Consider the following 144,179-nt stretch of genomic DNA (forward strand, 5'->3'; position numbering starts at 1 on the left):
TTATTTTTATATTTTCTCATGAAGCAATCACATCAGCATTTCACAATGCTCTCACCAGAGCTGACCAGCTAGTGGTTATTTACAAACTCTAACATTTAAAAAGCGAACATAAAGAATCATTGTACAACTGGGGAAGTCAAATCAGTTTACAAAGGACATTGCTTACAAATCACTCGGGTGACCCATTCTAGTCTATTGCTCAAGTGAGTGGGACCCACACCACATAGAGCTAACAGAGCATATTGAATGTATACAGACAAGGTCAGCATGAATTGTCAGAGGTTTATTTGAACTGTGGCAGAGTATCATAGAAATGCTTAAGAAATTGAACTGGCAAACTTTTGAAATTAGATGTAAACTATACCAAGAAACAATACCAACAAAGTTTCAAGAACTGTCTTTAAATGATGACTTGAAATATACTACAACCCATGCAAAATATATCTCATATAGGAATCATGTGGACAAGATCAGAATAATTACTGCACAGAGGTATTCAGGCAATCATTCTTCCCAAATTTCATACAGGAATGGAATGGGAGGAAACAGTAATAACTGGTACAATGGAACATACCCTCTGCTATGTACTTCTAGATCTACATATATACTTTGCACACCACTGTTAGGTGCATTGCAGAGCTGATGAACAAACTGAACTAGCAGACTTTTGAGTCAGATTTAAACTATACCAAGAAAGTCTGCTAACAAAGTTCCAAGAGCCATCTTTAAATGATGACTCTAGAAATATACTACAACCCCCTACATATTGCTCATATAGGGATCCGGTGGTTTGCAGAGTACAGATGTAGAGCCAGATGTAGCTTTATAAAATATGCCACATAATTACCTATGTAATCATAAATAAGAATAAAATCAAACCTACAGGATTACACTGAAAATACAATAACGAAAATGCAATGGAAACCATTTCATGATGTTCCTGTAGGTATGGTTATCTTCTTCTTTTATTATTACATAGTTAATTACTTCGCATATTTTATAGATTATACAATGATTCTTTGTATCCTCTCTTTTTGTATTGGAAGTCTGGAAATTACCACTGGCTGGTTGGACCACATGACAGAGCTGTGAACAGTGTTGTGAGAAAACCTGTGCAAATTATAAAAATTGATGTATGTACATAAATATATTTGTTCCACATCTCCTCGTAAACACTGAACCGATTTCAACCAAACTTGGTACGCACACAATTTACTGTCTGGAGAGAATCACTGTGAGTGTAAGAACCACCCATCTATCTAGGGTTTGGAGGTGAGAAAGCAGTGTAGCCCATGACTTAAGAATACCCATACTTTAGTCATCCAGTATTTGAGAATGGAAGCTCTTAGAGACTTGAAGCAACTTTACACATAATTTCAAACCTTCACAAAAAATTTGCTTGTTGACAACCCCCACAAACTGATCAAACTGATGAAAGAAAAAATGTTTGTCGCTTACTACACTTTCACTGATCGTGCAGTAAAACTGCAGCATGAAGCATGATGTTTCAATTTATTACTTTTTGTTACTAACTGTATTCATGACACATTTTGCAGGCAGTATTCACACATTCCACTTAATGTAACAGAAGAACTACATCACTATATGACACATAGTTTGGGAGATGTGATGTCGTAGACACTGAGATGCATGAGAAATTGTGGCATTGTGCATGATGCTTTAATTTGTTATTTCTTCACAACTAACTCTATTCACAACACATTTCGCAGGCTGGCGTATATACCAATAGATGCACCTGCACAATTACATCATTGTACAGCAAATCGTTCAAGAGATACAATGTCACAAACACTGAGCTGAATGAAAGTGAAACTGCATGGCAAAATCTGCTAGATATAGAGGTGGAATATGTGTACAAATGTGCATAATATACGTTGAATATGTGTGAAATATATTTTACACTTGTGTATTCTGGCAAACACATGGGTATAAAGCTCATCCTAAACCCCTGGAATAATTTCAGTCAAATTTGGTACACATATTAATTAAAACCTGGAAAAAAATATTGTAGGGGTAACACCCACCAACAGAGAGAAGGGAGGATGAGGAGACAGACAGACAGTGGGGAGGAGGGATGAGATAGGAAGAGAAGGGGAGAGAATAATTATGGAGAGGAGGGAGCAAGGAGAGTGATAAGGAGGAGATGGATCAATAGAAGAACGGAATACATACATGCTCAGTCAAAACTGGGTTAGTATAAAAATAAAATAATGTAGGGTTTTCTCTCAAAACTCCTGAATGTAACACGTATAATATGATCACATAAACAAATACTCCATCATTCTTACAACTGGTGGACCCCAGTTATTCTGGGCTCTGGGTGAGCTGCTCCATTCTCTCCTCCCCAATACTTTTGAAAATTATGATGGTGTACTTGTATGTAGTTTTATACATGTCTATCCACAGTATGCATAGTCTGCATAAATATAAACATAAATCAGGCATATTTTTGGATCTTTGTAAGGTGTTTGATATAGTCGACCACAAGATTTTATTAAATAAATTAGAAGCATTAGGAATAGGAAGGGTAGCTAATGACTGGTTTTGACCATACCTAACAGATAGGGTACAAAGAGTAGAGGTAACACATACTTCGAATAGATCTAAAAATTTAGCAATACACTTATCAGAATCAAAATACATTAATATAGGGGTTCTGTAAGGTAGCACATTAGGACCAATACTGTTCCTGATATGCATCAATGACTTTCCCAGTATTGTTACTCATGGTGAAAAATGCACTTCACTGATGACAGCAATATTATAGTCACTCAGAAAACAAGAGAACTCCTTCTCGAGAAAGCAAATGAAACTATCAAGGAAGTTTATTAGTCAAGAAGCAATAAAGTGACATTGAACATAAAGAAAACTAATGCCATGAATTTCAGTTTGAAGAGGAAAAATGACAATTTTAATTTAAATGTAGATGGCACCTCTATAGACTGCGTAACAAATGCAACATTTCTAGGAATGAATATCGATGCTCAGTTGAAGTGGTGTGAACACACAAAGCTACTTGCAAACAGAATGTCATCAGCATGTTATGCCCTTAGAATCCTATCATCAGTGAGTAACATGCAGTGTCTTTTAGTCACATATTATTCATATGTACAATCAATTCTTTTTTAGGGAACAAATGCACAAAATATGAACACAATTTTTAAATTCCAGAATAGAGCCATAAGAATAATAACCAAAAATAGTAGTCGACGTCACTGTAAAAATCTGTTCAAAACACAGGATTTAACTGTTCTGAGTGAATACATTTACCAATCAGTTGTACACATCAAAAATAACATTGGTAATTACTGCACAAACAGCTCTGTCCATGACCATGCAACAAGAGACAGACTCAACTACATTTACCAAGAAGAAATAAACTGAAAACAGCATTTCCTACCAAGGAATAAAACTTTACAATAAATTACCAAAAGAGATTAAAGAAATTGAAGGGTTACTTAGATAAAACAGAGTAGGGGTTACAAAATAAATAATAATAATAATAATAATAATGATTATAAAACATCCAACATTCCACATCACACCTTCACTTTATGTTTTTTTTCCCTTCTTTTTTCCTTTCTAGAAATACTTACCCCCAAACTATGCATAGCACAATACTAACACCTCTTCCTCTTTCTGAGCTCAACGCCTCACTTATTATGAAGGGATGCAGACTCAGTTTTTTCAGAATAGGAAATGGGAAGTTGCGGTACAGAAAATGGCCCATAGATCACCAGTTTGATAATGAGATATCAGTGAAAAGTGTGGCATTACATTATTGAATAAGTTATTTGTAAAAAAAGAATTGTATACAAGGAGTAAATCTAATACTGTCTCTAACTAGAAGTCTTGATACATATGTGTATACGAATTGGCTTATTTTAAATTGATCTAAACTTGTAAATACTTTTCCATGTCCTATATCTTTGTAAAAATAGATCTACGGATGAATAAAGTTACTACTACTACCACTACTACTACTCCACTGGGTACTTATCTATTAATTTGAATGTTACTCATGGTGACAGAAGACACAATCAGAAGAACTCTTTTTGAATTTTTCCTTATGTCAATTTAACCAGTACTGCTAGCGTATGTACACTGTTCTGTGCCAGCATAATCCATTTATTTGGAAAACACAAACAGGTTTAACTGAAGATACCTCCTCACAGCTGCTTCATAATTATGAATGCTGCTTCAGACTTATAAATAGTCCAACAATTGTAAATTTCATATGACTATTTAGCACTGTGTGAAACAATATTACATATTAATACATTAATACTAACCAGAGTCAAGAGGACAATGTTTCAAACCAACGTCCGGTCATCCTGATTTAAGATTTCTGTGATTTCCCTAAATCACTACAGGTAACTGCCAGGATGGTTCCTTTGAAGGGTACAGACGACTTCCTTCCCCATCCTTCCCTAACCTGGTGGGACCAAGGAGATCACTGTTTAGTCCCTTCCACCAAATCAACCAACCAACCAACTAACCAGAGTCGAAACTGCTAACTTTCTATGAAATTTGAAGTAAATTTGATATCTGGTTGGATTTGATTAGATTCAGTTTTTGTCCCATAGACCCAAGAAAGATGATTCTCATGAGTGTGGAACATATCAGAAAGAATAACATAAAAAACATAAAACATTTTAATATAAAACTTACTACCCTGATCATTTGTCAGCGCAATTTCAAAATAGGTGAATACATTACAGCAAACTGGAACTGCTAATATTTACAGAATTAATACACTGTAAGAAGGAAATATTGTTATGCACTATTAATAAATTTATCATACACAGAATATATAATCTTGACTGTTGTGACCAAGTGCTGCCAAGACTGAAATCTAACAGACATTTCTAGTTGAGCTGATCTAACAGTACCAGTTAAGATATTCATCTACAGTGTAGAAGGAGTTGCCTATCAAACAATCTTTCAAACTCTATTAAAACTGTGCTTTATCTGAAATTGTGTTTTTAATGGTTGCTGACAATTTATTGAAAATGTGTGTCCCTGAAATTGGACCCCTTTTTGGACAAAGGTAAGTGACTTTAGGTTTTTATGTAGATTGTTCTTATTCCTGTTATTGATACTATGTATTGAGCTATTGGTTGGAAACAGAGATACATTACTTGCAACAACTTTCATTAAGGAATAAATATACTGAGAAGCAGTGGTTAGAATACAAAGTTCTTTGAACAGGTTTCCACATGTTGTTCTTGAGTTTACATCACAAGTGAGTCTCATTACACACTTTTGCTCGGTTTGATAAGTTACCTAGAATATGATTCCATATGACATAATAGAAAGAAAATATGTATACACCTCCTACATCTAATATCATTCTCACTGCAAATACATACAATTTTTTCATCTACCATAGTACATGACTGTGTCACTGTTTCCTTGGTTAAATGAGTAAGCTTGTGTTTCAAAAATCAAAGATTAATATCATGGGTTAGCATATAGCATTTTGATACAGTAGCTGTTCTATTCCTCCCAGACGCCATCCTACTAGTTATCAAGAAATGTTGGACAAACTGTGCAAGAAACCACATATTTCATCCTCGTGATCACACAGTATTCATTACAGTGAACTTAGTCGCCCATCAACTTCTTCTGGGTAGCACCACAGTTTCGATGAATATTCAGAAAGACGTCGTTCCACCATGCTGTACCATACTTTATTAAGCACTATTGTTCTGTTTTAGAAGTGCTGCAGTTTTTAAGGCTATGACTGTACTCCAAACGAATTGATCTCCAGATTCATGAATTCGTATTGTTTCTCGCTGCACAATACACAAAGTAATCTACTGTACTACGGCACAGACGTGATAAACAAAATTGTTGCAAATATGTCAGACGTGAAGGGGATGTTAAAACACCTAAATCAGACAAAGGGATACTTAAGTATAGTGGGATTGCGGTTGCAATAATCGATTTTCAGCACCATACTGCACTTCCCCGCACAAGCATCTTACTCCGTGAAACGAAAAGTTGTAGACAGAGTGAAATCCTTGACCAAGCTTCGCTGGATGTGTGTGAGAGGCCGGACCGCTGGTCGTGCCCCAACATTCATGCTCCCCTCCTTCCGATCCCCGAACGAATTTCGGTGTTCCTTGGTCCCGCCTGACATCGTCTTTCTGTCTGAGGAAGGCTGTAAAACCGATGCAGACAAACTCTTAGGTTGTAGTCAGAACCTAAGCAACTGCCATGCTGCTACTATGAAGCGCTTTTGAGGGAAAAAAAAGGCTTCCGTACGCATGCGCAACTACGATCATATAGAAATCCATGTTTGGTATTTGCAATGCTTAAACGTTTGTCGTCCCTTTTCTGGTTAGATTCCCGCGTGTAGTGATGGATAGACATCTAATTTGCTTACCTTGCTATTAACAATGAAGTGTGAACGTGAAATTGCCGAACGCAATATCTTCGAAACGATTGAAAAACGCGCCACAAACAAAACACTTGTCACGTGTAGTGTACCTCGCAGCTATGCGCATGCGCGAGTTGTTTGGGATAGATTCTGGCTGCTTACTCTCACTGCCTATCCATCAGTCACACTCCGAGTAGCCAGAATCGGGAAGAGGCGCTGCTTATTTTTTACGCCAATTCAGCTCTGCGCATACGTTTCAAGCTGTCTGGCAGCTGTTTAAACGAACCTCGTGGCACCCATCTCGGTGACTCCCGCTGACAACCGACATGGGCCGAAGACCCGATCTTTTCAAATCAGTATGCCACCAAGTGCGCGGTCTCGTCTTAGCAGATCTCATTGCCCAAACGTGTAGACTTCGGACGACAGGCGGTGAATCTAAGTCAGTTTGTTTTCTACGGTCATGTTGGCCGACACAGCATGAAACATGGAGTGCGAGAAACTGATAGGTTTAGTCAAAGAAGATCTTTGTGGGATCCTGAGAATGAAAAATATAATCGGGATATAGTTCGGAATTAGAGAATGAAACTGCAGGTTTATTACAAACCTCAAGTAGACAAAATCTGTATCGGAAATTTTAGGTATAAATTATAAACCCAAAATATTTGTTCCTGTGACAGGGATCGTGTAATTACCTTACGCTTAATGCTACTGTAGTGGATCTTTTTTTGGTTATTGTAGATGGACATTAGCTGTCTCCAAATTATGATTACTGCTAACTGGCGTTTTTATGCCAGTAAGGTGATGATTCTGTTACATGAAGTGGTTTGCAAATGGTATATGTTTTTCCACTTATCAACGCTTTAGGTGTTCAGAACTATGTCTTCCACCGAGTATGCTGAATGGCAGTATTGCAGGTTAAGTGACGTATATCTGTACAACTTCAAATAAATTCAGCAAAAGAGTGCTTGTAATTTTGCTTTTCACGGTTGCTATGAATCATCTCGAGTACGTAACAGAACGTTTGCCCTTTGTCTCACTTATTCGTACAACTTCTATAGTAATTCCAGTGACTGGAGATAGAGTGGTGTACAGTACTTGTCACATTCTTTTCGAGACAGATGTCGCTCATTCTCATGCATTCATCATATTTTTAATAACAAAACTCGCACTGCAGCACTCGTCTCCATGTGCAGAGGCAGTGTGGTGTTTACCCCACCCTTGCGGTTTGAAACCAGACCTGCCTGACCCTCTCAAAACTGACGAAACAGATCGGACGCATTGTTATCAGGCGACCTCTGGCGATGCTGTCTGACGACCGTTGTCTGCCACCGTGCAAACGCAGTCCTAAATAATAGTCAGAGCTAACAAGCCCGTGTTTTACTTGAAAATATTGGCTGAGCCGGTGTCTTCGTACCCTCGTCGCGGAGTTTGCGACGAGAAGTTACCAGAAGCAGATGTGCCTTCGCACAGACTACACTCACTGATCCCAGAGCGCCGTCTTTCCGCCAAACGTATCGTAAATCAGTTTTACGGTCGGAGACCTAACAACCTAATGCAAACTCCCCAAATAGATAGAAAGGTTTCTCACCTGTCCACGTAGGTACAGGGAGAGACGCCCAAACGTTTCACCTCAAATAGCTTTAGACTCGTTAGACTTTTTAACTATACTAGTCATGAAAAATGGCCGCCGCGTTTCTCGCAGTTACATAGGTAAAGGCATCCACTTGTTCTTAATTAGACTACCGGCACACTACTTTTAAGGACGAGAATAGCGGATTTGCATCAGGCAAATTTAGTTATTTGCATCATTTGTTAGACTGACAATGAATTGCGGAGAAAAAATGCATTGAACGTGGGGATTTTTCTGCTATTGTTGTATACTTTACAGAAGTCCGCCCCGTCACGTTCCAGCCCGGCTACTCAAGCCGCCACAAAAGCTCCCGGACGGCGAGCCAACCAGACGGCCGCAATGATAGCCATGGCACGAATGGAGACCGTAAAGGAAGGTTGACCCGCATAACTGGAAAGGTTTTCCCTAACCTCCGCATCCGCAGGCACGTTCCCTTCGCGAAGCATGAGAGCAATGTGCTCAAGTGTAGGTTATACCTTAATGGGTCGAGTTTGTAACGTAATTCTGCATCTGCTTCTACACAGATACGCTGCAAATCACACTTAAGCGCCTAGCAGAGGGGACACCGAACCATTTTCATAATAAGTCTCTGCTCTAACAGGGCGCGGAAAGGACGAACACATACATCTTTCCGTGCGAGCCCTCATTTCCCTGGTTTTATTATGATGATCGTTTCTCCCTGTGTAAGTCGGCGTCAACAAAATATTTTCGCATTCGGAGGAGAAAGTTGGTGATTCAAATTTCGTGCTTTGTTTTAATGATGTCCACTCCACGTCCTGTATCATATCGGTACACTCCCACTCCACTTTCTCGATAATACAAAACGCGCTGCTCTCCTTTGTACTTTCTCGTTGTACTCCGTTAATCCTACCTGGTAAGGATCCCACACGGCGCAGCAGTACTCCAGAAGAGGACGGCCAAGAGTAGTGCAGGCAGTTTAGTAGATATGTTGCATCTTCCAAGTGTTCTGCGAAGAAATCGGTCTTGGTTCGTCTTCCCCACAAAATTTTCTGTGTTCTTTCCAATTCTAGTTGTTCGTAAATTTAATTCCTAGGTGTTGAGTTGAGTTCATAGCTTTCAGATTTGACTGATTTATCGTGTAACCGAAGTTTAACGGATTCCTTTTAGCACTAATGCGCAAGATATCACACTTTTCCTTATCTAGGGACAACCGCCAAAATTTTCTAAATCGTTTTGCAATTTGTTTTGATCTCGCGGTGTCTTTACTAGTCGCTCGACAGTGTGGGAGGACGGAGAGGGTGGCAGCCGGCGCCGACACGCAACCTACTCCCCGGGGCCGCCGACCTTCACGCACACACCATATGTTCAAACGTGTCCGAAGGGACCGACAAATGTTAAATGCGGCTGTAAAGTCATGCCAATATTATAGGACGTGCCCATCGTGTTGCGCATGCGAACAGGGTTTCTTCCTCTTTGCCACTTCGCAGAGCGACATCATGCTACGTAGTACAGGCACTGCCAACATCTTTGCACAGCATCTATCGCGTGTGATAAGCGTATTGTCCACCAGATTCCGCCCGGTCTAATAGCATCTGAAGATGCCTAATGTAGACCGAGACACGTAACGATTTTGTCGTAAAAAGTGACTACGTCTAAAATAAAAAGAAGTTCACTGTACTTCAATCACCGATTTCCTTCGATGGCATGTTTGTTTTTCCATTCAACAGGTAAATATTCTCTGCTGGATAAACTCACATTGTGGCATTCAAGAATACGAAATAGCTTGTATTTCTTACGAGATGGGTACTGAGGATGGACAAATTAGTCATTAATAAACCCCAACTATCTATTTCCTTCAATGGTAGCTTCAGCGACTGAGGTAGAGAGAGCTATGGGACAAAATAATATGTTACTGTTCCAATTGTTGAGAGAGACTTCAATCATAAATACCGACTTCGGTACCAATGTCGCATTGGTATGACAACTGCCGGTTTCTAAAGAGCTTAAAAGCCCATTAATGAGCTTAGGTGTCGAACCTAAGGTACTCTCGCCTTCACTAACGTACTTGCGTCTAACAATGTCATGTGAACACACATGATTACCGTTGAAACGCCAGAACCACATACCACACTAAATTGCAGAAAAATTTAGAGTGATAAAAGGCTGTAGATTAAATTTCATTATTTTTGGTTGTTTCCCCAAAACGCAGCCCAAAATTCCAAACACACTCGACCTGATATCACTGGATCAACTTTGCATCACTCGATGAAAAGAGTAAAAGATTTCATTTCCTGCGGTCCATACTCCTCTGACAATATACATCACTCGGACAGAAGGCATCCATATTGCACTAAGAGGCAGTACTCACTCTCGAACTGCCTGGCGATCGGCTGGTAGTCTTAGCGTATAGCTAATCGATCTGGCTAGTGAAGGTCGACTCGTAATAAATGGATTGGGGGGGGGGGGGGGGGGGGGGGCTGACGTCTGTAGCTATAGACTACGAAAACAACAAAGTTTGCGTAGTATAGTTTTAGTGGAGGGCGTCTAAGGGGAATATTAAGGGAAGTAATGCGCGGAGACACTTCGTGTTTCACTTATGGGGAGAAATCGTAAGTTACGCTTCTTTTTCTTTATTTATTTTTCCTTGCAGTAACTGATGAACTGCGGACCAAGCGCGGGCGTTAGCGTCACGCCCACCATTTCATTTGTATGACTAATTGCAAATGGATTAGCTTCTGTAAAAACAAAAACCAGCCAGGACAAAAGACACGTCGGTTTCAGCACGCACATATTGGGGTAGGAGGAGACTGCTGACAGGGTTTCTGCTGTTGTTGCGTCAGACTGAACGGATACGCGTAAGGAATCCTGCCGAGCATAACTAATCAACGACTCCCAGTACGTTTATTACGATATTCATGTCACGGTATTGAGTGAACCCTACACTGGAATTGTGTCCGTTTGCAATAAGGAGCCCTACACAGGTACCAACAGACCGACCAACCGACAGACGAATTGGGCGTGTGTAGGCGTTTTGAGCGACCGACCGGCAGACGAAGAGTCCTTTTAGGGATGCCGGGCGGGTAGGGGTGACACGACAGCCGACATTCCATTGCGCCCAACAAACTGTGCTATGTGCAGCGAAGCCCACCCAACTACCCGACGAAAGTTCTTCTTTTGTCACTGCACGCGTTATTAAATGCTGTTTGCGAGGTGCACGAAACATTGAGACCAGAGTTTCTGGAGAAATTTAAACACTGTACATGTTTGTGGGACATGTCGTGCGAGGAGTATAGCAATACAGATACAAGAAATGAAGTAGTTTTTTTTCATTTTTTTAACGAATCCGTAATAGTTTCGTGTTGCAGGATAAAAGACCGCCCGCCTTCTGTATTTCCATTTCTAGGTTTTATTTTCACTACTTATCGCAAATGAAATCTAAAAACCGGAATACCGACATTCAACAGATGTTAATTCGTAAAATATACTTGCTTCATAGTTATTAGTGTTCTATATCCAAGCCCTCTCCTATGAAGACTAAACTCTGGGACTTTTTTACGGGTCTAACAGTTGCTAAATGCTTCAGTTCTTGCGTATTTGTTTGCGTAGTATAGTTTGCGTAGTATAGTTCGAATTTGAAATGAATTCCTTAAACTTACACATTATCATTTATGCTACATACATTTATAAATTAATAACGTTTACACGAACGTCTGATTTATTTCGTCAGTCAACTGTAAATCACGTTGCAAGTTTCAGGGATCATCTTAGGTGATAATTGTGGGGACACAACTGCGCTGAATCTGACGTCTTCGCAACTTCAGCCAGTCGTTAGAAATCACAAAGTAACCAATAACCTCTCCTCGCAGCTTAAAGCCTCTCTTATAACTATATTCTTTTTGGTTAAGAATTGTTTGATGATGTCCAGCACTTCCAAAATGCATGATTCAGCCATTCTTCGATGATTACGTAAATCATCGGATCCCAGCTGCCTAAGTAATAGAACATGGGCGAATTTCTTTTCTTGCATTACTCACTTCTTTGTCCACACCTTTCTCTCGGTTTTCTATCCTTATTACCTCTAAAAGAGCCAAGGCAAACCTCCGTTTTGTTTTTATGTAAAACCTAGCGGGTTGCCATAGAACGTAAACACAATAAACTAAATAAATCACAACATCACGGTGGTGCTGTAATCGCTGAGTGCAGTCGATGGGCACGTGTGTGGGCTGACACGAAATTGGTCGATCGGTCGACCAATAAATTTGTGCCTCAATCGGTTAGTTGTTTCGTCAGAATAAAATTCCTGTTTCCTACGTGGAGAGTGATTAAGAGAAAATCGATTAAAACATTCACTCATTGTCTGCAAGCAGTCAGCGGGCGTTATTTGCCGATTCGACAACTGAGTGGATGTGGAACGGCAAAAAAGCGAGCTGTGCGCGGTTTACGTGGCGTCGCCTTCCCTGCCACCAGGTGTCGCGCGATTCGCGGCTGTTTGCCCGACGGCTGAGTGGCGCAGCGTAAGATCAGTAGTGGCTGTGCCGTGCCGGGTGGCGGCAACCGGGTTCGTGGTTAGTGCGCTTTTCGCGAGAGGCCTGTCCTCAACCAGAACAGTACGCGAAACCAGTAGTTTCGTCAACATTCAAATTTCGTACCTCATTCGTTTCCTTTTGCTGAGCTGCGTAAGGCTTAAATCTGCAGAATGATGGTAAGTGGTCTGAAATGTTGTATAAGCAGTGGAAGGAACTTAGTTACCGAAATAGTCATCTTGAGATTCAGGTTTGCTTGCAAATAAACGGGTTCCTAATGGATTTCGCCTCATGCAAAACTACTTCTCTTCCACCCAGACGTGTTTCGCTGAAGTTAATCAGGATGTTTTAGTTTTCTATTGAAATACGCTTATTTACTATCGGTAAATCCAGGATTTCAATTTTTGATCACTTACGAATTTAAGCACAATTTTAATAGCTCATTAACATTATCACAAATTTCAGTATCTGGTACAGTTACACTGCCAAGTACAGAAAGTCACAGAACCCACAGCAAGTCTTTACATGGTATGTAGAAGGAAAAAAATAGTTTTCCAGACACGACTATTTAAAAACCACAAGGACTGATAGTAAAACGCTAATTTCTACGTTGAGTATCAGAAAACAAATGGGAAAATCATTGATGCCTTAACGTCAGCGAAACCTGTCAAGGTAGCATAGAGGTAAAAGTCCGCTCAATGCGGAAATTATGAAAGAAAGTTTAGCTCTAAGCATAGTTGGCTCGTCAGTTTCTCGAGTTTAATATGTAGTTGAGTTGAGTACCGTTCGGCAAGTAAATCTGATTGAAGTTGGTGGCGACTTGATTCTTTAAATCCTACTTGCTCTGTAGGTACGCTTCGTGGGACTTAAACAGTATCAGTCCAGTCCTACGGAGGTGGTTTTTTCTGTCGCTTTTGTTTATTGTCCATCTTAAGGGTCTGGGGGTCGACAGAAACGTCCCATCTCATGCGTCGGCTTTGACCCGTGACGTAAGGGTGTTGTGTGACATGACTGCGCGGAGTTTGGTTTGGGAGTGTGGCATGTTTGTAGATGTCGTGTTCTGGTTTGTTGTACTCTCTGGTGGTATGTTCAGGGTTTTCGTTGTGGTGTAATGGGCTCAGTTTGTTTTTGCTCATTATCCAGAATTGTTAGTGTCGGCTGTGTTTGTAGTGGAATTCGTTTCAGTGAGTTAACGATATTGTGTTAAGGTTAATTTAGTTTTGTTCCCTGTACGTCGTGTGGTAATTTTAGTAAAATTACCCGGTTGTTGTTTTTGTTCAGAAATGGATATGACGGATAAAATTAAGTGCACAGTTCAAGGGAAGTGTTAGATCCCAATGTGTGGCTGTGTATGTTGGTATTGGTATCGGGAGTAGTTACTGAGACACACAGGCCAAGGGAAGTGTTTGATCCTAATTTATATGATCGGGAGCTGCTGTTAAGCTATATAGTCAAGGGAAATGTCCGATTCCAGATCTTGTTTATCGGTATTTGGGGAGTTTTGTGATGGTGGTTTTTTCGTCTTTTGTGGTTTTGTATGGGGGTGGGTGTCTAAATTTGTTTATATTTACTTTGTCCCCACCCAGAAACACCCCATTTCCCGCGCTTGTGCCTTTAATATCATTAGGCTTTTGTGGAAAGTGTTTGTTTTTTTGATGTATTTTCGACATAATGTGTACGTAACGACTATATATGCGCCATATTGGTCATTTCCGCCATATTTGTCAATCATGGGTCAAAGCAGACGGGCGGGATCGAACGCTTCCGTATTTCCGGGTCTGGATGCATATGTCTGTATCCACTGGAGGTGTTTGTTTAGGTTTGATGGTAGATAATTTTTTTCAACCATGGTCATGTCTCAGATACAGTGAGGGGATCAGACAGTGAAACAAGCTTCTTGGCTGTGTTTTGACAATTGCTTGTAGACCTGTGACTGTACCACGGAATCTATCCACTGTCGTACAGAACTGACGCCTTACGTTTTTGATGGTTGTTTTTAGTAATGGTGTTAGTTTCCTCATGTAGTGGTGATTCTAGTAAGAGGCAGCGTGGAAACTTCAGTGGAGGGCTTTGCTCTATACACGTTGTAGGCTGGTCACCCCGGTTTACGCACATTGGAAATGCGATTTTGCCATTACATGGCAGAGAAAACTGAGAGTGGAAATGGAAAGCCTGCAGCTAGAAACGGACTTCCAGAACAGAGGTTGGCTTATTTACGGGACCAACCAGAAACTGTACTGAAAAATGTTTACGAAATCCGTAGACGTTGTAGCGGCGTTCACAAAACCGCGCCACGTCAGCGGTTGTCACACGCGAAACAGCCGTGGCAAGCCAAGCCCACTTCAACTCCTGGTGGGCCTCTCCTTCGCTGCATACCGACTTCCCAGGAGCAGCAGGAGGGGCCGCTTCAAGTCACTTGACACCTGGTGGACGTCGAGCGTACAGTCAGGACGCGGTTCCCCTAGCTTCTGTTGCTAATGACTGTGACGTCAGAGACGAGATCTTTATTTTACAGCAGCGGTGGCCCTGATGGCTTGCTACTGTGGCAACGCTAGGATTTACAGTTCCGTTGACGATGAAGTCAAGTAGATAGTGCCGCGAGCGCTGGTAGTGTGGGGGACGAGGAAACAAGAGGCTGCGCACTTCGTCCTTGCGTCCGTTCGAACGATTTAGGTAAGGCGCAGTGAACCTGCATCGGGATCTGAACCCATTGTCTTCAGAATGTGGGCCAAACGCGCAGACCACTCAGCGCTGTGACGTTGTCCTCTCCTCTCCTCTCCTACCGCAGCAGCAATGCTTCATGCATTCTGGAAATACCGAGTGTCTCTGAATCGAATGCTACATCTAATTTAAGGCAGTCGTGGGCTTATCACTAGTGTTACGGTGCCTAGTGACCAGATAGTTGCTCTTAATGTGCTGTAGGCTGAAGAAACTTGCATTTGCTTGCAGCTCTGATATACTTCCTCACCGTGACAGCTTTACATAAGTTGTTAGGTCTTAAGTCAGTAGCTGTACTAGTGCACCTCACACGTAGGAAGTCATCAATGCAGATAACTTCTTTTGTTCGTGGAAACGCTCATCGTACCGCACTACAGTGTTCCTGCATTATATGTAAAAAGCGTTAGTCAAAAGATAAACTGTTTTGTCGGAGTCGTAATAATTGCTGAGATACGAGAATCATTTGGGTCTCCAAAGGAAATACAGTAATTACTGCTGTACAGTAGAACTAAGACTAATCATCGGCGTTCTCACCGAGACTGAACAAAAAGTTTGAAAACATGAACATCTTAGGGCTTCTTTTGTGTAAATGTCAAACTGACCGCTCCCTTACGCGGAAGTTCGTGATTGTGTACTAAAATAAGTAGGTGCCTTGGGTAACGAGGACCAAACAAAATGTCGTCCCTACGAGAATAGCAGAAAAGGGTAGCTTTGGAGTGTCTGAAAACTTCCTCCATACTATAACAGAAAATATATTCGCTACCTTATGGTGAAAGCAAATGTAACGAATTTCCAACTGAGCTGGAAAACATTAGGTTTAAGTACAGCAATTTACCTGAAAATCCTTCTCGGAGAGGGGAACGCATTCGAATTCTTCTTCCGGATCGAAGAAATTAGCAACAGAAATTGCTAAATCTCCCTAAAGTAAAAGGAAAATCTTAATTTTCTTGCGTATTTAACATGCACCTGTTTCAGCGTGTCTTTTAAAATATATCTGGATGAAAACAATTTAGATTCCGCATATATTTCACAGGACGCATCATTAACTGTAACCTACCACAGAGGTAACTGAGTCTCGTTTAGGATGGGGCGACACCTTGCAACATCTTGGCATGCTACGAAAATGTGGCGTGCGTCGTCTTGTGTGCTACAGAAGGCAACATCTTGTGGAAAGTTAATTTGCATCAAAGAAACAGGATTTGTGCCACACTGAGTCGGTCTTCAAGGAGAAGGGGATAAGTGATTACGGCGGCTGCTTACTTAGTCATCGCGCATGCAGCTAACAATGGAAATGAAACTAAACAGAAACAGAGGAGGAAACGATGGTGGAGAGAATATTTTTTAAAAAGCCCACGGACGAGTTTTCTAGGAAATATAGCAGCAGATGGCGCATTATTTAGTAATTTTAGAATATCGAATGAAGACTTCGATTATTTATTCTATTCTTTCTAATTCTAGAGAAAGATACCAATTTCCAAGGAAGTATTTCACGAAGAATTCGACTGGCCATCGCGTTACGATTTTTAGCCTCTGAGGATTCGCACAAGTCATTAACGTACTTACTCAATATTTTGCTACTTCCCTCAGTCGCAGAAGTTTGTGAAGCTATTTCATCAGTGTGGAAGAATTAAAGAGAAGTATACATCAAATATGTACTTCATTAAAAATTTTATTTTCATTTTTAACAGTTATAATCGAAATTAAATCATCGGTACAAGGTATTTCATGTGTATTTTAAATCGCAAAAATTGATAAAGCGCTTCTGATGTAAGGGATGATGACGTCAGATGTTAGGTCCCATGGTGCTTAGTCTCTTGAACCAGCTTTTCTTCTGATGTACCTGGTACTTTAACGAATTCTTCTCTCACCAGTGTCGTCAGTGTACATAATTTCGCAGCCATCGTCTGAACTTATTTCTGTACTGGTCTCCGATAAGACAAACGGTAACGATGTGAAGCTGGGCGTTCGCTTCTCATACTCCCCCAACGCTGCTTTGAACAGCACGTGCTTAACATACATGTATGTTGTCGGGGGAAATTTTCTCATTGCACTGACGATGAAATGTCCATACAGTCCATTTATCTTAAGTTTTTAAAATGTGGTAAACTTCCTCAACTCGAGCATCTCCATTTCCTAAGTTCTTTTGGGTTTAGTAGTTCTTCCGCTGTTTCCCCATGAGACGTAGTTGGTGTTCGAGGCACGTTTCCTTCAGAATACTGACTGGCATCTTCCTCTTTTGTCTGTCCGCATTCTGAAAAAATAGGGAAGTAATGATAATGTTTTACTTTTCAGATTCCGAAGGATACTGCAGGAGGAAAGAATGTTGCCAGAAATTTCGGAGAGAAGGGAACTTCCATCACTGTGGAAAACATACGCAAATTGTCATGCCAATGCTGGAAATTAATATAACTACAAAAAATTCAGCATAGTCCTTAGGGCCATCGCAAACGCAAATTAATGGTTTCAATATGTACATGTTGGTCGTTAGGACCGCATATCAGACGGAGTTTTTTAGAACACTTAGCTTCATAAAGCGTTAACGGAAAATTCATTCCTCGTCAGAATCTCTTCCAGAAAGAGAGAATTCGACACTACGTTTTAGCAGCAGACGAGGCAGTCCCATTGACCACAAATGATGAAACTGTATGCTGGGCAATCACCCAGGGCGGAGGATAGAACATTTAATTAGACTTTCTTGGGCACGACGTACTGTCGAAAAAACTTTCGAAATGTTTTCTGTTTTTAGTGTGTTTAGGAAGTAACTGTTACTAAAAGTTGAGAATGCTGAAAGTTACAAAAGCTTATACGTATATCTCCATAATTTAAGATAAAGCGCAACGCCCAGAAGACGTATATAATGGCGTAATTACTCTTGGAGATTGGAGAAAAGCTACTAACAACTGTACAGGTTTAACGAATTTATCAAATGTACCTCGAAGACCTTCCTATGATGCACAGGCAGTAGGAGAGGAATTCAAAGAACATTTTGACACCACATGAAAAGGTTCAGTGGCAAGAGATACCGTTAGTATCCTCCTGCGTCAATGTATATTAATCATGTTTGTACTAAATTATATATTCATTTACGTAAATGAATAGAATTATCTAGATGAAAACTTCTTAGTTAAAACTTGTTTGTGTGGTCCAGTATAGGAAAATGTATTTTGAAACTACTGTTTACATTTATCGATTACATGCTTACTCGAAAGCATCAGGTAGAAGGTACTATATGTAGCCTATTTATTACAATAATTCTAAAAAATTGACTTTCTGAGAACAGAATAAAATTTTCTTTTAAAAACGTACTTACTGATAATTTTGTTGTCATAGATCGTTATACTACAGTACGCAGTTACGAAATATGAATAGTTATTGAAATAGATACTTAAAATTGAGCTGTCCATTCCTGCACGTGGTTCCGTCACATGAAAGATGAATTTTGATTTATATGTGAACTTTTCATCGACTTCATATTTTAAAGCGAAATTTTGTCAAACGTCTCTTTTCACTACAATTATTTTTATAATTGCTTTCACATACGTTCCACAGAACCTCGGATTTCTGTAATCTATGAATGCTAAATACTTCTCGCTCGACCACTCCATATTTTCGAATTTACCGCTGTCGCACAGAAGTAACACGAACCCACTGAGCTGGGGAGCTGGATGCGCCACATGTCCGCAGCTTGGGACATGACACACTGAACGACATGAGTCGTGTAGAATGCGGAACTGTTGTAAGCCACGAGATGTTGCTCCAACGTAAACGAGGCGCCTGAGTGATATAAATCCTAAATGCATTAGTTGTAAGATTGACCTTCAGCATAGACGAATGTAAGCGTTCGTGCCACATTTAACTTCCTTTGCGACATAAACTGCGAGCTATATTCAGTAGATAATGGCAGCGCTAAATTCCAAAAAATGGAGTAGTCCAACGCAGTATGCGTTCATAGCCTGCAGAAAACCTGATTTGCTGTGGAACGTACGTCAAAACAATTATGAAAATAACGTAGTAAAGAGAAGTTATACGGAGCCTCTGCTCAAAGCATAAAATTGACGAGAGCGCTATGAAGATTAATCTGAGAAGTGCATTTCGTCGTGAGCACTCCAGAGTGACGAATGAAACAAAGCTTGAGGGCGTAATATGGAAAGAAAATGGTTCGCATACCAATCATCAATTTATTTTCCATGAGACGAAACCACGTGCAGGAATGGACAGCTGACTTGCTACTATGTTTCAGTAACTATAACTATTTCACAATTGCTGTAGTATGCCAATCCATGATCATAAAATTATCAATAAGTATTTTTGTAAAATTCTATTGTTCCTAGAATATTTAATCAAAAATGGTTCAAATGGCTGTGAGCACTGTGGGACTTAATTTCTAAGGTAATCAGTCCCCTAAAACTTAGAACTACTAAAACTTAACCCAAGAACGTCACACATCCATGCCCGAGGCATGACTCGAACCTACGACCGTATCGGTCGCGCTGTTCCAGACTAACGCGTAGAACCGCTAGGCCACTTCGGCCGGCGAATCTTTGTTAAAATAGTGTTATCAGTAGCCTACCTATTGCGCCTCCTGCGATATGCATTCGAATAAATATATAATAGACAGATGAAGTGTACCACATGAACAAGTTTTTAGTCACAAAGTAATTAAAAAAGGTTTTCATTATATAATTGTTTATTTGCATAAATTGATATTGAGTGTAATACATTGTATGGTTCTACTGGTACATGTCCTGCGTTTTCAACCTTTCTTTATTGTGTCGTGACATATTGGTTGGACTAGACTTGTACGTACAGCTGCGCATCACTCGGCGATATTTCGGCTGAATTACGTAAATCTGTCTAATCGCGAGTAGCTTCTGTTTAGTCTCAACTACCTCTTCCGTGTCAACTCGTTGGAGCTGAATAGCTTATTCTGGAAGTTCCATTCTGCCTTAAAGTGTAGACTTATAAAAGCTTTTGTAACTTTTACGGCATTCTGTACTATAGGCGACAGGCTTCCTAAAATCTCTGTAAATAGGACAGTACTCAAAATGCATTTTCCACAATGTCGTGCTCTAGAAAGTCAGTAATTATCTCATGTGGCTTGGCTAATTGACCAACGTATGGCTTAATTGTATTTTTGGTCGATGGAAATGCATCACGTGCTACAGAATAATATGGTCTCAAATTTTCTCTACTTGAAAGAGATTGTCAGTGAGGAATGTTTATTCTGTATTAGTGTTCTTGAAAAGGCCATCAGATACGACCCGTACATCCAACACGTACAAAGTGAAGTTCCCATAAGCATAATGCTAATGTTTCCTTTATTTGCTTCCAACATACTTGGACAGGTTTGGCATCTATCGGACCTATGCAGTGAAGAAACTTCCACTTCGTCCGTATGCTTTCTTCATATATTCTCCTCTTCCATCATTGTTTTCCGTTGATTCTTGTTTCCATTGTTAGCTTCATGTGCGGCGACAAAGTGAGCCACCCCTGTCACCACTTGGTCACCCGTTGTCTTGCAAGACACTCAGTACGGCACATTCTATTGCTTTGGTATAAAAACCTGCCGCAAGCTGTTGCATAGTACTAGACGCACGCGTCATTCTCGTGGCGTGCTGCGGTGTTGCCCCAACGTCACTCTGCCTACCCATTTCATTTGCACAGTTCTCCGTCTCGTGTAGCGCTTATGTCGTGGATGTCAAAGTTGGTCCGTATCTCTCTACACTGTGGAGCTGGTTGGGGTGATGAACAGAATACGTGACGAGAGATAGTGGACAGGTTTGGGATTGAAGTTCGTTGTAACTAATTTCACGTAAAGACAGTTCGTGCGTCCATCGGGAAAAGATACAAAACAGATTGATTTTCTTTCTACAAATAATCAGAATTCGCTGATACCTGCCATGACCGGTTTCGTGGATTATGTGGAAAGGATTGTGGTAGACTATTCGAGGTGGTCTTCGCTGCTCGTCCAGGTGAACACCGCTACTTCATGGGGGTAGTTGGCACTGCACGAGCAACTGAAGTCGGAGCAACATCATGCAGCTAACAAGCCGCACTCTTATTACGGAGTGTTTTAGCTGAAATATCGTCCGGCCTACTTATTTCCGACATTGTTACCCTAGATATCTTCAGGCGACATAATACATTCAACTACAGTAAATAGCTGCAGTTGAATGATAGGCTGATTGCGGTTCTGTGGGAGAAAAACTACAGATCTGGTCAAGAGGCGATCTCCACACATCGCAGATACCGAGACTAAATGAATATCAAATGTTTACAACGTATCTGCTTCAGCCAATTTAAAGATGAAAAGTGAGCCATGTAGAAGGCAGATCACGCCATGGTTTGGTTTACATCTGACAGTTTTCTTCCTAACTGCGTAGCTGCACAAAATTTTGTACGTTCTTTGTCACCAAGCACTCTTGGTGACTGTTTAGAAGTTAGAATTTCAGGAGCCTCAATTAAAATTTCGGATAAGCCTGTTATAAAATCAGTAATATTAAACTTCTTGTTTTTCTTTGCAAGCTCGTGCTTCTCCGGAATCTGTCATAAAAAGCGCGCGCGCACACGCGCATGCTCTTGGGTACGTTACTGGAAGTGTAACATTCTGGATTCAAAGATGTGTAATAATACAGCACCGACTGAGCCGACATAAAGTGTCTTCTCGGGGAGTTGAGAGATAAAGTTCAAATGGCTCTGAGCACTATGGGACTTCACATCTGAGGCCATCAGGCTCCTAGAACTTAAAACTACTTAAACCTATCAAACCTGAGGACATCACACACATTTATGCCCGAGGCAGGATTCGAACCTGCGACCGTACCGGTAGCGTAAGAGATAAGATTTTTAGACGACTGAATATCTTTACGCAAACGTATCTTACAGGATGTTTCAGGCAATGCACAGTGTCGACGGAATTACTTCCGGCTCTCATAATAAAGTTCTGTATACCATAATACCTTGGGCGGCGATCGAGAAGGTGAGTCATCCTGTGTGGCCGAGCGGTTCTAGGCCCTTCTCTGGAACCGCACGACCGCTACGGTCGCAGTTCCGAATCCTGACTCGGGCATGGATGTGATGTTCTTAGATTAGTTACGTTTTAGTAGTTCTAAGTTCTAGGGACCTGATGACGTCAGATGTTAAGTCCGATAGTGCTCAGAGCCATTTGAACCATTTTGAACAAGGTGAACGTGGAATTACTGCGCTGTGCCTTCCAATTAAAGATTATTCATAGTTTGAAGAACTGTCGTTCAGATCCCCTCGTGAAATGCCGCGCATGTCGCAGCCGAGACAAGACCGCCCAGCTGTGCGCGTTCGATCCCTGGTAGTTAGCTACCGGACAACCGAAGTTAAGAGGCAGTTTAAAAACAGTTGCGTACAATTTTCGTGGCAACCTACACGTCCCGTCGCATAGAGAAATTGCGACAGTTACACGGGTGTCATTAAAATGTGTGAAAAATATGCTAAAAAATATTTCATCTTGTTTCTAAAATACTGCTTTGGTACACAGCGGCGAACTCAAGATTAAGGAATACATAAGCGACAAAATCATGTTTGCTATGAATGCTAACTATACTCTAAAGCTTCAGACGTTGTTTTGAAGTGCCTTTCTAAAATAGCTCGGTGAGCGAGCTTATTGGCATGGCATGGGAGGGGGGGGGGGGGGGGTCAGGAGTAGGAGTAGGAATAGGATTGGGGAGGAAGAAGAAAGGAAACAGCAGTGAAAGCGCGAGAATGTTTAAAGTGTCGGCATGCTTGCCATTAAGTCATTCGGGTAGTACTTGACAGTAGTGTGTCGTTGAGAATACGTAGTCATTTTTAAAAGGAAGAGAAATTTTGTTACGTGGCATAGGTGACGTGACGAACAGAAAGTCCGGCTTCCATCGCGTCTGACGGTGAAGCTTATTTCAGGATTCACACTTGGACGCTGCGCATACAGCACGCACGTGATTTTAAATTTCCTTCAGTTCGCTCTAACTAGTAATTGTTTTATGTACGCACACAGAACTGGCATCCGTTTCTTCCAGAACGAACGAACTTTGTGTATCCCCAAACCAGAATTAGGTCAGACGTCTCTGAATTAGGTAAATGCGACGCGTAAGGCCGTTTCCACACCGGAGGCATGGCTGTGCATCAGGCTGCAGCTAGCCGATTTCGTCCTGCAGTATTTTTCGTGCGGAGAACATCTCGTGTTAACCAAAAGTACTGTTAAAAAACGTTCCCCATAGAGCACCAAGTGTTTGTTTTTCAGTAAGTTGAACCTAATATTCAGTGTCAACGAGGCCAATTTGAATAAACAATTAGTGACATATTTAAACTCTGATTTTGATCTCATAAAGTGCATTCTTATAATCACAGGATTTTTAGTAACAAAAATAACGCAATGGCTATTGTAGTCCCTGGCAATATCTGAAAGCTTGACAGCCCCATTAATTGTACCGCTTACGGCTTCCACTCCATCGATACAGACGTCAATATTGTCCCATGGGAATATTATTCCCTTCAAGAAAATAATTAAGGGACAAAATATTACAAATTCAGTGGTAGGCTTTTTCAGAAATTTGCTTAATATCTTAACGCGTCGTTGGAACCAATAAATTCGTAAAACTATCGTGATTTGAAACGAAAAGCTAATCCTTTCCACAAGTTGAAAGCTAAATCTAATGCGCTACACTATTGTATCTTTCTAAAGTGGGTCGTAAAACTCCTTTAGCTGAAACTTCGTCTAACTTATATTTTACCATCCTCGTAGCGGAAAGGTTAAAAAATAAACAATACTCACCGCGGCGACTAATAACTAAGAAACCTCAGTCGCATTTTATGGAGCGTTTTTGTTGTTGAACCTAAAATGTTAAAATTATAATACACGTTTTTGAATGAAGAATTCAGTATTGTTTCCTGTAAGCTCGACACAAACTCACTCAAAATGACTAAGAATCTAAGCTAAGGATAGGTAAAATTAATACTTAGCAATTCAACTGCTCTAGGTCAGAATATGCGGAAGCATTAAACTGGCCGAACTTGTTTTACGGCAATTTGAGCCACTTCTCCATCCTCTAAAGAAATACCGAAGACTATTTTGACAAACTGGTGGTCTAATAACTGGTCGCACGAGGGGCCCTTAAGCTTCTCTCCTGCGTATACACTCCCCCAGTGTTCTACCAATAAGCCGAAGTGTGTCACTTGCATTAACCGTGACTGAATCTGTTGATCAGTCCGTTTCATATCCTTACAAAGTGGTGCCCCACCCCCCGGTTATTTGTATGACGTGGCTGATTTCAACTCGTTGACATTAGTCATAGGATACGTTTCTTTGCTTTTTGAAGTCCACAGTTTCGACTTTCTGAACATATAAAGTCGCCAGTTTTTTTTTCGCCTTCACCCTCTTTCGGCCAGCCTCGTATCTCCACCCCACCTCTCTCCTTCTCTCACTACTTCACCCACATTGCCCCGCTAGGAGGCTGGTGGTTCTTATACCACAACGGTTCCCGACCGTAACTAGTGTGTGTGCCAAGGTTGACCGACATAAGTTTCAGGGGTTAAGAATGAGCTTATAACCTTGTCTTAACCTGCGTGCGTACACGTCAAACATTTCACACGTATTCGTACAAATTTCTCCCCTCTGTTCAATTTTCATGCATCTGGATGTACATGGCGTCATATGTCCTGAACTGCCGTACGATAAAATTTTGCAGGTACATGGAGTGGTATATATGCCTACTGTCTGCAAAATGTTGTGAATAGTTAGTAGTAAAGAATTACTAAAATGTCATGTTTAAAGTGGCAGTTCCACTGTATCAAGAGCGAAAATTTACCAAGCGATAAACCTTTCTCCCTTTCATGATTTCGTAAGGGTCGTCTGTGAGAAACATCCGCAAAGGTTTGAAATTGTGAAAAATTTCCTTTAGTGCTCTCATTCTAAAATACCCCACCGCCACATATGTGATAAGTGGTTTTACTTACGTAGCGATCCTTTTTAAAGTACTGCCATGTTTACAGTGTTCGGTTGAAATTGGTCTACTGGTTTGAGACGTGGAAGTGGAACACATTCATACAAAAACGAACATCCATTGTGTGTAAATGTAGCTCACCTTCCTGACAGATGGCGGAGTGCTACATAATGATGTGTGTGCTGATAGAGACGCACGACACGTGCACTTTGAGAGGCCTTCTAGGCCTACAAAAGCCAGCTGCAGTCGTTCCCTCACTGTTGGCCTTTCCGCAGTTGAAATCTGGTCTCCAAAGGGTCTCGCAGACGAGTAAACGGATCACAGCGCTCCATTGCATACGTATGAGTTGGCTTCATTGATGTCACGTGTCGGGTGATCACAGCGCTCGGTCTCTGAGTGCAAGGAAGTCCCAAATAATCTGACTGATCGCCTAAGATTCGTGCGCAGTATGGCTGTTGGGTGCCAATATGGCTGTGACCAGATCATCTACTTAAGTGATTGTATCATTTTGTTTCTTCAGTTTTGCCCACTTTGAGTGTAAACTTTACGTTAGTTTCTTTGTTCTTGGAATAGAACCACTCTGACAAGTAAATATGGGGTCGAAATAGCCGATTACATTAACACAAAATGCACTCTGTAGCGATTACCATTTCGATGTTTTTGTTGTAGAATTGATGGGAAGCTCACAAATATTAAAGAAAGCCATGGGGTCCATCTGAAGATTTTAAATTACTTATGACGCAACTACGCATTAACAATTTAACTTTTGAAGAGAATGATGTACCATAGTATTAAGGGGATATTCAGGCCAATTGTGCAGCTACATTAAAGTCCCTTACTGCATGTACTCTTGTATAAAATTTATGATAAGTTGCTGTAACTGAACGGTGCTACTGACATTTCTGTAAACAGGTTGCAAAAACATTCTGTAAATCAGGCAAGTATCAATAACTAATGTAAACCAAATCACAAAGTTGGAATCAAAAAGTTACATAAGCACGTTAAAAAGGCGTACAAAACCCACATGGCATTAGCGAAAAATTCTTTACACTCTTAATGTAACATTAAATTTCCAAGACAATCGTTTCGAAACGAGGTCAGAAATCAAAACAACTGTTTTGGTAATTATGGTTAAAGTTGTTCGGCAAATCACTCATGTGAGTGGCTTAGGGTTGCCAGTTGCAGAAGCAGAAAAACTGGACTCGGCGTTGTATTTAGCTGGACATTGTGCCATAAAAGCCGGACATCTTAAATAAAGTCCGATATTTTTAGTGTCCTATTATTAACTAACTACATTGTTTGGCGCCAGATCAACATCAAACATGCTTAATCCTCAACTACACGCGCTATTTTTTATTTATTTAACCTGGCAAGATTAGGGCCATCAGGCCCTCTCTTACATCTAACCAGGCATTCTACTTATTTTACATTCATATGTTTTAGTATGCATGTTAAACTACATCTAATACAAAAAGTGAAATAAACAATTAGAAAGGTACACCTGGAAAAATACATTATTGAAGAGAAAGATTTTAGAGAAGAGTGCTGGCAGCAGGGAGTATGAGGGAGACTCATGGTGAAGGGAGGAGAAGAATAGACATGATGAAACATACTTAAGGAAATATAAAGGAAAAAAAGATTGCGTGGCTAATAGAGATAGATGAAGAGGAAGGCATCTCAGGAGCAAGAAAGGAGACGCTAGCTTTGCTATTTGACAGATGAGAGGATTGGCCTTGTACATTAATTTTATGGAGGATGTTACGAGGATGATAGTAGGAAATACTCAACTTCTTCTTAAAAGCAGCAGGAAATTGAATTTTGCGCAAGGTAAAGGGCAGTTTGTTCCAGAGACGGACAGTGGCAACTAAGGAGTTTGCAAAAGTTTTTGTTTTGTGAGTGGGCACAGTTAGGATACCAGATAAGAGTGACCTCGTGTTTCGATTATGATGGCATGACAGGTTTTTAACCTCTGAAGCAAGGTACTGGGGTGCTTGCGCGACGAGGAGTCGGTGAAGTAGACATAGTGTGGTAGTCAGGCAGTTTGTCCGGCCGCAGCCACCCTAGCTCGGAGTATGAAGCACTAACATGATCATATTGGCGAATGTTGAAGGTGTAACGCACACAGGCATACACGGTTAGCTCTAACCGTCGTTTGTTTTCACTATTAATGCCTTGTTGAATCACATTAAAATAGTGGAGGTTCGGTAGAACGAGTGCTTGCACGAGCTTGCGTTTAAAGTCCTGTGGAAATATGTTCCGAAACTTTTTGAGAGCATAGAGACAAGCAGACTTCTTTCGGCACACTGCGACTGTATTCTCCGCCCAGTTGAGATGCTCGTCCAAAGTTGCACCCAAGTTCTTCACTGTTTTCTGATATGGTATTGGAGTACCGTCGAGCAGAATAGGAGGTAGCCGTTCGCGGAAATCTGAACTTATTAATTTCTGATTGGCTATTAAGATTACTTGCGTCTTTTTTGCATTTAAGCCCCAGGTTTTTCGCCCATGTCACTACTGAAGACTGATCATTCATCAGAGCGATTGCAGTGTTTACATCTTCAGGTCTGACGCTTAGGTAGAGCTGGAGGTCGTCGGCATAGAAATGATATTTACAGGAGGACAAAACCGACGAAATATCGTTGACATATAAAGAAAACAATTGGTCCTAAGACTGATCCTTGTGGCACTCCCGAAGAAACATGTGTCCAGAAAGATTTTTCATTTACGCAGACAACACATTGCTGTCTGTCTTAAGTAGCTTTCAAACCATCTCATTGCACTAACAGAGAAATTAAGCTGTTGCATTTTTCTGAGCAATATGTCAAAGTGTCAAAAGCTTTGCTGAAGTCCAGTAGCGTCAATATTGTTGCCTTTCGATTGTCGATGGCATATTTCAGGTCATAAGTTACTTTAATTAGAGCAGTGTTTGTGCTGTGATGTTTATGGAAACCGGATTGAAATTTGTCACATAGACTGAATTCATGCAAGTGTTCAGTGATTTGGTCATGAACAATATATTAAAGTGCTTTGGAAACTGCAGGCAGTATGCTAATTGGTCGGTAATCACTAGGCAGTTGCGGGTCGAATTATGCTTTTCCATGTGGTGGGGTATATTCCGTTCATAAGGGAAAAATTAAATGTCAGTTAAGACAGGTACTAAGATATCGGCAACATTCTTAATCATGGTTATACCGATACTGTCGTTGCCTATTGCATCAGAAGAGATTCTCATTATTGCTTTTCTTGCCGTATTTGTTCCATGTTTTAGATGGAAAGTATCGTTGTTAGTTATCCTGTTTGGGGATTCTTTTGGACGGTAATTATCAGCCGTGCTGGTATTCAGATTGACTTCAGTAAGTTCGTGACGTAGTTTTCGACCCATCTTTAAAAAAAATAATTTGATACCCCTGTCACACTAATGTCGTTGAGGAATAAATAGATAAATGCTTGTGTTCGAGGAAACATTGTCTTCGCAACTGAAAGTCGCGAGCTCTATCTTATCTCACGTTTTCTATTGAAAATCTCTTGCTTGTACTTTTGTTAACTTTACTATTACAGAGATGGCCAAAACTTTTATTGGTCCTGTGCGCAACAAATAACTTACTTGGTCTTTCTGCTGCCACTGCTTGATCTGCTGCATTCCATTAAATAAAAACTTAAAAAACCTATTACTCATGCTGAGTGCGATGCATGTTCTGTATTGCGGCTGCTGCTGCTTACAACTACATACAATTCAAGAGAAAGGGTTTGGTCAAATTTAAACTCGATAAATAACCCAAACAAGTAATTCCTTTTTTCAAAACTATTGTGAAAGCGATTGTTTCTCATTCAATTAACAAAACTCTAGAAGCTCTTTGAACAATCGCTTCGTATGTAAATCTGCCTCCAGTGGCATTAAAGCAATATTACAAATTAATCAAACCCTTTAGAGACAGACTGAAATACTTCTCAATTAAATACATAGTTAAACAATTCCCTGACAATTACAAAAGAAATCAATGACAAAAATGAATACTTAATCTATTCGCCTAACAATGGTTTCCCTTAACAATTCAACTCTTATCATTATCAAAGTTAACCTATGCTGCTACGCACATACACAAACCCTTTTCTTTAAATTAATAAGCGAGCTGCAAATTATAAAAAATATCAACTCAATACCAAATCCTGTGTCGCTGCTGGCGGTCACGGCAGCTCGGCGACGACCCCTCGCCCAACACTTGCGCACCACAGCAGACGGGCTCCTACGTTGGCTTCCAAACTGCCACTAATTAATACGTGCGCAGCGAAGCGCAACAACAATATCTTAGATTCCAGAGCTTGTGTACGAGCGCTGTAGCCAAACTCTCAAAATAGTCAATGCTCTGACATAAAGACATGAGTTTCTTGCCGTTAAAAAATGTTTCATCAGTGTTCAGAAACATGTTCTGAGATCAAATATTGATGCATTAAGCTGTAAAGAAGATATTTGTCAATGAAACTGTTTGCACAGGAGTTCTTGAATTTAGAACGTTTTTTGTTAGCTTTAGTGTCTTTAACGTAGGACTAAATGACATAGCGACTTTTTGATCCGGTCCCGGTTGGACTTCAACGACAGATTCGCCGACCCTGCTATCATTTTCAGAATTTGAGATGAAGCTGGTCCTTAATTATGTAAGCGATAAGAAAATTTGATTCATTTTCCTTTCTTGATATTTGCTTCGAGCAGTGCCCTGCAGAATTGTTTCATGCAATCTCGACGCACAGTCTCGCTATTCTTATTTGATGCTTCCCCTCTGATGATACTGTTTACTGTAAGTGTTAAAAGTTAAAAACACGGTTGTTGGCCAAAGCCTAGATCTTCTCAGCACTGAATCATTCATTCGTCATTTAAGACTGATTATGCCTTCCAGCGTTCAGTCTGGGGCATAGTCGCCCTGAGAAAATTCATCCATGATCCCCTAGTCAGTGCTAACACTGGTGACTCTTCTGATGTTAAGCGTATTACTTCAAAATCATTCTTAACCGAATCCAGGTACCTTCTCCTTGGTCTACCCCGACTCATCCTACCCTCTACTGCTGAACCCGTGAGTCTCATGGTTATTCTTGCTTCTCCCGTGCGTGTAACATGACCCTACCACCTAAGCCTGTTCGCCCTGACTGCTACATTTATAGAGTTCATTCCCAGTTTTTCTTTGATTTCCTCATGGTGGACACCCTCCTGTCATGTTCCCATCTACTGTACCTGGAATCATTCTAGCTACTTTCATATCCGTAACCTCAACCTTATTGATAAGGTAACCTGAATCCACCCAGCTTTCGCTCCCATACAACAAAGTTGGTCGAAAGATTGAACGGTGCACAGATAACTTAGTCTTGGTACTGACTTCCTTCTTACAGAAGAGTAGATCGTAGTTGAGCGCTCACTGCATTAGCTTTGTTACACCTCGCTCCCAGTCCCTTAACTACGTTGCCATCCTGTGAGAATATGCATCCTAAGTACTTGAAACCGTCCACCTGTTCTTTGTTCCTCCTAATTGGCATTCAATCAGTTTCTTTCCCACTGACATTACTTGAGTTTTGGAGATGCTAACTTTCGTACCACAGTACTTACATTTCTGATCTAGCTCTGAAATATTACTTTGCAAACTTTCAGTCGAATAATTAGCACATTTTGATAAACACCGCCTTTGGTCGTATTGAAAAATTAGGTGATGGCAAGTTTGCCAGACAGTGAACTAACTTCTGGTGAACGGTGCATCGGGTATATTAGTTTTTTGGCACATGAGGTACTAGATTTTTATCATGCACGAATCCAAACAATGGCTCAACTCGCCTGGACTTCCGAGACGGAAACTCTTTGAGGATTCCTCTTTTTTCGCGTTGCTCCAACCCAAGACAAAATTGTTTCAAAGCACCTACTAAACAGAACAACGAAAACAAATCGTTAGCAGTTATGTTTCTGTTCGAAAAATAGGTTGTGCTAATCTTAAAATGGTGCTGCAAGGACTGAATTTTCTCGATCACCCGCTGCCCAAATATACGAAAGAAAAGTAATTTTTGCGTCGCATAGGCACATAATTTTCAAACCGTATTTTCCATGTTTTGATTCCAAATATACTCGATAGAAAAACGTTACCTTCAGGAAGATAACATTTCATCTACAGTCGCATATTCAGAGTAAACGTACTTGGTTTTGCAGTTTCCCTCAGTATTAGCAAACACGTAAGAAATGGGAGGTAGACGATGTTTCCCTTCGGGCTTCACATGACTATATAGATCTCAAAGCGGACAAAAGAGTTAATCTGTAACTCCTTACAGCTGTGAACACACATCCGGTTCCGTTAATAGACCATAAGGTTCGTAAATCTTGAGTATTGGGTTTGAATACACCAATAAGAACAAGTCTTCATTTCAACTTCATCAGCGCGGCTGTTTAGAGCAGGAAATAAGCAGCTCTCACTTTTCTAAAAGTGAGGTCGCACTCTCTCGAAAAAAGTTCCGTTGTTTCTTCATTGTGTGCTCCCCTATATATCTTCGGTAAAGAGCAAAGACCATGACTCAGTAGGTGACAACTCAGCTTTTTTCCAGCATGGCCTTCGATAATGCCTGTTCTAGGCAAATACGTGAGAATTTTCGGGCGCTTACGAAAAATTTTCGTAATTTACTGGTCTGAGTGGTTTGGATACGTAATTTGCTACGTTATTTCGTAGCAAATCAGCGTTTGTGATTAGCCGCTCAGCCAAAAATGTCACCACCACTGAATTTCATTGTGCATAAACGCAAATAAACATGCGCTTTCGAGAATTTTCGGACTCTATTGTCCTTTCCATAATCTAGGAGCAGTCCGCACCAAATCGGCGTTGGTAATTTAAGTACTGTAGCAAATTTAACATACTGTTAAATCTATTCACTTAGAGGAATAACCTTACATATTACCCAGCCCCCACTATGTATGCTGTGATCAAACACCTGGTGAGCTTTTTGACGTTCTGAAATCGCCGTAACTAGTGTTAAACGACTGGCAGCTACTGAGAATTTGTGCGCTGGAAGAGCTCCAGAGTCCTGTCCCTCTGATACTCGAACCAGAGGTACCTCAAGTACCATCGTCTCTGACGATCCTGTCTCCTCTGCAAAAAGTACAGGACCTGTCATCACCCATCCACTTGATTGGACTGCGAGTGGCCTATCAATGATAGGTCTGTGCGACCTGTAAGGGTGGACGGGGTCCAGAGGGCCTTAGTGTTATCAGTTCCCCTATCCAGTAGTCTGAAGGACGGAAATGCAAAAGGGCATCGTCGGCAGTTCAGACGTACGGCGAATGATAGCACCCACTAGGGAAATAGAAGCAAGTGACAGGAAAAGACAGCAGGTGCACTATTTGTGTATGCCTGGGGGCGTCATTCAATATGTTGAAGAGGCTAAGCTATTCCAGCAGCCATTGAGGGAACAGGGGGCAGCCAACTGCAGATTGAGGCCTGTTGGAAAAAATGCCTGTCGTCTGGACCCAGAAGTCATCCTTCAGTCAATCCAGTGATTGACAGAGGTGGACGACCAGCTTTGTGTGTGGCGTTTCAACGAGGCGCACAAACTGCAGCATTGTTCTCAGAACTGATGGATTCTTTGGTGCCGAGTCGAGTGGAAGGACTAAACCACACACTCCAAACTTTCTGCGAAAAGCTAGGCTGCAACTTCCTGGATTTGCATCAGTTTGAGAACTATAGGGTCCTCCTAAGCAGATCCGCACTAAACCAGAGGCAGCTGTGTGGGATGCACAAAAGGGTTTCTTAGATTTGGCGACTCTCCTTCCAATACAGATAACGATAGCTGTAGGAAGTCCAGAACCATCGGTGTAAGATTAAAAGCAATGCCCCGCAGTTGAGAGTATTAAAATCCTAATGGTAAACTGCCGAAGCATTTGCAGCAAAGTGCCAGAGTTTAAAGTGCTTATGAAAAGCAGTGAAGCTCACATAATAATAGGCACAGAAAGCTTGAAGCTGATAGCGAGATATTTGGGGACAAATTGTTCATCGAAAATGGGAAATGGAGGTAATGTATTCGTCGCAGTAGACGCTCAAATCGACAGATAAAAATTGAAGCTGCATTTGTGCACTTGGGCAAGACTGTATAAAGGATGGGCATAAAATGATAAATGGTCTCCACCGCCCACCAGACACGTCTCCTGATGTAACCGAAAATTTGAGACAGAACCTCAGTCCATTTGTACGAAGTTCCCCAGTCAGACTTCACTCATCCAATATTTAATAGGAAAAATTAGTTTTGTTAATGGTGGGCGTAGCAAGACATCCTGTGTAACTTCACTAAATGCCTTCTCTGTAAACTACTTAGAACAAATAGTTAGGAACCCATTTATGATTAAAATGTATTGGATCTAATGGCGACTCAGATCTGACCTGTGAGGATGTCCACATCAAAACTGATACCAGTGACAGGGATGCAGTTGTGGTAAGAATGATTACCAAATTACAAAGGACAAGAAAACAAGGAAAAGATGTCTCTTGGGTAAACTAGATAAAGATAAGTAGTGTCTTCTCAATGAGGAACTAGAAACTTTCAGCACAGGTCAGGTGTGTAGATGAACTCTGGCTCAAGCTTTAAATAATAGGCGACCATGCACTGGATAGCTAAGTATCCAGTACAACAGTTCATGGAAGGAACTTCCATGATATGCAGTCACAATAAATAGAAATTTCTAAAGAAACTACTGCATAATAGGCATAAAACAATGCGCAGAGCTATAGATGTTGATCGAAACGAGTTTGCCTGTCAAAACCGCCATGTGTCGTGACTTCGATGACTGCTGTAGCGGAATATTGTGAACTGATTCTGGTCGTATGTAAAGGCTGTTAGTGGCATCAGTTAGTGTACAGTTCCTAGCGAATGAAACAGGAACTGATACTGAGGGTAGAAAAGTTGAAGCAGAAGTGCTTAGAACAGAATTCAAATGGTCATTTACAAAGGAAAGTCCAGGAGAAGTGCTCCAATTTAATCATTGTAGCACTGAAAAGATGAATGAAATAAGTGTCGGTAGTGTTGAGACAGCTGAAATCATTACGGCTGAACGAAGCACAAGGCTCCGATGGAACCCCTGCCAGGTTGGCTACGTTAGTCCCTCTTGGAACTACAATCTTAGATTCCTCTTACAAGAAACCGTGCCCAGTTCTTGGAAAAATGCACAGGTCGCACCTGTATCCAGATCGGGTAGTAAATGAGCAAACTATCGTTCAGTATCCCGACATCGATTTGTTGTAAAATCTTAGAACATATTCTGAGCTCATACATAACGAGTTAACTTGAACAGAATGATCTCGGTACCAACCAGCATGGATTTCAAAGACATCGATCATGTCAAACCCAACTCGCACTTTTCTCATATGACATACTGAAGGCTTCGGATAAGGGCAGCCAGTTAGATGCAGCATTTCTTGATTTCTGTGGAGTATTTGACGAAGTCCTGCACCTATGCTTATTGTCAAAAGTAAGACCATATGGGGTAACAAGTGAAATTTCTGACTAGATTGAGGACTTTCTGACAGAGGACAGCATGTTACTCTGGATAGATAAGTCAGAAGTGCCATCTGCGCAAACTAAGTTGATACTCGGCGCGGTTACTGATGGGAGCGACCGTAAAGCCTTTTGGCATTTACAGTGCCTTCCATCAGACACCACACCGCGTGTCAACTTTGTTCGCGCGTGTAGTAATATCGGTTGTATCCCAGGAAGTGCGTTCCCTTGCTGCTCATGTTGTATATTAATGACAATATTAATGGAAAAATCAGGCTTCTTTCAGACTAAGTTATCTGTGATGAAGTATTACCTGGAACAAGCTGCATAAATATCCAATGTAAACTTGATAGGATTTAGAAGTGGTGCAGACTTTGGCGACTCTCTTTGAACGTTCAGAAACGTAAAATTGTGCACTTCACAAAATGAAAAAACGTAGTATCCTATAACATAGTCGCTGTTGGAATCGTCCAACTGATTAACATACTCAGCTGTAGCACTTCGTATGATGACAGGTTCAGTCGTGGGTAAAGCAGGTGGTAGACTTCGGCTTATTGTTAAGAGTACTGGAGAAATACTAATAATGTACAAAGGAGATTGCTTGAAAATCACTCGTGCGACCGGAACAGAATATAGTGTGTAGGACCCGTACCAGTGGAGGGAATATTGGACGTACACAGAAAAGAGCACCACGAATGGTCACAGGTTCTTTTAATCCGTGAGAGTTAGAAGTACTGAAGAAACTGAACTGGAAGACTCTTGAAAATAGACCTAAGCCATCCCGAGAAAGTCAGTTCCAAGAAACGACCTTAAATGATGAGCCTAGGAATATTCTATAGCCCTTACGATCACACAGGAATCGCAAGGACAAGGTTAGAGTAATTACTGCACGCACACAGGCATTCAGTGAATCGTTATTCCCGCGATCCGTATGAGAACGGAACTGGGAGAAATTGTAATTACTGGTACAATGGAACGTACCCTCTGCCATGAGCCTTACGGTAGTTTGCAGAATATAGATTATGGCTTACTGCTTCCTATGTAATGGTGATTTACCAAATAGACAACTAACGGAACGGTGCAAGGTTTGTGAAGCCACAGTTAAAACAAATGAAAGCATATTGTTGTGGTTGGCAGGAGAGCCAACACCGTATTACTAGATGAGGCCGAAAGGCACGCGTTTTAGCTCACGCAGGCTGGCGTGAGGTCTGGAACATGACAAGGAAATTAGAATTTAGAAAAACGGACGTAGCTGGTGGAATACTTTAATCCATTAATGACGAACGTCGGTCTTGACGGTACATGGTTCACAATATCAATAATAACTGATAATGGCGCCTTGCTAGGTCGTAGCAAACAACGGAGCTGAAGGCTATGCTAACTATCGTCTCGGCAAATGAGAGCGTATTTTGTCAGTGAACCATCTCTAGCAAAGTCGGCTGTACAACTGGGGCGAGTGCTAGGAAGTGTCTCTAGACCTGCCGTGTGGCGGCGCTCGGTCTGCAATCATTGATAGTGGCGACACGCGGGTACGACGTATACTACCGGACTGCGGCCGATTTAAAGGCTACCACCAGAGGTCTGCGCGGATACGAAAAGTGCAGTCCGCATCCGCAGATATTTAAGTTTTGAATGAGTGATGAGTAGTAACAGACAGCAGTACTTAGAATTATCATGTGTAATGACATAGTTATTGTCAGGGTGCCATTTCTGCGACAACTTAACTACTTTTTATATATACTAAGATAGTCTGTGTTCATTCGGACATGTCCGAAAGAACAGGTACTATCGGTGACCATGCAGCTCGTTAGAATGAAATTACACTGAAATGAACACATTAGTTGCTTACAGGCGTTGACATACGCCAACGGGGACAGATGAAAATGTGAGCCCCGACCGAAACTCGAACCCTGGATCTTTTGCTTACATGGCAGACGCTCTAACCATCTGGTGGTAGGCAGTGAGAGCACTCACAGGCCACACAAGACACGGTCGCGGAAACGGATTAGGCGCAGGTCTCTTGGGTACAGCTACGTCGGTCGTAGCCAGGGGCTGAGGACAACAGACATCCGCTTTACCCAGGCCCTGCAAGATTCCAAGAATGTCAACAGACTTGAAGTTCTCAACTAACATTGCAACATACGTACTGGGCAGATGCCTTGCTCATTATCCGCAGATATCCGCGCCGATCGAGATTGTATCCACCAAGAAACAAATACCGCGGATATATCTGCGGATATCCGCATCCTCGCAGACGTCTAGCTACCAACTAGTAAGTGTGGTGTCTGGCGGTGACATCACACATATAATACTTTGTCAAAAGTTCATGAAAACGCAATGAAAATGTCTTTAAAACCCATTCGCCACGAAAGCTGGAATTCCCACTAGTGGGCTTCAGGGACCGGGTGGACTTCAATGTTATAGACGGTGCTGGGGCAGTTTTGGACAATGTGTGACCTATGCTGCCAGGTGTTCAGTTTTTACCGAACTCTTTGATAATTCAGGCCCGTGTTCCTTACCGAAGTGTGGGTGGTTCGGTATTTTTTAGAACCTTTTTCAAATCACTAATTTGCAAAAAAAAGCTAACATCCATTTGGTGCTCTATCGCCTGCCAGCGCACGTCCTCGAACTGGCTTCTGTGGAAAACATTTTTAAACGGAGAAGAAACGCCTAACAAAGTAGGGTATTGACGGTTCCATGTAGCAATGGTTACGTGGAGAGACTTCTCACATTTAGGGTGTGTCTTGAGAAATATAGTGTAGATACTGTAAGGCAGAATTATTTATTAGCTGCTTTTTCACCTTTGCAGTACGCAAGAAATTTCACCAAAAATTTAAGATATAAAAATCATTTAAAGCTATAACTAGCAATAAACAAAATTGCTAATGTTCACTGTTCGGTTTTCACTTTCAACCCTCAGCTTAGCATACTCTTCGCCAAGCATTATTAGTTTTGTTTACGTCGTCCATTTGTTTCATGATCAGGGTTTTCTGTTCCATTGTCGCTAAACTAGGCTGTATCTTGAAAAGAATCTGATGTATCCGATGCGTTTTCACTTGCTAACAATACTTCAAAAATATCACACTCAAATTACCTCACAATGTAGTTAACGGTTAGACTAGAAAGACAGTAAACAGCATTATAATTTGGCAATTGTGGCAACTACATGCTGAGACTTTGTAACTGCTCGTTCTTATCAAGAAGGTAATTTTATGTCCAAACTAGAGCCTCTTCATTAAACAAAATGAACGATTATCTAGTCTTCTTGGAGGGAAAACTAAAAGATAACGTATAACGTAAGTCATTTCAATTAGACTTACAAAGAAATAAATATCTGTAGTTCAGTACCACTCACTTCATCAAGAACGTTACTTTTCTTGAAAATGATTCCCTGGGACTCTTGAAAGGATAATTCTAAATTACACATGGTACCTGTCGGTGTAAAATTAGCGTTAGTTTATGAAACAACCTTTTCGACGTTGGCATTTTGGCCTGGAACTGTGTAGAAACAATTACGAATTTCAGTAATTCCTAATGAAATTATCATGCTGTAATACGAAGTAAGATCAACTACTCGTGTTAAAAAAGCTTTGAGGCAGTAGTGTTTTTTATTGAATAATTCCGTAAAATTTTGGCACTTACAAAAAAATTGTCACGGAACTTCTAGATTTGTCTAGACAAAATATCCATAGTTTCTGTTTTTAGTTAAGAACATCAGCTAATGTCATCTACCGAAGGTGCTTAAACTTGGTGCTGAATTTGCATGTTCCTGATATAAAGTTGTCCCCCAACAGTTAATGTTATTTACTCCAAATTCTCCCATCCGATTTTGAGGCGTATCTGATACATTTTGTATAACTTCGTCTGTAGCCTAAGGCCACTAGTAGCGTCACTTCTTCCCGATAGACTTAAACGATGCGTCACAAGAACACCTGCTCACATCCCCACAATCCTTCAGTAACTTTTTGCTTGAACAGGTACATTTTGTTGCAAAGTGCGCTACAACGTTATCGTTTCATACGTAAACGAATACGCAAATACCAAATAAGGCAGGCAGAGCAGTGGGAACTTCAATAAAAGAAAAATAACAAATTCGGAAGCCGTCAACAAAGACTTGTTTGAGCTTCACGGAAACTCGGGCCAAGAAAGCAAATAGAAGCAGACAACCACACTCACGACCATTAAGGCACTGGCAAATCGGTTTGCAAGTTCATCCAAATTTGGAAAAACCAAAAATAGAACAGGCACGTAAAGTTAGTCGGTGAACTAACTGCGGCTTTAGATGGCGGCAGAAGCGCGTTGCGAGACGACCGTAAACGGCATACGGTACCCCACTTGATCACCACACAATTTCCTCGTTAGACTTGAGTACCCCGACTGCGAGTGCTAACACAAGGAAGTTGTTTTACTGAGAATGTTAGCATACAAATGTGCACTGTTTCTTGATTTATAAATGCATTCCGTTCAGCCTTAATTGTTGCTTTCTGCGTACCTTACTGAAAGTTTACGGTTACGAGTTCCAAAATATTTTTCGAAATTGTAGATGACACACGGATCGTGCGCAGGGTAGGGATGGAGGTTATCTCTGAAGCAACTGGTTTTTGGTTATATTATTTTATTTTCAAGCCAGGTTAACGAGACTCAAAACAACTCATTATAATTGTTCTCAAATAATTTTAGGTTTTTATTTCCCTGGCTATTAGATACATAGGTTTTTACTCTCATTAGTAACAAGAAAATTATGACAAATACAGAAAATACCGGTTACTCAAAGCTAACGTGACAGTACCGGTTTTAACCGGTCGTTTATTCCTACATGCCTAGTGCAGGGGCCAGATTGAAGACAGCGGCGGGCTGTTTGGGCGGCCTAGGCAGTCATTCCTCACTAATTTAGTACGTGTGGAGTGCACATGGGGTTTTTTTAGGTTAGAGAATTCCCTCCCTAGGCCCGACAAGACGCCTCCTGAGACGCGGCAAGGCAGTAGGCAAAATGAAACAAGGAATAACAATATTAATGTGCTTATAGTAAACTGCAGGAGCGTCTATAGAAAGGTCCCAGAACTGCTCTCATTAATAAACGGTCACAACGCCCATATAGTACTAGGAACAGAAAGTTGGCTGAAACCAGACGTAAACAGTAATGAAATGCTAAACTCGGATTGGAATGTATACCGCAGAGATAGGCTGGACAGTGAAGGGGGAGGCGTGTTTATAGCGATAAGAAGTGCAATAGTATCGAAGGAAATTGACGGAGATTCGAATTGTGAAATGATTTGGGTGAAGGTCACGGTTAAAGCAGGCTCAGACATGGTAATTGGATGTCTCTATAGGCCCCCGGGCTCAGCAGCTGTTGTGGCTCAGCACCTGAAGAATAATTTGGAAAATATTTCGAGTAGATTTCCCCACCATGTTATAGTTCTGGGTGGAGATTTTAATTTGCCGGATATAGACTGGGAGACTCAGACGTTCATAACGGGTGGCAGGGACAAAGAATCTAGTGAAATATTTTTAAGTGCTTTATCTGAAAACTACCTTGAGCAGTTAAACAGAAAACCGACTCGTGGCGATAACATATTAGACCTTCTGGTGACAAACAGACCCGAACTATTTGAATCAGTTAATGCAGAACAGGGAATCAGCGATCATAAAGCGGTTACTGCATCGATGATTTCAGCCGTAAATAGAAATATTAAAAAAGGTAGGAAGATTTTCTGTTTAGCAAAAGTGACAAAAAGCAGATTTCAGAGTACTTGGTGGCTCAACACAAAAGTTTTGTCTCAAGTACAGACAGTGTTGAGGATCAGTGGACAAAGTTCAAAACCATGGTACAATATGCGTTAGATGAGTATGTGCCAAGCAGGATCGTAAGAGATGGGAAAGAGCCACCGTGGTACAATAACCCAGTTAGAAAACTGCTGCGGAAGCAAAGGGAACTTCACAGCAAACATAAACATAGCCAAAGCCTTGCAGACAAACAAAAATTACGCGAAGCGAAATGCAGTGTGAGGAGGGCTATGCGAGAGGCTTTCAATGAATTCGAAAGTAAAGTTCTATGTACTGACTTGGCAGAAAATCCTAAGAAATTTTGGTCCTATGTCAAAGCGGTAGGTGGATCAAAACAAAATGTCCAGACACTCTGTGACCAAAATGGTACTGAAACAGAGGATGACAGACTAAAGGCCGAATTACTAAATGTCTTCTTCCAAAGCTGTTTCACAGAGGAAGACTGCACTGTAATTCCTTCTCTAGATTGTCGCACAGTTGACAAAATGGTAGATATCGAAATAGACGACAGAGGGATAGAGAAACAATTAAAATCGCTCAAAAGAGGAAAGGCCGCTGGTTCTGATGGAATACCAGTTCGATTTTACACATAGTACACAAAGGAACTTGCCCCCCTTCTTGCAGCGGTATACTGTAGGTCTCTACAAGAGCGTAGTGTTCCAAAGGATTGGAAAAGGGCACAGGTCATCCCCGTTTTCAAGAAGGGACGTCAAACAGATGTGCAGAACTATAGACCTATATCTCTAACGTCGATCAGTTGTAGAATTTTGGAACACGTATTATGTTCGAGTATAATGACTTTCCTGTAGACTAGAAATCTACTGTAGGAATCAGCATGGGTTTCGAAAAAGACGGTCGTGTGAAACCCAGCTCTCCTTATTCGTCCACGAGACTCAGAGGGCCTTAGACACGGGTTCACAGGTAGATGCCGTGTTTCTTGACTTCCGCAAGGCGTTTGACACAGTTCCCCACAGTCGTTTAATGAACAAAGTAAGAGCATACGGACTATCAGATCAATTGTGTGATTGGATTGAGGAGTTCCTAGATAACAGAACGCAGCACGTCATTCTCAATGGAGAGAAGTCTTACGAAGTAAGAGTGATTTCAGGTGTGCCGCAGGGGAGTGTCATAGGACCGTTGCTATTTACAATATACATAAATGACCTGGTGGATGACATCAGAAGTTCACTGAGGCTTTTTGCAGATGATGCTGTGGTGTATCGAGAGGTTGCAACAATGGAAAATTGTACTGAAATGCAGGAGAATCTGCAGCGAATTGACGCATGGTGCACGGAATGGCAATTGAATCTCAATGTAGACAAGTGTAATGTGATGCGAATACATAGAAAGATAGATCCCTTATCATTTAGCTACAAAATAGCAGGTCAGCAACTGGAAGTAGTTAATTCCATAAACTATCTGGGAGTACTCTTTAGGAGTGATTTAAAATGGAATGATCATATAAAGTTGATCGTCGGTAAAGCAGATGCCAGACTGAGATTCATTGGAAGAATCTTAAGGAAATGCAATCCGACAACAAAGGAAGTAGGTTACAGTACGCTTGTTCGCCCAATGCTTGAGTACTGCTCAGCGGTGTGGGATCCGCACCAGGTAGGGTTGATAGAAGAGATAGAGAAGATCCAACGGAGAGCAGCGCGCTTCGTTACAGGATCATTTAGTAATTGCGAAAGCGTTACGGAGATGATAAACTCCAGTGGAAGACTCTGCAGGAGAGACGCTCAGTAGCTCGGTACGGGCTTTTGTTAAAGTTTCGAGAACATACCTTCACCGAAGAGTCAAGCAGTATATTGCTCCCTCCTACGTATATCTCGCGAAGAGACCATGAGGATAAAATCAGAGAGATTAGAGCCCACACAGAAGCATACCGACAATCCTTCTTTCCACGTACAATACGAGACTGGAATAGAAGGGAGAACCGATAGAGGTACTCAGGGTACCCTCCGCCACACACCGTCAGGTGGCTTGCGGAGTATGGATGTAGATGTAGATGTAGATTTAGTTAGTCGGCACGAATGCGGTAATGACAGTAAGTGGAAGCGAGGCTTAAATAAAGTTTAATGTCCTAAACTTATCCTTTTATACGTGATAGTTATTGTAAGATCGTTAAAGAAAACTTCCACAAAGCAAGTCCTACCGTTACGAAGAAACATAACACGGAACTTCTCCCAATAGGTAATTCTAGATGAAGTTAGAAGCCTTCCGTTGCTTTCACAATAACTTCGTGTAGATCCTGAGAAACATTACACCTTCCGTCGTATGCCAGTGACGTAAGTTCTGGACATGAACGTCAGTAAACACACCAGTGAAACAGTGGCTGTGACTGAGGAAAGTACAACAAATTTATTTTCCGGATAGGACTTCAGAAAGTGATACAGTCGTCATAGTGACTATTGCGAACACAAGTGGCGCATTGTTTGAAGGGAGCATTCCAGGATGATTGCAGCGACGTGATCCTGCGGTTAGGGTTGCGATCCGTCGCGATATATCCTGACCGTCACCGTTGTGGACCTTCAGATTTATCCACCATTGTACTTCCCATAGCGCGTGGAAGAAACCTTTCTGTACGAGCTCTGATTGCTTCTGTTTCTATTACGATGACCACTTTTCCCAGTGTAGATTGGCGACATCGAAATGTTTCCACGGAGAAGTTGATGGAAATCTCGTGAAAGATTTCACCGCAACGGAAGTCGCCTTAGCTTTAGTGATTGCCACCCAAAATCCGTGACTCTGCTCCTTATTTTGCGATAGTAAAAAACTTAGTATGATGGCAGCCCGATCTCCCCCCCCCCCCCCCCCCACCCCACACACACACACACACACACACACACTTCAGTTCTCGCAATTTTTTTCTCACCTTTCTTCGTTGCCGAAAAGTAGAGGACGGGCCCATGTAAAAAAGTTTTCAAAATACTTTGCTTTAACTAGTGGTGCAGTCTATTTAACCGCGCGCTTTCGTTAACAATTGCAGTTTACCCAGTTCCCTACCAATTGTAGCGGCCGTCTGCGCACGGAAACTGACCAGATGGTTGGAGGAATCTGACGATAGTGACTGACAACAATCTTGAAGAAATTGAACTCATTGTGAGTGAGCATGACAGTTACAACAAAGGGCAACAGAAAATTTCTCTGAAAGTAGTGATCCATGTGATGAGCAACGGAGAAGCGATTACTTCTATGGCAAGAATCGGTCCGTGCTTTTAGAACTCCTCGTCATAACGAAATTTCCATCCACCACGTTGACTACAGGAGATCCAAAATACCCAATTTCGTTATGGCATCTCTATTTTGATGACTGTTCTTGATCACATCCTACTATGGACAGATGCTAAAGTAGATTGCGTCGGGCAGAAGTACTCTCAAAAGAGCAAAGCCGTACTTTAGAACCCAGATTTGGATGGACTTCAAGCTTTTTTAGGACTTCTGATATATTCTTGTCTCTTCAAATCCAACCACGAAAACGTAAATTATATATTTGCAACTGATGGCTCAGATCGGGAAATTTTCAAATGGGTTATGTGTAGGAAATGTTTCCTAATGTTGTTGAACTGTTTACGTTTTGATGACTTTAGAACTACAAAAGTTTGACAAAATGGCAGCAGCCTCTTTTCTCTTTAGAAAAATTTCCAAAAATATTTGAATTTAGGAACATCTGTTACTGCAGATAAGCAACTAGTTTTCTTCTGAGGTAAATGATAATTTTACATGCCAAAGTAGCCTGGTAAATATGGTTTAAAAATGTCCTTGAGTGAAGCAAGGACCAGTCAATTTTATAATGTGGAAAAGGTTCTGACGGCAATATTTTTTTTCGGACAATAAGAAACTGATACCTATGCAGTCTGTCGCGATCGTGTAAACTAATCTATGGCAGTAATCGCAGCATTACTGCTGACAATGAGTTCAGCTCAATACAGGCTGTAGAAGAGTTTAAACATTCCGCATGCCTTCTAACCAAATAAGCATAGGCCAGTTGGTTCGTCTTTGTACGGTTTTAAGCAAGGCACCAGTGTTGTCGCGTGTGCCAAAGACAAACAAAGCGGTTCTTCTTGTCCCTTCTATGCATCATAGCCTCGCTGAGGATTTGACTTCTCAGAAACCAGTAATATCATACTAAAACGCCACTAAAGCTGGGGTCGATGAACTGGACAAAAAGTGCTCCTTATACTCCTGCAGTCGAACAACTCGACGTTGGTCGATGTGTTTATTCTACAGTTTTTTGGACAGCACAGTAAATGCATATTTTCTTCAGAACAGTGGATCAGATGAAGCTCCTGTCGACAGAGGTATCTTCGTGAAAGATCTGGCCCGTAGTCTTGTGCTGAAACACACAAAAGCGTGCTCAGAACCCACGACATGCGCAGGAATTAAGAATAATGACCCGCCGGATTTTAGGCCCCGATGCTCCAACAGAAGCAGAATTAGGTCCTAAGAATAGCAAAACGTGCAGAATATGAACAGCCAGCAAGGAAAGGGAAACCTAGATGTGTGCTACATTTGCAAAAGACCAATATGCATGCAGTGCTGTTCCCAGGTCTGCAAGCACTGTTGCGAAAAATTGATTTGGAGACCTCTGATTTCTCATGAGGTTTTTTTTTCGAGTTAAAAACGTTATATTCTTTGTTCCATTAGTTCTTCAAAAAAATAAAAATCTATCTAAGTATTAATTTCGTTATTAGCTTACGAAAAACATATAAATGTATTAAAGGCAAATGTCCCGAGTTTGAGTCTCGGTCGGGCACACAGTTTTAATCTGCCAGGAAGTTTCATATCAGCGCACACTCCGCTGCAGGGTGAAAATCTCATTCTCCATATAAATGTGATAGTTTACGAGATGTTCAGTAAACATACCTGAATGCCAGTTTATCAATAATTACTTGATGTTCGGCATTTTCATGTTTAATAAAATGTAAATAAAGAATATGCCATGTGCAAAATAGAAAATTTCAAAGGGATTCAAATTAACATTACACCCACCTATAATTAAGCGGTCAGATTGACTGTACCACGGTGTTAGTGTCCCATGTTTGCCTCTACGTTAAAGGTTGACATTTGTTTATTGAAACCAAGCACAACTTAGACACACATTCTTTCGGCCGCAGCCTTCTTAACTCTTCAAAGTAAGTAGCAACTATTTTCCTTAAATTATTGATGTTCGAACCTGGAGTTTATTAAAGTGAATATTTGTCTAACAAATAACTTCTCCCTGGCCAGACAGAATGCGTGCTGGCCGTGCGGCCTAAACCGCTGCCGGCAGGCCCCCCTGTTGAATCGCTCGTTGCCGTGTGGCGGCGGTCACACAGTGCGGCTCTGACGCAGCCGCAACCGGCCTGCCGCAGCGGCCGCCGCCGGGTTGTCACAGATTAGATTCGCCGCAAGCCGGAGCGCCTCCTTGCCTCTGTTGACGCATTCAAGTGCTCTGCTGTCACACTGGAAGCAGCGACGTGAGGCAGTTTTTGCCTCGCAGCTCATAGTGCATGCATCATGGACACAGACTTCATAGGAGTTGAGGGAATAGAACTTTTTGTCTGATACACGCGATCCTGATACTCTTGATAGAAAGCTGAATTCTCGAAAAGTGTTGTCACTGTGACGTCCATAACTTCCAATATTAAGTACTGTAAACTTGAAGTATGGGTCAACGATCGCCTGGAGAACTAGCGAAAAGAATTGTTTATAACAGAATAATTGGGATCCACTGTCCTTCGGGCATTTCAACCTGGTATGCTTTCCATCTATGCTTCCAAGGCAGTTCGGAAAACCCCAAAGTTCTAGAAATCCTTCAGATTTCTTCCATGTATCTCTTGTAGGATTAGGTAAATACTTTGGTTGTAGAGCAGTCCATATTGCCTGGCACACGTCTTTAACAATTTCTGAGACTGTTCAACGTCCTAATCGAAAAGAAAAAGCTATGGTCTGGTTACTGTAGCCTGTATCTGGAAAAGATGAAAATAAATGACGATAGAACGAATAGATAACTTAACGACCAAATATGTTTGTTTAAATCAATGACAATGTTATGAATAAAATGAATGAGAACAATCTATTTGGTAGAAAGTTCTATCTAGCGGGACATACGGAACTAGGTGTTAGTATCGTTTGTTGTATTCGTAAACACTGCAGATAAATTTCACTCCACTCGTAACTACACTATGGGATAGCACTTTCTTCCGCCGAACCTTTCATAAGATACAGCAAAACTGAAATGGAATAATTTATAGGACTTCTGTGTGAAGCCAAAGAGGCCACAAATGGTAAAACTTAACTGAAACAAATGGCTAGTCTGTGCCTTGTGTCAATTGGCTTTCTCCAGTTTGTTGTGCACTTCTCGGTGCTACCTTTTTATCAGGCGATGCAGTTCCTCGAAACATTCTAGCGAAATACATAAATATTCCTAGTCCTATACACAGACGACGGTATTCTCCTAAACTTTGTTCTGCTATTAACGTCGTACACCCAACATCTCCTCATGGTGCCATTTCATATTGCTGGTGCGAGTTCTTCCTGGTCCGAGCTACTCATTTCTGCACTTAAAGAAAATGAAATCGCACATAGATAACGTGTCCCGCGTGAAGCATCCAACTCATCTAACGCAAAGACAATCGCGCTATGCATGCAAATTTAATAATGGCGTTCGACCCCTTCCACAGTGTAACAGCCGAAGCAGCCAGAGTCGCTGCGGCCGGCCGTTGCCTGTGTGGCGTCCCTGGCCGCTGACGGGCCCGGCCTCCCGCTGCGCCGTCCGTCTCAGCGGCACGCCGGATTCTCTGTCCAGGCCCTTACGTAGCAAGTATAAGTAGTTTACGGCCTGCCGTACTAAAGTCTCTTGTCGCCGCCCCCCCCCTCCCCCCCTCCCCCCCCCCCTTCTACACGGCGTACGGCCATGAGCACCAACTCAGAGGCTCTGCGCCGTTAGCCTGCCATCAGGAATATCCAGGAGGCTTCCGTTTTGCAATCGCTCTCTCTCGCTCTCTCTCGCTCTCTCTCGCTCTCTCTCGCTCTCTCTCGCTCTCTCTCGCTCTCTCTCGCTCTCTCTCGCTCTCTCTCGCTCTCTCTCGCTCTCTCTCGCTCTCTCTCGCTCTCTCTCGCTCTCTCTCGCTCTCTCTCGCTCTCTCTCGCTCTCTCTCGCTCTCTCTCGCTCTCTCTCGCTCTCTCTCGCTCTCTCTCGCTCTCTCTCGCTCTCTCTCGCTCTCTCTCGCTCTCTCTCGCTCTCTCTCGCTCTCTCTCGCTCTCTCTCGCTCTCTCTCGCTCTCTCTCGCTCGCTCGACATAATGAATCTGATAGTGGGAGAAAGGAACGTTAAAGTATGGCTAATTGTACACATTAATTAATAATTAGTAACACGACGCAGCTCTGTGTTAATGAAAGGAACAACAGACGAAGGCAAGTTTGTCATGGATTTATCGTGGTAAGATAACACCTAATGCTATAAAATAAAGGGTTTTTAATGAAAACTTACTATGCGTATTATAGTTAACATTATCAATAAATGTTTGTCCTGCACTTCGGTTAGTATCAGTATATTAAAAAATATTTGATACCGAATGGAAAAGATGCAAGAAATAACACATCTTGTCATCACTGACTTAATGATTTTCGTCCTGTTTCTATGACTCGTAAAACAAAATATTTCAGGTATTACCATGGTGGAAAAGAGTAGGTCATGTACAGTAAAATCGGTCAGTACTTGCAATTTAGGTGTAATCAAATCCTCGACGACAATGGTACGTCGTGATGAATGGGAGTGAGAGTATGTTGAAGTCTTTACATTTAAAAAAATGCTTCGTATTGTTCCGTGGTGTCCAAATGATTAAAACATGTCCAAAATAGCGTGGCTGGTGTCCGGTACCTAGCGTAGAAGCGAGGGCTGCAGGTGAGGTTTGAGAAAACCGTCCACGCTTCCCTACCTCCCTCCTCCCACTTCCCCGCCAGCAGCGATGGAAATTTCCTCGCTGCATGGCAGCGTCCAAGTCTGAGACGGATGCAGGGGGGCAGCAATTGCCCGCAAGTGGTCGGCGTCGTCTGTCCACGATAGTACGCGCTACGTAAAACTCTTGGAGTGCCACCAGGTGAAAATTGTAGTGGTGACTGAATCACCTCTCATCTAAAATGGTGTCAGTCAGAATAGTGCAAGCAACTATTAAAATGTCAATTACTGTATTCCCGTTTTATGTCAAACTTCTCGTTACGTTAACTTAATCATCACTGTTAGGATTTTCTCGTCGGTTTTTAAATTGTGATGTCTCCATGTTTCACTTGAATTTTCCCCTTCGTCAGTGCAGCTGTAAAAGAAATGGAAGTTGATACCATGACCGGTGAACACTGGCGCAATGTTCACATTCAAATCTACACGCAAGGTAATAAATACGTCTCGGTCGGCCAATGACAGTTCAGGGACTGCGCGACGCGACACGGGAGGAGATACTTTCCTCGGCGTCTTACCCCTCGCAGGCTTTCTTCTCAGCTGTCTGTTTTTAACTAACAAAAAAAAATGGCGTGTACAGTGTCCAGTCAAAGGCTCTCCACAGAAAAACTCAGCTACACTACAAAGTTCGATACTACACTTACGAAAGCATCAGAATTTAGTAAGCTTTTCTCAGACGGCAGCTGCCTGAACAGGAAAAACTATTTACTGCAAGGTGCGCGGCCTGTTCAGAAAACCACACTTCCTGTGTAGTGTGGCGATAGGGGTAGTGATTCGGTCACAAAAAGAAAATTGAGGTCTGGCAAGGAGAGGGTAATTTTCTCAGCAGCTAATAAATTCATTTCCAAAAATGAATGTCACAACTAACTTTGCAGTATTTTAAATCTGAGGGAATTACAGATTCGACCCAATAGCACTAAATACATAAACAGGCGAAGGCCAGTTGGTAGTCAGATATTTTGTCTCTTTTTATCTACGTAATTTACCAAATTTACCACAATTCTTGTGCTGATACATGAAACTGACACACATTTTTAGAAAATAATTACATCTAGTGTAGTCGAAGAGGAAGCAGATAGGATGATCGGTATGACTCCGATCCTAGGCAACCTTGTTTAAAAACGGCCGTAATACTCACATCCAAAAGCATCAGCTATGGCTCCCTGGCCCGAGATTCTCATGTGTTCACCGCACACTCTACTGCAGGCGTACCGCGGCTGAGAAACTGCGCAACGAGCAGCAGCAGTAGGTAGCCAGTACGCTCTACGGTGAACTGCAGGCCTACCAATGACGTCAGTTCTCAGGCTGCCTGCTGTGTTCTTTTCTCGGATTGCGGCGAGCAGCGATGCTGCAGGTTTACTGCGCCCTCAACCACTGTTCGAAAATTGTATGGAGCAGATTAGCACAAAAACAACGCAATCGGAAAGTTGTTAGATAAAAGTTAATCGCATATTTTCCACATCAATTGAGGTGAAATTGACTAATAAAATTTCAGGAGTGGATGAGGTTGAATTAGTCTTAGAGAAACCACAAAGTCCGTTTCGCAGTCACTGAAGATAATTAAATGATAGTATCGAAACCCAGCATGTGAAGACGTTACCTCCACACTACTAAAGTTGAAATTTTTACCTATGTAGAAAAAACTCATTCCAAATAAACACCTTGTAGTTCGTACAATACTCGAAACGGTCGTCTGTTCGTTATTACTAGACCCAGTACAGGCGCAATGCTTTCTTGGGAAACGTGCCAGTAACTGGCCAACGCTCAAGGCGTGGAAGCCGGTCCCCAGTGTCAATTACCTCATAGGTAGCCCGCTACACGTTACGCGAATGATAGGTGCGCGGTGAAGTGGAAAAATAAAATGCTCCTGCTTATATCAAAATCTGATTATTTCGTCATTACCTGCAGTGTGGATGCAGTTAGCTGGTTCTCACGGTTTTCTTAGCAATTCAGCTCTCACGAGTATCTGTGTTGTCAGAGATGGAAATGGTATAAGAAAGAAGGAATTCAGTCGACGGAGAGATTCTTGGGTGTGTATTGAGGATAAATGAAAGTAATCACGCGAAGCATTTTTTCCATGGATTTAACTTTTACCCGTTTACAGTATATTCACAGAACACTAGACGGAATAAATTGCGTAGAGATAAGCTAGGAGTAGGAGTAAGAGAAACAGTAATTTTGTTCGATCATTAGTATTTTATAACAAAAAGAGAAACAGTAATTTTGTTCGATCATTCGTATTTTATAACAATTTACACACACTATCGGTACTTCTGTTTGACAATATTGAACGAAACAGTGAATGATTAGCGTTATTTCTGATAAGTTAGCTCCTGTGAACCATCTGTTGAGTTTGAAGAGCGTCGTGTTGCAGATATTCTCGCAACGAAACCGTTGACCTCGCAGTCACTTTAGAGGGTTCGCAGCGCAGTGTCTCGCCTGCCACGCAGCTGCCCGTGCGTCAAGTTAACCCCCTCCCCCCTCCCCCCTCCACTGCATATTTCCCTTCCGCCGCAGCTGCACAACTCAACCGTGGCGCACGCCCCATTTGACGCCGCCAGCCTGCAACACTGCACCACACAGGCCAGCACTGCAGAATCTGAGATATAGCGGTTTACTGCTTTGAGCCTAGGTGGATCACAATCATTCACTACTATTGCATCAAAACTGGTGAAGTGGTCGTCCCGAAAGTATGCAGGTCATGTCGGCCACTTCAGAATATTGCCTGGTAGCTACATTTTCAAATGTTAGCAAAACTTGAGAAAACATTTAACACTATTTTAGTCAAAAATATGAGTACTTTGCGATACAAATTTCGTACTAGTTGTTACGAGAAAATAAACTTCTCGATTTCAAAAAATTTATTCACTTCGATCTGAGGAAAAAGCCAGAAACAAATACTTGTACTGAAAAACGTAGGAATTTTCAGTTTAGAGGCATTCGATGCAAAATTTATCGTGAAAACGTAAAACCGTAAAACCGTTTAGATAAACATAATAGACTGTAAGATAGGTGAAATTACCGCCTGTGTAACGAAAAATGTCGCTCATGAATTTACATTCTGTTTGACGCCGTAGAAACTTTCAGCGATAAAGTTAAGAAAGCTATAAAATTTCGATAACGCTTCAAACATAATTACTGTATCATCACTTAGGAAAACGAATTATTCGAAAGACTGCATACATCACAGCGCGCTAGGACTCTAGTCACCGCAAACACTCTGGCTCGAATGACTCCCCTCAATACGACAGTTCTGTTGAGATAATTCACAAATGTTGGAACACAGTATATGTTCCAAAATCTTATTGCATGTCAGTGTACATGATTTGGGCCTTTAAATTTGTGAATTGCTCCTATTGCCTTTCTTGGATATTGGTGTGGCCTGTGCAACTTTCCACTTGATGGGTACGGATCTTCCGTCCGGTGAGCGTTTGCAAACTCTGAAAGGAACTTAACCGGTAAAGTGTCTGAACCGAAAGACTTCATATTGTTAAGCGATTTAAGTTGCCTCAACACTCGGAAGGTACCTACTACTACGTTATTCATAGTTGGCAACTGTCCTTGATTAAAATTCTAGAATATTTGTCTCCTTCAGTGAAGGAATGTCGGGAGGCTTGTTTAGTAATTCTGCTTCAAAAGCACTGTTACCGATAGTATTTCCTTCGGTAACCAGAGAAGGCACTCTCTCCTAGCGCTAGCATACTTCACATACGACCAGATTCCTTCGATTTTCTGCCAGCTTTCGAGACACTTTCGGTGTGAAAACCATAAAAAGAGCTAAACTTAGAGCTCCTGTAAAATATCGCCAATGTTGGATTTTGCGTTTAAATTTGGAAGGCTTCATTCGTTGTTCCTGAAACTGTTTCGTGTACTATGGGGATCAGCTCTGTCGTTAATTTTTGGCAGGAAAGCTATTGCTGCTCATACTATTCCTTTGAATTCAACAACGTGTAGTCTAAACTTAATCTGGAAAGAGTGGAGACTGCTGCTCACGATCCAAACAAATTATCTGATTTCATTAAACTTTTTTGGCTGATTCTTGGTGGATTTGGGATTTTGGGTGTCTAGCTACGACAAGCCTTCGTTCACTAATCCCAGTATCACTTTTGATACTAGTTATTAGCTCAGATAATTAGTTGCAAAGAGGTAAAGTGTGTTGTCACAACTGATCATTATTCAAGTGGGTTGGCCGGCCGGTGCGGCCGTGCGGTTCTAGGTGCTTCAGTGTGGAACCGCGTGACCGCTACGGTCGCAGGTTCGAATCCTGCCTCGGGCATGGATGTGTGTGATGTCCTTAAGTTAGGTTTAAGTAGTTCTAGGGGACTGATGACAACAGATGTTAACTCCTATAGTGCTCAGAGACATGAAGTGGGTTGAGCAACTAACTGCTCGAAATGATTATCAGAGAATGCGTTTAGTAAAATTTCAGATAAACTTTTATGCATACTACCGGATTCAAACAAATTTTCGGCAGTGGGTCAAGGGTAAATCGAAGTCACCATAAAGTATAATTGAGTCGGGTACATGTTCGAAATTTGACTAACGTTTTCTTTGAACCTTTCAGCAATTGGATCACCTGAGTTTGGAGGTCGGTAAAAGGATCCAATCATTTTTCCAGTTGCTAAGAATATCTACCCATACGAACTCAAAGGGACTATCCACTTTAGTTTCGCTAAAGGAACTAGCACTCCGCCAGCTGTGTTTAGCCCATCCTTTCTGAACACAATCGACCTTCGCAAAAATTTAGACTGAATTTCTGTGGCTTCAGCCGGCTTTCAGTGCCTATAACGATCTGAGCATCAGTGCTTCCTATTAGCACTTAGAGCTCTGGTACTGCCCCAACGCAGCTACGATAATTTACAACTGTTATAGCGATACCAGAATGAGATTTTCACTCTGCAGGGGAGTTTGCGCTGATACGAAACTTCCTGGCAGATTAAAACTGAAACTTTGCCTTTCGCAGGCAAGCCATGTCTCCGGAATATCCTTTCTTCCAGGAGTGCTAGTTCTGAAAGGTTCGCAGGAGAGCTTCTGTAAAGTTTGGAAGGTAGGAGACGAGGTACTGGCAGAAGTAAAGCTGTGAGGATGAGGTGTCTTAAACCGATAGGTTCGTAAATTAACGTTCTTCCTGTGTTCGGCTTGCCCCCGGAGACTGAGGCCTTTCTATTTTTCCTCAAGAAAACCTAACGTAAAACAGAGTCCACGACAGTCCTCACGGCCCGTGTAGCCGCTTCCTGTGTGTGATTCTCTTCATCCCCTGGTCGCACACTCCCCCTCGCTGTTCGGTAGCACTGTTCCGTCACTGTCGATTATGTGTACTGCCACTTTGTCCATCAAAGCGATTGCCAGTCTTTCATCCCTGCAATAACACAACCATTGAGTATGAAATTCTGCATTTAATACTTTCTCGTGTCTTTGCCGCTGCCATTGCCTTCTCTCTAGACATAAAAAAACGCTTATATCGCATGCCAAAATTTTTGGGAAAATGTTTAATGATGATGTAGGACGAAGTATTTGGTATCCCACTTACTCCGTTTATTTAAACAGGAACACAGTCGCCTTTCTTGCGCTTAGATAGAAGCTGCAGCTGGACATAAAACTCGCCTGAAAAGAAATCATTAAGACTTTATTCACTTACGTGAGAGTGTAACCTCTGTATCTCGGAAACGGATAAGCCAACTGCTGTGCATAGCCATCCTGGAATCCTCGGTTGGGTATTGGTCCGCTGGTGACGGCGAAAACGCACTGAAAAAATTTTGGCCTTCTCCTGACGAACCACATACGAACTAACGGCTCCATAATTCACATCAAATGCAAAAAGAACCGCCCTCTCGGTTTACTCCATGTTCCCAAGCAGGAGAAAGTGTGCAACATTCACACTTCCACGCTGCACTGTGGAATTACATCATGACCATTGTTCCGTTGGGTATACGAATGGTCTCTAGCGCAAGGGCTGTACTGTACAAAACACGTAACTCCCTTTTACTCACGAACGGAACCTGAGGCTTGACCACCGCAAAATACAGTTTTTACGCGCGGCGTTTTGGATCACAGTTTATGTCGCATGCGTACCGTTTAAATTCATTTGTAGGAATTTAATTTTCTCTAAAATTCAGCGCCTTATGTTAACCACCGCTCTAACTTTATTTGCTCATATTTTCTTCCTTTTTCATTTGGAATCTGTATCCATATCACATTTCTTCTATGCATTAGCTTAGATTTAATTCCTCCCATTTTCGTGTGTTACCGTCCGTTATTTCATTACTTTCGTTCGTCACTTTACTTCAATTTTATTTCTATTTCCTTGTTCAGTTTGTCTTAAATTGCCATATTTGTCCATAGTGCAACAATAATTTCAATGTTGGTGACGATAACGATGCAAAAAGTTAAACGTTTTCCGGTTTTGCTTCTCAGGTCGCATTTCCTGCTCGCTTCTTGGTTCGATTTCTTCATTTGTTAAACAAATTTGATCCTTGGACTGAAATGCACGTTAAAAAATAAATTTTCAAATTAACGAAGTGTTAGTCAGTTTCAAAAATAAGTTCCGTAATAAATTTCTTCATAGGTGGAATCGATTTGGAACGTAAATACTACATATTACGTAATTTCGCAATAATGAACGTATGCAAACGAATGTATTTGATTGTGGGTTTATCTGCCTTGATACAAAAACTTTCCTTCCCAAACTTTGGATGTTGTTCTTCTTTGTAAAAGATGCAAAACTAGAAACAGTACAAAATCAGAAAACTGATACGTGTAGATCGTTCCTAGATGGACTGAATAGTTTCATAACATTTTTGTCACAGCATAATCCTTACGTTTGTTGTACTTTCTTCGACATACTTGTTTCGTTGCCGTTTTTTCGTCAGACAGCTCGTCACCTGCAACTACAGGAGCGGCAGTAAACAAAAATCAGCGTGTTCTTAGCTACGTGAGTGTCACGCTACTGAGAATGAAGATAGTATTCTGCTGTGTTCATAAAGCACCTGCAAGCCGACCAACGAATGTGAGTACATGGCCGATTACGTTAACATAGCGCCCACCAAAATTGTATGCATAACACTACCGTAGTTCCCAGTCGTGCAATACTCACGTAAGTTCATATTTTCTGCTTTGTTAATAACGGCCGTTCGTGCAGTAGCAGACGGCATGCAGTACGCCGAAAAACGGCAACAAACGCGGAAACTATGCTGTGATGAACACGTGAAAGGTATTAAGACTATTTACACAGTACCGTGTTTCGGACCAAACAGCACACACAATTGTATTTTGTCTAAAACTGACATGGTGAGACCGTGGCTGTGTACAATTAATGTAGCTTAATTCTTACAGAGAAGAAAACAACCACCAGCCATTATTAATACTACTTATTTGGGTAAATAGCGCCGTTACCGGTTTCGAACTGGCTAGTTTATCATCAGACGGCTGTAGGCATACCTCGCCAGGTACTGAGAAATGTTCACGATTTCAAAAGATGCAGAAGTAGCCTAACATAGACAATAAAACGGACGATAATGTAAAAATTTAGGTTGAAAATCATGTGAACAGCAGTCTGATGAACCTGCCAGTGCGAAACCGGTAACGGCGCTGTTTACTTAAATAAATAGCATTATTAATAGTTCTTGGTCGCCCTTTTCGTCTCTGTAAGAATTACACCCTTGGTCTAGGGGTAGCGTCTTTGATTCATAATCAAAACGTCTTCGGTCCCGTGTTCGATTCCTGCCATTGCCTAAATTTTGATAAATAATAAGCATTGGCGGCCGAAGACTTCCGGCATAAAGTCAGCCTCATTCTGCCAACGGCCTTGTCAGAGGGCGGAGGAGCGGATAGAGGTTCAGGGCACTCTCTTGTCCTAGGGGTGGGAAATTGCCCCTAAAGGCGCAAGAATCAACAATGATCAACGACATGAGGATGCAGAAGGCAATGGAAACCACTGCATTAAAGACACGTGACGTGTATCCACAGGACATGTGGCCTGTAGTCGAAGTAGTGTCATGATGATCTCTCCATTGGCAAGATTCCGGAATAGTCCCCCATTTGGATCTCCGGGAGGGGGCTGCCAAGGGGGAGGTTACCATGAGAAAAAGACTGAATAATCAACGAAAGGATGATGTTCTACGAGTCGGGGCGTGGAATGTAAGAACCTTGAACGTGGTAGGGAAACTAGAAAATCTGAAAAGGGAAATGCAAAGGTTCAATCTAGATATAGTAGGGGACAGTGAAGTGGAAGGAAAACAAGGATTTCTGGTCAGATGACTATCGGGTAATATCAACAGCAGCAGAAAGTGGTAAAACAGGTGTAGGATTCGTTATGAATAGCAAGGTAGGGCAAAGGGTGTGTTACTGTGAACAGTTCAGTGACCGGGTTGTTCTAATCAGAATCGACAGCAGACCAACACCAACACCGACAACGATAGTTCAGGTATACATGCCGACGTCGCAAGCTGAAGATCAACAGATAGTGTATGAGGATATTGAAAGGGTAATGCAGTATGTAAAGGGGGACGAAAATCTAATAGTCATGGGCGACTGGAATGCAGTTGTAGGGGAAGGAGTAGAAGAAAAGGTTACAGGAGAATATGGGCTTGGGACAAGGAATGAAAGAGGAGAAAGACTAATTGAGTTCTGTAACAAGTTTCAGCTAGTTATAGCGAATACCCTGTTCAAGAATCACAAGAGGAGGTGGTATACTGGTAAAAGGCCGGGACATATGGGAAGATTTCAATTATATTACATAATGGTCAGACAGAGATTCCGAAATCAGATATTGGATTGTAAGGCGTACCCAGGAGCAGATATAGACTAAGATCACAATATAGTAGTGATGAAGAGTAGGCTGAAGTTCCTGACATTAGTCAGGAAGAATCAATACGCTAAGAAGTGGGATACGGTAGTTCTAAGGAATGACTAGATACGTTTGAAGTTCTCTAACGCTATAGATACAGCAATAAGGAATAGCGTAGTAGGCAGCACAGTTGAAGAGGAGTGGACATCTCTAAAAAGGCCATCACAGAAGTTGGGAAGGAAAACATAGGTACAAAGGAGGTAGCTACGAAGAAATCATGGGTAACAGAAGAAATACTTCAGTTGATTGATGAAAGGAGGAAGTACAAACATTTTCCGGGAAAATCAGGAATACAGAAATACAAGTCGCTGAGGAATGAAATAAATAGGAAGTGCAGGGAAGCTAAGACGAAATGGCTGTAGGAAAATGTGAAGACATCGAAAAAGATATGATTGTTGGAAGGACAGACTCAGCATACAGGAAGGTCAAAACAGCCTTTGGTGACATTAAAAGCAACGGTGGTAACATTAAGAGTGCAACGGGAGTTCCACTGTTAAATGCAGAGGAGAGAGCAGAGAGGGGGAAAGAATACATTGAAAGCCTCTATGAGGGTGAATATTTGTCTGATTTGATAGAAGAAGAAACAAGAGTCGATTTAGAAAAGATAAGGGATCCAGTATTAGAATCGGAATTTAAAATAGCTTTGGAGGACTTACGGTCAAATAAGGCAGAAGGGATAGATAACATTCCATCAGAATTTCTAAAATATTTATAGGAAGTGGCAACAAAACGACTATTCACGTTGGTATATGGAATATGAGTCTGGCGACATACCATCTGACTTTCGGAAAAGCATCATCTACACAATTCAGAAGACGGCAAGAGCTGACAAGTGCAAAACTATCGCACAATCAGCTTAACAGCTCATGCATCGAAGCTGCTTACAAGAATAATATACGGAAGAATGGAAAAGAAAATTGAGAATGCGCTAGGTGACGATCAGTTTGGCTTTAGGAAAAGTAAAGGCACGAGAGAGGCAATTTTGACGTTACGGCTAACAATGGAAGAAAGGCTAAAGAAAAATCAAAACACTTTTATAGGATTCGTCGACCTGGAAAAAGCGTTAGACAATATAAAATGGTGCAAGCTGTTCGAGAATCTGAAAAAAGTAGGGGTAAGCTATAGGGAGAGACGGGACATCACAATATGTACAACAACCAAGAGGGAATAATAAGCGTAGACGATCAAGAACGAAGTGCTCGTATTAAGAAGGGAGTAAGAAAAGGCTGTAGCCTTTCGCCCCTACTCTTTAATCTGTACATCGAGGAAGCAATGATGGAAATAAAAGAAAGGTTCAGGAGTGGAATTAAAATACAAGGTGAAAGGATATCAATGATACGATTCGCTGATGAGATTGCTATCCTGAGTGAAAGTGAAGAAGAATTAAATGATCTGCTTCACGGAATGAACAGTCTAATGAGTACGCAGTATGGTTTGAGAGTAAATCGGAGAAAGACGAAGGTAATGAGAACAGCGAGAAACTTAGGATTGATGGTCACGAAGTCAATGAAGTTAAGGAATTCTGCTACCTAGGCAGTAAAATAGCCAATGATGGACGGAGCAAGGACATCAAAAGCAGACTCGCTATGGCAAAAAGGCATTTCTGGCCAAGAGAAGTCTACTAATATCAAATACCGGCCTTAATTTGAGGAATAAATTTCTGAGGATGTACGTCTGGAGTACAGCATTCTATGGTAGTGAAACATGGACTGTGGGAAAACCGGAACAGAAGAGAATCGAAGCATTTGAGATGTGGTGCTATAGACGAATGTTAAAAATTAGGTGGACTGATAGGGTAAGGAATGAGGTTCTACGTAGAATCGAAGTAATATGTGGAAAACACTGATGAGAAGGAACAGGATGTTAGGACATCTGCTAAGACATGGGGGAATGACTTCCATGGTACTAGAGGGAGCTGTAGAGGGCAAAAACTGTAGAGGAAGACAGAGATTGGAATACGTCAAGCAAATAATTGAGGACGTAGTTTGCAAATGCTACTGAGATGAAGAGGTTAGCACAGGAAAGGAATTCGTGGCGGGCCGCATCAAACCAGTCAGTAGACCGAAGACAACAAAAAAAATTAACCTACACACAAAATGTCTGATAACGGGGCTAATTTTGCATCTGGAACACAGAAAAACCTCCTAATGGCGATATTGTCGCTGAAATTAAGTTGATGACGAAAATATTGTTTCCTCAAGGCACACCCACAATCCCTTGTTTTTATGCAAGCACGGAGCACGAACAGGGTTTTAAAGTCCCCACGACTGTCGAATACGTGTAAGTATACATTACAGCGTATCTCTGGAAGGCATCGACCAATTTCAGCCAGACTAGATATTATCCGGACAAAACCGCTTTAGAGTGTTAAAGATCACTTACTTGCTCCTGGGTCGCATAACACTAGGAAAAGGTAGATTTATAGCTGACATATGTTAATGTCAAATCCACTATTTTTGGTGTCTCAAAGCCACCTGATAAAATGCCTGAGTTCAGTGAAATACAAAATTTTTCAAAATATTAAACGCGTTTGCAGTCATGGAAAGGATGGTCCAAAACGTCGAGAACAAAACTGAAAACTTAATCAGGGAATTAGTCATGTGCCTATGAAACAATTGTAAAAGTAAATGAAAAGACTAACATCGCTTGATTTAAATGCAACGTACATCTGTGTGATTGGCATTCGGATTTTTATTGTTCAATTCTTTTATCTTGGCGGTTCGCGCATGCCCACCCAGACGCGGGAGATTGCTGCATTGCGAGTTGCACGCGCCGAGAGAAGCAGCGCCATAGTATAGTATAGTTAACAAACTCAAGTTCAGGGGGAGCGCGCATTTCATGAAGTAAAGGCACCACGGCCGCATTAACCCTTTCCCTGCTACAGGGAGGTGCTCCCCGCATTTTGTCATCACTGCACTGCACTGCACTGCTTGTCTGCGCACACACATGGTGTTTCGACTGGTTTGACACACTTTATCATTCGATTTCACAAAAACTATTTGGTCCAAAAATTTGATTTTTACATCTTCTTGACTGATAACTTCCCCCCATAAGTGACTTAATTTTGTTTCGATGTTAAACGGAGCTATTGTGCAGCATTAGATGTAAACCATTAAAAGAAATTTTGAAGACTTTGCAGAGGTAAAAGTCCATAGTGTATACTTTCCGTATGGTCGATTTTAGTTGCCACTAGAAATTTCAAAAAATTACATTCGAACGAATAAAATTCATGAAGTAAGACACTTTGATATTTTCTCTACATAAAAATCATTTCCAACGCCGAATATGGTTTGAACCCGGAACCTTCCGCTCAGCAGTGATACACTTTAACCATTACGCTAACGCAGCTCGTCAGTCAGATCTCCCAGAGAACTTTAAAATATCACACAAAATACCGACGAACACTGTTGGTATGACAATGAATTATTCAAGTTTCATCGAAGTACAATAGCAAATAAAAATCACCGCTGTTCTTTATTGCGAAAAAGCGGTTAGTGAGAATGATACAAACACCTTTCCTTGCTATCGCCTGAATTAGAAGGCTTATTGCTTGTTTGGTTTAAGTAATAGAATATGAAGCAATTGGCATAAAGAATGCTTTTTCCAAACTTTCTATAAAAGAGTCTATCAGGACATTGCTTTTGTTCAATTACTTTGAACGTTTCTAAAACTGAAGACACTAGTCCGTGCTCTGCACTGCAATCGAGCTCTGGCAACGTCGTTCCCTGTTCATTGGCCGACTGTTTTGTGACGTCAGATGCGCAGAACGGACCTAAACTCGGCCACCGTCGTAAATGACGCGCACTTTAGTGACAGGAAAAAGCTCAGACTTAAAACATGTAAGTCATTTCACAGTAAACATTGTTACATAATTCGTGAAACCTGACTTGCCAACAGATCCAAAAAACAATACTGTAAGATACATTCATACTACTGCCAGCCTTAAAACTATCCTCACACGTTCTTCTTTCTAAACTTTTAATGACGTCTTCACTGACGGTTGTATGAACTGCTTGGTATCTAGACAGCAGAATGTCATTTGCTGCAACACGCTTAGTGATGATACTCTTCAGGTCAGATCATGAGTCATCTCTTTGAGATGGCTTGATACCCTTCCACTACCGAAATAGGAAAGTGATCTTCGTTTGTACAATGACATTTAAATTCGTCTTACAAAAGCATAAACTCTTCAGCAACACTCGAATGGTTGAAATGCGCAGACGTTGTCCAAATATGCCTGCACGTAAGGCTGGCACTGCAATGCTTGCTTGTGCAATAACCTGCCCCCCCCCCCCCCCCCCCAATCTGCGGAACGAGTTGATTAACGTGATCTGCGCTCTCAAGTGGCAATCTGCTTTATTTGGCTTGCTAACTTTAGTTTTTTTTACGAAAATGGGCACGTGTAAAATAGCTGCATTAACTGTTAGCTATTACACAGGCCAACGGCGGAGAAACTTTCTTGCTGAGAATACCTTATGTTTTTTAGGGTGGGAAATCCAATTATGATACTTAAAGAAACTGTCACCCACCATTCCTTCACATTTTAGATTTTAATTTATTAAATTAAGCGGTTTTTAAAGAATTTAACACATTTTATACAGTTAAAATTTAAAACGGTGTAATAAAAAATGTAAATGCCGTGTGGCTAGGGCCTGATGTCGGGTAGACTGTTGTCCTGGTGAGTCATTTTCATCCCATCGACACCCGACACACAGTCCCTGGGTGGAGAAAATATCTGACCGAGCTGGGAATCGAACCTGGGTCGTTAGGTATGACATTCCGACGCGCTGACCACTTGGCTACCAGGGGCGGACAGGAGATGTAATGGATGTAGATTACGTTGGTAGCACTGCTGAAAAACAGTTGCTGGCATAAAAGGTAGATTCTAATCTTGTGTCAAGAAATGTTTTGTTTACTGTCAACCTAACTTCACTTTCGCATTTTCTGTATATGTGCTCAGTACAATGTCTAATCGTGGTTATAAAAACTGACAGTTTGTTATATTAGTCGTAATTAGTGATTAAAAAGCGCCAAAAAAACATTACATACTTTGTGAGAAAGGTTTATCTATCATACTTTGGATCTAAATTTCGTGTTAGATAAATCTTGGGCACCACATAAGGTATGTGTTGATCTGAGAAAATGGTCCAAAAAGGAGGAAAGTCCTTAGATTTGCTGTTCCTATGACGTGGAGGGAGCCAAGAAATCCTTCTGATAATGGTTACTTCCGCATTGTTATTACTGGTCATAATAACCTTCCATCAGTCATCTGACAGTATGACATGGTGTAGATTTGTCGGTTCCTGAACCACTAGATAATTTAAATTCTATTCCAACAGAAGCATGTTCTAATGTACGACCTAATTTAGATGAACCAGATAATGAATTCCTTTGTAATACAGAAAGTCTAGAGCCCAAATTGTTTACTCGGACCAAGCTTAATGAAAGAAAAAACTGAATTTCTTGGATCTAGATTAAAAGAAAAGAACTTAGTGCCAGTTGGAACCAGCATATATATATAGAGAGAGAGAGAGAGAGAGAAACTTTCAAAGTTTCTTCAACAAGGTGATTTAATACACTGCTCACATTCATGGTCTGATGACTGAGTTTGGTATTGAATACTAAAAGGAAGTCTGGAGGCTGTTCATTGATTTATCCAAAACTAGTTTAAAGGCTGTTTTATTACACAATTGTAACATATGCATCTATACCTGTTAGAAATTCTGTACATATGAAATTTATGAACGCCTAGAAATAGTGCTAAATAAAATAGGCTGTTCTGCTCATGGTTGGATGATATGTGGCAATCTAAAAGTAAAATGCATGTTCCTTGGTCAACAAGGTGGCTTTACCAAATTTCCATGTTTGTGTGAATGGGACTGTAGGGCTAGGAATCAACAATGGTGCAGAAAGAACTGGCCTGTGAGGGAGTCCCTAAAAACCTGGTGAAAACATTCTATGCAGTAACCTTGTATATCCAAAAATCGGACTCCTATCACCTCTAAAGAAAGTGTGTAAAGGCTTAGCCTAAAGATGGACCATGTTTTAGTTATCTCTGCCAAAAGTTTGCATACCTTGCAGAACCTAAACTCAAAGTATCTATGTCGGACTTTCCATTAGAAAATTGATATTTAACTTGGAATCCACAATGACCTTAAATGAGAAAGCTTGAGTATCATTTAAGCAAGTCGTTACAAAGTTCTTAAGACCCAGAATATATTTCTATTATGGCTAAAATGTTAAATAGGTTCCAAACTTAGATGTTTAATGAGCCTGAAATTTCACTTTTTGAACAGTCACCTTGATTACTTTCTGGTCAATATGGGACAAGTTAGTGAGGAGCAAGGAAGCAGCTTTCACCAGGATATTAAAGTGATGGAAAAACGCTACAAAGGCCGCTGGTACACCAACATGATGCGGGACTGCTGTTGGTAACTTCAATGAGAAGTTCAGCAAGCGACACATCGTAGAAAAAGCTACACAAGAAGCTTCAAAGAAAAAAATAGAAAGAATATACAAATTCCAGCTGACAAGTGAAACCTATAATAACACAGGATTGTTTTAAGTAACTCCTACTAAATAATAACCATGCTTATGTTGTAACAAAGTGTTACATTAATTTCACCGTTTACTGTATAGCATTGGATTTTATACTAAATAGTAAAAAGCATACTGCTCGAAAACTATGGATGATACGAAAAAATATGGATGGATTTGGATTCAACTCAAAATTTATAAGGACCAGCCATCAGAGTAAATACGTTTTTGAAAAATTTTTCTTTGGCCTGTGTTATCGGACAGCGGAGAAAATAGCGAAGAAGACTGACTCGTCGATGGCTTCAACGGCGAATTCTTGGTGCAGAAACACTACATAATGCTGTAAAACGGATACATGACAATAAAAGTTATTCGCTAACTCAATTGAATTTTCGGTTTTAAATTGCAGTTCAGGTAAAGTGTAAAATCAGTTTGTCAATACGTAATATCCACAATATCGATATTGCATTTACGACAAACACTCCGAAATACGTACTTAATCACTCGGATTTCAAGATAGATTAGTTTCATAATTTCATTCCAAATTTTTCGAAGCTGCTCACTCACTGAAAAATTCATTTAGTGGCAAGATACAAACACGAACCAGTCCAAAACAGATACGTAGATAGTGTATAGAAAGATATGGAACAGTAAAGAATTCCAGTACGTATCTTGCTTGCTTTCACATAGACTAGCAGTCACTGTAAGACTTCTGCTCACTGGGGAAACACTCCAGCAAAAATTGCAGCAAATATATTGCTTATAACGTCTTTTGAGATACTGTCCAATAAATAACTCAATCCCTTATTGCTCGAAAAGGTTACAAATTCTGGAAGAAAATGGATGTTAACCTCCTATCTTGTTGTACGTAGTTCACAGCCCACGACATTATCACATACACTGCAACTTTGCCATTGTAATTTCACCTCGGTATGCTGTCTGACTAAAAACTTAATCTAAAAATGTCATTTGTTATGTAATATGTAAACTGGTTTTGATATCGTTGCTCCGTAGCATTGAAACTGTGCACTTTGTAAGCACCCAGGTGTGTAAACTTGGAGAAAAAGGCCGTGCAGGATACGGTGGCCGATGCGTTGGGCAGGTGCATGAGCGGACGGCAGGCGCTGTAAGGGAAAGTGCCCTTCCAAACTGGAGCCTACGCTCACATTCTCACAGTGTTAAGAGGGGCCATTTCACGCCCACACTTGCACTGTGGCCATTCAAAAACACGTCACCTCTTATTTTTATATAAAAATAATTCCGCAGAAAATGGAGACATTTGTTTTCCCCTGGCTTGTTAACAATTAGTAACTATCAAAATCTCACGAGTGGGGAATTTAAGGCAAAACCTACACATTCCTCTTATCGCCATGATAAAATTGGCTTCTTTTGCCAAAAGTCAACGGTGTTTGGAATCTCACCTCATTAACGTGCTGTGCAGATGCAATTGCTAGAGAATTGAGACAGTGAAATGAGAAACGGAAGAAACGTAAGGTCAGCATCTTACAGAAAAAGCACGTTCTTGGCACAAAATGAATCTGTAATGACTAAACTTGGTATCCAAAACTCATAGCATTTCTCGTCTCACCAGCTATAGACAGGCCTTAAAAATACTTCTTTCGTCGGCAAAGTCTATAGTTAGTAGAATAACAGTTGATAATTTTTGCATAATAACAAAGAATATTTCAGTCCGGATATATCGCTGGCCTATCAAGACAGAGGACCGATAGATCTCCACCCAAGTCTTCAGAAAAATTCAAAAGCTACATAAATTTCATGGGCAGCAACGTTATTATATAATGAGCCAAACGCAAAATCATTGACAACGAGTTTATCTAAGGTACGGACCAGTTCCGATCCAATCTCTGAAAGAGTTTTGCCCGTCTTTACTTCAGACTGGTTGGCAGTGACAGAACTGAGGTGCACGCTCTGCAGTCTATTCGGTTAGAAAACACTCTTTTTTCCCTTACAGCTTCATATGTTGGCTCTGCTGTGCCCGTCATTTAACCGTCGTATTACTGCGAGGTGGCGCAGTAGTTAGCGAGGGTACTGGAATTTGGGAGGACGGTGGCTCTCACCCGGACATCCAGATTTAGCTTTCCGTGATTTTCCTAAATTGCTCCAGTTAGATACTGGGATACTTTCCTTAAAAAGAGCATAGATGATATCCTTTCCCATTCTCGATGCAGTAAGAGCTTGGGTTACATTTCTAACGACTTAGGTGTCGACAGGATGCTAAACCCAATCTCACTTCCTTCCTTATGGTGATAGTTGCTTGTAAGACGTAGTGTGAAATTACAAAAAGTTTGTAATGGAAAAATATGGGTCGTTACGATTTTCAGTGTGGTACATATGTAAAATGTTGGTGTATATGAGATTTAGCTATTCTATTTAGTCTTTTTTAGAGGTGGGTGAAGGTCTGTCACCAGTACAGAAAAACTGATGTGGCATGCTCATTTGCGATCGCGTGCGCTAGCGCTATAGCCGGAGTGAAATACAAAAAGCATTCCTAATTTCATAAACAGTTTAAGGAAGCCGAATGAGGTTTTGGCAAATAATAGCACGCAGAGTATTTTAACAGACGATATTAGACTGTTATGCAAAAATTATCTACCATGTTCTACTAACTACATACTCAATGAGTGAACGTAATTCATAAGCGCCATCGATAGCTGGTGAAACCAGAAATCCTGGGGTTTTGTAACAACGGAAGTGAAGACATTACACACTTTTTGTACAGAGTATGTCGTTTTTCTTAAGCTATTAACGTTTCTTCTGAGTTTCTCCCTTAACTCAAAAACCAATTTTCAGACTTCTCTTGCAGTAGCTCTGCAAAACATGTTAGTGACGTGACACACTGAAGCCTAAGCTTTTTGAAAAAGAAGGAAATTGTAGCTTGGCAACAAGTTGTTTCACTCAAAATTCGCCACTCGTGACACTTCCCTAAAAGTTACAAATGGTTAACAGGCCAGATGTAAAAAAATTAACTACTACTCCTGTATTTTCATCGGACTACTGTCCAAATACAAATGCAGATGCGATAGATCTATTTCGTGGTCAGTGTCAAAGTGAGGGCATGGTGGGGTTACACTACTCAACATCCACAAAAAATATGAGCGTAGACATCAGCTCAGAGCGGCATTTAATCCGCAGCGTCTGCCCGTAACACCCACCACTACCGCTCTCTCCAAAAGTGTGTTCCTCCGTAGCGTAGCGCTTGTGTTACTGCATACCACACAGGGGGGGCCCGGGTTTGAGTCCCGGCAGCGGACTAGGTGTTCTGTGACCATCATTTTCTTCATCATTGACTCAAGTCGCTGATGTGGCGTCTCCTGAAAAGGAGTTACAATACAGCAGCCGACCTCCCCCGACTGGGGCCTTCCGGCCGACAATGAAGTACGATCATTTCGATTTCCCCGAGAGTTCCAGGGAAATTACAGCTGTAATGGTAACGATAAAGTGTGCTCGTATGAATTAGTTACCACAAGCACTTCATACAAACGTATCATTACTAGTTACTTAAATAACCGACGATATTTTACAACTTGTAATCGTAGGTATGCGATTGGATTGCATACATCAGTCTACTTCCATGTATTTTTTATACTTGAATCAGGTTGAAGCTGGTTAAATGAGATAAAAAAATAGTAAGCTATAAATTATTTAATGTGGAAGTTAGACAAAATTTTTACAATTGCACGATACTAACATTTTAAATAAGTGATAAATGAAATGAAAATGTTTTAAATTCTTCAGTCAACTAAAAAAATTGAGCTTTACTTCAAAATAGAATCCCAAGTATGAACTTGCATTAAAATATTTATTACATGTGTACCTATTTTAGACTTCAGTAACGCCTTCAGTAACGCTCAAGTCAGCAGTAAGTAATACATATTGATCCCGACATGAGGAATTGTCCGCGACTTTCTTACGTTGGGAAGTCTTCATGTAATAACGCCATAACGAATGTAGGCTATGTAACTCAGAGAATGTATATTGTGACACACATGTTTCTCACAGGAACACGTTTGAACGTTAAAACATCAAATATTTTCTACACATTTCGGCTTCAGTTAATTTCGCCCATCAGAAAATCTGACCTGATGTTAAGAATGTCATTCATGACTCCACTAAAGTATTAAAGACAAACACGTACTGTCTGTTAAGCTTCATAGCTTAAAAGTGCATTCGCGCCTGCCACCATTTTAAAAGATATTTGTGCCTACTTAACAGCATAATGTCAATAAGGCATTGAATAGAAGGAAAGGTATTAACAGATTATGTCCTACAGTTTGGTGTTAACTGTGCTTCAGATTCTTTGCAATTAGTCCTCTTTGTCAAAAGGAATCGGCGATACAGACTCAACTTCAAAGTGCTGTCCTTGGACGAATATTTTTTGCTAATTTTGTTCTTAGTCACCTGGCTTACTGGCAAGATAATTAATCTTTAAAAGCAAGCCTGTTAAATCTTACCTTCTAGCGCCGTTTCCGAAAAGACACTGTATAGCACAGTTTCAGATTTGTTATTACATTCCATAATTAACTTGGGCAGGAAGTTTTGCTACTTCTCTACTTAAATTAATAAATAAATTGTGAAAAACCCTAGCTACACATCGGTGGCTTTCAGCTTTGCGAGGACATTTCTTCTGTATTCTGTTCAAAAGGCTTTCAAATTTTAACATTTTCAGGTACAGCTTATCATAGTTTCAAGGAGACTTTCCACAGAATTGTGGAGAAGTCCAAGCGCCACTTGAAGGGGTTCTTCTGGAATAAAATACTTTGCACCATGTCCAGTGAGTGGTTCCACTTAGTGATAACGTCCATTTTCAGTTCAAAAGGCATTTGTCCAGGCCCCAGTTGCTTTTTAATTAATTCTTTGTAGAATTGGACTTGTATGAAAGTGTTCCTGTTTTTCCGTAAAATTTTCAATGCTTTAGTCTCGAACGCATTATTAAGCATATGCGCGATACAAGGCAGACAGAAATTTTACTTTTGCGTTAGGGTCATTATGTATAACACAAATATTTGTATTTTGCACTTACCACTTAAATAATAAAGTGTAGTTCAATTTTAATGAAGTCAGTTCTTGACATTCAAAACATCCTAATAATGAAGCTTCCGTTCTCACTTCACGATGATGAGTACTGTTAGTGCCTGACAATACATCACCGCCAGAGATGTCCAACCATCGATGGTGATGGAAACGTGAGATGGACTTCCCAATTCGTATTTTATTTGGCACTCCTACATACTGAACTTACAGTAATGTTGCGCTTAGTGTGCACCTTGATAGCAATTTATAGGCTAGTTCCAAACACTCAAAAGTTTGAAGCCAGCATCTTTAGACACAGTAAACAGCTGCAAATCTTTAAATCCCATACTAAAAAGTCAGTATTCTTTCTCTTGCAATACCTCTAGGATTTATGGTGAGGGGCAATGCTTGGTTGGTTCTTCAGGTCTGTTGGTTGGTTCTTCAGGTCTGTTGGTTGGTTCTTCAGGTCTGTTGGTTGGTTCTTCAGGTCTGTTGGTTGGTTCTTCAGGTCTGTTGGTTGGTTCTTCAGGTCTGTTGGTTGGTTCTTCAGGTCTGTTGGTTGGTTCTTCAGGTCTGTTGGTTGGTTCTTCAGGTCTGTTGGTTGGTTCTTCAGGTCTGTTGGTTGGTTCTTCAGGTCTGTTGGTTGGTTCTTCAGGTCTGTTGGTTGGTTCTTCAGGTCTGTTGGTTGGTTCTTCAGGTCTGTTGGTTGGTTCTTCAGGTCTGTTGGTTGGACTGGAATTTTAAAAGTAAATTCAATGTTTCATGTAATACAATGTATGATAAAGACCAGGTTTTCTTACCATCAGTAACTTCAGTAAAGTTTGTTTCTTCATCTACTTGGATACTCTGCAAATCACACTTAAGTGCCTGGCAAAAGGTTCATTGAACCACCTTCACAACTATCTATTCATCTCGTATAGAGTGCAGAAAGAACGGACACCTATATCTTTCTGTACGAGCTCTGATTTCCCTTATTTTATCGTGGTGATCGTTCCTCCCTATATAGGTCGGTGTCAACAAAATATTTTCGTATTTGGAGGAGAAAGTTGGTAACTGGAATTTCGTCGCAACGAAAAAAGCCTTTTTTGATGATTTCCAGCCCAAATCCTGCATCATTCCTGTGGCACTCTCCCACATATTTCGCGACAATAGAAAATGTGCTGCCTTTCTTTGAACTTCTACGATGTACTCCATCAGTCCTATCTGGTAAGGATCCCACACTGCGCAGCAGTAGTAGAAAAGAGGACAGACAAGCTAGTGTAGGCAGTCTCCTTAGGTCTGTTACATTTTCAAAGTGTCCTGCCAATGAAACGCAGTCTTTGGTTAGCCTTCCCCACATTATTTTCTGTGTGTTCCTTCCAATTTAAATTGTTCGTAATTAAAATACCTAGGTATTTAGTTCAATTTACGGCTTTTAGATTTGACTGATATATCGTGTAACCGAAGTTTGAATTCCTTTTAGCACTCATGTGGATGACCTCTAACTTTGTTATTTAGGGTCAACTGCCACTTTTCGCACCATTAAGATATTTTTTTGTTTTGCAGTTTTTGATCTTCTAATGACTTTATTAGTCGATAAACGGCAGCATCATCTGCAAAGAACATTAGATAGCTGCTCAGATTCTCCCAAATAGTTGCAATAGATAAGGAACAGAAAAGGGCCCATAACTCTACCTTGGTGAATGCCAGAAATCACTGCTGTTTTATTCGATGACTTTCCGTCAATTATTACGAATTGTGGCCTCCGACAGAAAATCGCAAATCCAGTCACATAACTGAGAAGATATTCCATAAGCACGCAATTTCTCTACGAGCCGCTTATGTGGTACAGTGTCAAAAGCCTTCCGGAAATCCAGGAATACGGAATCGATCTGAAATTCCTTGTCAGTAGCACCCAGCACTTCATGTGAATAAAGAGCTAGTTGTGTTCAACAGGAACGATGTTCTCTAAACCCTTGTTGACTGTGTCAATAGACCGTTTCGTTAGAGGTAATTCATAATGTTAGAACACAGCATGTTCTAAAATCCTGCTGCATATCGACGTTAACGATATGGGCCTGTAATTTAGTGGATTTCTCATACAAGGCTACCTTTCTTGAATATTGGTGTGACCTGTGCAACTTTTCCAGTCTTTGGGTACGGATCCTTCGTCGAGCGAGCGGTTGTATATGATGGTAACGTATGGAGCTAATGCATCAGCATACTCGGAAAGGAACCTAATTGTAATACAATCTGGACCATCTACTTTTGTGAACACATTTCGGAAGGCTGTGTTTAGTAACTCTGCTTTGGCAGCAATTCTTCATCGTGAAGTACTTAAACAGACTGACTTTGAGGTATCTCGAGTTGCCAGTATCAAAGATACTACCCAGACTCGCGTCTTCTGTTTTGTAGAGTAGGTCTAGCCCTGGAAGGACATTCGTCAGTTACTGGTTTCCCGAAGGCATTGCTCCAGGCGACGAAAAAAACTTTTATGGTACCGTGCAGCAGCTTGGTTATCGGATGCAGCCAGCACAAAAAGCGTGTCCATGTCTTCATCGCTTGTGCACGCTGTCGGGAAACCATCGTCCGGGACCTTGACAGGACCTGTTAGTGTTCTACACTGTGGGGTTAGTAAACACGCATCCAGTTCAGTGTGATCGGCTATTGACAAGTTACAAAATGACGTGCTGCTTCTAAACAACTAGGGAGAGGAAGTTTAAAAAGACAAAGTAACCTGATGATGTGAACCGTGGCTGAATGATAAATGTCCCAGCAGTGTAGTGAGCCGTGAAGGTTGGTAAGGCAGTGTGGGGTGTACACGTTCCGCTGCACGATGTCGCCAGTTCCTCGTTTCCTAAATACAATCGGTCTCATTTTGCTATTGAACTTCCGTCAGAGCGACATCAAATTGCGACGGAATATTACCGAAGACCGAAACGTAAGCAAAAGAAAAAATACTGTGAAAGTTGATCAATAAATGGCCTGAATGTCACAATATGTAAAGGAAAGCATGTCATGCGCACGACTCATTGAAGTTACTATAAACACGCCGCGTACACGTCTTTTACACACGTCACGTCTGCGACGTTCGCCATAACTGTCTCAATACAGGATCGTTCTCTACTTGGAAAGCTGTATTACAAGAATGACTGTGCACACGTTGCTGTGCAGGAGTTCCGGACACTGAAGGGTTTGAAAAAGGCATTGGTCCGATGACTGCCGTGGGTCTGAAGAAAACGCTTCGGAAATGGAAAGTGCTAGGTAATTTTCGTGTAACCTGGTAGGAGGAGGAACCGAATTGATTTGTAGTCAGTGGAAGCAGTGACCACAGCAATGCAAGAGACGAGTGGTGGTGGTGTGCAAACGTGTGGTGCACGGAGAATTGGCCGAACATTGGACATACCCGTGAGCACGGTGCGTGAAATCCTACCAAACGTCCTTCTTTGCAATCCATTCAAAATTACCCTCGTGCACGAGTTGCTTCCTGTTGACTTGCCAGCAAGAGACCTTTGCTTTAGAATTTATTGCTTGCATGGAAGTGTACAATTATTGGCCGTGGAAGTGTTTGTGGACAGACGAAGCCCACTTCCATCTGACAGAATGTCAGTACACAGAATTCTGAAATATGGGCAGCGGAAAATCAGTACCCAAATCAGTACCACTTCATCCTGAAACGGTCACTGTGTGGTGCGGGTTTACGGCATCATTTATCATACGGCCATATTTTTCCGAAGAGACAGGTGCTTACGGTCCTGTTACCTGTACCGTCACTGATAAGCTCGCTCTCTCTCTCTCTCTCTCTCTCTCTCTCTCTCTCTCTCTCTCTCTCTCTCTCGCCCGCGCGCAACCGCGTCATTCCAGCTCTTCAACAGCATGGATGGGATCATTTTCATGCAAGATGGCGCACCTCTGCACATTGTAAATACACTTAAGCAGCTGGTGAGGCTTCATTTCGGAAATGCTAGTATTATCAGCCGCAATTTCCTATAGTCTGGCCGTTCCTATTACATGATCTTAATCCGTGTGACTTCTGGCCCTGGGGCTATCTGAAAGTTGTATTCAGCGTTCCTAATGCAAGCTTACCTGCATTGGAGGCACGCTTTGTGCAGCACTTTCTGAACGTGACCCCGAAAAAACTTCGATCAGTTGTGGAACATGCTATTTCTCGATTTCAGCTTGTTGCTGAAGACATGGTAAAGTCTGACGAAATGTTTCGCCCTGTATTAAAGCCTTAAGGGCGATTAAGAAGCCAAATTGAAAACGATTCCCTTACCCACTGTGCGTGCGGGCACATTTGCTTCGTGAAGTGTCAAGAGCTGTGTGCATAAGTGTGTGTTACCGGTACGTGACTTTAATGGCTCCGTAGGTAGTGTCGTGTTCTTCTTGGAGATGATTCGAGAAGGGATAGTGTAGAACTGAATGCCGGCATGTGGCCTGGCCAACGAGAATGTTTCCATCCGATGGATGGATCACTATAATAGTAAGACGCTCACTTTGGAATGTAATCCAGGACACTGATACAGACTGTGATGCCCTCCACTGCCATGCCAGCTAGGCTACTGTGTACAGTAGGTCATAAATGTGGACAAGCTCTCAGGCAAGCAACTAGAAAGTTGCAAACGTGAACACTGCCTGAAATTTTCGTGAAAAAATTCTTACTGTGTAAATTGGTGTTGCAATGGAAAAATATCGCTTTCCATCACATTGGCAGTGTTCTTGCACCCATGAGAAATAAATTGTAAGAAGAGGTATATGGGTTGTGTGAGCAGATTGTCACATTGTCTGCCATTGCAAACTACATTTACATAGTGTGGTGACTTACCTGCAACAACTGATTCAGCTGATGGCTTCTTCCCCATAAATGAGGAAACTGTAGTATACATGGAACAACGTGCCTGATAAGCCTGTAGGTCATTCTTTCACAAAACTTGATGCAGTTGCTCTGAACTTTCAGTTTTGGTTTTCTAGTTGCTAGTGTGAAAGGTGGAAAATAGTGCAACCACAGGTTCACAGGCTGTTCCATGCAGCAAGTACACATGGACACATTAATCACAGCTGAAAACCTGAAACATCTGAAATCCTGTAGCTCTGTGTCCAGTATAACAGTTGAGCTAGTGATCAAACTGCACTTAGGCATTTGTTGCAGGGAAGGATATTGTTTTGTCAAAGCTGCAGAATAGTACACAAGAGGTGCAAATTCTTACCACTTAACAATGAGCACTGAGTGATCAATCTCTACCCCCCCCCCCCCCCTGCTCACCCCTCTGGATATATATTTTGGGATGTGTAAGGCCCCTGTGGTTTACTGCCCAAACTGCTTCTGGAAGGAGCTACTGAGGTGGTGTAGCACCTAAGACACAATAGTAATGCATTTGCTTGGGCCAACTTGATATCCCAAGATTTTGATAGCTTTCCTGTACTTGCAATTGTGCCCTTGTCACTTCTCATCCCCTAGGTGAATGGAAAGATAATTCACTTGGAATCAAATTAGAAGTCTTCTACTCATTCAGCTGTGCTGGTGCTCTTAAGGTGGATGTTGTTAAGGAAATAACTTGTAGTGGATATTCCATGCTTACTTCACCAGGAAATATTTTTTACTCAAAATAGCCATTTGTGACTAGAAAATATTACTGGTCTCTTAGGACTTGCTCACTTGCTGACTATGATCTGCATTGTTCTTGGTGTTTAAATTGTCTGGACTGCAAAGCTATATAACAGTCAGAATGCAGATGAATGGGTAATGAAGCTGAGCTCAGCATATTGTGCATGCTTCAACTGCACTGTTTTACAGAATTATTTTGTAATAACACAACTAAAATAATTGAAATATTTAGAGAAAAATGAGTCACTACAATATTGGTGGAAATAAGTAGCTTCTTTTCTCACTTCCCACTACCTTTACCTCTCCCCCAGAATGATAATGCATTCTAGTGGAATTTTGATTTACACTGCCAGACACAGTGACAAAATAATGTTGGTAGAGATTTAGCCTCATTTAGGGATCAGAATGGTGACCTATTTTAGGGTGCATCTGTCTGAATTTCAGGATTGGTGATAATTTGCAACATATGTTGAATTTGCTTATTGTAAAATGACCTCTGGTGTTATAACTTGTAGGTAACTATTGTTCTTAAATATTAATGTACATCTAAGCATTGATGTAGCATCAACAAATAACTGTTCAACTGCTTGATCTTCATGCACAGTAGCTAATTGTCTGCAAATTTTAGTATGGTTAATTCATTTAGTATGCAATGAATAGTTGCTAATTAGTGTACACCTTCAGTTCTCACTATTTGTATCTATTTAATTTGTGTATAACTTCACATCTTCCCTATCCCTGCAGATTTTTTGATAATCTGAATGAATTGAAAAGTTTCTTGTAATGTTTCCTCTTAGAAACGGCTCTGACACACATGCTTCATTATGTTCTCATTTCTATTTCTAAGAATATTTGTACTTTTATTATTGTCAAATACTGTAAATTTTGTATTCTTCTTTGCAGGATCCTGCCATTTCCAAAAGCCCATGCTGGCACTGAATGGCATAATGAGTGAAATCTTTCATGAAAAGAAGAAAATAAGCAGCTGCCAACAAGTAAGCTGGTGGCATGATGTTTGATACCAAGACTTCTTTTTTTGTAATAGTGTTGCATATGTCACTTTTCCAGTTGCGTTTTTCACAATTTCAGGTGTCATTTAACAATCAACTGAGTAGAAGTTTCATTAAAACATGCCACTCAGGTACTGTTCCAGCAAATTTATCAAAAATGCTAAATCTGATTAAAAATTTTAACTTTGCATATGTTAACTAAGCAAGTTAAGATGGACCAAAAAGGCAAGGAAGTTAGAGATTTCGTTTTCTGTGCATGCTTAGATACTACAATAATATAAACTTCATCAATTTAGCATATGTTTTACCATGGGAGTGGTAGAGACAGTATCAAGTATGATGATTTATTCCTCGTATATCGGCACTCACTCTTAAAGTGCAAATATTTTCCCTATGAAACACAACAAAATGCTCATCATTAAAGGCAACACCAGATAACGTCCTCCCTGTAAACTAAAGCAGAGGAACCCTGTATAATTTTGCACTAGAGCAGATAAGGCATTTATACAGTGTGTTGCAAAAGTTTGTTCATGTTCACAAGTCAGTAACATATTTCTGCATCTGAAAAATTGCTTATATAGTTGCGAAGGTGTGTGTTTGAGTGCAAGTTCACTAGACTTTCATTGTTTACATGTAAAGAATGTGTCCTACAGCTTGTTGGTGTCATTTTGGGACACCATGTAACAAGGAAAAATTCAATGTAGGACCAAAGTCAGTCTAAATTTACACTGCATGCAGATGACTGGGAATTTAATGGCAGAAAGTACTTAAATTTCTTTTCCTGTTTAAATTGCTTGTGGAGCCCTGGAAGAATGCTTAAAATCTCTTTGCATGCTGTAATACGTTTGTCTTCATAATCCATAGAGGAGCAATACATAAGAGGCTGAAAAATCAAAAGATTCTTAACACACCACTGGTTCTTCATATTTAGTAAACAGGCTTCCATAGAATAATTTGCATCTATCTTACTCTGCCAATTTGTGTTTTTAGTGCTGTCCTTCTTTGTGTGTGATAAATATCCCCTATTCGTCCTATTTGACAGTGGCCCTATACACTTTAGAAATTCTAGTGTATCTTAGAATATTGCTTAAGTGTCATTAGTAAACTTACTGTCTTAACATAGTAGATTGTTGTTGTGAGTACTCCAGGTCACATCACTAAACACTTACAGCCAGATGTTGGTATTAGTTGACTGATACTGATAGTGAATCATTTATAGTTAGTGTCACAAGACACTTCCTTTTGTACAGTGGATCGCATAATTCACTACTAACTATATGGTGAAGATGTTGAGTTGCAGTCAGGCACAACAGAAAGACTACTAAACATGTAAGCTTTTGGCCAGAAGGCATTATGAAAAAACTTTCTCTTGCGATCCTTGGCTGCCAAGGCCAGACTCAGATGTATCTAAATGATAAAGGATGGGCGCATCACACTTCTTTGAGGGCACACTTGAACTTACTATAATTTGACTGAGAAATCCTCAAACCAGTTAAAATTTTCATACCTCATTAGTCATTCTTACGTTTGTAAATGGTGGTGGTGTATGAATTCATGTGGTATTTGAAAGTAAAGAACTACAGTTTCGGTATTTTTTTAGTAAGGGAACATTTTCTACCCCCAAATTTCATTAACATATCTGGCCACCCTGACAATGACAGCATTTACATAGGACCAGACCGAGCGAGGTGGTGCAGTGGTTAGCGCACTGGACTCGCATTCGGGAGGACGACGGTTCAAACCCGTCTCCGGCTGTCCTTATGTAGGTTTTCCGTGATCTCCCTAAATCGTTCCAGGTAAATGCTGGGATGGTTCCTTTGGAAAGGCATGGCCGATTTCCTTCCCCCATCCTTTTCTAATCCGAGCTTGTGCTTTCCCTCTAATGGCCTTGTTGTCGACGGGACGTTAAACACCAATTTTCCTCCTCCATAGGACCAGAAAATATGTGCATTTTGTGAGAAACCTTTGCAGCAACATTCTGATGTGATAGTTGCTAAATGCTTCATTATTGCCCTCGTGACAGCCATGTAGTCCATTTAGTATCTCCATTTATAACCTTGTGCTTTGTTCTACATCTATTATGCAGTAGGCTGTTAAGTTGGTTTTCAGTGGCTACATACCAAAAAGGGCCACTCCCATGGTGAACTGTTCTTCTAGGTACACAATGAGCAAGTGTACAAAAGTCATTGCTTTGAAATTCAAACATTCCTCTAAATCTCTCTGCCCAAAGGTAAATTAACATAGTTAATCATCCTTGTCAGTGAGCCACAAATCCTTTTCCAAAGAACCCCTTGAATAAGAGGTTCGAAAAAGCCAATGACGACCAAAACATTACATGCTGCACAGATTGTCTACTATGGAACCACAATGTTGGCTGCTAATGGCATGGAACAGGACTGGAAGTACCCAGTGGTGACCACAGCATGAAGGCGTGAAGTGTTGTGTAACTGCTTACTCTAACTCCCAATAATGCTATGGTGCTGTTCGGGGTGATAGAGAGCATAACATCGGCGATGATAAAGTGGACATCGCATTACATATAAACAGATGTCAAATATAATGTTCCATCAGAAAGGAACCCAGGGAATTCTGCAAAGTGAGAGAGAAGAGGTAGATGAAGAGTGTTTCTGCAAGATGAGTCAGTGGAATGTATTGTCACACATTCTAGACTATGCAGACACCATATATGAGTAGTACAATGATGAGGATGAATAACTGTGTCTCTTAATGCTGTTTATCACTTTCACTCATCAGTGAGCCACAAATCATGTCACCAGTGAAATGGAGCAAAGGACAGTCATTGTCCAAGGATTGGATGCCAAACATAATAATGTATATGAAACATGATTTGCTGCATAATAAAACACAAAGAACAGATATCAAAAAAGTCAGCAGCAATGTGATCAGGTAGTGCCACCACATACCATCTGTTTTCATCAGTGCATTACACCAATATGATTATATATGCATTCTTAGTGTGTATATCTGAGAAGCTTTTAATTTCCAAGGTGGTTTGCCTCTGTTCAGTGGTGCAAACCTTTGTGCTTACTGTGCCATGTCATTGTTCAGTGTTACGGTACAATTTGCTAGTTTTGAACATTACTTGAATTTCAACTATGTCCATTTTGTGAAGCGTAACGCATACATGCCATAGGTTGACCTCTGAACCTCCTTGAGACTGATTTTGTCACACTTCTGATGCACATGGTGAATCATTAGCAGCTAATGTTTTCCCTGTCATAATTAACTTTCAAAGGGACCTAAGGGTTGAACTTGCAGCCTTATACTGAAAGGTTCCTTATTACAGTTACGAAGGGTGCTTCTTTTTCTGACACTCTAAATATGTAAATGTTACTACTAATTTTAGCTTCCCTTAGTTCTTCAGCAATCATTGTTGTTAAGAATGCCACTTGGTTGCTGATATTAGCTGCAGCATTGATTTTTCTCAAGATGTCAGAGGGATTTGTTACTACATGTACATTACCATAGCTTTTGAGCTAGTTCTAAACACTGTTTTGCAGAATATTGCACCCATGACTTGGAAAACTGTAATTGTCCTGTAGCAAGGACAGCATGACTTGGTAACATTCCTGTGAATACATTGGTAGAGCAACATTAATAAATAAAATCCTTTTAAAGGCAATGATGTCTTTTAGCTGTAAAACCATTGAATGGTGATGTACAGAGGCTGTCTGTTCCTCCAGTCGAATTGCTTCACTTATGAGTAAAACAAAATTTTAAGTGCTGTATAGAGTTCGAGAAACATGCTGTACTTGTAATTGACAAACACTACATTATTTTAAACTTGTGATGAAATGATAGCTGACACAGTAGCCTCTGCAACATGTAATTATGCAGTCGGTTACTGAAAATGAATCTTAAATTTAATTATCCTCTTCTGAAAATTCTTGAGTGAAAAATGAGGTGATTTCCTCAAGTAATGACCTAATCCATCAATGAAAATTGGGTGCTGTTTTTCCTTACACTGGTGTTGGCATTGTGTAAATGTTATTTTTGTGTGTCTTCTAAAAATGACACTAGCTGGAAGTCAGGTTCCAAAGTTCTAAGGCCAGTCTTAATCCCATACCCCCCCCCCCCCCTCCTCCTCCACCCTCCTTCCTGACTTCTCCATTCCCTCTCACACAAGTTGACCTAAATGCTTTCACACAGATGTGGCAGTTAGTAACCTTAAGCCTGAAAGCAAAAAGCAACTTCCTTGTAGCAAAAGCTTTGCTTTTCCTTCATCAATATTTTAAAGATGTCATAAATACAACTTCTGTAATAAGAACTAACACTCAAACATTCATTAACCTCTTAGTTGCTTGCTTAAAAACTAATATGGAGTTACTTGCACAGAAGTATGGTTGAACCATGTCATCCTTCTTTACTCGAGTTGTGAACAATATCTACCCCTTTTGTCAATATTCCTATCCTGGTGTTGACATTGTCAACAATTTTAGGCTTCATTCAGTGAAACATTGTGTACTGAATGTTCTACACAGTATGTAGCTCAAAACATTACATATCTATTTTCACTACTTAACAGTATTGAACAGCAGATAAAGCAGTCCAAAAGCTGCTGTCAGATGCTGCTACTCAACATTCATCACTACCAGTGCAAGTAAGGCCAGCATAATTCTTACTTTATTCATTATGTACCATACAGTTGGTTTTAGGATCAGAATGATATTCCTTTCTAGATGCAGTTAACATTTGGCCTGGCACAGTGTGTTCAGACAATTTAGTGGGCTGCATTTTGTGCTTATACCAAGCTCTATTAGTCCTGTACTCACTTTGCACACACTGGTTTGTGCAGCCTCTGACAGTCCTTTGCCCAGCTGAACTCTGCAGGCTGGTTGTTGGGTGCCTTTGGGGGTGAGGTCCGGATGATATCGTCCTCGGGCCTTCCATCTGCAGGGACTGGGGGGAAAATAGGTGTAGGGCTTTGCTGTTTGCATCTTGGGAATGGGTGTTAATTGTGCAGATTTGGTTGTGAGTCATTCCACCCACCACAGGGATGCAGTACCAGGCTGAGTACAGTTTAACCAATTTTCTGATTGACAATGTCATTTTATATTGATATAGTTTACAATGTGATCTGTAATAAAGTGAAGAGCTGCTGAGAGTTCAGCAAAATGAGCAGCCATTTAGTTTCTCAGGCTGGTAGCATTCACTGTATAACCATTCCGAGTTTCATTGTCCTATTAGCCTCGGAGGCTACACACAACTCTCCCATTAATGATTTGAGAGATTTTGCCTCTCCCCATCCTCAAACATTTAGGTGTGTGTTTGATGTGTGCTCAACAGTGTGTGTGCTGGGGCCCCTCTTCCCGGGAGGGGGGCTGCTGACTGGGGAGCAGTCCAGGTGATGGCAGGGCCCGGCTGTCACGTGGAAGCTCAGTGTAAATGTGTGAATGCATGTGGCTCACATCTGGGTCTGCTGGTGAGGTACAAAGTAAGGGGGCTTAGTTGGGGTCAGCCGCAGGTGGTCTGTTCCGGGTGTGCGCTTGACTCTGTCCCGATATCCTCTTGTGGGGCCACAAGCTTGGCTCAACATCTTGCACTGCCAGGTTTGGATCAGGAGCATTGGTCAGTCTTTCCTCTCCCCCCCCCCCCCCCCCCCCCCTGTTTCACTTCACTTCCCTCCTTAAATCTCAAAAGTTTGTCAACCAGTTTCATTGCACTGACCCCCATCTTGTGTTTCTATCTTACATGGACTTCGTGGTTGGTATTATGTGATGCTACAGCAACCCAAAACAATGTCCTTAAGAACATTGTATGGTGCTAGTCAGATTTCACCAGTATAGTTCTTACAGCCACATAGGGTGCTAAGAATACTACTTGAGATCTTCAGTCCCTAGTCTCCTTGGAACACACATTCGAATATCCTGAACTTAATTCCATCTCAGATGCATTAGTTTCTACAACACAAGTAAGCCTCTGACAAACTGCTTTGGCCTCACCCATTCGTGTTTTGAGTGTTATGCTCATAAAATTCCTTCACTTATGGCAGACAAGTGAAGTGTAGTGTAACATTGTTCTCAAAGTACAGTGGCAAAAAAATGACAACTTACACATGTTCTCAGGTTCCATTGCCAGCCCTGGATAGTGGTAAGCACTAAACTGTGCTGAATGAAGGTGGTCAGCAAATACTTCTATTGGCTTTTTAATTAAAAACTTACACAACTAATTCTCTTCAAACAGAAACTGTTAGTGTTCCAGCAGCTTCAGAAGTTAATGTTTTAGAGCTGCTTCTATAAGACACTAAAACCTCTCTGAAATATTTTAAATTAACTTGGTTAGTGGATATTATTCTTAATGAATTCTCAGCTTGGCCACTCTGCTAATTAGGCAAAGAGGGCTACATAAATTTTAGATAATAATTGCCAAAATTATTACATAAATTGTAGTTTGTTCCAATAATTCTGCAAATGTAAAAAGAATTTTAAAAAATTAACTTGGTGACGGGGTGGTCCTTGCTATGATAATAAGATAGATAAGAAGCCTTCTTCTAAAGTTTGGAATTTAGGAGAGATACTGACAGGACTGAAGCTGTAAGTTTCACCTAGCTAGCCCAGTCAGTAAGAGCAATGTCTGCAAAAGACGGCATCCTGCTCCACTGCATGGTTTCAACCTGTTGGAAAATTTCATAAATGTTAAAAATTTGTCACTGGACTTTTGCTCATTCCATACTTCAGACATTTTAATGCAGTTATGCTGCAGCAGTGTAATCATTCCCACTGAAAGTTCTTTGAAACACTCGTATTCAATAATTTCAGCTAACTTATTAGCCTATCCAATAAACCTGAGAAAGCAATTATTCTCAAACTATAATGGCTGCATAAAATTTTGATCTTGCACAAAAATAAATGTTCCAGTACAGGAGATGACAGGTGAATCCATACAAGCAGTTTCGTGCCCAATAAGGTATTACAGGATGGGCAGCTCACAGGTTACCCAAAATATATTAAAAATCTGTAAATACATTGAGGTGCAGGTTTCTTATCTAGGCAAGTGTTACTTGTAATTTGTAACTCTAAAACTGACAAAAGTTGTTCCGAAAATTTATAACTACATACTTCCTTGTAACACGAACATTTAAAGAAGACTTTGATGTAACTCACCTAGAACTTCATCAAGTAATAAGAAAGTAACAGCACTACAAACTTCCTTCCTATCAGGAGCAGTAGTCCCACAAATGCTGTACTGAACCAAATGCAAGCAGATTTGTAACTAACGTGTGTGGCCATCAAGACATGTGCTCAAAATATTAACCTCAGTGTGATGTTCATAACAAATGCTGTAAAGCACTTCTGGACCAGAAATATTCTATTTTTAATTACATCAGGACTTACCTACAGCACAGGTGCACTTTCTCTTTGGGGGTTGTCTGTTTCCTTTTAATCACTTTTTGTAATGCTCCCTGCATTTCATGAGTCCAAATAATTTTAAAAGAAAACTTTGACTGTTAAAACAGCAGAGCACAGGTACACACACTCACCATAGAAGTGCCTGCATTTGTGGGAGTCCCCCTATGACTGTTTCGTTACTATTTGAATTTCTTCTTGTTACCTCTTGTAAATTACTGGCCTATGACAGCTAGCAATGTACTGTGCTAAAAGTGCACCACAATCCATTCACTATATAGAAAGGAACTTCCACATGGGAAAAATATATTAAAAACAAAGATTCTCAGACTTACCAAGCGGGAAAGCGCCAGTAGATAAGGACAATTAATAAAACACACACACACACACACACACACACACACACACACACACACACACACACACACACACACACACACACACACACACACACACACACACACACACACACACCGAATTACTAGCTTCCGCAACCGATGGTTGCTTCTTCAGGAAGGAGAGGGAAAGACGAAAGGATGTTGGTTTTAAGGGAGAGGGTAAGGAGTCATTCCAATCCCGGGAGCGGAAAGACTTTCCTTAGGGGGGAAAAAAAGACAGGTGTACACGCGCGCGCGCGCACACACACATATCCATCCGCACACACACATATCCATCCGCACACACACATATCCATCCGCACACACACATATCCATCCGCACACACACATATCCATCCGCACACACACATATCCATCCGCACACACACATATCCATCCGCACACACACATATCCATCCGCACACACACATATCCATCCGCACACACACATATCCATCCGCACACACACATATCCATCCGCACACACACATATCCATCCGCACACACACATATCCATCCGCACACACACATATCCATCCGCACACACACATATCCATCCGCACACACACATATCCATCCGCACACACACATATCCATCCGCACACACACATATCCATCCGCACACACACATATCCATCCGCACACACACATATCCATCCGCACACACACATATCCATCCGCACACACACATATCCATCCGCACACACACATATCCATCCGCACACACACATATCCATCCGCACACACACATATCCATCCGCACACACACATATCCATCCGCACACACACATATCCATCCGCACACACACATATCCATCCGCACACACACATATCCATCCGCACACACACATATCCATCCGCACACACACATATCCATCCGCACACACACATATCCATCCGCACACACACATATCCATCCGCACACACACATATCCATCCGCACACACACATATCCATCCGCACACACACATATCCATCCGCACACACACATATCCATCCGCACACACACATATCCATCCGCACACACACATATCCATCCGCACACACACATATCCATCCGCACACACACATATCCATCCGCACACACACATATCCATCCGCACACACACATATCCATCCGCACACACACATATCCATCCGCACACACACATATCCATCCGCACACACACATATCCATCCGCACACACACATATCCATCCGCACACACACATATCCATCCGCACACACACATATCCATCCGCACACACACACATCCATCCGCACACACACACATCCATCCGCACACACACACATCCATCCGCACACACACACATCCATCCGCACACACACACATCCATCCGCACACACACACATCCATCCGCACACACACACATCCATCCGCACACACACACATCCATCCGCACACACACACATCCATCCGCACACACACACATCCATCCGCACACACACACATCCATCCGCACACACACACATCCATCCGCACACACACACATCCATCCGCACACACACACATCCATCCGCACACACACACATCCATCCGCACACACACACATCCATCCGCACACACACACATCCATCCGCACACACACACATCCATCCGCACACACACACACATCCATCCGCACACACACACACATCCATCCGCACACACACACACATCCATCCGCACACACACACACATCCATCCGCACACACACACACATCCATCCGCACACACACACACATCCATCCGCACACACACACACATCCATCCGCACACACACACACATCCATCCGCACACACACACACATCCATCCGCACACACACACACATCCATCCGCACACACACACACATCCATCCGCACACACACACACATCCATCCGCACACACACACACATCCATCCGCACACACACACACATCCATCCGCACACACACACACATCCATCCGCACACACACACACGCACACACACACACATCCATCCGCACACACACACACGCACACACACACACACACACACGCACACACACACACACACACACGCACACACACACACATCCATCCGCACACACACACACGCACACACACACACATCCATCCGCACACACACACACGCACACACACACACATCCATCCGCACACACACACACGCACACACACACACATCCATCCGCACACACACACACACGCACACACACACACATCCATCCGCACACACACACACATCCATCCGCACACACACACACATCCATCCGCACACACACACACATCCATCCGCACACACACACACATCCATCCGCACACACACACACGCACACACACACACATCCATCCGCACACACACACACGCACACACACACACATCCATCCGCACACACACACACGCACACACACACACACACACGCACACACACACACGCACACACACACACATCCATCCGCACACACACACACGCACACACACACACATCCATCCGCACACACACACACGCACACACACACACACACACGCACACACACACACGCACACACGCACACACACACACACACACGCACACACACACACACACACGCACACACACACACGCACACACGCACACACACACACACACACGCACACACACACACACACACACGCACACACACACACATATATTTAAAGGCAAAGAGTAAGGGCAGAATTGTCAGTCAAGGCGGAAGTACAGAGGCAAAGAAGTTGTTGAAAGACAGGTGAGGTATGAGCGGCGGCAACTTGAAATTAGCGGAGGTTGAGGCCTGGCGGATATCGAGAAGAGAGAATATACTGAAGGGCGAGTTCCCATCTCCAAAGTTCTGACAAGTTGGTGTTGGTGGGAAGTATCCAGATAACTCGGACCGTGTAACACTGTGCCAAGATGTGCTGGCCGTGCACCAAGGCATGTTTAGCCACAGGGTGATCCTCATTACCAACAAACACTGTCTGCCTGTGTCCATTCATGTGAATGGACAGTTTGTTGCTGGTCATTCCCACATAGAAAGTGTCACAGTGCATGCAGGTCAGTTGGTAAATCACGTGGGTGCTTTCACACGTGGCTCTGCCTTTGATCATGTACACCTTCCGGGTTACAGGACTGGAGTAGGTGGTGGTGGTTGGGGGGTGCATGGGACATGTTTTACACCGGGGGCGGTTGCAAGGGTAGGAGCCAGAGGGTAGGGAAGGTGGTTTGGGGATTTCATGGGGATGAACCAAGAGGTTACGAAGGTTAGGTGGACGGCAGAAAGACACTCTTGGTGGAGTGGGGAGGATTTCATGAAGGATGGATCTCATTTCGGGGCAGGATTTTAGGAAGTCGTATCCCTGCTGGAGAGCCACATTCAAGGTCTGATCCAGTCCTGGGAAGTATTCTGTTACAAGTGGGGCACTTTTGGGGTTCTTCTGTGAGAGGTTCTGGGTTTGAGGGGATGAGGAAGTGGCTCTGGTTATTTGCTTCTGTACCAGGTCAGGAGGGTAGTTGAGGGATGTGAAAGCTGTTTTCAGGTTGTTGGTGTAATGGTCGAGGGATTCAGGACTGGAGCAGATTCGTTTGCCACGAAGGCCTAGGCTGTAGGGAAGGGACCGTTTGATATGGAATGGGTGGCAGGTGTCATAATGGAAGTACTGTTGCTTGTTGGTGGGTTTGATGTGGACAGATTTGTGAAGCTGGCCATTGGACAGATGGAGGTCAATGTCAAGGATAGTGGCATGGGATTTGGAGTAGGACCAGGTGAATCTGATGGAACCAAAGGAGTTGAGGTTGGAGAGGAAATTCTGGAGTGGTTCTTCGCTGTGAGTCCAGATCATGAAGGTGTCATCAATCAATCTGTACCAAACTTTGGGTTGGCAGGCTTGGGTAACCGAGAAGGCTTCCTCTAAACGACCCATAAATAGTTTAGCATGTGAGGGGGCCATCCTGGTACCCATAGCTGTTCCCCTTAATTGTTAATATGTCTGGCCTTCAGAAGTGAAGAAATTGTGGGTCAGGATGAAGCTGGCTAAGGTGACGAGGAAAGAGGTTTTAGGTAGGGTGGCAGTGTTACACCGTCAGTTATCTGGATACTACATCCCTACAACGACCCCATTAAATTTTATTTACATTCCCTCCGCAAACATGCCTTCACCCTAGCCAGATTACGCTCCCATATTTTATTTACTCAGGCTTGTCTGACATTTGGCATTACTCCCAAAGGCCTCAATTTTAAAGTTCCCATCTCTGGCTGCAATCCTTCTTTCCATCAGTCCTTATACCAGTTCCAAACAGCACAATCCATAGCTCTCACCTGCCTAATCCTTCACCTACACATCGACTCAGCCAATGAACACACCCATCAACTCCTATCCCAAATCAGTCCTCAATCTTTCCTCTCCCACATCCACACCAGCTGTACATAGCATCCTCCTACAGGCCAACTGCAAATTAGAACAGCATGCCACCCTCCACCTCAAAAAAATATCCATACTCCTGGTTTCCCACCTTGGAAAGGCAACTCTCACCCTTCACGACCTTTCCAACAAACCTCAACCTCCTCATTGCACACAGACCCAGTCTCTCCCATCTACTCAATCTCCCACTTCCAGCTCCACTCCCCCCAACACCTCAAAATTCTAGTCAACACAATCTGAAACCACAACACCCCAATTCAGTAGTTAACCTTTCCTCCAAACCCCTCTCCCAATCCGAAACCTCTGTCGTATCCAAAGGCCTCACCTTCAGCCCCACTTCCAGGTTCACCAAACTGCCCTTGTCAAGGATTTACTGTCCTACACTCGTAGTCTCTGCTGGAAATATCACTTTGCCACGAAGAAAAACAATCCTGATCCCACTCCTAATGATCCAACTCCCCAAGACACTATCCAAATTGAACCCTGCCTGCAACAGTTCCGTCCTCCATCACAGCGGGACCCACCTCCTCTTCCTCAAAATCACCCTCTCCAAACATTCCAGGAATTTCTCACTTCCAGCCTTGCCTCTCAATCTTTCTTGAAAAACCTTAATCCTACTCCCAACATCACCACAGCCGAATCCCAGGCTATCTGTGATCTGAAAGCTGACCGATCCATCATTCTTCCGGCTGACAAGGGTTCCACGACCGTGGTACTTGATCGTCGGGAGTATGTGGCGGAGGGACTGCGTCAGCTTTCAGACAACTCTACATACAAAGTTTGCCGAGGTAATCCCATTCCTGATGTCCAGGCGGAGCTTCAATGAATCCTCACAACCTTAGGCCCCCTACAAAACCTTTCACCTGACTCCATCAGGCTCCTGACCCCACCGACACCTCGCACTCCTACCTTCTACCTACTTCCTAAAATTCACAAACCCAAATATCCTGGCTGCCCCATTGTAGCTGGTTACCAAGCCCCCACAGAACGTGTCTCTGCCTACGTAGATCAACACCTTCAACCCATTACATGCAGTCTCCCATCCTTCATCAGACACCAACCACTTTCTCGAATGCCTGGAATCTGTACCCAGTCCGTTACCCCCGGAAACCATCCTTGTAACCATTGATGCCACTTCCCTATACACGAATATCCCGCATGTCCAGGGCCTCGCTGCAGTGGAGCACTTCCTTTCACGCCGATCACCTGCCACCCTACCTAAAACCTCTTTCCTCGTCACCTTAGCCAGCTTCATCCTGACCCACAATTTCTTCACTTCTGAAGGCCAGACATATTAACAATTAAGGGGAACAGCTATGGGTACCAGGATGGCCCCCTCACATGCCAAACTATTTATGGGTCGCTTCGAGGAAGCCTTCTTGGTTACCCAAGCCTGCCAACCCAAAGTTTGGTACAGATTTATTGATGACATCTTCATGATCTGGACTCACAGCGAAGAACCACTCCAGAATTTCCTCTCCAACCTCAACTCCTTTGGTTCCATCAGATTCACCTGGTCCTACTCCAAATCCCATGCCACTTTCCTTGACATTGACTTCCATCTGTCCAATGGCCAGCTTCACAAATCTGTCCACATCAAACCCACCAACAAGAACAGTACCTCCATTATGACACCTGCCACCCATTCCATATCAAACGGTCCCTTCCCTACAGCCTAGGCCTTCGTGGCAAACGAATCTGCTCCAGTCCTGAATCCCTGGACCATTACACCAACAACCTGAAAACAGCTTTCGCATCCCGCATCTACCCTCCTGACCTGGTACAGAAGCAGATAACCAGAGCCACTTCCTCATCCCCTCAAACCCAGAACCTCTCACAGAAGAACCCCAAAAGTGGCCCACTTGTGACAGGATACTTCCCGGGACTGGATTGGACTCTGAATGTGGCTCTCCAGCAGGGATACGACTTCCTAAAATCCTGCCCTGAAATGAGATCCATCCTTCATGAAATCCTCCCCACTCCACCAAGTGTCTTTCCGCCATCCACCTAACCTTCGTAACCTCTTGGTTCATCCCTATGAAATCCCCAAACCACCTTCCCTACCCTCTGGCTCCTACCCTTGCAACCGCCCCCGGTGTAAAACCTGTCCCATGCACCCTCCAACCACCACCACGTACTCCAGTCCTGTAACCCGGAAGGTGTACATGATCAAAGGCAGAGCCACGTGTGAAAGCACCCACGTGATTTACCAACTGACCTGCCTGCACTGTGACACTTTCTATGTGGGAATGACCAGCAACAAACTGTCCATTCACATGAATGGACACAGGCAGACAGTGTTTGTTGGTAATGAGGATCACCCTGTGGCTAAACATGCCTTGATGCACGGCCAGCACATCCTGGCACAGTGTTACACCGTCAGTTATCTGGATACTTCCCACCAACACCAACCTATCCGAACTCCGGAGATGGGAACTCTCCCTTCAGTCTATCATCTCTTCTCGATATCCGCCAGGCCTCAACCTCCACTAATTTCAATTTGCCGCCGCTCATACCTCACCTGTCTTTCAACAACTTTTTTGCCTCTGTACTTCCACCTCGACTGACATCTCTGCCTGAACTCTTTGCCTTTAAATACGTGTGTGTGTGTGTTTGTGTGTGTGTGTGTGTTTGTGTGCGCGCGAGTGTACACCTGTCCTTTTTTTCCCCTAAAGGAAGTCTTTCCGCTCCCGGGATTGGAATGACTCCTTACCCTCTCCCTTAAAACCCACATCCTTTCATTTTTCCCTCTCCTTCCCTCTCTCTGACGAAGCAACCGCCAGTTGCGAAAGCTCGTAATTCTGTGTGTGTGTTTGTGTGTTTTGTTCATGTGCCTGTCTGCCGGCGAAAGCTCTTAATTCTGTGTGTGTGTGTTTGTGTGTTTTGTTCATGTGCCTGTCTGCCGGCGCTTTCCCGCTTGGTAAGTCTTGGAATCTTTGTTTTTAATATATATATATATATATATATATGGCCTGTCTTAGGTGCCCCGCCATGTGTTTAAAGATAAAATGGAAAATGCAAGCAGGACTTAGGCAAAATAGGAATTAGATACTCAATTGCGGTGGTTAAATTTGCAGGGCGATTTTCACCAAAGAGATTTAAAATAGTTCCATTTCCCTTACGTGTAGCTTTAAATGGTGCCACCTGCCTCAAGACTTTCCACTAGCCTTTTTGTGACAACAAACTTGTCTCTGTTTAAGTGTTAATCCTTTGCTTAAAAAAAAATACTGTTTTAGCTTTTGTTCATTGTGATTTGGCAAAAAGTATGCATGAGAGTACAAATGTCAATGAAGACTAAAAGACTAAGCTGCCAGTGAAGCATATGCACAGTTGTCCTTAGAACACGCAGATGAAATTTGGCCATTGGAAACTACCAGCCTTCGAAGGAATCAAGGTAAGAATTTCATAACTGCTGGTTACTCTTAATGTTACAGTAATAGATGATTCTGTATCATTTCATGTGAGTTCACTAGAAGTAGATGTTGAACTAGACAAACATATCATGTTTCAGTTACTTCAATGCCAACTCCCAATAATTTGTTGTAAATTTTAAAATTCCTGTATTGTAAGATGCTTATATTCACTTGTTAGTCCTTACCTTCTATTGTGACACAGACTGTTAAAAATGCACACAATTTTTACTTTGGAAATTGCTTAAATTGATACATAAATTTAACATTTTTATAATAACTGTAAGTACTTAGTTCACACATTGAAATGCAGCATAATTCAATAGGAAATGGAACACCATACAGTTATTTGAAACTCCATAGATTGAGTAGAACCAGTGCCGCTGTAAGTGTTAATGTATTGATTTTGTAAAAAGTTTCAAATCTAAAATTTTGTTCCCAAGGTTTTAGCTGGTTCATTCATCCATCCACTGTGCTAACTCAATGTTGTTGATAGGTGGTCAGTGAAATACCTATGTAATGGGGATTCTTAGTTTTCTGGATTCGATAGAAATACTTCAGTACTATTAACCAATTTGAGAGTATCTGTTGAGAGTATACGGTCTGAAGTTGCAACCCATTGTGTTAAACAATTTGGGTTTCATTCACTTACTGTCGTTTAATAGAGATGGTGTTTATAAGTAGGTACATGGCAACAAAGTTATTGGTGCAAGCACTTGCAACTTGTATGCTAGAGATAAGACACTTGCAAATTCATGGATTAGGTTTAGAATGCCGCGTTTCTAATTATTTTGTGATTTATCATTGCTATGTCAATTTCTTGTACTATTTACTCTGCATTTCATGTCCAATTCAGACTGGAACAGTAATAAAATTGAAGAGGAGGAAGCAGTAGTACCAGGAAAATGCCATTGGCTCAATGTTTTTCAGAGCACTTGTGGTGGAAGGTTCCCATTTGAATATAGGGGAGCCAAGACAAAAAACAACATTCTGGAGATGATGGTTTATCTAATGGATATATTAATACTGCCACATTAGAGAGAAACCAGTATTTTCTAGCATAAAATTTGTTACAAAGGTATGTAGGATTAATATTAACTGACACACAATGAAACATGCTATCAAAACGTTTTCATGTAATTGTCAAATAATGTGGAGAGCAGCAAATAAGGAAAAATGCATTTATCAGATGAGATTGATATGCACCAATAGAAACTCATTACACAATGACTTATTGATAAAGTAATATTAATTTGTAGCTCTGTCAGTCTAATATGGAAAGGCAAATACTACAATGGTCATAACAAAAACTGGATGTCAATGGGTTAATAGCCACATTTAGATAACAAATTGAATATTTCCTTACCTTCTCCTGTCGCTTAAACCTGTTGCCAAATACTTTCACCTACTGGGTATCTCCCATTGTGGTGATGGAAGAACTATAACAATATACTGTGCCTGATAATGGAAGGTGGAAATCTGATAAATTAAAGTCCCTTCCCCTGTAATTCAAACTTCTAGTGTGTACCATAGGAATTTTGTGTAGAACTTTGCATCCACAGGCTTGTTGATTTTGAACGTACTTCATCTGTTGTTTTCCCTTCAATGAAGCACAATGTAGAAAAGTTTCATCCTCAGCATCAGCCTAGACAAAATGTCAAAATTTCCATACTGAAGTTGTCATGGACATTATGACAGGGCTCTTTCAGAAGTCTGTTTTCTTCCGAACTCCTTAAACCTAGGGTCTTAAAACTATGGCTCCCAGTTCAGAGCCACTAGATGGTTTCGGTTGTTAGTTCCTCCAATAGACATTTATTGGGGCTATGTTTCAAAATGCGATTCATGCACTTCCTTTTTACCGTGTAAGCATGTTAGAGGTTCATTAACCATACACTTCGGAAAATATTGAAACCATTTTTGTGGATACATGGAATTACCTGGTTCCCCACTTCTGGTCACAAAACATGACTGCTGTAAGCAACATGTATGCAATTAAAAATAAAAACAGCAAAGTAACATCACAAGTAATTTTTCCTTAGCTTTAATTATTGCTTCTACAAGGTATAGATGCCTCCAGGAACTTTTTTGTGCACACCAATATTGTATTTCTGATCCACACTCTTATTATGGAGCTATTGTCATATGAGTGTGATAATTTACTTTTGTTTGCAGGCATGAAGAAAATAAAATGGGGAGGGGGAAAAGTACATGCTGTGCTGTGAATTTTCAAACACGTTGCTGCAAAAGGTGCCAATGAAGTAAGTAAAATTAAGCTAAAAGTTCATTTATAAATGTATCGTTCCAAAATATGTCGAAGTTGATGAATTCTTGTTGCTATAGGGATAACAAAATATACAAATGACAAGGCAAAAGATATTAAACACTAACTAAAAGTAATATGCATAATCTGCTTATGTTACAGGAATCACTTAACTGCTACTGGAGATAAATTTGACTTGTTAGCTGTATGTGGTCAACTTTGAATGACACATGCAGAAATCTAACAAATACAGTACCTGAAAAGTAGCTGACATAAGAGGTATTCCTCTAAAGGTGGAAAAATCTTCTACTCCTGTAGATGCATTTTGGTGTATACCTCACAGGATGGGAAAGAAACTGATGCAGCTAACTCATGATGCAACCAACTGGAAGTGGAACTGGTAAGGAAAGTACTAACAAACTAAAATGCATAACCTCCAACTGCAGGTTAAAAAATTAAGATACGTGTGCATCTCACTCTCCTTCCTCCTATGTAAAGTTTAAATAACAAGCATTTCTGCATCTGCCTGCCTTGCATGTCTTAAGATGTGGGAACGGCAATAAAAGTTGGTAAGCTACAATGCTTCATATGCCATTTAAGAGCAATATAGTAAAACTGAGTAGCTTCCAAACATCGAATTGGATTCCTGTGTAGAACATAACATTGCTCTCATAGAAATGTTACATATAGCCTTCAACTGAAGTTGGAAATACTTACGAACATATTGCATGTTTTGTGTCTTTGTTCAACCTCCATTTTTGTTTGCAATTGCATATAGAATTTTGTGAAGATGATAGATGTTGTTAAATATGAATGTTGAAACCATGACATCTTTTATGCACCTGACATCATATACATATAAAAGGTAGCTAAAATTCTGTGAAGCAGCATGCTGCCACCGTTATATATTTCTGCTTTGGAAAATTGGAACAATGAAAGATTAAGGTGTGTACAGAAGTACATGGATGGTTATTTATCCCACCCTCAGTGAGTGAGTGGAATTTGACAACACTGGTTTGAATTACTGTCAACTGTGTGCTTCGGGTGTACACAGCAAAAAACTTACTTAAATGTATCTATTGTGTTGTAAAATTGCTTGCAGTGTAATATGTTATGAGAACCTAATACACCCTGTCAAAGGTGGTGGAAATAGAAAATGTTAAGTACTTTCACGCAGCCTTCATATTTAGTTAGTCACTTTGGTTGTCATTTTCATATAACTGTTTCAGAAAGCGTTTGGTACCGACTGTTTGAAGTGGAAATGGAAATCACTCGTCCAGCAGTAATGTTTATCTCCTGATGTTGAAAACATAATGCCAGTTGTGAAATGGCTATACCTCCACCCCATTGCTGTAGCTTTACATAGCAAAGCTGTTTTATAATACTGTCATGACTTGCCTCCTGTTAACACTGGAAACTACTACACATTTTAACTATGTCAAGCTGTGCTGGAGCTTCGCTCAAATGCTGCACATGACTTCATGAAATGGGAATAGCTCGGCTTCTAGTGACACGTGCTGGCTTAACATTGATACTGTTCTGTGGCTGGATGACTGGGCTGGCATAGTGGTAATTTGGTTTGTGGCCCATTGTGTGCAGTACGAATAAAGTTTACAGGACAACTTAATGTGACTATTGTCATTTCGATAAAATTTACAGAGTTTAAGCAGCACATGCCAGGAAAGTTCAGGAGGCACAAATATCTGTCCCATATTTAATTGGTATTTTAAGTGACATCCACACCAATGGTGGCAGCACATCATGATACAATTAATGTTCACAGCAAATGTAAACATTCTGTGCAAGTCACATGAGATGGTAGTGGATTATCTATCAGCTGACAGCTGAGTGGATCATGTCTAAAACCAACGAAGAAAAAAAATTAGTGATCTAGACATAAGCCTATGGCAGGACTCATCTTGCAGAACTTAGTATGTACTAATTCATTATTTATATATTGCCGCAATCAGCTGTGTACTCTTTGTGGCAGATGTTCTAGCCCTGCTATAAGAAAGTATGTCTGCATCAAGGTTTGATTCTTTGAAAGTTGTCCTCTATTGTGCTGCTGAAATTAGTTTTTAGTTTAAACAATCAAAACACTGCATTGCATTATGCTTACTGCATAAAAAATGGAAAATCAGTGTGGATTTGAACTTTTTGCTATGCAACTAGAGTACTCTGATGTTATCATTCAAACTATTAGCAGTAAAGTGTGTGTAATTGCTAGTCTGAGGTAAGCATAAATTAGCAATCTGAAATTGTATTTATTTGAAATATGTCAAACTGTCTGCAAGATGCCTTTCAAAATACTTGTATTCATCTGCAAGGATTTTATGACTCCCAGTCCATCTCTTTCTAAGGTGTCAAAGAACAATGCACCCATGTCTACTTCAAGTAGCTCACAAATCTGTCAACATTAGCTATGCTGCTACTTTCAGGCTGGTGCATTTAGTCAAACATTACTGTATGAAAATGTAGCTAACATATTGAAATTTTTATTATTGTAAAAGATGTCTCTCTTACCAAGGGAGATACATTTACCAATTACATGTACACTGTGTGTCAAGACAAAATATCTCTTCACTATATTAAGGCATGTCTTCACTGAGCACACTGCACCACACATTGTGCCTGATAGTCCAAAAGGAAGTGGAGTGTCAGAAAATGCAAGGTTTGGACAAGACTGCATCATATTGTGTGGAGCTGTGCTTCCAAGCAGTTCTCCCTTCATTGCTAGGTGGCATTAGTGCAGTTTCCACAGCAATGGAGGACTATAGGTCAGCTTATTTCCATGAAATTGACATAAAATATGTACACAGAACTACATTACTGAAAAAGTATGAAAGTCTCTACAGTAGTTCCTGAGATTTTTTCTAACAGAAAAACTGCGATGGAGGACTTAAACTTTAGTGTATGTAGATAAGTTATGCTTCACCTACCTCACATGCTGAAAAGTGACATTAGTTATGTAATACTGTATACACTACATTTTGTGGATAGTACTGACATTGTGGCCACTGTACTTTAAAACAGTGGTTAAGTGGAAAATAACACAATTTTTGTGTAAGTCTGCTAACTATATGTCTGAAGATCAGAACTGTTGTTACATGGATGTGAATTGTCTGGAGATGGAAGTGGAAGGTGACCCCTCTATGTAGCTGTAAGATTTTGCCACTCTCCAGTTCTGGCTGGATACACCATTATTCTGACACACCTGCATCAGAAGATATGATTAGTTATACTTCTATGTAGTTACTAAACTTTGCCTCTTGTTAGAGGTATGGATGGCAATAAAATATTCAGTTCTTACGCTTTGAACTGGTGGGAACTGAAAGTTTAAGCTAATATGTATGCTCACTCTGAAAATGTGCTGCCATAAAGTTCTCTTACATGCTTCACTGCCCTCAATGTGGATGTTGCTCATAAATACAGTGAAGATTCTATTACATATATTCTCCATCTGGAAGTGAGGATATAATAAAATTTATATCAAATTCCTGTGTTTGGTTTCCTCTATATGTAAAAACAGTAATTAATTGTATGTAAAACTTAAATCGTGCATACTACAACAGGTGGGTATGGTAACTGTTTATGTAGCTATCATGTGTAAAGTTCTTGTAGCATTGAGTTTATATATCTGCTATGTCATGCTACCAACCAGAAACAAAAATTGGAAATAAATTTCTGTTAAACAGTTCTACTTAAAAATGCTCGTCGGTCAAAACAGAGGCATAAGTTTTGTGAGGGTCTAATACATTTCTTGGAAGTAAAGGTTTGTACAAATGATTTATGTAACTTATTTTTGCAGTTTCAAGCTGGAAAGTACTTCAAATATTACTGACATGTGTGCATACTAGGATGTCAGTTAGGTAGTAAGCTTTGAATTACATACTTGGACAATGGCTTCCTTAGATTGCTTGCTGTTGAAATTGGAAATCCTGTATTTTCATGTAAGTGAAATGATCACTTTTTCCTTGGTGACAAATGTAATAAAAATTTGGTATGAATGCTGTGTTAACGTCTATTGGAGTGGAAACGGTGAAATTTTTCGTGAAGCAATTGTGCTTTGCCGGTCTTTTCATTGCCAAGTTGTTCTAAGCATATTTTGACTGCTTAGTTTATTGCCGATGTTAAAGCATAGAAACTGTTCAAATGTCATGTTGCTTATAACCTTGAAAGCAGTTACAGAATTTATATGTAAGCTGGTGACTCAACCCAGCCTCATCTGGGTAGTACTAAGTACCTGTGGGCAGACAACGTTTGGAGTAGCATATTTTGTTCGTGAGCCACTGCAGAGTTTTGAAAAACCTTCAGAGGGCATTATAACAGAATATCGTAACCTTATTATAAGCTGGACAACGTAAGCAGTGCATGAAAGAAACGTTGTCCAGAAACATGAATGTTAAGTGTTCTACATCGAATTGACATTTTTTACAATTTGCATGTTTAGCATATGTAGCAGTACTTAAACTGTGAAGCTTAGTGTACACTGTGATGTATTTTTGAGGCTCCTTGCCACAGTCCTTCATTGTGGCCTCGTTGTGGCAGGCTCTTCTGCTGTCACAAAATAAGGCCTGTTCACATCTGTGTTCGATTCAAGGATGACACAAAGCTGAATGTTGTCATCTGTTGTGCTACTGAAAGAATACAGTGTGTGTAAACAAAGCAAAGTTGATGAAGTAGTTTCTGATACAGTTTACTTGTAACATAAAAATTAAATCGCCACATACTTAAGATTCACTTTTTTTTCTGTGCAATTGTTCTTAAATGATTTCAGAGAAACTATTGGTTAAAAGTATTTTATTATTTCAGACTGTCTCACATCACTGCCTGGTGATGTTTTTGTGATAATCTTCTTATTATTTGAAGATTTTGCAATAAATTGTGTGAACTGTGATTGCGTATCGGAAAGAAGCAGAAATTGTCATGTTTAAAAATGTGTATCTCCACCTTGAGATATGAGGAAGAGGCTGGGATTCCTTCCCACAACCTTGGTTTCCAGCCACACATTTTACTATTGGAGCACAACACTGATGAAAATAAGATCCCACTTTCTGCACTGCATCTATGTAGAGTTAAGATGGCTGTTTGGTAGATAATGCCATTGTTTCCACAGCTTGATTTTAATTCATCATGATTCAGAAAATTTACACAAAATATTTACAAATTAGCCAGCAAATGATCCTTGTTAATGTTACCTACTGGTCAAAACCAACTAAAATCCCTACAGAAGTTCCTGAGATATGCCTGTATACACAGATTGCGAGAAAGCCACTTAATTACTTGCATGTATAAATGTTACAATGACATATGTTCTCTTCCCAGGCTTTGTAGGTGAATGTGGTAGTTTTTGTAGATATAGAATGTATTTTTCCTCATTGGAAGTACACACAATAGCAACATTATTGACTGCTGTGCAATACCTTCCTTTGATGTTGAAATGATGAAATAAATTTCCTGCTTCCATGCTTTCCCTTCCTCTAAAGTTACAAACAAAAAGATAAGAACTGCATCATGTAATACTTAAATAGTTCATAGGCAGCTCTTTCATAATGCCCTCATCTTAATAAAAGGATTCTGCAGTTCCTATTCATAGCTGCTCTCAGAAGGTGGGTACTGTCAAACTGCAGAAGTGCTACGTATTGCTTTCGTCAAGGTATACAAAAATTCTAAGTATATTCATGTTTAGATGCCATGTACAGTAATGCTCACCCTACCACTTACGTATATAACAGAACATAATCAGCGTGTTGATGTGACATCCTTCAGTTGAAAATGGAAATAGTCTAAAATAATCATAAATCGCTATCTTGTTTTATCTCCTCTCATAGTTGTAAGTTAAATATGAATTTCGTGAAGAAACTATGTATTGCCCCAGTGAATGTGGAAGTTGTAATACTTCGATATATGTTGCACTTAATGTTGAAATAGTTAAATTAATTTCCTGAAGATTTTGTATATTGCCTCTGAAGACTGAAGGCCATTAAATTGAAAATTTTATGCAGCAATCGTGTTTGCTGCTCTTTAAACCAGCAACTATAATACAAGCTTAATGATTATGTATATAGCAGATTGGTACTGTTGAAAATGGATGCAGTAATACTTCTTCCGTATGTAGCTATTTTTACAATCTCTCTTCCAATGTACTACATTGTACTGTTGCACCATATATTTCTTTCCAGTTGAATTGGGAATGACATGCATTTATGCAGAACTCGTCTCTTGTATGTTATTAGTAAGAATTGCAATAATTGTTTTAAAAAGTATGCCTACTGAAAGTAGGAATGGTAATTATATTTCCATGCAGCAGTCATCCTGTCCTGCCCTCAAAACTGCAACTTCCCTTCACATGCAGACAGTAATGCAAAACTTTTATTGACATGGTGTGTATTAAATCATAGTAATAAGTTTCTATAGTTAAAATTTATATACCTCTTTTAAAAGAAAGTGTGAAGATATGAATGAGTCACCACCTTTTGTAACAATAAAAGATGATGCGTTTACACAGATCTTGTCTTTCATCGTTGTCAAGTGGAGACTATGATATAAAGTTGAGTAAGTTACAGTGATAACCGGTGTGCTGTATTACGTTCAAATGAAGCATTTGTCTTGGCCTTCCTCTGGAGAATTAAATTACACTAATTTTAGGAAGATTTGATGTATGACCCTGTTTTAGAAGTTAATAATGCAATTACTGTGCTTATCTGGCTGTTGGAATTTTCTCATGGCTTCCACTCTAGGTGGAAGTGAGGAAGATCTTTCTACATGCGTTTAATTTCTTTCCTCACTTCAAGGAGCATACTGAAGACATCAGATTCCACCTTTTAAAAGTGGATGTGTTACAGATCCTTCCATGGGGCTGTAATGGTAGAAGCTGTAATCGTGTTCTTATGTACCTCTCATGTGCTGTGGGTCTAAATAATAATGAAAAAATTTCTGAAGCTGCTATACACTGCATTCCACTGAAAGTCAGCGACTGTTTTCACAAAGCTGTCATGATTTAATTCCCCATCCCATGTGAAGCGGTAGCATAAGCTTTATGAAGATGTTACATATTCTACAATATTCCATCAGAGGTGAAAACTACTTAACAAAAATTCTGATTAAAAAATATATTTCAGAGTAATATAGATTGTTTACTTACTATACATATATTGAACATGAAAACTGTAAGAACACTTCCACACAACCTTCAATGTGTGCGCCCCTCTCAGCTCCACAGTTAATAATGGTGTCAAGAATGGACTCTTTCATCAGTGAGCAGAGCACCTGTGATAGGGTGAAGTCTGTTTGCTGTGAACAGTAGTTTGGTGCATTAGCTTTCTGCTGTACTGCAGTGTGTAATAATTTATTTACACTAGCTGCCTCAGTTACTCGGCTAAAAGTATTCCTTCCTGGATCCACCACATCTCTGTAGCCAAAGTTCTATTTTTTAGATATGTGTATTGCTTTCTATTACCAGTGGAAAAGTTGCGATGCAGTGGCAGTAGCAGTCATGCTTTCCGAGCCTCCTCTTCAAATTGGAAACCATAATGTGTGAACATTCCATAGCTGCCTACTATTTTATGACAAATGCGTAAATTTTTTATGAAGTTGCTCTGCTATCTTATTGCAGACTAAACTGTAATAAGAATATTATAGTATTCTTTCTAAATACATTTCTAAATTAATAATGCAATATAAAATTAGTGAACGGATTGTGTATGGTCACCTGCAAGGGACCAGTAGTATGGTAATCGTGTATGGATGGCAAAGTTAGTGTAGCTTTGTTATTCTGGAAGTGGAAAGGTTAGTATTTTTCTTTTCTCATTAGGTGTTAAATAATAGCATTTTTTGTGACAATGTTAATGCTGTGTACATAGTTGTACCATTGCCATTTACGGTTTATTGCATAGATTGTGAAACAGTTTTGTATTGTCCCAGCAGGGTGGAAGGCCATGATTTTTCTGTAGCCTTCACACATGGCTTCCCTATTCTAATAAGGTTATTAGAAATTTTGTGATTGCTGGTAATTTAATTGTATTTAAATTGTAAATGGCATGCCCATCACCTCACTTTTTCCTCTGCAGATTGAAATTATAATGAAAACTTTGTGAAGGTGTTTTCATATAAATGTAAACATTTTTCATATTGAAACAGTTTTAATGTCGTCTATTCTCAGTGTATTGCCTGCAATTGAACATAAATCTGAACACTACTTTATGTAAAAAACAATTACCCTTCCTCCTTTATAGCGAAGACCGTAATATTAACTCTACAAAACAGTTCTGTAAAGCCTCCTGTGACATTGGAGACTTCAGTGGTATTCCTGTGTGGGTGTTCATCTTGGCCTTCATCAAAAGAACAATGTATAGAATGTTTCATGTATTGTGTCATTGCACTTACAAAAGTGATAGTACTCCAATGTTAAATTTGCTTTGTTGTACTTAGGTTGAAATATTATTTTTGTTCCTACATGAAGATTGTTACTGGCTTCTTGAAGGTTGACACTTATGTTAACTTTAATTGCAAACTGTTGCCTTAAATGTAATTGTTTTGATGAGTAAATTGTTCTGGTAAGTCATGTCTTCTATGACCAAGAAAAACTTGAGATTCAGAACTAATACATATTTAATTAAGGTATCAAGTCTGCTCTATTAGAAGAGATGGATATGATCAAATTTTAATCACTTGTTACTTTAGGTAAAAAAGGCAACTTAATGAAGATACACATTGGCACTATTGGATGATGATGATGATGATGATGATGATGATGATGATGATGATGATGATGATGATGATGATGATGATGATGATGATGATGATGATGATGATGATGATGATGATGATGATGGAGGCTGCTATGCTTGTCATCTGTTGGTAAGTACCAAATAAATATTACTGCTTTGTGACAAACTATTGACTTACTTTTGGAGGTGAGTACCGAGATTATGTTTGAAAGTGCTTAATATTCATATCTGTGGAGATTGAAATAACAAAATTTTAATGCAACTATCACACTCATCGTAGATACTTCATTATTGTTGTGCCAAAGTTGCTGTGAGAAGGTGTTCTGAAGCAGCTGCCATGCTTTGGCTCTCCTTACATTTAAAAATGTCAAATGTATTAGTTGTACTTCCTTCTTCGTAGGTAAATGCAAAAATATATTCCTGTAATGTTTGTCAATGCTGATTTTTGTATTGTCATGTATTTTTCAAATTCTTTACTGAACTCAAAAAGTGGCTACTGTGTTATACTGTAAACCTGCTAAATACTACTTTAATTAGGAAGTAGGTATTGCAAGAATTTCATATTCATTTCCCATGTTTTGTTCTTTAAAGCTAAAAATGATAAATTTCCTGTGTAACTGCCATGCATCGCCTACCATTTAGGTGAAACTCCTAATGTAGACTTCTGTAATGATACCATTAAGGTCATTTACATGGAACTGGTAGCAATGATTTTTTAATCTGCAGTGTCTCTCTCTCCTCCACAGGTGTGTGTGGTAATAAATTTATTTATTGTTATAATTTTATTATAATTCATTCACAGTGAAAAGAATGCTTATGTGGTGCTGTAATGCTTTGCCTTCACCTTAGGTGTTAACTATGATGAAACACTGGCAGAGCTGGTAAGTTACTGCCAAAGGAGGTAGCATGTGGAGATGAATACTGTGACCTAACTGTTCATGTGCAGTTACTTGTGTGTTTTGTTGACTGACAAAGCTTAATTTCCTATTTCACTTTCTCCTTGGTGTGGAAACGTAAGGAATAAATATAAGCTATGCTTGACAAGGGGGTGAGTAACATTGTTATTGACATACATAGTACCTCTCCAGAAGGAGATAATCCCGTTTGGCCTGCTACATGAACATTGAGATTTTCTGGAGCTTCTATATATAGCCTCCCATTTAATAGTCACGCTTTAGCTAACCTCCCATATGTAAACAGACATTGCTTGCAGCTGCATTTTTTGGAGGTAGGTATGTTAATGAAGCTAACAGTGTAAGGTCTTCACAACCTGTATTGTCTCTTGCAGGAAGAGAAAATTGCACAAAATATTGTGCAGCATTGGATGCTTCTGGTGGTACATACGGCAAACTTCTGACAAATTGTTTTGGTATAGCTTACATTGCCTTCATTGGATGTAAAACTAGGTACGACTATTTCAGTACCAGTTAAGTTTCGCCTTCCTTATACTGAATACAGTAGAAGGAAAAAGTTCTTGTGTCATAGCCCCACAATGAAATATGAAATGGTACTGCTTTTGTCACCCTTTGTCAATTTAGGTAGAAACTGTAATGCGAATTGTATTTAGGTGTTACTGACTAGCTGGGAAGTGTAAAACATAGTATATCCTTATGCAGTTCTCATGTTTTAATGTGTTCTTGAAATTCTAAAAATATTCCTTCAAATGCCCTGCTCTCACTCCATCCAGTTTGAAAACTGCAATAATCAGGATTACATAGGAGTAATGTTGTTATATATTGACTTGCATTGTCCTTCACTCAGTGGAAGCTAACAATTTCTGTGTATGTGAAGTACATTGTTTTCCACTGGACATGAAAATGGCAATTTTGTACAGCTTTATCTACACTTAAAACTTGAAGTGGAAAATGTAGTGTGATTTAATTGTCTTGCTAAAAAATTTCAGGAGAAAGAAGGTAAAATATAAAACATCCACCCTGTGCATTCATGATTGCCTCAATCTCTAGATTCACACTCACATTAATTCCCATTGAACTACAATAAGTGGACGTCATTTTGTAAATTATTGGGTACAAACTGTTTCTGATCATATGTAATGATATTTGCCTCACTCTCGAAGGTGAACAAATCTCCATGGGAGATGGAAACGATTATCTACAGCTGTAATTATTTCTTTATCCTTCGATGGAAATTGTAATATCTTATGATACTGGCAACATAAATTTTTGAGACTGCTGTACTGTAACTCCACACCATTGTAAGAGACCACGATAAAAATTGTGCCACTAAAATGGATTTACACACTCCGAAGATGGTTGTCCCATGATTTTTCAGCTAAGCATCTACATCTCAAGACAATGAAGGTAATAATATTTTGTTGTTACATTTAGTTTTCACTTGGATGTGTAAATCTGTGTCGTACAGATGTTACTACTGTAAGTATTAAATTATGTACTGTTTCCGCTGGAAGTAGAAGCTGCAACAACGGTTTGTGTGTATAACTTTACACTGCCTACATTGACACCGCATTTGGAAGTAGAAATGTAATTTTATGTAGTGTTATGCTATAACTACCTCTTCCTCAGGAAAAACCATTAAAATTTCCCTGTAAAACTGAAATATAAACATCTCAAAAAGTAAGATTTCATGAAGGTACTTTCCATTGGTTTTGATTAATGGTGGAAATGGTACCTTCCTATTCCCTGACATGCTTCCCTTGTCCTTAAATGTGAAGACTGAAATGAATTTTCTGCAAATGTTACACAGTGACACAAAGTGAATTGGTAATGGTTAAAACTTTCATGTAAATGTCAGTCGAGTCTCTTCGGGTGCAAATTCAGACATGCTTATTGTGAACATATGACTTCTCTTGGTTGGTTGTGAATATCCTAAGCCGGTGCCAAATATACCTTTATATTAAGGAAAAATAAACATAAATTTCTTTTCGATGCAGGTGGTACTAATTAATTCTGATTGCAAGTGGAATTGACAATGTAGTCACCTTTAACTTTCTTCTTAGCTTTAAGTTCTAATACAGATATTACAGTACTAAGTTTCCATGCATATGTGATACTGGTAAAGGCGTTTGTATGCAAATCTTATACACTGTCTGAAGGTAGATACTTCATTATTATAGATCTGTTTTATTAAAACTCAATTTGAAGGTGTAAATTGTGTCAAAATTGTGTAGCATAATACCTAGCTGCTATGTATTGCTTTCCCTCAAGGACAAATCAACATACTATGTACTACTGTCAAGCTGTCATGGATTTTTCATGCCTTAAGTTTAAGCTTTTGTCTCATATTGTTCAACTGTTTGAGAGAGATCTATACTGAGCTTCTACGCACTCTGTACTCGCACACATGCACCAGGAGTCAATAACACCATGAGTATTTTGAAAGGATATTCTTAATGTGCCACATAGCACAGGATGCTTCATGCAGTTATTTCTTGTAAGCTAACTACATTACTATGGCTTGTAGATGACATAAGAAGCAGTTTTTTGTCGTAGTCTTTCAGTCCTTGACGTGAGATCACAATGAAAGTGTGTGCTACAAAGCAAGGAGACAAAAAGGAGAGCACTTTGCAAGTGGTGTTCATTGTCCCAAAAGCAACCAGCAGCAAGAAAACAAAGCAGGTGGAATTGGCTAAGTTTTAAACAAAGATAATGTGGGACTGTGGTCTGTTAAGCATTGTGAATTGCATCCTACCCAAAAGAACTGATGTAAGAACATTTCATTGTAATGTTTGTTAAACTAATAGACAAAAGGGATGAAATGGAAGTGTAAAGCAATATCCTGCAGAAATGGTAAGCACATTCTGGTGAGCAAGTACTGCATGCTGCCAAAAACTCGATAGTGAAAGGGCTAAAAAAACATGAAAAGCATATATAGTACTGCTAATGTTACTATGTGTGTGTCAGGCTTTAAATTTCTATGTTCTTGGATAGTACAGTAAATTCTAATTATGACTACATTACCTCCCACAGAAGATGGAAACAGATTGCCTATTATCCAGTTTCCAACATTTACTGCCCATGTTGCGAATTACGAAACTATTTTCAAAATTTCCATATTGTCAAGCAGTGAAGGTGAAACCAGAAACCACATGTACATAAATTATACATCTACACCCCCATTCTAAAAACCTGATGGCAATATCAATTTTGGAAGATTCAGTATGTCTAAGGGTGCAGATATATTCTGCATGTGTTTTTATGCTGCTGTTCACCCCCATTCTAAAAACCTGATGGCAATATCAATTTTGGAAGATTCAGTATGTCTAAGGGTGCAGATATATTCTGCATGTGTTTTTATGCTGCTGTTCATGGAGGTGGTGTGAATGTTCGTATACAGCTCCTATTCTTAGTTCTATAGTTCTGCTGTAGTGTGTAATGAATATTCTGAGTGTTAGCATCCTTATATGGAAATTGTAATGATCTTCCTTCTATCTAAATGTACATTAGTACTTCACAAACCATTGTGAAGTCTATGGCAGTGTGTTCATAGTATTATGCCATGTTAGTCTCTTCCCATACCAGTAATGTATAATGTAGGAAAATTATTGCTCAAATGACTGTGCGCACAGCAATTACTTCAATCGTATCTTTGCAGCCTCTACAACAGTGATACCTAGGGTACTAAAATATCTCTGTTCTTCACTTAATACTGTTTCTTCAAATTTTGTAAATCGGCCTTCTTGGGATATTTGATTTGAACTTAAACTCACAGTTCCTGTTAGTCCAGTTTTCAGCACCTCTGTGATCTACTTGTTGAACAAGCTGGTGAACATCTGCACTCCTGTCTGTTTTGTTCAGTGTGGGCACAATACTTGTGTGCAACATTTGATGATGGATTGCAAGTGTTTAAGGACTGTTTCTAAAGTGACTGCATTTTCCCAGAATCCTAGCAATGTATCGATGTTCCATCTGCTTAAACTAAGACTGTGGTTCTGAATGTGACAAAGTATAACCATAGCAATTTATTTTTCTGTGATATTTGAAGTACCTCATTTCTCATTTATGCACATTTATACAAAGCTCCCTTACGTGGAGCTAGTAAGCAAATTTTATAAAGGTGATTTGTAATATGTGCAGATGACAGTAAGGTAAAAAAATTACATTGCCATTGACAGGTATTAACATGGAGACACAAATTTAAACAATTGCAAAGTTGCTAAGATTACCTCTGCATAGAGGCCAGTTAGTTACAAAGATACAGACACTAACTCCTATGTTTAGATTTCACCTGGGTCAGAAAAGTAGAAAAGCTCTGATATGCCATGCGTAATTTGCCTGTGATGGTAAGTACTGAGATCATGTTTCTATTAAACAGCTATACTGTTACAGTTAAGATAAACTATTTGGGTGGTTCCTTGTACCTATGTAGTTTCTTCCATTTTAGATGTAAATGCCTGCCCTTACTTTATGGTGCCTTTTCTACTACCTCACACTAAAGGTTGAAGTGATACTGTAATTTCTTTATGTACTTACTGTGCTTAAGCTCAAGCTTCCAATAAAAATGCTGTTTAAATCTTGCAAATTTTCTGTATATTGCATACTTTTGGTGTTGCATATATTTTCTAATGTTTACATTGATACTCAACTACAGGATACATTTGTGCAGCTGATAGTGTATGCCCACACCCCCTTCCCATTCAAAGTTGAGATGGTTTTATACAGCCCTCATACCTGCATTGCTCTTGAATCCCAAGTGTTAATAATTTGTCACTGCACATTAATGGTCTGTTATTCATGTGGAAACGGTTACGGATTTGAGATGCTGGTTACCTCACTCTGGAATTGCACATTACGCGTTACTGAAATATTTTTATATAGGGTGAAAACAGCACAAATTGTCCAAAAACGGCTGTGTATGTTACGGCACCTGTCAGTCTCCACCACAAGTTGCATTTCGTTACATATGTAATTTGAAAATTTGTTGCCTCCTTTTGCATGTAAAACATGTCATGGATTTAGGGGAATCAAAAATATATAAAATTCATGTAGATGATATTTGTTTCCTTTTATACTAGAAAAAGTACTTACATTTTTGTAGTTAAAACGCAGTGTATGTACATGTACACAGAAATGTGTTAATGAATGTTAGTCTCCCATGAGATATGAAAATATTGCTTTCTGTATCTCCCATGTCATACTTCTTTATATGGAAACTGTAATGTAAATTAATGTTGATGGTGTTTGTTGTCCTATGACTTTAAACTACAGTCAATCTCAAATGAATTATGTGCATTGCTAAGCTTCTACAGTGTGAATGAAACACATATGTTACAGAGATTGCAAGTGTTGCTTTTGTTATAAGTTAAAATTGTAACATTTCCATGTGACAGCTGAGATTTCAGTCTCCTTGGATTTACAATTGAAATATTCTCCAAACACCCATGCTTTGGTGTGTTCATCTGTAGTTAGAAATGGTAAAGTGTAGCTCACATGTTCGCTTACTATGAAAAAATACATTTGTATAAAAGTAGAAAACCTCTACTTACGCCTCCCTAAGAAAAGATAAAAAGTTAATTAAATGTAAAAGTATATGTATGTAATGGTTTTCATGCTTTATCTGCCTCTTTGGATGTAAACAGGAAATGTAGTGAACTTTATGTATATTGCTGTGTATTCTCCCTCATGAAGTCAAAATAGAAAAGAAGTTTGTCCCTCTGACAGTAAGTACTGTAATGTGGTTTTTGCTACTCTGCTGTATGTCTTAATTTCCAGGTGTAAATAAGATATCTTGATGCAGATAGCATGATTTGTGTCCCTCTTCAGCCAGAACTGCTACAGCATAGATGATGCACTACATTGCATTATGGGATGAAATGAGATTATAACATTGGAGCAGTATGTGAAAGTGGTATTGTTCTGCTGTATAGTTCTAATTAATCACTTCTCCTATGACTGAACTGCCATTCATTGCTTGAAATTCAAGGAGGAGATTATGTAAGTAATTATTACAGCCCTTAAAGGCTGTAATAGAAAGTTCCTGAAATTATAATATATTCATGACATTCAGAGGTGTATGTAGAAACAGTATTTTGTGTTTTTACCATAATTGCCATCCCTATTAAGGTACAATTTAAAAATTTAAGTTTTTCTAGAAGCTGTATATTGCACCTCCCCCCTTTCCCTTCGGAATGTTAGTATTGTTTGTCCAAAATTGTCACACTCTCACCTTCAGTCCATAACTGATTTTGTTACTAACATGCAACCCCCCTTTCCACAATTAAAGTGTGTAATAAAATATGTACTCAATTGGTATGCCTATTCTAACTTTGATATGGAAACATTTGCAAGATACTTCATTGCCTATCTCCAGTCTACTAGGTGATAAGTACTGTAACATAATCTATGCTTGCATTTGATTCTTCACTTGCCTTTCTCCCAGTCTGAGAGTTTTTACAATGTAACTCTTAGAACACTGGGTTATAAATTATATAACTGATTGTTATTATTTCATTATAGTTCACCCAAGTCTCTGAGTGAACAATTTAACTCCAGAATGTATTTGTTGGTAGGTTTAGAGTAAACAGACGATTTCAGATGTTGTGCACAAAAAACCAAGTGTTTTTTTTAAGTAAACTTTTCAGGTGGGAACTGCAGTACAAAATACAATAAAGATGCTGCAGTACAACATTATTCTGCGTTGCTGCTCCTAAGAGTTCGAAACACTAATGAAAGAAGGAAGGAGCATTATCTCTTCAGGAGTGAAGTGAAGGTGGAAATTTTTTTGTGTAGTGAAACAGAATTTACTCAGTTTTAAAACAATTAGTTACAGGACTTTCGAAATGCATGCTTCCGGAGCCTGATGGGGGGGGGGGGGGGGGGGAGAGAGAGAGAGAGAGAGAGAGAGAGAGAGAGAGAGAGAGAGAGAGAGAGAGAGAGAGAGAAACGAACTTCAGTGGTGTCTCGGCATTCTCTCTAGATAATGAAGACATACTTATGCCACTGCTGTATGTTTCCTTGTACTAGATGAAAACTAAATTAAGAGAAGAGTTCACTTCCTCATTCTGAGAAATGGAATTTCATGGAATGCATTGTTAAATCTACATGCGGAATGGACTATCACAGTGAGTTCAGTTGTTGTAATAATATTTATTATTTTTATTATTGCTATTTATTATTACTATGTTGTATACTAATTTTTGTTGCTGGTAAAGCAAAATATTTTAATGTAAAATGTTAATTTAAAACAAAATTAAAACATTCGTTTTATTAGCAGCTATTGGAGATGCCAATTATTAACAGTTGGCTTTATAGTAAGATAACAATCATTCTCAGTTTTCAAAGAAGCAATATTCCACTTACAAAATGGCTTTAAACATTAGACAGCTTTATAAGTGAGTAAACAAGATAAATATTAGATGTTAAGTGTACAAGTGAGAAAAACTGACAGTGTGAAATTCTGCTCAAAGTTTCTCGGAAGTTGATAAGCAATCGTGTACCCAAATACTGGATGAAATATTGGATGAATGAGTGTACACAATGTCAATTGTCTTGTGATGTACTGACATTTCCTAATTGTAAGTTTTGTATTTCCTGAATTTTTAACATGAGAATTCCTTTTACATGCACAGCACTTTAATTTTTCAGTTACCAGTAATCATGCAAAACAAATTTTTGTTGGCCCTGAAAGGTGTTAGGTATGCTGTGTGCAAGTGGTAATTGATTCTGTGATAGTAATTTAGATCTCCTAAAATGTAATTCCATGATTTATTCCAGCACAAGTCATGCAGATGACTGGTTAGAAATGTCTTCTAATTTCTCATATGTAGTGGTACTGCAAGTAAACTTACGGCTTGATAATTTTTTTCTAGTCACTACTTTTTTAAGGCCTTTTTTCCCAAAATTTTGTGGAAAGGTAGGGGTGTGTGTGTGTGTGTGTGTGTGTGTGTGTGTGTGTGTGTGTGTGTGTGTGTGTGTGTGTGTGTGTGTGTGTCCATCCATTACATGCATATATATTTGTTCTGTACAGTGATGGGTCCCTAACTGTTGGACAATTTATTTAGTAAAATAACTTTCCAAAGATTAAGAACAGTATTGTGAAGAGGTGATAAATTTATTCTGTAAAAATTACATTTCCAAAATTGTGTTAAGCATTACAGTTCTCCATGAATGATGTATTCCTGCTTGAGAAATTCCACTAATTTCTGGTGTCCTTAAGTGGGATGAAATATTACTTTATGTTCTGCTTCGCAATAGTTAAGGCAAAGTTGTTAACCAATACATGATAGAAAAGTTCTACTGGTTTTTAATTAGCAGTAACAGATATCAGAAGTCGAGCACTTCTGAGTCATTTAAGGTTAAAGTACCTTACTATGCCATCTTATTTAGAGTTTCTGCCGGAACATTTTAGATACTGAACGATGACACCAGTAAATTGAATGTTGTGGATGTATTGACTGGTATGGTAAAATTTACAGAAAATGTTAAGTACAGCTGAAGCCCATGAAAAAATTTCATTTATTAATGAAGTGTCAATATTAGAAATTATGAGAAATTCTAAACATGGCAGCTTTGGAATTAATTATAAATATTAATTTTCAACTGTCAGTTTATTATTGATTCTTGCTGACAGGTTACAGTTGAACAACAAACTTCAGATAAATGGCTAGCTGAGATGACAGCATTAATCAAATAAGTTAAACAAGGTAATAACTGAAGGTTCTTTAACTAGTTCCAAAATCTAGCCGCTGTGAATGAAGAACTGAGTTCTCCTACTACTACTACTACTACTACTACTACTACTACTTATTAATTTACTATGATGAATGTTGTACATAATCAACCAGCCACACCATCTCTGCCCCATACTCCCTTCTGTTATTTCAGGTTCAATAATGGGGCCCCTCTTGGCATAGTCCAGACAAATGGCATGCAGGGGCCAAACAGCAAAAAGTTTTGTGAAAGTGTTTCGACAAGTTACATATATTTTCTGGAGCTTTTTGCGGCCAAAATTTTAAAGTCTTAGCTCTGTTCCTTAGGTCCTCTTGACAATAGGCTTATTTCACCATCCCCTTAACTGCGTTAAGGGTGGTGGCTCCTGTAAATTTAATACCCCCCTTACCTGTAGTGTCCTTACCCACACCTCTCAGGATGCAAATAGTTACTCTACTCCACCTTTGTGTGATTCTTCTCTCATCTGGACACTGGTTTGAATTTCACAGCTCATGTCCTTTCCATGCTGCTCCTCTTGCACCCCATCCACCATGGGATAGGTTATCTCTTCGGCCACAGGTGCATTCCGCACTATATCTGTAGCATGTCTTACATTTCATCAACTGGGATTCTTGTGCCCCCCCCCCCCCCCTCAAATAATACCCTGCTCACTCACCCTCCTTTTTTGCTAGCCCATTACCCAACATCTGGTGCGTTCACCAGTTGGGCTCCACCTTGATTCTCTCTGCCGTGATTTCCATCTTTCTGCTTTGTCCTGTTACCCATGTTTTCTCCTGAACATCCTTCCTCAGTTCCATGAACCCAGATTTGGATGGATATCTGTTAGGGTCCAAAAGCCTCAGATCCCCAAATGGTGTTTGGTTGTCTGCTTGGCCTGCTCTTCCAGGAGTTCCAGATCACTCCAAAACCAGTGATCACATGAGTACAGTTTAATGTCTTCCGATGGCAAGGAACAGCTTTTCTTGCATATCACATGTTCGGTGCTCACTGTGGAATGGATGGCCACTTATTGTGCCATCTGCTTTATGTATGCAGTCCTCAGAGTGTTAACTACAGACTTGATGAGTGGTTTTTGTGCTGTTGTAACTTCCTGCTGTCCTTTGGTTTCTTGGCCATAATTGTGTCCCAGGTAAGGTGGTGGTGGTGGTGGTGGTGGTGGTGGTGGTGGTGGTGGTGAATGGCAGCCACCTATCCTTACTGTTCCCCTGTTTGTGTGTCCCTTTGGAGGCAGATTTGCACCTTCATGACAAATAATTTTCGTTCGGTTGTGGGCCAACTCTGGGGGGCCACCTCCGCCTAACAAATTTCATGCAATTAAGGTAACCCCAGCCATGTTGTTTCCTTCCTTCTCCCGGTGGGGACCTACAGTCATCCTCAGTATTTGCATCGGCCATACTACATTGACCCACGGATTCTTTAATCCACAGTGGGCTGACCCCTCGCTACTTTTGGGGCATCCTCTGGTGGTACACGCTTTTTCCTAATTGCCTTGACATTTTGGCCCTTTGCACTATGTTCATACCCCCTACTCTAATTGTTAAAGGTTTTAGTGGATGACCCTTACAGTTATGTCTGTCCTCGATTTTCTTTGCAGCAGGGGTTTATCATCCCAGAATTTGTCCCTAAGTGTTGGCAATGTTTGGCAAGGCCTTAGGCCTTGTGTGGAGCCTGCCCAGGTTCTCTTAATTCCTCCCCCTTCCACATTTTGTCTAGTATTCCCTGATGTTTACTTCCCCTTACCTTCTATTCTTCCCCTGGTGTTTCCCCTGGTGTTGCTTCTTGTTGCAATTGTGGTGTGTGTATGGATGAATGGTGGTGCTTCTGCTGTCAGGGTGGCCCTGCTCTTGCCCATACCCATCTCCAGCCCACCCGTCTCTATTCTTCTAGTTACACTGAAATTTCTTCTCTCTCTTCGCATTTCATAACTGAACTGGTTGCAAATATCTTGGCATGACTACAGAATTTATCCTACAGGAAACATCACTAAACTTGTTAAATACCTTGCTGTAGCAACCATTTGGCATATGGTACAGCCAGCTGCAGTGTGACAAACATGGTGAAATGAACAATGCTTATTGTGTGGATTGAGAGATCATACTTCCATCATTCATAAATCTTGCTCATGGAACTCCAATGAAGTTTACAATCTCAAGCAGTGCCACTACAACTAATAGTGCCAGAGTTCAGAGTTGAAAGGACTAGACTTCGAAAACTGTGATATGCTAAGCCACAACTTCCAAAACAATTCACAATTAAGAACTGTTTACCTAATAAGGTAAGGTGAGAAGTACAAGTTAGGCTGCTACTCAGGTAATGGATAATGTATGGGAGCATAGAGCTATTTTTAGACTAGAGTACTCAGTTGAAAGTATTAGTGTACCTCACAGATAAAACCAGTGACAAAGGCAGTGATGAACTACCAAAGCATTTGTAACAAACTCTCAACTTCAAGAGATTCTAACAATCAATGCATCTCATGGGTTAGATACGAGAAGTTAACTAGATCATACAGCAATAGTCGTAGACTTGGAAGGAACTAAATAAACTGCTTCAGGCCTCAAAATCAAAACTAAAAATGAATACCAAGAAGGCAAGTCTTGGCTATAGACATAATGGTGGCAAGACCTGTAAAATAGGTACAGAGCAACTTCAGACAGTAACAATTTCAATATTTTTGTGGCACTGGAGGAAAGAATGTCTCGAGGAAATTAAGAGAAGGCTAACACTGGCCAAGAGTTCCTTATGAAATAAGAACCTATTTCTGTTAAACGAGTGTTAGTTTCCTCATTAACAAAATATTTGATAAGATTCTTGTGTAGTGTTTCCTGATATACAGATGTGAAACATTATCAGTCACAAAAGCAAAAGAGCTCATCATGAAGCTGTGCAAATATTGTTCTGGAGGAGAATGAATAGAACTAGCTGACAAAAATGAATGACAGGTTTACATGGGAAATGTGGAGAAACAAAACTAAAAAGTTGGAGGCCAATCCAAAGCAAAACTTGGATATTAAATTAAATATGGCATTCTGATAAACTTTTCAAAGTCTGTATCTTAGGCAAGGAAACAAGAGAACAACTGATAAACTTATTTAAAAAATGGGATGTCCTTCATGCATAAAAATGAAGATGACTGTTAAGGAGAGATAGCTGTGGCTGCAGGATAAGACTTGGCTTTTTAGGGAGGAGGAGGACGAGGAAGTGCCATCAAAGATTTTTGGAGTAGATCTAAATTGGAACTATGAGAGATAGTTTATTTGTTGAAGTAAATATAAATGATAATTATTGAAATGGCTCCACATGATAGTAAATGAATTTTTGAATAGAAGTTTTTTGGTGAGGCAAATGATGAAAGTTTCCTTGTTGTGTAATTGTAACAGAAATTGAGTTGCACACTAGCAGTAAAATTCACATGTTAATGACATTGCAAATGTTATCAGTAACAACCTTAATCTTATGGTAGCTCATACAGTTAGCTACAAAGGACTCCTTGTAAGACACTAGATACAGTTTGGCAGATTTTGCTTAGCTTTCAAAGTTGTGTGAAAACAATTTGCTTCAAATGTTAAATATAAAATTGACTTGAGAAATCTGTAACTTAAAATTGCGAGATAACAGCATCAGTGAGTTGCAGTTTCAATAAGGTGTACCTAAAGCATATGGCAAAATGATTCATTGGTGAGATGCTGGGAAAGTAGATAACAAAGTAGATAACAAAGTAGATAACAAAGTAGATAACAAAGTAGATAACAAAGTAGATAACAAAGTAGATAACAAAGTAGATAGTTGTTTTCCAGCAATAAGGAAATAATGCGAAAGTACATAAAAACGTCAAGCAAAACTTAAGATAGTAAAGGGCAGTGTCAATAGTCACAACTTTTATGTATGGGAGAGAATGATGGAGACAGAAAACTAGAACAGGTAGTTACCTATGCATCATACTTAGATAAACTGCAAAAGCAGGATTAAACTAATTGAGTGTGTGGAGAGGCATTTTAGCAAATTATTTTTCCCCCATTTTTGACAAATACTTTACTATGGACTCTGGTATTCACATTCCATTAATCTTAAAACATGTTGTTGAGGGTCTTTCATCCAGACTAGTTGGATGCAGCTGTTCACGCTTCTATATCATGTGTGCAAGCTTCTCCATCTCTTAGTAATTGCTGCAACTAAATTCCTTTGGCACCTGCCAAGAGTATTCATCCCTTGGTCTCCCTCTTTTTCTCCTCCATGCTTCCCTTCAGTACTGAATTGTTGAATCCTTGATGCCTCAGAATGTCCTATGAACTGATCCCTTCTTCTAGCGAAGTAGTGCCAGAAATGTTGGTGTCTACAAATGCTAGAAATGTAGGTTTGCCTTTCCTTAATCTACTTTCTAAGATCAGTTGTAGGGTAAGTATTGCCCCACATGTGAACATTTCTACAGGATCCAATCTGATACTCCCTGAGGTCAGCTTCTAAAGATTAACACAATTACAGCTTTAGGCCTTAAGGCCTTTGTCAGCAGTAGACATGCACATGTGTGTGTGTGTGCACGCTCATGCTCATGCAATTGCAACTTTCACACATGTTTGCAGTCTGAGACCTGAAACCACACTGCAAGCATAAGGACCAGTGCATGATAGCAGTGTGAATTGGGTGGGGGTAAAAAGGAGGCTGGGGTTGGGAGGGGGAGGGGAGGGATAGTTTGGTGGGAGTGGCAGACAGTGAAGTGTTCCAGTTTAAATGGAGGGTAGGAGAGGTGGTGTGGAGGGGGTAAGTAGCAGAAATGAGAAATAAAAAGAAGAAATTAAGACTGGGTGTGGTGGTGAAATGATGGCTGGGAACATGGAGGGGGCCTGGTGGGTGAGGACAGTGACTAATGAAGGTTGAGGTGAGGAGGTTATGGGTATGCAAGATGTATGGCAGAGAAACAGATGGGAACTTTCATATTCTTGTTGAAGTCTGAGGGTAGTTTGCCTGTCTCGTACATCTTGCTCCCCAGGTAGTAGTTATCAGGAATGGCTCTCCCTAGGCTATCCGTAGCTCCAATGGAATGTTGTCTACTCCTGGGCCCTTGTTTTGGCTTAGGTCCTTCAGTGCTATGTCAAATTCTTCATGCAGTATCATATGTCCCATTTAATCTTAAATTACATCCTCTTCCATTTCTGTAATATTGCACTGAAGTACATTGGCCTTCTATACTCCCTGTATACTCCTTACACCTTTCTACTTTTGCTTAGGACTGGTTCTCCATCTGAGTTGTCGAAATTAATATAAGTACTTTTTTGTCCAAAGGTCTCCTTAATTTTCCTGTAGACAGTATGTATCTTACACTTCGTGATATATGCCTCTACATCATTACATTTATCTTCCAGACACCCCTGTTCATCTATTTTGCACTAACTATCAATCTCATTTTTGAGATGTTTGTATTCCTTTTTGCCTCCTTCACTCGCTGCATTTTTGTATTTTTTCCTTTCATCGATTAAATTCAGTACATCTTGTGTTACCCAAGGATTACTACGAGCCCTTGTCCTTTTACCTACTTGATCCTCTGCTGCCTTCACTATCATCTCTAAAAGCCACCCATTCTTTCTCCACTGTATTTTCTTCCCTCATGCTTGGCAATTGTTCACTAACGGTGTCTCTGGAACTATCTACAATCTTTATTTCAGGTTACCCAGGTCCCATCTCCAAAGTTCCTACCTTCTTAGTTTATTCAGTTTTAATATACATTTCATAATCAATGAACTATGGTCAGTCAGCATCTGCCTCTGGAAAGTCTTTAAAAATTTAATACCTGGTTCCTAAATCTGTCTTGGCATTATATAATGTATGATACCTCCCAGTGTCTCCTGGCCTCAATGTATACAGCTGTTTGTCATGATTCCTAAACAAAGTGTAAGCTATGATTGGGTTACGCTCTGTGCAAAATTCTATCAGGTGGTTTACTTTATAATTTTTTATCCCCATTCCATATTCACCAACTACTTGTACTTCCCTTACTGTTCCTGCTATTGAATTCTAGTCTCCCATGAAGATTAAATTTTTGTCTCCCTAACTATATGAACAATTTTTTTTTCACATACATGTCCTCAATCTTGTAGCCATATGTCGAGGTGGTTGGCATATGAACTTGTACTACTGTGGTAGGTGTGGGCTTTGTGTCTATCTTCACTGCAATAATGGGTTAACTATGCTGTTCATAGTATGTTACTTGTCACTTTTATATTTTTTTATTTTTTCTAATTGATCATTAAACCTACTTCCTGCATTACCTTATTTTAATTTTGTATTTATGAACTGAGTACATACCGTCATCATTTAACTATAGAGTAGAGCTGCATGCCCTTTTGGAAAGTTGAAGCTGAGGTTTACCCCTACATTCAGCCAGTTACACTACAGCATAGCAAGGCTATATAGTTTGATGTTAAATGGGTGTATCAATCACTGGCACAGTTGCTCTTGCAATTATTGAAAAGGCTGCTGCCCCCTATTCCAGAACTGTATGTTCATTTGGCTTCGCAACAGGTACCTCTCTGCTGAGGCACATAAGCCTCCACACCAATGGCAAGGTCAATGGTTCATGGGCCTACTATGCACAAATGAAAACCTAATAGTACCCAAAACATAGATTTCATGTCTGCTATTTGTAGCATAGTCTCAATAATTCTCAGTAGGTTTGGATGTTTACTGGTGGTAAACAAAGAAAAGCTTCCTGTAGAATAGTGCTGCCATATTGCTTTGTAACACACTTGAAAGTGGTACAAAGAGGCTTTGTTTACTGGATCTCAGGTGTATTTTACACTTCTATGAAAACTTCTTTACGTTCAAGGGTTTGCAAAATTACAGTTGTTAGTATCATGAAACATGTTCCTATATCTATTCAGGAAAACGATGTCATAAAGAAAATCTGTAAGGTTGTTAAAATTCTGAATTATAGCTTTGCAGCCTACTATTACTCAGTTAATACTTAAGTATCAACTAACACTCAATAGAACATGTACAGTATCTTCTTCTGCACTATGGAACTTAGTGCAGAATGTTACTTACATGCCATACATACATTTTGCAAATGTGAAATATTCTACAGGAGACATGTCACAGATTGCCTTCTGATATACACAGTTACATAACTCTTCCACTACTTTTACAAGCACATGCTGTTGAACACAATACTCGAATTGTTTTACTTGTGATCTACCACTACTGTGTGTCATATTTCTGGACAGCTTACAAATTTGTATTTGTAAAAGACACTTAAACTAATAAGTTAAAGTGGTCCATTCATAACTCAACTATGTTCTAGCACACTTGTTCACCAGATTATGATGTAGTTGTTTCAGTTAATTTCTTAATGTAAAGTACAAGGCTACCCTTGAATGTATTGTAGATACTCATTTGCATGTGTTGTGGTGTCTGTCTGTCTAGAATTTTAAGTGATGTCTTAGGAGTGAAAAACTGTCTCAATAGTTTGCAATTAGCTATGTGGAAGGATGGTTGTGGAGTAACTTCTAAATTCATATGTGCACCAACTAGTTAGTTCTGTCCGTCCGTCCCTGTGTCTGTCCGTCCGTCCCTGTGTCTGTCCGTCCGTCCCTGTGTCTGTCCGTCCGTCCCTGTGTCTGTCCGTCCGTCCCTGTGTCTGTCCGTCCGTCCCTGTGTCTGTCCGTCCGTCCCTGTGTCTGTCCGTCCGTCCCTGTGTCTGTCCGTCCGTCCCTGTGTCTGTCCGTCCGTCCCTGTGTCTGTCCGTCCGTCCCTGTGTCTGTCCGTCCGTCCCTGTGTCTGTCCGTCCGTCCCTGTGTCTGTCCGTCCGTCCCTGTGTCTGTCCGTCCGTCCCTGTGTCTGTCCGTCCGTCCCTGTGTCTGTCCGTCCGTCCCTGTGTCTGTCCGTCCGTCCCTGTGTCTGTCCGTCCGTCCCTGTGTCTGTCCGTCCGTCCCTGTGTCTGTCCGTCCGTCCCTGTGTCTGTCCGTCCGTCCCTGTGTCTGTCCGTCCGTCCCTGTGTCTGTCCGTCCGTCCCTGTGTCTGTCCGTCCGTCCCTGTGTCTGTCCGTCCGTCCCTGTGTCTGTCCGTCCGTCCGTCCCTGTGTCTGTCCGTCCGTCCGTCCCTGTGTCTGTCCGTCCGTCCGTCCCTGTGTCTGTCCGTCCGTCCGTCCCTGTGTCTGTCCGTCCGTCCGTCCCTGTGTCTGTCCGTCCGTCCGTCCCTGTGTCTGTCCGTCCGTCCGTCCCTGTGTCTGTCCGTCCGTCCGTCCCTGTGTCTGTCCGTCCGTCCGTCCCTGTGTCTGTCCGTCCGTCCCTGTGTCTGTCTGTCTGTCCGTCCCTGTGTCTGTCTGTCTGTCCGTCCCTGTGTCTGTCTGTCTGTCCGTCCCTGTGTCTGTCTGTCTGTCCGTCCCTGTGTCTGTCTGTCTGTCCGTCCCTGTGTCTGTCTGTCTGTCCGTCCCTGTGTCTGTCTGTCTGTCCGTCCCTGTGTCTGTCTGTCTGTCCGTCCCTGTGTCTGTCTGTCTGTCCCTGTGTCTGTCTGTCTGTCTGTCCCTGTGTCTGTCTGTCTGTCTGTCCCTGTGTCTGTCTGTCCCTGTGTCTGTCTGTCCCTGTGTCTGTCTGTCTGTCTGTCTGTCTGTCTGTCCCTGTGTCTGTCTGTCTGTCTGTCCCTGTGTCTGTCTGTCTGTCTGTCCCTGTGTCTGTCTGTCTGTCTGTCCCTGTGTCTGTCTGTCTGTCTGTCCCTGTGTCTGTCTGTCTGTCTGTCCCTGTGTCTGTCTGTCCCTGTGTCTGTCTGTCTGTCTGTCTGTCCCTGTGTCTGTCTGTCCCTGTGTCTGTCTGTCCCTGTGTCTGTCTGTCTGTCTGTCCCTGTGTCTGTCTGTCCCTGTGTCTGTCTGTCTGTCTGTCCCTGTGTCTGTCTGTCCCTGTGTCTGTCTGTCCCTGTGTCTGTCTGTCTGTCTGTCCCTGTGTCTGTCTGTCCCTGTGTCTGTCTGTCTGTCTGTCCCTGTGTCTGTCTGTCCCTGTGTCTGTCTGTCTGTCTGTCCCTGTGTCTGTCTGTCTGTCCTCTTCCAGGGGAAGAGATGTTTTAACTCCGCCATTGCTGGTCCCAAGCCCAGATGAGAAAGGAGGAGGGTTGGGTGCAGTGCTCATACCTGTATCCCATAAAAGCACTTAAAGGAAATGGTAATAAGTGGACTGTGGAGGTATTCATGCCTAACCAATAACAATTGTATATTGATAATCTTAGAATTTGTCTGTAGAACTTAAATTGTGTGTGGCAACTGACAAAGCTGCCATTCTATGCCTCCCACTGTATATGCATTTTGAAAACATTTATTCATTTATTTTACCTGGCAAAATTGGGGCCTTCAGGCCCTCTTACATCTAACCAGGCATACTCAGATTGAACGAGTTACAGTTTCTACATAACATTCAGGACATATAACGTATTATCCAATATTGATGTTAAAAAAAGATATCAGTAGTACAATGATAATTATAACAATAAAAAATAAAATAATAATGTATGAGAGTATACATACTTTCCTTTTGTGAATGTTAGTTGGGAATTTTCTCGTTACGTTCTTATAGCTTGTGAGTTACTCTCATCGAGCAGAGACATGAGACGATAGAATGGGGTGGAAGAGATATATAAGAGGTAGATAGGTTAGAGGAAGAGGAATATAATGGTAAAATTAGAAGCTGAGATGGGAGGGCCACAACAATGGTGGCTATACCGTCCCTAATATGTAAGTTTTGAGTTCCCTATTGAATGTTGAGTAGTTCTGGATAAGACGAACATCACAAGGGAGCGCGTTCCATAGTCGTATGGCTGAGATGGAGAATGACACGGAGAAAGATTTTGTGTTATGTAAAGGTACAGCCAAGATGATAGACGTATCCGATCTGGTATTGCGATTGTGGAATGATGGTAGGTGTTTAATGTGAGACGATAAGTATTGGGGGCACCAGTGGCTAAGAAATCGATGAAGTAAGCACATCGTGTGGAGATCGCGTGCCTTATGTGGGCGTATCCAACCTAGCTGGGAGTATGAAGGACTGATATGATCATACAACCGAATATTGCACACGTATCTAACACAAGCATTCATCACTAGCTCGAGGCATCTAGAATTTTCACTATTTGTGCCGTGTTGAACTACATCGCAGTAGTAAAGATCAGGCAAGACTATAACTTTGGATGAGATATAAGTATGACCTGGGATTTCTTGGGGTTAATTTTCAGTCCTAGGTTCTGTGCGCATCGAGAAACAGAGCAAAGATCTGCGTTCATACTCGCTACTGCGCCAGCAATTTTTTTGGGGCTTGCACTTATGTACAGTTGGATGTTGTCGACAAAAAGATGGTAGTTGCAGGAGTGAATCACTGAAGAAATATCATTAATGTACAGTGAGAAGAGTAGTGGACAAAGGACGGAGCCTTGGGAACTCAAGAGCGCACGCTTTTCCATGATGAATTTTCCTACCCACAAATGACTTGTTGACTTCTGTTTTTGAGGTAGCTGTCGAACCAGTGTATTGAGCTGTTTGAGAAATTCAGCTGTTTAATTTTAATTAGTAATATATCGAAGTCAACTGTGTCAAAAGCCTTGCTAAAGTCAAGGAGTGTCAGGATAGTAGCTTCATGTCTGTCCATAGCATGTTTAATGTCATCAGTTACTTTGATTAATGCAGTTGCTGTACTATGGTGCTTTCGAAAGCCTGACTGATACTCGTCATGGATGTTACGAGTTTTGAGGTAATCCATCAGCTGTTCATGGACGATGTACTCTAGGGCTTTAGAAATTGCAGGTAGTATGCTGATCGGCCTGTAGTCACCTGGCGACTAAGAGTTGTCAGTCTTGGGTATAGGCTAAATTAAACTTTGCTTCCACTCAGTAGGATATGAACTACTGACAAGACAGGTTGAAGATGTCTGTGATAACTGGAACAAGTGTCTACGACGCTCTTAATCATGCCAATGCTCACTCCATCATTTCCTACTGCCTGGGAAGAGATTCTCATAATTGCCTTGTGAACTGTGCCTGTAGTGACATGTTTTAGGAAAAACTTGTCTCTCGAGAGATTGATATCTTGGGGCTGGTAATTTGTCGCTGCGTGGCAGTTGACAGCTGTTTAGAAGAAATCGTTTAATTCTTCTGCAGACGCTTGATAAACAGCGTCAGATCTTCGCTTCCCTATACGGAAACTGCGCAGCTTTTTCCACAGTGCAGCAGGTTTTGATATGCCGCATACGACAGAGCGAGAATGTCTGATTTTGGCATTCCTCACGCTTTGCTTGGTTCTGTTTCGGAGTTTCCTATAAGCTTCGTACGCCTCGGGAGTTGGGTTACGCTTGAAGGCCCTATCTGCAGCATCACGTTTATTCATTAACTGGCGTAATGCAGTGGTGAGCCACGGAGCGGGAGCTCTTTACCTTGACAGTGCGTTGAGGAGCATGTTTATCATACAGTGCAATAATTTTGCGACATAATTGCCGAATTTTTTCGTCTAAAGTCGGTTCATTGCTTATATCATGCCAAGGGATGTCTGAGCAATCCTTTTGAAGAGCGTCATGGTTAACATTTTGAGATTTTTCTTTGGTAGTATGCATTGAGTAATTTAAGAATATCACGTCATGAGCAGAGCGGATGTCTGATTGGCTCGGATTATTTTATCTGGTCGCTTTGTTGCTATTATATCTATGATTGTGTGGCTGTGTGATGAGTTGGGTCCAGCGGTGTTAAACGCATATCATTGGAGTGGAACAGTCGCCTTAGTTTTTCGGCAGAGGGAGACTTTAACTGTAAGTCGATGTTTGTGTCGCCCATAATGATTGTGTTCATACTGTGTCACGAGTGAGGACATGGCACCGACGTTTGGAGGTTTATAGATTACTCCAATTAGCAGTTTCTGATTTGATGTATTTATTTCGAAAAACAAGAACTCTGCTTCTCCTTCGCCCTTTGCATCCGATGTGCATAGTACAGTAGGTGTCAGATCAGAGCGAACATAGGCACCCACACCACCCCCGCGTCGTGTTTCACGATCTGCCCTTAGGAGAGAGTAACCAGCGATTCGGATAGCGTCGGAAGAAATGTTTGGTTTCAACCAAGTTTCAGAGACGAGGATAATGTGGAACAGCGATTGGCAGAAGAGGTCACAGAACTCGTCGAAGTGAGCCGTTGGCGACTGCGCGTTCGCGTGGGCCACAAAGAGCCCGCCGCCGGAACCGGTCCGTCCCATTGTGGCCGCCTGTAGGACCGAGCGCGCTCCGTTCACCTGCTGGCCGGAAGAGGGACAAAAGCTGGATTTCGCGGAGGAAGACATATTTACAGGTGTGTCCAAGGTCGTGACTGACTCAAGCGTCTGTGGACTAAATGTGAAAAACACGCTGAAAGTATCGGAGAAGGGAGCGAAAAGAAAGATGGGAAGTGGCAGTAGTAGCAGTAGTGGTAGTGGCGAAGATGAAAATAACAGATAAAGAGAGGCGATTGTAAAGAGATTCCTGTTAATGGAAAATGTTAATTCCCATTTGACTGACAATATGAATATACATGAGCACTTATCATAGACAAATAAACAAACAATATTTTTGTGAAACAATTGACTGATTTTAAATAGAAAACTTTGTCTTTCGCGCGTCAGATCTTCCTTCAGGGTAACCCCACTCTTGGCGAGTTTTCTTTTCTGAGCAAACACTTCAGCTCTTTTCCGATAAGACACAAATTTAATTATGGGCCTGGGTTTCATGGCACTTGGTATCCTGCGCCCAACACGGTGGCTTCCTGTCAATATCGGCCACGTCGATCTGCACGACAAGTTTCTCACGCACGAGGTTAATGGCGATCGTTTTCAGCTACCCTGAACCAGCGCAAGCTGTTCCTTCGCTGATACTGCTCAATTTCATCGGTGGCAGCAGACAGTTTAGCTTCTAGGTCGGCGGCTGTTTTCTCTTGTGCGGCCAGGGACTTTGTAAGAGATTGGATTTCGGTGCTGTTGCGCCCGACAGACTCATGCAGTTTGTCCATGACCGCGGCCGTCACAGAGTCCGTGATGGATTGGACGATAACGTCTAGCGTGTGTTTGCTGTGCTGGGACCGGACGAGCTCCCCGATGTCGGGAAGCGTGGCCTCACCTGCCGCGCTGCCTGCACCCCTGTACCATCGCCTGCTGCCTCCTACTCGTGCCCTTCCCATTTTTCACTCAATTACCACTTGTGGTAATCAACGGAGAACAATACACCACGGCAAGTAAAATTTGTTCAGTCAGATGCACACGTCGTGTACTGCCGCACTTCTCTGCAACACCTTCAATGAGCGGAAAAACTCGCGAGCCGAAGAAACGAGCGTCACTCAGTGGCCGCCATAAATAAGTGGCACATATACGTAATTAGCTGTAGAGTAGCACAAAATTCATGACAATGATTCTGTACAATTAGATCTACAAAATAAGTGTTAAGATTTTTTTTTTTTTTTTTTTTTTTGCTGATACATACAGGACGGTTCACTTGAGTGGGTATGAACCCAACAAGGAACAACCATATTTTAATAATGCATTAAGGTTGAATGGAATTTAGACCTACTTATCACATCCAAATTCGTATCATTTATTGTATAAAAAGGACTTTGAGGAAGGTGTCATGGTGAAAGTTGTAGACTAACAAGAGTCATAGAAATTAATGCCATTGTTGCTTACTTGAGTGAAAGCTGAGTAAATTGGTAATGGATTTCCAGCTAGTGTAACCTGCTAATAGCAGGTAAGAATGTACTAACAATGTACTTAAATTGGACACTCCAGTAATTTTTGCCAATATGTAATTAGTCTTTACGTTAGTATTTCACAACATAAATTACTACTTGCCATGTAGCTAGAACTACTTTGGTCTATGGAGGTAGATTATTCGTTCAAAGAATAGCTTCTTACATACGTTATAAAAATGATTCACAATTTGTAGTCTCCTGTCTTACGCGTTGTCGTTATTAGAATCATATAGCAGTGCAAGTAGGTATGGCTACCTTCAATAAGGGACAATGTATATTAAATATATGCTTTGTTCTGTAGGATTCAACTGCTGAATTTGTTGACAGTGTCGTTTATAGAGATTTTTGTCACTGCAACTTTAAACGTATTTAAACGGCATTGTTCAGTAGTCGAGGCAGAACAGTGCTCCTTTAAATGGAAGCCTAGAGAAATTGGGATGTGATGTGGTGTAGTGTTAGTGAAGTGCAGGCAATGGCTGATGGTAGGTGTGGGTGTAGGTGATCGATGGGTGGAATGTGTCGTGCTGTTGACATATTTCATATTATACAGGACCCGATTTACAGATTTTGTTGTGGATGTCAGTTATAAAATGAATGCAAAAATCACAAAGAAACTGGGGACGACTACCTTGTACTGCTAGTAGTTACAAATTAATCTTTGAATTGCTTGCTGTTTAAGTCTGTTGATCTTGTCGAACTATTAGCAATGTTTAAATAGATGCACACGTGATCGGTTGATACTAACCACTGCGTTACTTTTGACGCCAGTGTGTATAGCGTTACATCTGCAATATCATATGCTTACAGTAAGCACTGATTTCAAATAGTCCCATGCTGAGAACAAACATACAGAAAAGAGTTAAGTTTACTGTTGCTAGGTGGCATGCGCTGTGCTCATTGTTCCAGAAAGGTGGCACTAGATGGCATTCCCATGCACTTATTCACGGAAGTACGTGGATTTGTACACGACATGAAGATAGTGTGTGTGTGTGTGTGTGTGTGTGTGTGTAAAAGATGGTAGTTAAGTGATCTTTAAATAGGTCCTTCACGCAAGGTAGTTGTTAAACAAGAAGTTGTTTATGTCCTGGGTTGACAGAGCAGATACCAGATTACTCTTGAAAAAAAAAATGACGATGTGTTCGTCCTTTCTTCGTGATAAAGTGTCAGTCAAACTGACTGTTCTGGAGTAAGCAGTAGAAGAATGGTATTATGCCACACTGCCCTTCGTGTAAGTATGAAAGGTTTATGTACGGTGTCGCACCAGTCACGTACATAATTCCGAACGACTTGTGTGATAGAGGGAACTTCTTATCGTTAGCATGTTAATAATTATCAGTTTCAGTGCATCATATTCAGATTCAACTAAGACTGATTCAGTTAACTGACATTGTATAAATCATTTCTCAATGACCAGTATGTGTAATAGTTTTGTAATGAAAGGGGAAGCCGGAGCGCAGTTTGTGTTAAAAACTGTGCCGAAATGAACTGTGGGCTGTGACGTATTACCATGGACAGGGCTTCAGTTGTTGAAAAAATTGACACGTTCAGAAAGGAACATAGTGTAGTAGTCTGCCCCTAGTGCAGGTTTACTTAGTGATCAGTGCCAATGTACCAAGTAATTTCGAGAACAATGAAACCTATTTTACAAAGTGCAACCTGTCAAACGACAAAAGCAGGAGAAAAAAAAATGAAGGGTTTTTAATACAGCGTAAATTTGTGAGAGCCTGGCTGCAGTGTGTTGAGAAGTAGGCTGCCTCCAGTGTGTTCCGGAAGTGTTCGTGTACATTGATTGGAGACAGAAGTAATGAGGTGTTATCAAGAATACAATGGAGTAGAACATGTTGAGACTGTCACATTTCTGACATTGGTATAATGGTATGATGGATTCGTATGAAAGTTGTGTGAGAAGATGCCATAGACATGAAATGTGTTTGACCCTGTGGAGGATATGTAAAGTCTTTGAATTGGAGCTTAATAATGAGGACATGTATGTCTGTTAAACGTGCGAAAGCGAGAGTCGACGTCTAATAAGAGAGAAATAGATATGGCAGGCGTAAGAGCCAAACATAAATGAGAAGTAAACATGGTGCAGCAACGTATGGGAAATGAAAGTAATGCTCAATTTACGAATATTGAAGAGCATTTTGTAGCTAATGAGGTACTACACCTAATATAAGATGTTCCCTAACAATTAAAAAGTGTTATAGATAACGGGGATTGTGGGGTCGTTGGCGGGCGTGGGCGGCGGCGCCGCGGTTGGTGTTACACAAAGTGTATTTTACTTTTATTATTTTTTACCTATTTATTTTGCGCCGCGTTTGTTTGTTTGTTTGTCTTGGTGGTGGTTTTGGAATAGTCTTTTTTGCTTTGCTTTGCTTTCCGGGCGTCACGTTTTGTGCCGTGGCCTGTGTGGGTGGCGCTATTGACGCTTGCGACTTGGTTCGGCCGGTGCGGTGCTTTTTTCTTTTTTTTGGAAACGGCGGCGCCGGGCCGGGCCGGGGGTGGGACGACTGGACTGGAGAGTGAGTGGGGAACTAGTCGTTGCGACCGACAAAGTTTTGCTCGCGACGGAGAGACGTTAGTGGCCCTGAAAAGGGCCGTTTTGTTTGTTTGGCGGTGTGCGGGTTTAGGCGCGCTCGCCGCGGATGCGGCGCGCGAGCTGGATGTCCTTGGGCATGATGGTGACTCGCTTGGCGTGGATTGCGCACAGGTTGGTGTCTTCGAAGAGGCCGACGAGGTAGGCCTCGCTGGCCTCCTGCAGGGCCATGACTGCGGAGCTCTGGAAGCGCAGGTCGGTCTTGAAGTCCTGGGCGATCTCGCGCACTAGGCGCTGGAATGGCAGCTTGCGGATGAGCAGCTCTGTGCTCTTCTGGTAGCGCCTGATTTCTCGCAGGGCGACGGTGCCCGGCCTGTAGCGGTGGGGCTTCTTGACGCCGCCGGTGGCGGGCGCGCTCTTCCTCGCCGCCTTGGTGGCGAGCTGTTTGCGCGGCGCCTTTCCGCCGGTGGACTTGCGGGCCGTTTGCTTTGTCCGGGCCATGGCTACTGCGGATGCGGATGCGGCGTGGAGGATATGCGTGCGCGACGGCGTCCGGTGCTGCCTTGACAACGGGCCCGCGCGCCCCGGGTGCTGCGCTTATATGCCCTCGGTGCGCGGTGGTGGGGGGAGGGGAGGGCGGGCCGCGGGGCCCCAGAGTCTATATAGGGGGGCGGCGCGCGCGCTGGGCGCCACAACCGTAGCCGACTCGCTAGCGCCGGGTGAGGAGCTTGCCTTGCTTTCTGTTTTTTATATTATTGTGGTTGAGACGCTTGAAGAAGAAGAATGACAGGCCGCGGCAAGGGAGGAAAGGGGCTCGGCAAGGGTGGCGCCAAGCGGCACCGCAAGGTGTTGCGCGACAACATCCAGGGCATCACGAAGCCCGCGATCCGCCGCCTGGCGCGCAGGGGCGGCGTGAAGCGCATCTCTGGTCTGATCTACGAGGAGACGCGCGGAGTGCTGAAGGTGTTCCTGGAGAACGTGATCCGCGACGCGGTGACGTACACTGAGCACGCCAAGCGCAAGACTGTGACGGCCATGGACGTGGTGTACGCCCTGAAGAGGCAGGGGCGCACCCTGTACGGTTTCGGCGGTTAGGCGGTGTGAGACCGAAGGAAGGAAAGAGAGATAGATTGAAAAACGGCCCTTTTCAGGGCCACCACAGTGTTCGGAAGTTGAAAAGTGCGAAAGAGTCTGTGTTGCTGGTTTTTCTTTTCCTTTTTAGTCTACTTGGCCTTTTAGTTTTGTTTGGAGTTTTTTTTGACGTGGTGTGCGGTGCGGTTGGGAGGGAAGGAAGCGTGCCCTTGCGTTGTGTGAGCTCCTTCCTTCCTTCCTTCCTTCCCCTCCCTCTTTGCTTGTATGCTTCTTGTCGGTGGATGGGCTGTGTGTTGCGGCGCGGCTGAGCGCCGAGGGGTTATTTTTGAGGTGTGTTGTTGTGCGCCACGTGTGCTGGTTAATGGTCGCGAGACTGTGCGTGCGTGGAGTTGAGTGGAGGAGGTGGCCAAGTACGTGTGTACAAGATGGCGGCGCCTGTGTGTGTAAGAAGGAAAAAAAAACCGTACACAGAGAGAGAGAGAGAGAGAGAGAGAGAGAGAGAGAGAGAGAGAAAAGTGGTGCGACGAACGACTGGAATTCTGCTTTGGACGTAGGTTTGTGTGGTGGCCCTGAAAAGGGCCGATTGTGTTTTGTTTTTTGAGCCGAGGCGGCAAATGGCGCGCTGCGTGCCAAGGGAGCACGCGGCGGTTGCCGATTGCGCTGTCTCTCTTTTAGGCCTTCTTCTCGGTCTTCTTTGGCAGCAGGACGGCCTGGATGTTGGGCAGGACACCTCCCTGTGCGATGGTGACGCCCGACAAGAGCTTGTTGAGCTCCTCGTCGTTGCGTATGGCGAGCTGCAGGTGGCGCGGGATGATGCGCGTCTTCTTGTTGTCGCGGGCCGCGTTTCCGGCCAGCTCGAGCACCTCAGCCGCGAGGTACTCCATGACGGCGGCGAGGTAGACGGGCGCCCCGGCGCCGACGCGCTCGGCGTAGTTTCCCTTGCGCAGGAGGCGGTGGATTCTGCCGACCGGGAACTGGAGCCCAGCCCTGCTTGAGCGGGACTTTGACTTGCCCTTGACTTTGCCTCCCTTTCCGCGTCCGGACATGGCGATGGGCTAGTTTGGAAAGAAGCGAGAAAGAAAAAGCACAACGCCCCAAACGGTGCGAGCCGCAGCGAGTCGAGCAGCGGAGTGCGTGCCGGCGCCGGCGGGGTGGGGGTCCTTTATGGGCTCGGGTGCGGCGGCCGGTTGCGCGCGCGCCCCATTGGTCGGCGGCCGCAGCAGGGCGAGCTGGTAAAGGTGCGGCGGCGGCGTGCGGCGGGTGCCACTGTGTGGGGAGACGCTGACTGGAGCGGAGCGCCTGACTGACTGACTGACTGCGCGTGCCTGCCTGCCTGCCTGCCTGCCTGCCTGCCTGCCTGCCTGTTTGTTCGTGATGCCGCCCAAGACTAGCGGGAAAGCCGCCAAGAAGGCTGGCAAGGCGCAGAAGAACATTTCGAAGGGCGACAAGAAGAAGAAGCGCAAGAGGAAGGAGAGCTATGCCATCTACATCTACAAGGTGCTGAAGCAGGTGCACCCTGACACGGGCATCTCTTCGAAGGCGATGAGCATCATGAACAGCTTCGTGAACGACATTTTCGAGCGCATTGCGGCCGAGGCTTCTCGCCTGGCGCACTACAACAAGCGCTCGACCATCACGTCCCGCGAGATCCAGACCGCTGTGCGGCTCTTGCTGCCTGGCGAGCTGGCCAAGCACGCGGTGAGCGAGGGCACGAAGGCGGTGACCAAGTACACGAGCTCCAAGTAAGGAGGTGGCTCTTGGAAATAGGAGGCTCGTCCGCGGCGCGGCGAAGAAAAGAAAAAACGGCCCTTTTCAGGGCCACCAAAATGCCTTTGCGGGAAGGGCGGAATTGTTGTTGTTGTTGTTGTTGTTGTTGTGAGCGGGTGGACGGGCGGCACAGCTGTAGCTGTAGCTTGTGGTGTGGTGTGGTGCGGCGCCGGCGCCTTTGGTTTTGGTGTGACGTTGGGATACGCACTTTAGGCCACAGCCGGGTCGTGGGCGTGGGTGTTTCGAGACGTGTTGGTGTTAGGGGGGCGGATCGCTGGAGTTGGCTTGTTTGATATATATATTTTTTTTTTTTTTTTTGTCCCCTTTGTATGGTATGGCCGGAGGTGTGGAACGGAAAGCAAACCGCGATTGTCGGATGTCACACCGTTGGTGGCGAGGGTGAGAAACACGTTGCCGCCTACAGCTGCTTCTACGCCGAGCGGGTGGGTTAAGTTAGTAGTTGGTTGGTTGGGCGACGTAAAAGTGGAGCGTGGAGGTGTGTGTGAACGTGAGGAGACACGCATTGCATTGTATTTGTACGCGCGAGGTGAGTTAGGAGACCACGCGCCACGACGTACGGTGCCCTCTTTCGACCTGACGTCTGACGTCTGGAGGCGGTGTCGTCATTCTGGATGTACGTGTATTTTCCGCTCAGTTGAGTGAGGTGACGCGAGACGACGGCGTCGGTGGTGTTTTTGTTTTGTTGTTGGCGCCCCGGGGATGAAGAGGGGCACCCGACGGTAACGAGAGGTTGCACTTTGTGATCGGTCGAATGTCCGGGGAGCGAGGAATAGGGTGGGGGGTTGAAAAGAAACGCCAGTGTAGGGCAACGGGACGGTGAACGTTCCCGTGGTGTCGGAGGTGTGCAGTGGGGGGGAGGAAAAAAAAAAAGCGCGTAACGGCGCGGCTGCCGTGGTGGAAACGTTCTCTCCAACTGTGGTGGTGTCCCCTGTGTGTTTTGTTGTTCTCTATATCGTGTGTCCCCTCGCACAAGACGCTCTCTGGGCGGGTTTGATTCATTCATTTTTGCATAGTCACGTAGCGTAGAATGGAATGCGCAAGAGTTGAGTGAGACTGGCGACGGTATATGGTCTGAGCAGCGTCAGCTGCACTGCACTCCCCGGAAAAGAATCTTGGATGCCGTGCTAACTGAAATTTGGTGGACGGGGTTCTCAAGGCTGTTTTGCTATTTTCTTGTTTGTTTGTCTCTAGTTAAGATGGTGAAATGACGTCGAAGAAGCAGTATTGCAAATACTGTTATGGAAATGCCCTAGTTTGATGAAAGGAAATGTGTGTTGAATATACAGGATGGTAAAGACCAAGTGCGTTGAAAGAAACGTTGTGAAGGAACGAACGTTCCCTGAATTGGTTTCTTTTTGTTCCCGAGTTGTGTACAATGGACGACGGTTGTGCCATATCGCAGCATTGCATCATCCCCAGGTTTGATTTCAATTGAGCGATAAAAAAAGGAAAAAGAGAAGAACAAGAACACTATCGAAATGGTCTATGGTGTGTGACCCACAATTGTTGTCTTTAAATCACTTACCCAACCATGTCGTAAAAATATTTTTTTTTTTTTTTTTTTTTTTTTTTTTTTTTTTTTTTTTTTTTTTACAGTGGCTGCCGAATGACCTAGATGTAACAGAGAGAGAGAGAAACACATGGCGTGTCAGATGTTTGTTTTCTTTTCCCCCCCCCCCCCCCCCCCCCCTCTCGTCAAGTGGCAAATGCGAACACCGTCAGCTGTAATTGACGATCGACACTAGTATGGCGCGAAAAGGGGGTGCGACCTGTGCAGTTGTGGGTGAAACTTTGGGTGATGGGCTGTCATGCGGCATCGCGTGCGTTCATTACCCCTCGGCGGCGGCGGCGGCGGCGGCGGCGGCGCCGCAGCTCCGTCCAGCTCGCGCTCTCGGAAACAACCCTCTCGTAATGCCGCGTCTCCTCCGTCACTGCAATTTTCAAAGGGAAACCTGTGTGGCCGGTGGGGGTGTGTCAACCGTTGGCCCTCAAGCTCCGCCGACAAAAAGTGTTGAGTGTATCCAGTGTGAGAGAGGTTGACGCTTTTCGTGGTGTGTGTGTGTGTGTGTGTGTGTGTGTGTGTGGCAATGTTTTGAAAAGTTTGCAACGTACGTTAAGAAGTGTTGACGCTGAAACTTGCGGGCTGTGTGGCCCTGGTGGTTGGCTGGCTGGAGACGCGGGCGTGTCCAGTCGGTCGGTTGTTGTGGCTGAAAGGTACGTATACGGTTCCGCCGTCCCGTCGGAACTGCGTCTGTCTGGAAGGTATGACGTGACGTGCAGTTTTTATTAGGTCAGCCCTTGTTGTGTATTGTTCCATTTGTTGCTCACTCGTCACCCGTATTTGGTGTGGCGATGTATGTGGACGTACTGCTGGATCAGTGTCAGGGTTTCCGTGGGAGGTGTTGGTTGGGTTGGATTTGCCTGACACGGCTGAGTCCGCAATTGGCCTGCCGTTCGTTGATGCGATATGTGGGTTCTGAGGAAGAATGTGTACGAGATAGTTGCCCCTGCCCTGCCCTTTCTTTCGCGTTCGTGTGTGCCCCCCTTGTTGTGTAGTGTGGGTTGAACATGGTTCTTTACCGAGTGGGGGGGAATGGGATGGACGGATCCGTTGCTGTTGCTGTCACCGTCAAGACAACGCACGCACGCACGCACGCACCCCTGTCCTACGAGAAGGTGTGTCAACCGGGGTTTCGGTAGTCGTGTGTGTAGGGGACGGGGAGAAGCAAAGTGGAGAGTGCGGCACGGGCAGAGAGTGGAATTGGGGCGCGTTGATGTTGGGAAACATGCCCCAAGGGTTGCGGGATGATGTGGCGGTGAGAGCGGGGGGCGGGGGAGAAAAGAAAAGCGAAAAAGAACTAAGGAAGAGGAGGAGGCGTGCGTGTGCGCAGTGGCGGGGCCCCAAAGACCTGTCGTGTGGTGTCGGCCGAACGCGAGCGCGAACGCGAACGCGAACGCGTGTGCGGGGCAGCGTCGGCACGGAGAAGCGAGGAGGAGAGAGAGAGAGAGAGCTGGTCTGATGGGTATTTTTTACCCCCTGTACTCGAAGGACCGGATCTGTCCTTGATCCCTGCCTTCTGTCTGATTATGTTGGGTAACAAAATGATGGGATGATAGGGTCTCTTGGGTGTGTGTAGATGTTTGTTTGTTTGAGTGAGTGTTATGGTGTTTGTATTTTATTTTTGTTTATCATGGTATGTTGTAGTTTGTGGTGTTTTGTCGTGATGGGAAATGTCGTTCTTGGGTCGGGTGGATTTTGGTCCCAGATTTCTGATGAGTGGGTGGTTCGAATCCGTGGTTTGGTGGAAAAAAAACAAAAAAAAAAAAAAAAAAAAAACTTTATGGATTTTTCTTTGGATGATTTCCGGGATTTTGATTGAGTATGTTATGGTTTGTGTATATGTCTCGGTTTGTCTGGTACCGGCCGGCATCAGCAGTAATTCTGAAGTATTTGTTCTGCACCCTTTTTTACTCTTGTTATGTTTGGTGTCTGCGGCCATTGACGAGATTTTTCAGAGCCGTAAGTGATGGCTGGTTCCTATGACGGTTTTGAAGATTTTCTTTTTGGCGCGCATATTTATTCTGTTTCCTTTGATGATTGGGTACAGTCTGAATATTGCTGCTGCAGCCTTGTTACAAACGTGTGTAACATGGTCTCTAAATGTCAACCTCTTGTCCAGCTTGATGCCTAGATACTTTATTGTGCCTGACCATGGAAGATTGTTATTTCTGAGGCGTATATGCAGGTTAGGAGGTATTCTTTTTGAATGTGAATCGTATTGTATTGCTTGGGTTTTCTCCGCGTTTATTGTTTTTTTGGTTAGCCCATTTCTGGATGGATTGTAGGTGTTGCTCTATTTTTGTGACTCTATATTGCAGGTTAGAACTGCTGCGGTAGACTGCAGTGTCGTCTGCAAATAGTGACAAGTGTCCTCCCAGCTGTTTGTTTGTGTATATTGAGTAGAGAATGGGCCCCAGCACTGAGCCTTGCGGGACTCCAGCCTCTATGGATCTAGTGTTACTTGCCGCTCCTGGTACATGGACATAGAATGCTCTGTTGCGGAGAAAAGAAGCAATAATGTGGATGGGGCAGTTGTACTGGTGGAGCTTGTAGATAAGGCGTTATCCGAATGCTTTTCCAATGTCAAGCAGGACTGCTCCAGTACTGTGTCTAATGTTTCTGGCCTGACATATGTGCTCGACTAGTCTGGTCACCTGGTGGGTGGTGCTGTGTTCTTCGCGGAATCGGAATTGTTGTGGGATGATTATGTTGTTATCCTTTAAGAATTGAATTTCTTCAGTTCAGTTTGAATGAGCTTTCCGAGAACCTTTCCAAGGAAGTTGGCCTATAGTTTTGCGGAAATAATAAGTCCTTGTTTGGCTTTGGTAATGTGATGACTCGGGCCTGTTTCCAAGTAGTTTAGTCTGAAGCAAGCATTATATATTGATGTTAGATAGATAATTGATAGTTGCTGGAGGTAGGTGATGTAGTAGTTGCGGTTTGATGGAATCTGGGCCTGATGCCTTCTTAGGATGTGTGTATGTTTGTGATGTGATAAGATACGGGGTTTCTGCGTTTATTGGATTGTGAAAGATGTTCTGATCGGGGCACTTAGGATGCGGTTTTACCCTTCTGAGTACCATTTCCTGGTGGTCATCAGTTTCGTCATCTACCGCTTCTGGTGCTTGGAATTGCCTTTCTAGTGAATCCGCCAGTGCTTCAGCTCGGTCTGTGGGGTCGTTCCTTCCCCATGTAGATGTAGATGTTTCGTGTCTAGTTTACGAGTTTTAAGAAATTTCCAGAATTTTTCCTGGTCCCTTCCTGCTTCTCGTAACGTTTCCTCCCACGCCTCGCTACGGTGGTTTTCGGAGCTCTCTTTTTGATCCTCCCGGCCAATTGCTCTGATTTTCGTCGGTCGGCTGGGTCCCTGTAGTTTTGCCATCTCTTTCTGGCGCGCGCGGGCTGCGGTTGGCGCCTTTGGTGGCAACGGCCGGGGCAAGCAGCGGTGTGTGGTGTGGTGCGGGGCGGGCAGGGGCAGTGGTGGTTGACGGATGGCCTGGGGGCCGAAAAACGGGCCGGCCGGCGGACGGATGTTGAGAGAGGCGGCGCGCACGCGTCTCGCGCGGACACAGGCGCCACAGCGTTGATGATTGGAAGGAGGTGCGGTGCGGGGATGGGCCCAGGAAAAAAGACGGTCGTGGCCCCTGTCTTGGGTGCGTGTCGACGTCAGCACCGTCGGTGTGGTGTGGTGTGGTGTGGTGTGGTGTGGTGTGGTGTGGTGTGGTGTGGTGTGGTGTGGTGTGGTGTGGGCAGGGAGGGGGGAAAAGCGGGCTGCGGGCTGCGGGCTGCGGGCTGCGGGCTGCGGAGGGAATGGTGGTGGGGAGTAGGCACACATGTGGGCGGGCGCAAAATCGGCCGGTGCCCGCAAACCGCGGCGGGATATTGGGTGGAAAAGAGGGAAATTGTAGAAAGGAAAACAAGCGGAGGGGGCGAATGTGGTGGGGTGGGGGGACGGGCGGGGGCGAGGCGACAGCTTGCTTTTTCTTTTTCATTTTATTTTATTTTGTTGTAGTGTTTTTGTTTTTTTTTGTTTTTTTGCGTGTGTGTGGCCTTGGAGAGGCTGGTCTTGTCTGGCTTACGCTTTGGGTGCGTGTGTTGGTACTTTTTCGTTTTTTCTTGTTCTGCAGAGCAGGGGCGGGGCGGTGGGAACGGCTGGCTGGCTGTGCCCAGAGGAGGAGGAGACGCTGGCGGCGGGCCCGGCTCCTGGGGCTGCTGTTGCATGCGCTGTGCAAAGAAAGGAAGAGTGGGTTTGTTTGGCTGGTGAAGTGCATTATTTAAGTGTGGGCTTGCCGGCCTGGCTCCGATGCGCAGGTAGATAGATGCCGGCGGCGACCGCAGGCAGGCGCGTTGTGTGTACAGAGGGACGAGCCATGTGTTTTGCAAGCAGGACGTGGCGTGCCGAGTGGAGAGGAGGCGGCGGCTCGGCTCGGTTCGGCCCGGTCCGGCGGTGCCGCGCTGTTGTCGCGGACGTGAGCGCCCCCTGGCGGGCGGGTGGTTGGCGGCGGCGTGGTGGACGCGTGTGGCAGTTGTGTGCACGGGTTGCTTGGGCGAGTGAGCAGTGGCTGGCGGTGTTGGCGCGTCGTCGGGGAGGTATGTGTTGCGGCCGCGTCTGCTGCGCGCTGCGTCGTTGTGTCGACTGTGTGTGGGCGTGGGCACGTGTGCTCTGGCGAGGGCGTCGTAAAAAAGTGGGTCGCGGTGTGCGTGCGTAGCCCGTGATGATGTATTGTGCGTCGCGTCGTTGTGTGCGAAACGGATGCCGAGAGGTGTGTGGTGAGTGCGAAGCGCGAATGTGCGGCGTTTGGCGGTTTCGGTGTGTTTTCTGTTTTTGCGGCGTGAGAGTGGGGCTGGCTGGCTGGCTGGCTGGCTGGCTGTTTGTTGTTGGTGTTGCCTTGTGTGTGTAGGTTGATGGCGCGACGCGGAGGGGACGCCGTTTGCTGCGTGCCTTGCCTCGCGTGTGTTGGCGCGCCGTGCATGTGTTTGGGTCGTGGGGGCGGTGTTTTTGTTTGTATTTGGATTTTCATTTTTTGGCGTGTTGTGTCGTGTATGGCAAGGGCGAGAGGAGTAGTGCGGTAGTGTCGTTGCGGCACGGGCGTCTGGTGGGGCTGTGCGTCGTGGCGGGGAAGGTGTGTAGGTTGCGGCGATGCGGCGAGCCCAGCCCGTCGTTTGACGGTGTGCCGGGTGAGTTGCGCTGCGAATCGAGTGTGGCGGGAAGGGAGCTGCGTGGCGCCTGCGTCCGTTGGCAGCAGGGGCTGTGCCTTTTGAGAGTTTGTTTGATTTCGGGACGACGACGACGACGACGACTGGTTGGTTGGTGGGTGGGGTGGCGTGCACGTTTGTCGTACTGGGCGAGTCGATTGCCTGCCGGCTGGCGAAAGGTGCGCCGCCGCCCGTCTCTCGCGCTCTGTGTTGTTTTTTTTTTTTTTTCTGTGTGTGTCGGCTGCGTTTTTGTTTGCGGTGCGCGCGAAGACGGTGGTGCCGAAAGTGTGCCGGCGTGGCGTTGCGACCGCGACGAGCCGCGGGCGCGCCATTTGGCTGGTGTTGCGTGAAGAGCGGCTGTGTACGGGTAGTGGCTGTAGCCGTACGTGTACGTGCACGTGCATCCGGCCCGGCCGCCAGCCCAGCCCAGCCCAGCCGAGTCGGGTGAGCGGAGGCCGACACGTGGTGGTGCTGTGCTCTCTCGGCTCGGGGGGGTTTGTGTGTGTGTGTGTGTGTGTGCGTGCGTGCGTGTGTGTCTCGTTCGCTCTCCGGAATCTGCTCGTTCTGCTGATCCCCGCCTGTCGGCGTCGTTTATTTTTACTTATTTATTTTTTACCTGTTGTTTGTTTTTCGACGTCGTCTTGCAGTTTTGTCCTTTGCGGCGTGCCGACGACCCGCCGCGCGACCTTATGAAACCCCAAAGCGTGGCGTGGCGTGGCGTGGCGTGGCCGAGCCGCAGCAGCTAAGGGGGTGCGGCCGCCTCGACGCCTTAACCTCCTAAACTTCTTTAAGCCGTTAACGCAGCCACCTAAACTAACGTAACCTAACGTAAGCCCTTAGGCCAACCCCCAAGTCGCCTTAACCTAACGTACGTGACCGCAACCTTAGCTTAACGCCTACGTTAAGACGATCTGTCTCGCGTGTGTAACCCTGACGCCTTCTTAGCCTAACCTGACGTAACCTAAGGTAAGGTAACCGTTGAAAGAAAGAAACCACCTTTGTTTTGACGTTGAGGCGTGTAAGGTCGGCTGTGAGGGCAGATTCGGTGTGTCTGTAGTTGGGGCTGGCTGGTAATTTATTTTGTTTGTTTGTTTATCGTTGTCTTGTTTTCGCCTGTGGCGGGGGGGTTGGCGCTCCGTCGGCCGGTGCCATGTTGCGCAGGCGGCGATCGTAAAAAAGTAGAAAAAAAAAAAGAAAAAAGAAAAAAAAAATGTGTTGGAAGGGCTGTGGGTGTTGGCGGGCGAGGCGAGAGGAGGAGGACGGCCCGCGGCCGTGGCCCGACGGCTGCGGGCCGATCGGGAAAACGGCGGAAGGCGATGGGGCGGCGGAGGTGCGTTTGTGCACGGCCGTCATCGCCGCACGACTCGGCTCGTGTGGCTGTGGCGCCGGCCGCGGTGGCCGGGCTGCCGCGGCGACGGTGTGGGAGTTTTGACGAAGGTTTGGCCATTGTGGCGGGTCGTCGGCTGGGGCTGTGGGGGCGGCATTTGGGCGGGGGCGGCGATTCTCGGCGGGCCGACCCAGGCTGTGGCGCGCGGTGGCTGCAGTTTGGCCGTGGTTTGCGGCGCCGCCGCGGCGACTGGTTGGCGACCGTGGTGTCGGTGTGTGTAGCCCCATCCTCGGTGGTTTGAATGGCGCGGGTGGTTGCGGCGCAGGTTGGGGGCTGCTCCGCGCAGGCTGTCGGACGTTGGGCGGTAGCAAGCGCGGGAGGCGCGGCGCGGCGGCGCGGCGGCGCGCCGAGTGGCGGCCGCTCTCTCGGCCGTCCGCGCCCGCCCGCGACACTGGCTGGGCCAGGCGCGTGCGCGGCTATTCTCTGCTGCGCGCCCCTCGCTGTTGTGCGTCGTCGAAGGAGAGAAGGAAGCGAAAGCAAGGGGAAAAAAGAAAAGAGAACAGGCAAAAGATGGCAGACCAGGCGGCTACGAACGAGACTGCCGCGGCACCCGCCGCCACCGGCACTACGAAGAAGGCCAAGTCTGCGTCGTCTGCGAAGAAGCCGCGCGCCAAGCCTGCGCACCCGCGCACCTCTGAGATGGTGACGGCCGCCATCAAGAGTCTGAAGGAGCGCGGCGGGTCGTCGCTGCAGGCGATCAAGAAGTACATTGCCGCGCACTACAAGCTGGACGCGGAGAAGCTGGCGCCCTTTATCAAGAAGTACCTCAAGTCGGCCGTCGTGGCTGGCGAGCTGGTGCAGACGAAGGGGAAGGGCGCGTCGGGCTCTTTCAAGCTTGCCGGCGCCGGCGGCGGGGCGGCCGAGGGCGGCAAGGCTCGTGGTGGCGGCGGTGGTGCGAAGAAGAAGCGCGCCGCTCCGGCCAGCAAGGAGAAGAAGGGGGCCCGTGCGGCCGGCGCAAAGAAGGCTGGCGGCGTGAAGGCGGCGACCGGTCGGAAGGCGGGCGCCGCCAAGAAGGCGTCTGCGGCGTCGGCCGCTCCCGCGGGTGCGAAGAAGGCGGCTGCGGCCAAGCCGGCCAAGGCCAAGTCGCCGTCGAAGGCGAAGAAGGCCGCCAAGGTTCCGACGAAGAAGCCGAAGGCGCCGCGCCCGAAGAAGGCGACGGCGACGCCGTCTAAGGCGAAGGCTTCGCCCAAGAAGAAGAAGTAAAAAGGGCAGGGAAGGGTTGGCGGTTGACACCGTCGCCTGGAGGCCGGCGCGCAACCAGAGGCTGTCGCGCGGTCCCGGACAAAAACAAAAACGGCCCTTCTCAGGGCCATCAAAGCACGTCGGGAAGGTGTTGATTGTCGTGTCGTGTCGTGGTCGGTCGGTTGCCTTGTTGTCTGTCTGTCTGTCTTGCTTGCTGGCGTTTGTTTGTTTCATGTGTGGATGGTGGTTGGATTGTGGGGTCGTTGGCGGGCGTGGGCGGCGGCGCCGCGGTTGGTGTTACACAAAGTGTATTTTACTTTTATTATTTTTTACCTATTTATTTTGCGCCGCGTTTGTTTGTTTGTTTGTCTTGGTGGTGGTTTTGGAATAGTCTTTTTTGCTTTGCTTTGCTTTCCGGGCGTCACGTTTTGTGCCGTGGCCTGTGTGGGTGGCGCTATTGACGCTTGCGACTTGGTTCGGCCGGTGCGGTGCTTTTTTCTTTTTTTTGGAAACGGCGGCGCCGGGCCGGGCCGGGGGTGGGACGACTGGACTGGAGAGTGAGTGGGGAACTAGTCGTTGCGACCGACAAAGTTTTGCTCGCGACGGAGAGACGTTAGTGGCCCTGAAAAGGGCCGTTTTGTTTGTTTGGCGGTGTGCGGGTTTAGGCGCGCTCGCCGCGGATGCGGCGCGCGAGCTGGATGTCCTTGGGCATGATGGTGACTCGCTTGGCGTGGATTGCGCACAGGTTGGTGTCTTCGAAGAGGCCGACGAGGTAGGCCTCGCTGGCCTCCTGCAGGGCCATGACTGCGGAGCTCTGGAAGCGCAGGTCGGTCTTGAAGTCCTGGGCGATCTCGCGCACTAGGCGCTGGAATGGCAGCTTGCGGATGAGCAGCTCTGTGCTCTTCTGGTAGCGCCTGATTTCTCGCAGGGCGACGGTGCCCGGCCTGTAGCGGTGGGGCTTCTTGACGCCGCCGGTGGCGGGCGCGCTCTTCCTCGCCGCCTTGGTGGCGAGCTGTTTGCGCGGCGCCTTTCCGCCGGTGGACTTGCGGGCCGTTTGCTTTGTCCGGGCCATGGCTACTGCGGATGCGGATGCGGCGTGGAGGATATGCGTGCGCGACGGCGTCCGGTGCTGCCTTGACAACGGGCCCGCGCGCCCCGGGTGCTGCGCTTATATGCCCTCGGTGCGCGGTGGTGGGGGGAGGGGAGGGCGGGCCGCGGGGCCCCAGAGTCTATATAGGGGGGCGGCGCGCGCGCTGGGCGCCACAACCGTAGCCGACTCGCTAGCGCCGGGTGAGGAGCTTGCCTTGCTTTCTGTTTTTTATATTATTGTGGTTGAGACGCTTGAAGAAGAAGAATGACAGGCCGCGGCAAGGGAGGAAAGGGGCTCGGCAAGGGTGGCGCCAAGCGGCACCGCAAGGTGTTGCGCGACAACATCCAGGGCATCACGAAGCCCGCGATCCGCCGCCTGGCGCGCAGGGGCGGCGTGAAGCGCATCTCTGGTCTGATCTACGAGGAGACGCGCGGAGTGCTGAAGGTGTTCCTGGAGAACGTGATCCGCGACGCGGTGACGTACACTGAGCACGCCAAGCGCAAGACTGTGACGGCCATGGACGTGGTGTACGCCCTGAAGAGGCAGGGGCGCACCCTGTACGGTTTCGGCGGTTAGGCGGTGTGAGACCGAAGGAAGGAAAGAGAGATAGATTGAAAAACGGCCCTTTTCAGGGCCACCACAGTGTTCGGAAGTTGAAAAGTGCGAAAGAGTCTGTGTTGCTGGTTTTTCTTTTCCTTTTTAGTCTACTTGGCCTTTTAGTTTTGTTTGGAGTTTTTTTTGACGTGGTGTGCGGTGCGGTTGGGAGGGAAGGAAGCGTGCCCTTGCGTTGTGTGAGCTCCTTCCTTCCTTCCTTCCTTCCCCTCCCTCTTTGCTTGTATGCTTCTTGTCGGTGGATGGGCTGTGTGTTGCGGCGCGGCTGAGCGCCGAGGGGTTATTTTTGAGGTGTGTTGTTGTGCGCCACGTGTGCTGGTTAATGGTCGCGAGACTGTGCGTGCGTGGAGTTGAGTGGAGGAGGTGGCCAAGTACGTGTGTACAAGATGGCGGCGCCTGTGTGTGTAAGAAGGAAAAAAAAACCGTACACAGAGAGAGAGAGAGAGAGAGAGAGAGAGAGAGAGAGAGAGAGAAAAGTGGTGCGACGAACGACTGGAATTCTGCTTTGGACGTAGGTTTGTGTGGTGGCCCTGAAAAGGGCCGATTGTGTTTTGTTTTTTGAGCCGAGGCGGCAAATGGCGCGCTGCGTGCCAAGGGAGCACGCGGCGGTTGCCGATTGCGCTGTCTCTCTTTTAGGCCTTCTTCTCGGTCTTCTTTGGCAGCAGGACGGCCTGGATGTTGGGCAGGACACCTCCCTGTGCGATGGTGACGCCCGACAAGAGCTTGTTGAGCTCCTCGTCGTTGCGTATGGCGAGCTGCAGGTGGCGCGGGATGATGCGCGTCTTCTTGTTGTCGCGGGCCGCGTTTCCGGCCAGCTCGAGCACCTCAGCCGCGAGGTACTCCATGACGGCGGCGAGGTAGACGGGCGCCCCGGCGCCGACGCGCTCGGCGTAGTTTCCCTTGCGCAGGAGGCGGTGGATTCTGCCGACCGGGAACTGGAGCCCAGCCCTGCTTGAGCGGGACTTTGACTTGCCCTTGACTTTGCCTCCCTTTCCGCGTCCGGACATGGCGATGGGCTAGTTTGGAAAGAAGCGAGAAAGAAAAAGCACAACGCCCCAAACGGTGCGAGCCGCAGCGAGTCGAGCAGCGGAGTGCGTGCCGGCGCCGGCGGGGTGGGGGTCCTTTATGGGCTCGGGTGCGGCGGCCGGTTGCGCGCGCGCCCCATTGGTCGGCGGCCGCAGCAGGGCGAGCTGGTAAAGGTGCGGCGGCGGCGTGCGGCGGGTGCCACTGTGTGGGGAGACGCTGACTGGAGCGGAGCGCCTGACTGACTGACTGACTGCGCGTGCCTGCCTGCCTGCCTGCCTGCCTGCCTGCCTGCCTGTTTGTTCGTGATGCCGCCCAAGACTAGCGGGAAAGCCGCCAAGAAGGCTGGCAAGGCGCAGAAGAACATTTCGAAGGGCGACAAGAAGAAGAAGCGCAAGAGGAAGGAGAGCTATGCCATCTACATCTACAAGGTGCTGAAGCAGGTGCACCCTGACACGGGCATCTCTTCGAAGGCGATGAGCATCATGAACAGCTTCGTGAACGACATTTTCGAGCGCATTGCGGCCGAGGCTTCTCGCCTGGCGCACTACAACAAGCGCTCGACCATCACGTCCCGCGAGATCCAGACCGCTGTGCGGCTCTTGCTGCCTGGCGAGCTGGCCAAGCACGCGGTGAGCGAGGGCACGAAGGCGGTGACCAAGTACACGAGCTCCAAGTAAGGAGGTGGCTCTTGGAAATAGGAGGCTCGTCCGCGGCGCGGCGAAGAAAAGAAAAAACGGCCCTTTTCAGGGCCACCAAAATGCCTTTGCGGGAAGGGCGGAATTGTTGTTGTTGTTGTTGTTGTTGTTGTGAGCGGGTGGACGGGCGGCACAGCTGTAGCTGTAGCTTGTGGTGTGGTGTGGTGCGGCGCCGGCGCCTTTGGTTTTGGTGTGACGTTGGGATACGCACTTTAGGCCACAGCCGGGTCGTGGGCGTGGGTGTTTCGAGACGTGTTGGTGTTAGGGGGGCGGATCGCTGGAGTTGGCTTGTTTGATATATATATTTTTTTTTTTTTTTTGTCCCCTTTGTATGGTATGGCCGGAGGTGTGGAACGGAAAGCAAACCGCGATTGTCGGATGTCACACCGTTGGTGGCGAGGGTGAGAAACACGTTGCCGCCTACAGCTGCTTCTACGCCGAGCGGGTGGGTTAAGTTAGTAGTTGGTTGGTTGGGCGACGTAAAAGTGGAGCGTGGAGGTGTGTGTGAACGTGAGGAGACACGCATTGCATTGTATTTGTACGCGCGAGGTGAGTTAGGAGACCACGCGCCACGACGTACGGTGCCCTCTTTCGACCTGACGTCTGACGTCTGGAGGCGGTGTCGTCATTCTGGATGTACGTGTATTTTCCGCTCAGTTGAGTGAGGTGACGCGAGACGACGGCGTCGGTGGTGTTTTTGTTT

General features: G+C 42.8%; 1 protein-coding gene across 1 annotated transcript; it reads right to left on the reverse strand.

Moving 5' to 3' along the window:
- Positions 1–119,054: 119,054 nt before the first annotated feature.
- LOC126285038 (serine-aspartate repeat-containing protein F-like) lies at positions 119,055–120,647 on the reverse strand. Its single transcript, XM_049984360.1, has one exon. It carries the CDS (start codon positions 120,645–120,647, stop codon positions 119,055–119,057), a length of 1,593 nt encoding a protein of 530 aa, XP_049840317.1.
- Between the last annotated feature and the right edge of the window lie 23,532 nt (positions 120,648–144,179).

Source organism: Schistocerca gregaria, chromosome 8, assembly GCF_023897955.1.
Source record: "Schistocerca gregaria isolate iqSchGreg1 chromosome 8, iqSchGreg1.2, whole genome shotgun sequence".
NCBI lineage: Eukaryota > Metazoa > Arthropoda > Insecta > Orthoptera > Acrididae > Schistocerca > Schistocerca gregaria.

What these genes read in the sequence shown, in the direction of transcription:
- LOC126285038 (XM_049984360.1), bottom strand. Translation starts at nt 120,647, where the DNA reads ATGGCGGAGTTAAAACATCTCTTCCCCTGGAAGAGGACAGACAGACAG.